The sequence below is a fragment of the Babylonia areolata genome, chromosome 10 (assembly GCF_041734735.1).
Source record: "Babylonia areolata isolate BAREFJ2019XMU chromosome 10, ASM4173473v1, whole genome shotgun sequence".
In the NCBI taxonomy this organism is placed as follows: Eukaryota; Metazoa; Mollusca; class Gastropoda; order Neogastropoda; family Buccinidae; genus Babylonia; species Babylonia areolata.
In genome coordinates this window covers 37,653,200-37,796,761 of record NC_134885.1, presented here as the reverse complement: position 1 = coordinate 37,796,761, position 143,562 = coordinate 37,653,200, and the positions used below count along the sequence as shown (strand labels likewise).

The following is a 143,562-nucleotide window of genomic DNA, read 5'->3' as shown; positions in this document are numbered from 1 at the left end:
ACTCAGACCCACAAGATTGGAAGTCCATTGGTCTGGTCGCTCGCTTGTTGCGCCCGTCAAAATTGTGACCGGCTGTAGAGGCTGTGCTACGAGCATGTGGAGGTGTATGATGATACAGGAGCTGTTACGTGCGTCATGCGTGGTGTTCAGTGGAGACCATGTGGTTAGATTGTGGTGGTGCATAACGGGGCCCCTGTGTAAAGTAGACAAGGGCTAGACAAGTGCACAAATAGTAGCAGACTGTTTCCCAGCCTCATCTCTTATTCATGGATTCAGGATCATGGTTAAAGGAACTTGTGTGTCTGGGCTGTTTTTGGGGGCAAGCTGCCAGCGTATTTATGCTCTTGTCGGTGACACAGTGACTTTGTTCGGTTTGGAGATGTTTCCGTGATTGTGGTCAGTATTATGTTAAGTGTTCATGAGTATGTCATGATCAGTATTATGTTAAGTCTCCAGAGCATGCCAGTTTTTGTTATCAGAGCAAAAACCATGAGGGGGTAAGATGATATGTTTTTTTTGTTATTGTTTTTTTTTCATGTTGTAATTCTGTCTCAAGATCTGTTTTGGGAAGGGGTAGGGGGGGTGGGGGGGGGGGGTTCAGATACAGAAATGCTTTCTCAAGATAAGAATAACTTTATTATCTTCAACTGGAGAAATTTGGTCAGGTGCATTATCACAACATAGACAAGTAAACAACATGGGGACCATAACTGTAAAAGTCAACAACAGCTTTTACGAATATTATGAAGATACAAATGTAAAAAATATCACATACATCGTTTCATACATACATCCACACACTGCAGGTAATAACTAATATTCTTAATGTAAAAACAGAAAGAATTAAGAAACATTATTTGAATATAATTATAAACGTAGCCTACTATACTGCACATTGATTATAATAGACAGATAAGATAAGAATAAAGATGAATTGTGGAAAACCACAACCAGATAATCAGCACACACCCGCACCACCTCCCCCCCACCCCACACACGCAGATTACTTGATTAAACAAGAGTAATAAACATATGTTCTCAAATAAAAGCATTTCACATATTCGCTTTTAAAAACATTGCAATTAATTGCTGTTGACTACATTGTGGGTTTTTTTTGTTGTTGTATTTTTCCCTCACAGATATGAGGTACCCTTGCCGATGAAGATGGCACAGTTCAACATGCCTCTTCACATGCAGGCGCCACCGGACCCAGGGGGGGAGGAGTACCTGATGGGGGGTCGGGAGGACCACCTCCGTTACCACGACAACAACGGGATGACCAGCCCCCACCACCACCACCACCACCACCACCACCACCACCCCCACCCCCAGCATGAGCTGAGCCCCTGGATGGACGAGTACGGTGAGGGAGGAGGGGGAGGGGGTGGCGGCAAGTTCCGCCTCAAGCGGCGCCGTCGGTGCGGGCAGTGCGGTCCCTGTCAGGTGAAGGAGAACTGCGGCAAGTGCCAGTACTGCCTGCGCAAGGATGTGCTGAAGCAGGCCTGCGTGTACCGGAAGTGCGTCTACCTGCGCAAGCCTGTGCCCCGCTTCCGCCCCGAGGTCACGCACCCCAGCAACAGTTGCGGTGTTGGTGGTGATGGCGGTGGAGGAGGTGGTGGTGGTGGAGGAGGAGGAATGGGTGTTGGAGGAGGTGGTGGTGGTGGTGGAGGAGGAGGAAGTGGTATGGGAGGTGGGGTGGGGTCGGTGGGCGGGGCGAGCGGAAGCGGAGGGGGCAGCACTGCTGGCAGCGAGAGCTGTGTGCAGAAGCCATCCACGCCAGCAGCATCGGCCATGATGAACCACAACAACCACTCGCAGCCCCCGGCGCCTTCCCCGTACAACTCTGCTGCTCCCCCCAGTGCTGCTGCCACTGCCGCTGCTGCTGCGGCCACTGTTCAGCCACCAGAGCTCAGCTCCTGTCAGGTGGCTCAAAACCTGTACAGTGTGCCGGGAAACAACAGCAGGGTGGTGGAGGGGGTGGTCAATGGGGGAGTGGTGGACCAGCAACTCGGCAGCAGCAGCAACAACAACAACAACAACAACAACAACAACAACAACAGCAGCAGCAGCAGCAGCAGCCTGTTTGACTCGGCCTCTGGTATGGCGGCGGACCCTGGCAGCAGAACCTCTTCTTCTTACTTGCCTGCAGGGGGGGCTGGAACCATGGACCCTGGCCGCAGCCCTGCGCTGGACCTGGGCCGGAACACCAACACGGCGGACTCTGGGTTTGGCACGGGCAGTTCCATGACCACCTCCCCGGCCAGCAGTGTGAGCAAGGACCGTCCAGGACCCGTGCCCTGTATGGAGCAGCAGCAGCACCGGTCCCCCGTGGAACAGTTCCGCTCCCCCATGGAGCAGTGGGGGGGCACCATGCCTTACGGGTTCCCCGCCGCGCGCCCCAACCCTTGGCCCCACCACCACCACCACCCTGCCTTTCACCAGTCCAGCCCTGCCGCAGCAGCAGCTTACGGGTTCCAGCCCAGCGCTAGTCCTTACACCACCCCCACCCCGTTCGGGTCGTCCTGTCGGCTGGGCATGCCGAACCCCACAGCTCACCTGACGCACCACCCCTCACAGTCCTCCTTCCACCACAACATGCCTTTCGCGCAGCCAGAGTTCTCGCCGCATGCTGCTGCTGGCTTCCGGGCGGCTCCTCCCCCCTCAGCGCCTTCCATGCAGCCCGCCATGACGCCTCCCTTCTACCCACCTCCCCCACACATCCCCTCCAGTCTCCCCAACTTCCCATCCTTCAGCCAGCTCCCTTCCAGCGCCGGCCACCACCCCGCCACCTTCCCCATGGCCCACCACCCCCATCACCACCCGATGTACCCGGGGAACTTCTACCCATCTTTCCGCCCACCCACAGAGCCACAAATCTATCATGCTCAGCTCCCATCTCCCACTGCCCCATTCCTACTGCCAGACAGGTTCCTCCCACCCGCCTTTCCTCTTTACCTGGGGAAGGTGTTGACTCAGGGCAAAGGAGGGGCTTGCCAACCAGATGTGGAGGAGGATGAAGAGGATCTGAAAAAAAAATTCAGCATCTTTCGCATACCTCGCTGCAAACGTACAAGTTGTGAACCGAACCAAGATGATAGCCCTCCATCCAAGTTGCCAGCTGATGCTATGTTTATGGGCAGTGATTTGACCGACATGATATCACAAAAGGACACTGACTCGACAAGGATGCTTTTGAAAACTGTCCCTGAAGAGGGCATCGACGATGACCTTCAACAGGAAATCAGGCGAATCTCAGGGTGGGGGGAGTGTGATGTGATAAGCATTGACGATTTCAAAATGCATGCCTTTATTCGATCTGACGGCTTTAACAATCTTGAAATTGAGATAGAGAGCCCTGTAACAGACGGTTCTGTTTACAAAGCACAGTGCTTGTCAGAACGTTTAGAATCGTGTGGTCCAACGCTTAGTGCAGGTATCAGTAGACCAGACGACCAAGAGGATGTAAATAACAACAGCATTTGTCAAAGAGACAGCAGTGATAGCAGTAGCAATTGTGAAAGTGAAATCGCCAGAGAAAATCAAAGACATCTGATTGAAGGTGCCCAGTGTGAAAGAACAAGTGAGGAGGAACCGTCCTGTCAACATCAGAGAAAATCGCACGCACAGGAGGCGAAAGACAGCGATAGCAGTTCAGAATCACCAAAAAATCAGACTCTGCACTGTTTCCAAAACTTGACAGACAGTTTGTTGACTGAGGGTGGACCTGGCGGTTCTGTGTGTGTGAGAGAGGACGAGAACATGCCCTCCATGGCGGTTTTGTCACCATCATCATCGACGTCGGAGGGGGTGGTGTGTTTGATTCAGGAGGGGGAGGGAGGGGTGACGGAGGTGGAGGTGCCAGCGGCTGAGGTGCGGCTGGAGGAGGTGCCTGTGGGCCTGGACCTGCTCACCTCCTCCTCCCAACCCCAGGACCTCCTCCAGTTCATCGCCCAACAGATTACCCTGGCGCCCGCCTCCCCCTCCCTTGACCTTGTGTTCCACTTTGAGGTGGACAGAGACCACCCCTCTGACGATCTGGACCCAGAGGAGCTTTTGTCTTGATCATGACCTGAAGAGTGTTGCGTTGTGTTGTGTATTGTTTTTGTAATCATGTTGCTAAGGAAGGAAATTATAATATGCGTGAAAGGAAATCTTGAAATATTTTTGTTTCTGCCTTGTCGATCATGAAATAGCTTGTGTTGTATGATCATCATCAGATCATGTTACAATGGAAGTACGTGATGAAGGGAAGTTTTGACATTTTTTGTTTTTTTGTTTTACCTTGTCGGTTGTCATCTTCTCAGCTTGAACATTCCCCCACCCCTAACCTCCCACCCCCAAAAATCTCTGATTTCTCTAAGGCCTCTGAGTTCCTTCCAGCACAACTCTTTGTTTGTCTTATATGTATGATTTCAAATTCAGCAGTGTCTGTCTTTAAAAGATATATATAAAAATAACTTCTGGTGGTTCATTCCTCTGTTTCTTTTGTTTCTATCCAGAAGAGCATTTCAGATTTTTTTCTGTTTCAACGTTTTTAAGTCCAAAACAAAGCCCAGTATCAGCAAATACAATGTAATGAATGACGTCCAGTAGGGATACATGTCAAAATGAAATGAAGATCATAGAAATGAAGGGGGAAAGCCAGTGGGGATTAAAAGAAAGGCTAACTTGTATAAATTTGAGAATTTCAGGGTGATGAGGGTTGCTATTTCTTGAGATTAAGATCACTTACGTTGGTAAAATATATTTATGTGTTACCATATAGATTTGGTACACTTTTTTCTGCTGTTAAAACTTATATACAGCAATATAGATTTGGTTCATTATAGCAAGGTAGTGTTGGAGACTCAATGAAATTTATTTACTGGTCCCAAAAACCAGAACAAAGAAGATTGTTGCTGATCATCTTTAATAGAAAAAGAATGGAAGGCATAATAAGTATGATTATCGTACTGTTTCCTGATATATATTAGAGTGTAACTTTGTACTATAACACAGTTGCTGTCCAGAATGGAACTGACTCGTACTGTGAATACTTTCATCACAGTATCATAAGTATGTGATCTCTCTGTACATGGATGCACTCAACATGTGCAGATATATGCCAACACCAGCACCACATCCAGATGTGAGAACTTTACGGTGATCAGCAATGTCTGATCTCATCGTGGTGTACAGCCTTTGATGATGGGGTTTCTCACCACCCACTGCTGTTAGAAAAGGAGATAAATTCTTATTCTTGAGATACTTGAATGGCCAGATTGCCTGAAGCTGTGAATGTGGACACTGTAGCAGGGCCCTAAGGGAGCCTGTGGCCTGACAGCCTGTTGTACAAATTACTCCCTGTTTGTAGAGTTCATTTTCTGTGCAAAAGCGCATTCGAGTTGTTGGTTTTGAATTTTAATTTAAATGCAGACGGGCATTTGAGTTTTGAATCAAGAGTTGTTATGACAGTATATGGTTTTCCATGCAGAAGGGCATTTGAGTTATAAATTATCAAGAGTTGTTGGTTTTGAGAATTACATGCAGAAGGGCATTTGAGTTATAAATCATGAGTTACTGGTTTTAAAGATTCAGTGCAGAGGGACATTTGAGTTATGAATCAAGAGTTGGTTTTAAATGCAGAAGGGCATTTGAGATCAAGAGTTGGTTTTAAATGCAGAAGGGCATTTGAGTTATAGATCAAGAGTTGCTGGCTTTCGAAATGAAATGCAGAGGGGCATTTAAGTTTCTTGGTTTGAAGTGGAGAGGGCTTTGGGCTTTTAAAAATAACTTTGGGTGTGTGCTAAGCTATATGTGAAAATATACACATGATGCTATTTTCCAGAAAGAATTTATGCTAAAAACTGGCAAGCTGCTGGGGGCTTTTGCGCTGAATTTTCTGTTCTGTTGACGTTCTGTACAGAGATTTTTTTAAGCTTCGATGCTGCTAATGTGACCTGAGATTGATCACATTGATCTATTCTGGCAGTTTTGCTCTCTCTCTCTCTCTCTCTCTGTTCTCTCTCTCTCTGTATTGCTGTCATCCCAACCCAACAATCACGTCTACTCTGCGGACATGTAGATGTAATGAGAGTCCGTGCAGGAGTTTACTTTTAGGTTATTTTGATGTAGGCGTTGCCTTCTCCCCAAGGTTGATATTTTCTTTACACTAATTACAGAGATCTGTGCCACTGCTTCTTGAACTAGCAGTTGAAGGCCTGACCGGTGCATTGGGTCTGTGCATCCTGGCTCCCCATTTTTGACTCACTTGTGTGAACAAAGTGAGTCTTATGTTTTAACCCGGTGTTCGGTTGTCTGTGTGTCCGTGGTAAACTTTAACATTGACATTTTCTCCGCAAATACTTTGTCAGTTGACACCAAATTAGGCATAAAAATAGGAAAAATTCAGTTCTTTCCAGTCATCTTGTTTAAAACAGTATTGCACCTCTGGGATGGGCACAAAAAAATAAATAATGAAGCCTAATTATATGCAAACTGCATTTACTGTTATATTTATATTTTTTGTATTCTCTAAACTTGGCACTTTGATCTGATATTCGACCCAACAACAAGAGCAGTCATTATTATTATTGTATGTTCAAACAGGAACTTCTTTTGCTAAGCATGGAAGTTTTATTTATTTTGCAAACGTTTTGGTGCAGATAGTAAAAAAAAAAGGGAAATTACTCTGTAATTAATGCTAGGGGACTTAATTCGCTTTAAACTGATCTTTCTCATCTTTACATTTTGAAATTATACACAATACATAAAAAGCTTGGATTTTTTTTTTCAGTGTATCACAAGTGAGTCTTGAAGGCCTTGCCTCTCTTGTTTTCTGTAAAATACTGCTTGATTTCCTTTCATTTAACAGATTGCTGAAATATTATTTGTTGCTCAGACGGCAAGGCAAAAAAGAGCACAGGAACAGGAGCCATGATGGCTGCCGGAAAAAGAGGGCGCTAGCCAGCGGGACAAAGGGGAGGTTACCTACTTCCGGGAGGTTATCGGCCGTAGTTGCTTTCGTTTTCTCCGCATAGGCGGATAGTATTTTGCACAGGACAGGAATGTCAGACCCCTTCCGGAGTCTGCACTAGTTGGGTCACGGTAAGTATGTTATTTAAACGTAATTTTAGATAAAAAATTTCCTCTTTTTTTGTTTTCTTCTTTTTTTTCTTCGCATTTGTGTTTCCTACTTTTGTTCTTCTTTTTTCTTCTTTTTCTTTTCTTTTTTTAGTGCGCTATTTCAGTTCTTGTTCTTACTTTAAATTGAACTCTTTTCTCAAATAAAAACCGGTTTCATCCCTAATTTGTTGTTATAACTATCATGTAAGTTTGATGAAAATTCAAAATCAAAAGCAACAAGATTTTACATATCATGGTTATCGATTGATTGTGACTGTTTTTGGGTTGTTGTTTTTCATTGTAGTTGTTGTTTTTTAAATTGTTGTTATTATTCTTAGTATGTTGATGGGTTTTTTTCAATCATGATTTGTCTCAAAATGTGCCCCTTTTTTTTCTTTTTTTTTTCTCCCCAGAATGATTTCATTGGATGTGTTTGGTAGTTTGCTATGCCAGGTTGTTGTTTTTTTTGTTTTGTTTTTTTTAATATACCAGTTTTATTTTTAATTGCCTCCCTTTCTCCTGTTTTGGTTTGTGTCATCATGCTGCTGATGAGACTTATTCTGTCCACCTAACGGTCATCAGTGAAAATGCTGACAGCACATTAGCTGTTGAACCATTCCACAGTTCAGAACTGGACAGTCAACTGGAAATGCACGTCTGAGGCGAGGGGGGAGAGGGGGTGGATGACATTGAAGGGTCGGTGGAGATTATTGGCCTTTTTGGAGGGGAACCAACTCATTTTACAATATTTCAGGCTTGTTTTTTTCCCCGTCTCCATCGACTCCAAACAGTAGAATGAAAGCAATTCCTGGGTTGGGTTATTAACCACACGTGCAATCTTTAAAAGGACGTAGTTTGCTTAGCATTAAATAACTCTTTCACCGTCGGGGTTTCTGTGTGAAAAGCTCTCTCTCCCCCCGTGCCAAATATTTTCGACTCAACGGCCCTCAGTCCCATGATTCAGTTCCTGTCAAAACAACACCATGGACTTGTTCACCTCACTCTCTGTCAAGCGGGGAGAGGGGGTGGTGGGAGTGTGGGGGAGGGGGGAATGTTAGTCAATTTCCTGTTGTGTGGGAGAGTTGACTGCAGCAGTCAAGCTTTGTAACAGTGTGAAAAACAATGTGACCCCGCAGTGTCAACTAAAGTCGCCTGTGACGATGAACTTGATTAGATTCAACTAAAGTCGCCTACAGCAGCAAAAAAAAGTCAAAAGTTTTGTTTTGTTTTTTAATTGAATAGATAAATCAGACTTGTTTCCCCTTCCCAGTAATTCCTGGGCTGAGTTAACCATTTAAATTTGCTTAACATTGAAAATATTCCCAAGTCTGTGGAAATTGTTTGTGGAAACTGGAACTAGGAACATTCTTAACGTCAAGCAGACTTTGTTCCTAGTGTCAATATGTTTTCGTTTTGGTGGTTTTATAAAATGTGGCTTAGTTAGGAAAAAAAAAAAAAAAAAATCCATCCCACACCCTAAAATTAGCAGTGAATTGTCGTTTAGATATTTAGATTTACAACATCAAAAGAGATAATCATCACTCCCATTTGTCAGAGATAGATATTTGATTCTGGCAGCACTTTTTACCTGGTGTTCGTTACACCGTCGTCCACTTTCGTTGGTTGTTGCCGCTTTTTGAGACAGTCTCTTAATTTATTTTCTGATCGCTTGGACTTTAAAAAAAAAATTTTTTTTTTTTTTAAATTTGTTGTTTTACATTATCTTGTTATATTTCTACCATGGTTAGTAGAATGTAAGGGGACCAATAACTTGTTTTTTTTTTAATGCCATGTTCTGTTATTGTAGTTTGTGGTTGTTGTTTTTTATGTTTTGCTGTTGTTTGTTGTTATTTTCTATAATGATGGATTTAGATGATGATTGTTTTTATGGATGAGAAAGGCTATTATTATATTGTGCTGGAGGTGTTTTGCTGCAGAAAGTTTTCACACCGTTCGAGTTGGAGATGCTACGCTTTTTTTTTTTTTTTAGATGTTTATGACTCTGTCATTTCCAGTTTGACATCCTTTTGTCAAGATCTGTTGTCCAAAGTGGATGTTTTCTTTCACATGCCTTACAAGAAAGGACTGAAATAACGATTGCTCACATTGATGATTATATGCAGATTGTGTGTGAATGTATATCATGTTTCAGTTTCAGTAGCTCAAGGAGGCATCACTGCGTTCAGACAAATCCGTATACGCTACACCACGTCTGCCAAGCAGATGCTGACCAGCTTTGTCAGGCCTTGAGAAAAAATAAATGAAATGAAATAAAATACAGTAAAATAAAATAAATAAATAATTAGATAAATTAATAATAATAATATAATTTATTTTAAATAAATAATAATAATAATGAAAATAAAATAAATAAATAGATAAATAAATAAATAAATAAGACAACAATGATGAATCAATAAGCAAATAAATGTATTTAAAAAAATTTTTTTTTTTTTTTTTAATATATATATCATGTATGTATGTGTTGGTTGTGTGTGTTGTGGTTTGTTTTGTTTGTTTTTTTAGTTGTTTTTGTTGTTGTTGTTGTTATTTTAAGAGTCCTCAGATTCTCCTTTTTGAAAGAACACTGTGTGTTGTTCAGCCAGGCTACTGAATGGTGTCCATTCTTGCCTTGTGGACTGGGCTGTTGTCCTCTTAAATTCACTGGTGTCCCTGTTTTGTTCCATCTTATTGGTGGTAGGTGATGGTAGGTTTCTTTCACTGCAAAACCTTACTTTTTCCAGACAGTAAACGATGACAGTAACATTTAGAATAATAAAACAATTTTCTGAAAGTGATTCTCAGCAGGCATATTGGTCAGCCGTCATTTCTATGACATGAGGTGAACAAACCTTGATTATTTCTAGTTCATGATGCTTAGCAAGATGAGTTTGGTCAGAACAAAAATGTTGTTATGATTCCAAGAAAAGCAAACTCGCAAACAGAGAAAAACAAAACCAACATGCACCCCCCCACATGAATTACTGCTTCATCTGGGTGACTTGCGCAAACCGCAAGAAGCGGAAAGTTTTAAGCCGATAAACAAACATGATAAGAAGAACAGATTATGTCCAATACTGTTTCCAAATTTGGAGTGGGTCACAAAGCAAGAGTACAGAAGATCGCAGTATTAGTACACAGATTTGATTTATGTTAGCTCAGAGCAAAGTACATATCCCATCCATATCATTTGTAATCAGAGTTTTTATTCATTTGGCAAAGTCTTCATTGAGCAGAAGTGCAGATGATAGGATAACTGACATTCCGAGCTGATGGAAAATGTTGAGGAACAGCGTCTAGAAAGAAAGGAGAGAAAACTTAGTTTTTGCGTAGATGTTTTCTGAGTAAGTGAGCCCTCTGTCATGGTCAAATTAACTTCCATTTGAAAGGTCACTGCAGGGAATGAAATGGAAATGAAGTTCAGTTGGTGGATTGGAGTTTATGATATGTATTAGAAGCCAATTTCATCAAACTTTATACGATATAGACAGATTGACTGGAACTAGTGGAAGTGTGAATTGATTAGATAGGATGATATCGTCTAACTTTTTAATGTGAAAGTAACTAAATGTGAAATGTATTATATCAGTCATGTGCTGCCTGAATGCAGTACAACCTTTCGTTGTTCATAGGGAGATATTCTGCAGCAAACTCACAAGGATTGGTTGGGATTGTGTGGTGGAGGTCGGGGATGGGGGTGGGGGTGTAGTACTTGGCCTGGACATGACTTTTTTCTGTGTAAACTTGAGACTGCTCTATCAAGAGGATGCGGGTAGGGTGTGTTGCTAGGATGGTGTGTCCCCATAACCCCCACCACCCACCCCCACCCTGATCTCTTCTCCACCCCCATCTCTACCACCCTTCCTGCCGTTTAAATATATTCCCCCTCTCCTCTCACCCACCCACTCACAGCCCTTCTTTCTCACAAGCTGTTTCACTCATGTGATTAGTTATCATCATCATGTCACACACACACACATGCACACACATGTGTGTGTGTGTGTGTTCAGGGTTCTGAAAGGACCACTTGGGAACTTGGAGTTTTCTTCTTGGGGTGTGGCTTGGTGAAATAATGGTGAAATACTGGCAGACAGCAGAGTATGCAGCCAATGTACTGAGCGCTGCTTGTAACCAAGAGGTGCTTTCCTTTCCTGCATATGCACTGCCATTATGGTTTTGGTTTTTTTTATGCTGAAGAACCACAGCTGTTGTTTATTAACCATTAAAGAATGGTTGTTGTTTGTTTGGGGTTGTTTTTTTGTTGTTGTTTGTTGTTTTTTTGGTTTTGTTTTTTGGTCAAAACATTGATTTTGCAGACGTATTTTCCAGGCTGTACATGGTGCAGGTGTGCCTGAAACAGCCGTCAAGTGTGTTCAGTGAGAGGTCAAGGTCATTGATATCTGTCGACCATTACGCTTCCTGCCTACTTTGAATCATCTCTGCATTTTTGTTTTTAACATTATTTTATGAAAACGTACCTGTTTTTTTTTTTTTTAAGTGTTTGTGAACCCACCCAGTATGGTGGTGGTGGTGGTTTTTGGTTTGTTTTTTTGTTGTCGTTGTTTATGTTTTGGGTTTTATATATATATATATATATTCAGTTCTTTGTTTTCGTTTTTATTTTGTTGTTTGTTTCTTTTTTATACTGGAGATTGGGGGTTTTGGGTAGAAAGAGGATGGAGATAATAAAGACGGGGGTGAGCTGGTGTGTGACAAAGTGCGAAAGCCACATCCAGACAGCAGTGTTGAACTATGGGGTAATGCCACCACAGAAACCTGTGTTCAAGTTCAGTTCATGGAAAAAAAAAAAAAAGATTTTTCAAGTTTTGTGTATGTCGTGAGCAGATCGCATGAAAGCATGTTTTATTTCGGTGTCAAAGGATAGTCATTTTCCTCCCACTCTGGTGTTGACAATTTGTACAGAGAAGAACATTAGATAAGCAGTTTTGTTTGAAATTGCTGATTCCCTCTTACATATCCAACTGGAGTGTTTTTGTAATGCAATGTGACCAAGTACATTATTCCATTGTTCTTTGCTTTTGTTTTTGTTTTTTTTTGCTTCTTCGTTTGTTTTTGTTTTGTTGTTGTTGTTGTTGTTGTTTTCTCGAATATTTACAGACTGCACTGTTCTAATCGGTCCTTTCTCTTTCTAACCCCCCCCACCCCCCAATCCCACACACACTCACACATGCATGAACTTTTATTTGAAATTGCTGAATCCCTGTTACATATCCAACTGGAGGAGTGTTTTTTGTAATGTGACCAAACATTTTATTCCATGTTTTTTTGTTTCTTTGGTTTTTTTTTTTTTGCTTCTCCTCTTTTTTTTTTTTTTTTTTTTTTTAACAGACTTGACTGCACTGTTCTAATCAAGTCTTTTCTCAGTATATCCCACTACTGTACACGCGCGCACACACACACACACACACACACACACACACACACACACACAGTGACTCACTCACTCATAATATCACTTACAATGAAAATTTTAAAAAAAACATTAAATTGAAGAAAGAATGTGTGCTCACTGAGAATATGACACTTGAAAAAAGAAGAGGGTGTGCAATTTAGAATGTATACAGCAAGTTTAAAACGTTTAGACACAAAATATATATAATGACTGTTACTTATTTGCAAGAAACTGGGTATGAAATACTGGCTATCTTTCTCTTTCGGAGTATTATGAGTGAAATGATGGTGCAGGTGGTTAATTAATGCATGATCATAATGTGTGAAGCGTTTGTGTACAGCATCATGCCAGTGGATGATGTGTATACATGTATACATAATATATGTGGTGGTTTCTCTGTAACAGAATTCTTCCTTGTTGTCTCAGGAATAATGATAATGGGATGTTGTTTGTTTATATTGTTGTAAACATGTGTATGCTTCTCTCTCTCTCTCTCTCTCTCTCTCTCTCTCTCTCTCTCTCTCTCTCTCTCTCTCTCTCTCTCTCTTTCTTCCATGCAGTTCTGTGGCTACTGAATTTTGATTGCACAGGCTCCTAAGTTTATCCAGTAACTCGACCATGAAATCAGGTGATGGGGGAAAAGTCTGCACTTTTCCTGCATTAGTTTGACCTCTTTTTTTTTCTTTTTTTTTTAAGAAAGAAATGGGTGGATTTTAAACAGTTAACTTCTTTTTTTCTTTCCCCTCAGTCCTTTATTTATTTATATATATATATATATATAGTCTTCTTATATATGACGAAAGACACATGATTCCTTTTCCCCCAAATGTTTATTTCTTTTTTGTGCTAAGAAAAATAAAATTGATCTTGAGGCCTGCTTCACTGAGCACTGTGTTACTGTCAAGTTGCTCATTGTAAAAAAATTAGGGGCTGTGTTACAGTGTGTGTCGAAACATTTGGTTTTCAATTACAGTGTGTATCGTAACATTTGGTTTTCAATCTCAAGTTCTTGATTGTGTGGTTGTTGCTTTTTGTTTTGTTTCCAGGTGGGTTTGTTGGGTTGTTGTTGTTTTTTCTGTTCAGTGTTGATTTCTCCATTCTCTCATTTGGTAATGATTATTGTCTCGTTTTCCCCAAGTTGCTGTGCTAAATGTGAGTGATTTTAAATCGATGACACTTTTACACGCACGCACACACACACACACACACACACACACACACACACACACACACACACACACACACACACACACACACACACACACACACACCTTGCTCTTATACAGTTAGGGTGGTGAATATCTGATCACAATGAAGAGTACTATTTCAGTTTGAACGTAGTATTAGTGGTGGCCGCATTTTAACGTTAGTTTTGACATTATCCTTTCTTTTCCTATTCTTTAAAAAAATAAAAATAAAAAATAAAAAAGAATAAATGTATCGGTTCCTCACAGTAACTTTAACACACATTCAGTCATCACATTCATGGTTTATGAGAATTTTTCTGATAATTGAGAAAGAAAGGGGGCATGCGGGAAGGGGGAAGGAGGGGGGGGGGGGGGGATCATAACATGCGTTTTGTGAGAGCCCAAAGACACCTAAAGTAATTCTATGTGCTCCTTTTTCTCTCTTTTTAAGTTTCAAAGCAATTTTGTTTGACAGGTTTCATTTTTTTAAAATTTCTTCTCTCATTTCTTTTATTTACTTATTACTGTAAACACACACACACACACACACACACACACACACACACACACACACACAAAATAACATATATATATGATCACGAAATGCCTGCAGTTATGTGCCCCTGACTGTTCATGTGAAAAGTATGCTAAAATTGAAAAAAAAAAGCTCAACTGGACTGAAAAGTGCTAATCGTGTTCTCTGTGTTGGTCCCTGATTGAAAGTATACCTGCTCTGCAATAATGTACCATTTGCTTTCATATGACTCACTTTGATCACAGTTTGTTGTACGTTGTTAAATGCTATGGGTTTTTTTGTATCATTTTTTTAGTGTTGCTGTATGAGTCATTGTGGGTAAAAGAAAAAGGTTTGTAAACATATGTATAGTATCGAAGCTTTTCAGTGTCTTTTTTTCTTCTTTTTTTTTTTTTAATCGTGTTTGTACAGTTTGTATTGTGTTTTTGTTTATGAAATTAAGTGTATAAATCTGTGTGATCATCTGTATAGTTCTGTCAATTGCAATTGATGATTGATACAGATTATTAGACCAAAACAGCTGGATATTTTGCTGTCAAACTTGCTGAGCTGTTTCCATATATCCATTGATTCTTTTCTTCTTCTTTTTTCTTTGGAAGAAAAAAAAAAAAGAATGGATATCCTAAATAGTGTGCAGTTGACTTGCTTTGTGCTTTTTTTTTTTTCTTTCTTTCTTTTTTTTATGGTTGGTTGGGTGTAGTGTGACTGTGATGGTGTCAGTGACATGCATTTTTGTGTGTTATGTTTTTTTTAAGTGAAACAGTGTTTGTTGGGTGTGAACACATGAACAGTCAGTGTTGCCTGAACGCATCAAAGTTCTGAAACTTGAACATTGCAGACTCTGATTTTGTATGCTTACCAGTATGCGTAATACTTGTAAACCTGGTGTTTTTTTGTTCTCTCTCTCTCTCTCTCTCTCTCTCTCTCTCTCTCTCTCTCTCTCTGCCACAAGAACAAGCTCATTCATTTGTGTCAAGACACAAACACACAACCAATTTTTTCACATCTAATATCACAAAGGTGAAAGACTGAAAAATTAAGAATACTACCACTTATGTACACTTACATGCAGTTTAACTCACTCAGTACGACCAGTCCTCTCTTCTCCTCTACACAGACCCCTCGGATGTCCAGTGGGTGTCTGAATGACCCAACCTTTAGCTTCCATCGTCAGAACTGTGGTATTCTTTGTCAACATTCACCTCTTCAGTATAAGAGCGTTCCGCTTGCAATATTTTGATGATGGTAATTGGGATGAAACGCTGTTAACATCGTCTCTTTCGTCGTTCGTATGGAGAGAGTTAAATTACTTGTGGGTGCATGTTTTCTGGGTTGACGCCATGGCAATTTTTTCCAATCTACCAGGTCATCAGACGTGCAAACCTGCCAGTGCCTGAGCCGCCCCCCCCCAATTCAAATGTTACCGTTCACAAGAGGACAGTTCTGACAAACATGCACGTTAAAAGATCCTGTAGGTTGTCTGAGCTCGTCAGAAGACAGGAAAAAGGAAAATCTGGCTCTGAACAATTAACCTTGGGCACATTGCGTTATTTTCCCACTTATTCCAAGGTTGTGAGTCTGCCAGATCCATGAAGAAGCAGTTCAGCAGTACTCCCCTATGTGTACGTCCTGGGTCTTTTTTGGAAGACATCGACAACCTTTAATTGGTGTGTGAGGTAGGGGTAGACGCTACGACTGGAGGTGCCGGTGGTCTGAAAACATTCCTAGCTGGTGTGTTGTTGTTTTTTAATTATTTGTGGAGGCAGTCTATTCTAAAGGGAACCCACTTCTGCAATAAAATGAGGCAGTCAAATACATTGGGAGCCCAGAGCCCACTTTGACAGTGAAATGAGGCAGTTGACTCCATTGGGAGCCCACTTTGACAATAAAATGAGGGAGACAACTCCATTGGGAGCCCACTTTGGCAATAAAATGAGGGAGACGACTCCATTGGGAGCCCACTTTGGCAATAAAATGAGGGAGACAACTCCATTGGGAGCCCACTTTGGCAATAAAATACGGGAGACGACTCCATTGGGAGCCCACTTTGACAATGAAATGAGGCAGTCGACTCCATTGGGAGCCCACTTTGGCAATAAAATGAGGGAGATAACTCCACTGGGAGCCCACTTTGGCAATAAAATGAGGCAGTCAACTCCATTGGGAGCCCACTTTGGCAATAAAATGAGGCAGTTGGATATGAGACTTCAGAGAGACTTCCCTTCTTCACATTTTTTTTTTCCAGCATGTCGAACACACAGGTCACGGTTCCAATGTTTCACAGCTTGCGCTGGGTGCTGTCACTGGAAATTAAAAGAAGATATTCCATTGTCAATTCAAGTTGAACTGGAACTCCAATACAATTAACCATTTCAAACACCATTTCAAACCAGTACACCAAAACACAAACACGCACGCGCGCGCGCATACACACACACACACACACAAGCTAGCAAGCAAGCATGCACACATGAACAGTAACATACATATGCACACACACACTGGAAGACTTCAAAAATGTTCTAACCTATCCATGTGGCATCATTGCCACAAAAGGATCTGTTAAATGAATATCTGCCTCCACTTGAATGTACATCTATACTTATACCCAGTCCCTATTCTGTCCACATCTGGAACGAAATAGAATATGATATACACGCATATACTGACACAAATGTCATGACATATTTATATACACATGCACACACACACACAAGCATGCATATGCAAACACAGACATGCACACACATTCACACCTCGGTACACACACGTACACACCATGACACATTTCCACTGCATTTATACATAGTGGAGTGTTGGCCTAGAGGTATTGCATCCGCCTAGGAAGCGAGAGAATCTGAGCGCCCTGGTTCGAATCACGGCTCAGCCGCCGATATTTTCTCCCCCTCCACTAGACCTTGAGTGGTGGTCTGGACGCTAGTCATTCGGATGAGACAATAAACCGAGGTCCCGTGTGCAGCATGCACTTAGCGCACGTAAAAGAACCCATGGCAACAAAAGGGTTGTTCCTGGCTAAATCCTGTAGAAAAATCCACTTCGATAGGAAAAACAAATACAACTGCATGCAGGAAAAAATACCCAAAAAATTGGTGGCACTGTAGTATAGCGACGCGCTCTCCCTGGGGAGAGCAGCCCGAATTTCACACAGAGAAATCTGTTGTGATCAAAAGAAATACAAATACACATGTACGCAGATGGACACAAAATGCTCTGACATGCATTCAGCCACAAGTACTCACACGAAGAGGCCCACTCAGACACAGGAAAACAAAGGCAGAAGCACAAGTCCGGAATTACTGATCAGTTGATACTTCTTTGTGGGCTGCAACTCCCACGTTCACTTGTATACACGAGTGGGGTTTTACGTGTATGACCACTTTTACCCTGCCATGTAGGCAGCCGTACTCCGTTTTCGGGGGCAGTTGATAAAATGCAACATTACTATAAACGAAAGTTCACAACTGAAGTATGAAAATTGTTTGCTTTCCCACTTTGTCCAGCCGTGCAACTGCTGATGATCCAGACAAACAGTGTTTGCCTGTCACTGACAGGGGAAGATCATGGCCAAGTACGGATGCCCTGTTGCAGATGCAGGAGCGACAATACATGCCGCAGCCCCTGTCTTCAAGAAGGGAGAACGATACAAGGCAGAAAACTGTCGACCAATCTCTCTTACGTGTGTTGCCTGCAAAATGATGGAGCTCATTATCACCAGCCACATCATGACGTCCCTGGAAAGCAATGGTGTCCTCTGCCCAAAACAGCACAGCTTCCGAAGAGGACGATCCTGTGAAACACAGCTGCTCGGCTACATTGACGAAACCACAACTGAGCTGGAAATAAAAAGGGAAACCAAGTAGATACAATTGTCCTCGACTTCTCCAAGGCCTTTGACAAGGTCAGCCACGCCCTGCTCGTATATAAATTACAGCGCTGCGCAATAAGAGGTCAGCTCAACACCTGGATTAAAAGTTTTTCTTGAGGACAGGCAACAAGCAGTTGTGGTGGAGGAAGCCACCCCAGAATATTATTCCAGTCAACTCAGGTGTTCCCCAAGGCTCGGTCCTCAACTCTTCTCTCTCTCTCTCTCTCTCTCTCTCTCTCTCTCTCTCTCTCTCCCTCCCTCCCTCCCTCCCTCCACTGCATCCCCTTCATGAGGGGTCACGGCCTTTATTGAATAATGTTTTAAAGTTCGTCCATTCATCTCTCTCTCTCTCTCTCTCTCTCTCTCTCTCCCTCCCTCCCTCCACTGCATCCTCTTCATGAGTGGTCACGGCCTTTATTGAATAATTTTTTTAAGTTCGTCCATTCATCTCTCTCTCTCTCTCTCTCTCTCTCTCTCTCTCCCTCTCCCTCCACTGCATCCCCTTCATGAGGGGTCACAGCCTTTATTGAATAATTTTTTAAAAGTTCGTCCATTCATCTCTCTCTCTCTCTCTCTCTCTCTCTCTCTCTCTCTCTCTCTCTCTCTTAAACACATGCTCATTGACTGCTGGGATCTGCATGATATTAGACATAGACATTACTGATGTACATGGCAGACACTCTGAAGACTTTGTTTCGAAATGCCCCTCTCGTGGGCGCTAGTGGACTTCTTGATAGAAGTGAACGTTTTCAATCAGATTTGATTGTTTTTAACAATGGGAGATTTCGTGAAAAGATTGAAACGATGATTAGTTTTTATTGTACTGTCGTTGTTGTTGTTTTTTGGTCAGTTGTGGGAGGGGGGCGGGTAGGGGGGGGGGGGGGGGCGTGTTTTTTCCCCTTAGCTTGAAGTAGTTGCTAATGTGGTGATAGCCTTGAGATGGCCTTAGCGGTCGGCTAGGCTCTAAGCACAATGATTTAGTTTGATTTGTTTTGATACTCTCTCTCTCTCTCTCTCTCTCTCTCTCTCACACACACACACACACACACACACACACACACATGCACAACGTGTCCCATAACTGACTAAAAGCACCAACAGTCGACTATGTAAGTAGGATTCGATACAGGGCCGAGAGAAAAAATTTATGCAGCCATTGACTGAACCAACAATGGTATGTCGATCGATCAATCGTTTCCCTTCATCAGCACTGCAGTGACGTCAATGCAAAGGAAGAAGAGAAAGCGGTATTTGCGCAAAGTGGAATTAATTTCAGCTATAGATACCAACTGGTGGAATGAGTTCATAAATACTAAATATTTGGTAGGCCTGCGTCAGTGAGCGACATCAAGTTCGAATAGCAAACCAACCAACAAACAAAAAAATGCTTTGGAAATGGAGCAGTGAGAACTGCATTGTAGTTAAGTTTGTAAATGGAGAAACTGCATTTGCATTGTATCTTAACTCACTCAGTACGGCCAGTCCTCTCTTCTCCTCTACACAGACCCCTCGGATGTCCAGTGGGTGTCTGAATGACCCAACCTTCAGCTTCCGTCGTCAGAATTGTGGTATTCTTTGTCAACATTCACCTCTTCAGTGCAAGAGCCTTCCGCTTGCAATATTTTGATGATGGTAATTGGGGTGAAACGCTGTTAACGTCGTCTCTTTCGCCGTTCGTATGGAGAGAGTTTTGTGCCTGACGGAGCACCCAACTGATGCAAGACAATCCGTTTCATCAGTCACCAAGAACTATGACAGTTCCAGAGACCCACAGGATGTGTGACTCGCATGTTACAAGACCAATGACTACCACCCCTGCAGGAACGACATCAGAATCATCCGCGTTGCTGCCCTGTAGAACCTGCAAAAATGCTGAGCCAGCAAATGATCCTAACCAACAAAAAAAAACCCCCAAAAACAGGGCTTATGACTCAGAAAATACATGATACCGCTAGAATAGAATAGAATAGAATAGAATAGAATATGTCTTTATTACCAAGTGTACCGGGGTCACAAGGAATATTGGGGGGGAGGGGGGGGGGATAGTACATAACACATTAATCGAAAATCATACACAAACACAGACAGCAGAAGGGCTTTGCAAATTCTATTCAGCAAAACAGAACATTTTTTTTATTTATTGATTTTTTAAAATTAACATATACAGAAGAAAAACAAACAAACCAACCAACAAAAAGCAAATAAATGAATTGAAAAAAAAGACACATAGCCGTACAAACAATGAATGCTCCTCAAAGACTGTGGACCCGTTCAAAAGGATCTGTGCCAATAAATAAGTCAATAATTAAGCTGATAAATATTCAATAGCCATGACAAACAATGAATGCTCCTCAAAGACTGTGGACCCGTTCAAAAGGATCTGTACCAATAAATAAGTCAATAATTAAACTGATAAATAAATCTCCTGGGTATACCTGCACAGAATATGCTGGATTTTCAATTAGTGATCATCATTATTTTCACAATAGAATATCATCTTAATATCTAATGAAATAACTGCTTATTCCGAACCCTCCTACAGGATTGCTGTCCATTCTTATGATTATTAATGAGATTCATGTTCAAAGGTACCGGTGTATGGGAACCATTTCCTCTGGAATTCGAGGTTATTCATTTGAAGATAATTCAAACAATAATCCGTTAATATGTGTACAATTTTTACTTAGAATTTATTCTATATATAGTTCTTCCCAAAAGGATCGAGCGTAACGGCAAGTATATAGGTAGTGCTCAATTGCATCTTTCTCATTGTCACAGAAATTGCACCTGTCGCTGTCTGCAATACCCATTTTTCATAATATGCTGTTATTCACAAACATTCTGTAACATTTTTGTTTGAAACCATTTTAACTTTACTTCTCTTATTCTTTTGACTTTTTTAAGTACTACTTCCCAGCCCGTCTGTATATCCAATTTTCGATCCCATTTCACGAACGGTTTTATTACAAATATTTCTATGTCCTCAAGTAAAACGTTGTAATATGTTCTCGATCCTTTTAACACACTGAGTAAAAACTGTACTACTTTTGTAAAAGAATCACTGTTATTGTCAGATATCATTATGTTGGTGTTTTTTGTTGTTGTTTTTTCTTTTCTTTTGTATTCTTTAACTGATTTAAGGCAGTTAATGTGTTCCAAAAAAAATGTGCATTGATCCTGAATTTGTCTAACAATTCTCCGTAAGTTAAGAACTCCCCTTTGCTATTCACCAGATTTTTTACTTGAACAATATTGTTGTGCACCCATGTCTTTTGATTGACAACATTCGGATTAATCTTGAATTTATCATAATGAAATATCGGTTCAGCTAATAATTCATTACCCTTTCTTAAATTGACCTTTTTGCAAAATTTTGTATATGCTGAAAAAAACATCTTTCCAAAATGCGTTGAATTTGCTCTTCTCAAACAGTTCAAGTTCGGACCAAATTTATGGATATCATTTACTTTCGGGGTTTATTGCATAATCTCCATCCACTTTGGGGTCCCTTTAATTATCTTTCTGATCCACGCTACAGAACAGTTTGATAATTCTCTTTTCCCCCAATAAAATTAGCAACATTATGGGGAAAGGTGGAAGAAGAAGTTCAGTTGGGTTGTTTTTTTGTTTTTGTTTTTTCGAATATTGTTTTTGAATTGTGCCTTCCAGATTCGCTTGCACTTTTAATGTTCTCTGTCTAGATCCACCCACGCCCTCCAACATCCGGACATAAGTGATAACTGAGCGCTGTCTTTGTTCCAGCCTCAGACACTTTATCATCTCTTTTGTCTATGTTCCAGCAGAAAAATTGTTGAGTGGGTGAAAGACCAGACAGGGAAGGTAAGCCTGCCTGACCAAGGGAGGTTACTCTCAACAAGAAAACAACCCGATTGGGTCGCATGGTTGGTAATGTGCTGCTACTTTTGAAATATATTTTTGATTTTGTTTAGAGTTAGCGATGACCATGAAAGTTGAATACGTCAATGAATAAAAGCTTACCAAAAATTTAGTTCTCCTGTCGTCAAATAAACGATTCAGTGGTTTTATGACAAGTGAAGATGAAAGTGAATTGTTCATGATTAAGTGATCCGAAGGTTCTAGTTTGTTCCAAATGCTTCTAGATAATAATTGTGTAGGTTGAGTCGAGCCACTATAACTGGAAGCAGTCTTGGCAACGGCAGAAGGCAGCGACTGAGTGAGACGTTTCACTTGTCTTTCATGTCAACGCACATCACCTGGTAGCCTGACCGTCTTCAGAACATCAAAAGGTATACCGTAGAATGAAGCATTGATAGTTGTGATAAAACCTCAGAAGTCATGTTCATAACAAGACGTGGACGTTTAACTCCGCCAGTCACACAGAGGAGTGGAAGGGAAATAACATAAAATCTCATCATTATATTTAGTCAGTGAATGAATGATGATTTATCCATTCCTTTTTTTTTCTTCTCTTTTTTTAATCGTCATATTTCTGATTTATTTTGTCCTTTCTATATTCACTGCAAGGTGATTTACATTAATTTAGACACATGCACACATACACATTTCAACAAAAATCACGAAGTTAGAAAACTGAAGAGATGCAGATCATGCGAAAACGCAATGGTTCTATGTGGAAAGAGTCAAACTATAGTATAATGTTTACTGTTTACAGTGCCTTCATAAGTCTATTCAAGCTGTAAGTAATATGCAAAGGAGTAATAATAACAGTATTATTCAAAGTGCGTTTTTTTTTTTTAAACTTAAAAAAAAAAATTTTTAATTACATTTCCATGGTAAAAAATATTTATTTTATTTTATTTTTTGCTTCAGTGCTGCACTCACTCCAGAGGATCAGAAACAGAGGGCGGTATGGCAGAAGACAACTCAGACGGCCAGGGCCAGAGGCCAGGAGGCAGGCAGCCCAAGGACCTGCAGGGTCTGCTCAAGTTCTGCGTGGAGAACACCAAAGCTGAAGATGCCCCAGAGGCCAACAGAGAAATGTCACCAGAGGTAAAGGAGAGGAATGGTCAAAAGAATGGAAACAAGTCTGTCAGCAGAAACAGTACTGCAGGCCACGACTTGTAAGTTTTAATGTCACATGTACTCGAGCCGAAAGACAAACCTGTCATCAGAAACAGTACTGCAGGCCACTGATTATAAGTTTTAATGTTACATGCATTCAAGACAAAGTTCTGTGAAATCACATATGATGAAATTGTAACTTATCTTACTCTTGACAGGGATGTGGTCAGGAGTTTAAGTTTGAATTGTGGAGTTGTGGCCCAGTGGTAATGTGCATGACCAGGAAGCAAGTGTCCGCAGGTTCCAGTCTCTGAGTCGCACTGTGATTTATACTCCAGGTCCCCTAATCCATTAGCTCTTGAGTAGAGGTCTGCAGACATGCCAGCCATTCCCATTTGGGGGAATTTATTCCCCCACCCTAAGCTGCATTCCCCAATTTTCCACAACCTTGAATTATTCCCCCAAACAAAAAAAAGTCTGCGTATCATTTGAATTGTGACAACACATCGAGTCTCTGTATAGTCAGCCTTTTCCCACCACGTATTTCTGCCAAACTACTTTCTCGCCAACTAATCAGCATTCACATTACCACAGTGTCTGTCAAAAGCTGCCAGTCATGAACAGTGTACGTTGATGCTGAACTCCAGGAATATTGACATTTTAAGAATTAACAGCAAATTAAAGTGCTGGAAATTAAACTAGAATGTATGTTTATTTGGGGGTGACAAATGTGTGTGCTGTAGCTTCAGTACATTTCCCTCAGATATTGAATTTAGTCCCTCTTAGGCAGTTCAGGGGTTGGCAGGTTTGGGGGCTCGACTTTTGGATGAGACAATGAACTGAGGTCCCCGTGTGCAGCATGCACTTAGCACACATAAAAGAACCCATGGCAATAGAAATGATTTCCTCTGGCATAATTACATCTATGATGCATGCTGGAATGGTATGTTTTTAGAACTGAACCTGCCATTTGACAATTTATAATTATACATTGATAGATTTATTGAAGTATTTCTTATTCTGAGATTGTTTCTTGATACACATGTCGTTTAGCTTGGCATGTTTTCCTTTTTGATTATCTGTTGCTCCAACCTTTGTCATGTTTTGTGTGTGATGGCACCGGCTGTGGGCTGAGCTGAGACACTGTGTGGGGTGAGTGAGTGACGAGCTTGTGGGTGCACAGTCGGTTTCCACTGGCATCAACAAAGATGCATGATACTGTAGTCAGAGATGCCGACTGTTACGATTTTGCCGTATTTTGTTATGCTTAATCGCAGTTTGTTCCGACGTAATGCCAATGTCAAAATTGTTCAGACAAGTTCATTTTCGACTACATAGCGTGGTCACATGCTTTCCTGTCGTAACATTACCCAGACGCTGTAGACCTATCGATCTTGAGGCCAGGGCAGTCACTTCTAACCTTGGTTTCGCATGATGATGCTTAGCTGATTGTGTGTGTGTTTACATTGAAACAGCATTTATTGTGTGGGCCGATCAGGTTAATCGTTTGCCCAAACAGGAGAGCATGTGGCTAAATCAAGTTGCGTCTCGGTTAAACAGCATCTGTGCCCAGTGGATTGCTGATGTGGCTCGAAGTGCAAGTGCTCGTACCAGATTCAAAACGTTCCTACCAAATTTCCTGATTGTGCCTACAAATACTTGCCAGGGGGTTGGCATCTCTGTGTAGTGTATGACATTTACCTGTTGTTGTTGCACAGAGAAAAGAGTGGCTGAGCCAGGCACTGGAGGGATCCATGGTACTGTAGTGTATGACGTTTACCCTTGTTGTGGCACAGAGAAAAGAGTGGCTGAGCCAGTTACTGGACAGGACCCCTTAACAAAGATGCATGGTACTATAGAGTATGACGTTTACCCTTGTTGTGACACAGAGAAAAGAGTGGCTGAGCCAGTTACTGGACAGGACCCCTTAACAAAGATGCATGGTACTGTAGTGTATGACATTTACCCTTTTCTTGGCTTTGTTGTCGCACAGAGAAAAGAGTGGCTGAGCCAGGCACTGGACAGGACCCCTGAATAAAGATGCATGGTACTGTAGTGTATGACGACCTTTTGTTGTTGTCGCACAGAGAAAAGAGTGGCTGGGCCAGTTACTGGACAGGACCCCTGAACAAAGATGCATGGTGCTGTAGTGTATGACAACCTTTTGTTGTTGTGGCACAGAGAAAAGAGTGGCTGAGCCAGTTACTGGACAGGATCCCTGAACAAAGATGCATGGTGCTGTAGTGTATGACAACCTTTTGTTGTTGTGGCACAGAGAAAAGAGTGGCTGAGCCAGGCACTGGACAGGACCCCTGAACAAAGATGCATGGTGCTGTAGTGTATGACGACCTTTTGTTGTTGTCGCACAGAGAAAAGAGTGGCTGAGCCAGTTACTGGACAGGACCCCTTAACAAAGATGCATGGTGCTGTAGTGTATGAAGACCTTTTGTTGTTGTCACACAGAGAAAAGAGTGGCTGGGCCAGTTATGGACAGGACCCCTGAATAAAGATGCATGGTACTGTAGTGTATGAAGCCCTTTTGTTGTTGTCGCACAGAGAAAAGAGTGGCTGAGCCAGTTACTGGACAGGACCCCTGAATAAAGATGCATGGTACTGTAGTGTATGAAGACCTTTTGTTGTTGTCGCACAGAGAAAAGAGTGGCTGGGCCAGTTACTGGACAGGACCCCTGAACAAAGATGCATGGTGCTGTAGTGTATGACAACCTTTTGTTGTTGTGGCACAGAGAAAAGAGTGGCTGAGCCAGGCACTGGACAGGACCCCTGAACAAAGATGCATGGTACTGTAGTGTATGATCACACATAGAAAAGAGTGGCTGAGCCAGGCACTGGACATGATGCAGAGGGACCCATGAACAAAAGATTCATGGTACTGTAGTGTATGGCCTGTAGAGTGATGGCCTAGAGGTAGCGCGTCCACCTAGGAAGCGAGAGAATGTGAGCGCACTGGTTCGAATCTCGGCAAAGTCGCCAATATTTTCTCCCCCTCCACTAGACCTTGAGTGGTGGTCAGGACGCTAGTCATTCAGATGAGACAATAAACCAAGGTCCCGTAGTGCATGTAAAAGAACCCACAGCAACAAAAGGGTTATCCCTTGCAAAATTCTGTAGAAAAATCCACTTCGATAGGAAAACATAAAAAAGGACTGCAGGCAGGAAAGAAAAAGAAGATAAAATAGAAAGGGTTGCGCTCTCGGTGTAGCGACGCGCTCTCCCTGGGGAGAGCAGCCCGAATTTCACACAGAGAAATTTGTTGTGACAAAATAAGACCGATACAGTACAATAATACAATACAATGACGTTTACCTTTTGTTGTTGCTGTGGCACAGAGAAAAGAGTGGCTGAGCCAGGCCCTGGACGGGATGCGGAGGGACCCGGTGCAGGAGGTGAAGGAGCACATCAGGGCGGTGGGCGTGTACCTGGGCAGCCAGAGCCCCTCAGACCAGGCTCGCTCCGATGCCCTCCACAGCCTGGAGGAGCTCTTCGACTGGTGTGAATCTCTGGACATGGCCATGGGTAAGACAGTGGGGGGCGGGCATGGGGGGTATGGTGCTTGGATTGTCTCAAAAGCAAACTCTTTTATTTTTATTTTTTTTATTTTTATTTTTTTTTCCAGTTTTTAGAATGTGGACTTTAAAGAAAACGTAAAACAAAAAAAAAAAAAAAAAAAAAAAAAAGCACATGAAAAAAGTCTGAACAACATCAACAAAATCAGTTTTAATTACACATACTTAACCGTGATTTTAACGTAATTTTAGATAGAAAATTTCCTTTACAAAATCTCCAAAAACGGAGTATGGCTGCCTACATTGCAGTGTAAAAACGGTGATACACGTAAAAGCCCACTCGTGTACATATGAGTGAACGTGGGAGTTGCAACCAACTAGCAAAGAAGAAGTTTACAAGAAATTACAATCTGTCTGTGGTACATACATTAACATTATGTGGGTCCCGTAGTACATATTATGTTATTTATTCTAAATTTTTTTTTAATGTGTATGCCTCTGTATGTGGGTGTGGGTGTGCATATGTGTGTGTGTATGTATGTATGTTTGTGTTTGTACACATGTGTATGTATGCATTGTGTTTATGTGTGTGTAGCTAGAAACAATTTGGTGTGTATATATAACATTGACGTCATGTAAAGTATGATGTTATGTGTTTTGTAAGGCACCTGGAACAGTTTTCTGGATAGAGTGGATATAGTGCTTTATAAGTATCCATTATTATGATTATGATCATATTATGATTATTGTCATTGTCATCATCGTCATCATTACAGATTTACAAATATTATTGTTGTTGTTGTTGTTGTTCTGGATAGAGTGGATATAGTGCTTTTTTAGTATCCATTATTATGATTATGATGATGATGATGATGATTATTGTCATTGTCATCATCATCATCATCTTCATTATAGATTTACAAATGTTGTTGTTGTTGTTGTTGTTCTGGATAGAGTGGATATAGTGCTTCATAAGTATCCATTATTATCATGATAATGATGATGATTATTGTCATTGTCATCATCATCATCATTATAGATTTACAAATTCCACTCTTTCACACCCACCTCATCCACTCACCCACCTTCACCAGATGTTGTGAAGAATGGTGGCTTGTCCATCATGCTAGGAAATGTCTTTTTACGTCAGCAAACTCATAACACACATAAACATATGGCCATTACACCACATCATCCTGCTGATGACTTGAAAAAAAAAAAAAAAAAGTCTTTTCGTATCAGTTAACTCACAACACACACAGTTAAAGGATGTTATACCACCAGAAGTTTGGAGGTGTGTTTATCCGGCATGAAATGTGTTAAAGTAAAATTTAAGATATAATTTGATTCAGCATTAGCATCATCATTATCATAACCATCATCATCCAAGACATTCCGCACGGTAAACAAATCATTCCTGTTTTTTTCCTGTCGACCCCACCCACCATCACCACCACCAACCAGACTTGTTTTTTACACACACTCACACACACACACACATGTTAAACACACACACACACACACACACACACACACACACACACACACACACACCACACAACACACACACAAAGAACAAAGTAGAAGCCTCGAGACAGTTTCAAAGTTTATGATTTCATATCGCTTTGAAACAACTTTATAATCTTCTGAGAGCTTTTCTGGTAATTTCCTATGAAATATTTACGTTATTTTTGTATAGTCCTCTGTCAGCTTTCTGGTCATCTCCCATGAAATATTTACATGGGTTTTTTTTTGGGGGGGGGGGTTTGACTCACTTGTGTGAACAAAGTGAGTCTATGTTTTAACCCGGTGTTCGGTTGTCTGTGTGTGTGTGTGTGTGTGTCCGTGTGTCTGTGTGTCCGTGGTAAACTTTAACATTGACATTTTCTCTGCAAATACTTTGGCAGTTGACACCAAATTAGGCATAAAAATAGGAAAAATTCAGTTCTTTCCAGTCATCTTGTTTAAAACAATATTGCACCTCTGGGATGGGCACAAAAAAAAAAAAAAATAATGAAGCCTAATTATATGCAAACTGCATTTACTGTTATATTTATATTTTTTGTATTCTCTGAATTTGGCACTTTGACCTCTTATTCTGACACAACAACAAGAGGAGTCATTATTATCATTTTTTGTTAAAACAGGAACTTCTTTTGCTAAGCATGGAATTTTTATTTATTTTGCAAACGTTTTGGCGCAGATAGTAAAAAAGGGAAATTACTCTGTAATTAATGCTAGGGGACTTAATTTATCACAAGTGAGTCTTGAAGGCCTTGCCTCTCTTGTTGTATTTTTTTCTGCAGATTTTGTGAAGATTGGAGGCATGTCGATCCTGCATGAGCTGCTGACACACAGCGACCCGGAGGTCCGGCGGCCAGGGTTCCAGCTGGTGGGGGCCCTGGTGCAGAACCACAGGGAGTGCCAGGAGGCGGCGGTGAGGGGGGAGGTGCTGCCCACCATGCTGAGGGTGCTGCACACGGAGCAGGACCCCGAAGTGCAGTGCACCGCCCTGCAGGCCATCTCCTGTAAGTTTCTGTGTGTGTGTGTGTGTGTGTGTTTGTTTTGTGTGTGTGTTTGTTGTGTGTGTTTGTTGTGTGTGTGTGTTTGTTGTGTGTGTGTGTTGTATGTGTGTGTGTGTGTGTGTGTGTGTGTTTGTTTGTGTGTGTGTGTGTGTGTTTGTTGTGTGTGTGTGTGTTTGTGTTGTGTGTGTGTTTGTTGTGTGTGTGTGTATGTGCGTGTGTTAAACTCACTTAGTACTGTCTTCTTCTTCTTTTTGCTGGGTATGTTCTTGTTTCCATAAACTGCTGATATCTTGTTTCCATAAAACGCTGACATGGATTGCAGGATCGTTAATGTGTTTATTTGATTTTTTTGTGTGCGTTTACACAAGAAGGGGGTTCAGGCACGAGCAGGTCTGCACTTATGTTGACCTGGGAGGTCGGAAAAATCTCCGCCTTTTACCCACCAGGCACCGTTACCAAGATTAAAACTCGGGAACCTCAGATTGAACAACCAACGCTTGAACCACTCAGCTATTTTGACGGTCACTTAGTACTGCCAGTTAGCTCCCCTGACTTTCCGCACAGATGACCCATTTTATATGTGTAAGAAATGTCTTCTTCTTCATTCGTGGGCTGCAACTGCTATGTTCACTCATATGTACACGAGTGGGGTTTTACGTGTATGTCTGTTTCTACCCAGCCATGTAGGCAGCCATACTCAGTTTTTTGGGGGTGTGCATGCTGGGTATGTTCTTGTTTCAATAACCCACCAAACGCTGACATGGATTATAGGATCGTTAACATGCGTATTTGATCTTCTTCATGCGTATACGCAAGAAGGGTGTTCAGGCATGAGCAGGTCTGCACTTATGTTGATGTGGGAGGTTGGAAAAATCGCCGCCTTTTACCCACCAGGCTCTGTTACCGAGATTAAAACCCGGGACCCACAGATTGAACAACCAATGCTTGAACCACTCGGCCCTTGTGCCCATCACTTAATACTGCCAGTTAGCTTCCCTGACCTTCCCCACAGATGACGACCCATTTGTGTGGGTAAGAAATATATATATTTATTTGACTCACTTAGTACTGCCCAACGACCCATTTGTATGGGTAAGAAATATATATATTTATTTGACTCACTTAGTACTGCCCGTTAGCTCCCCTGACGTTTTCCCCACAGACGACCCATTTGTAGGGGTAAAAAATAAAATCGCCAAAAAACAAATGTTAGAACTTATTAACTGAAAACCTCCAGACTGATCAGTAACGAGTTAGTAGGGGACAAAATATAAAACTTCCTCCCTTCCTATGCTATCATACAGTAACTGAGTAAGATGATGAAAGTATCCATATTTCTGTTCAAAATTTGCACACACTGATGACTTGTAAGAGAATCCAAGAAAGCACACAGAGTTTGAAACAGATTAGATTCAGAACGTAACATAGCCATGATAGGGCCCCATCATCTAATCCTGTTGGCTGGGAAGAAACTGGGTCAGGCGCCATTGTCAACACTCACTGTTAACATGAGCCAGTCACGGCAAAAACAACTCTCCTGCTTGCAAGCACAACTATACTCTCTGCATTTATTGGTTGCAGTGGGGGAGTGGAAAGGTCAGTTAAGATATTCTTTGCTCATAACGTCATTATGGATATTAGGCACCACTCTTTCTTCTTCTTCTGCGTTCACTCGTATGCACACGAGTGGGCTTTTACGTGTATGACCGTTTTTACCCCGCCATGTAGGCAGCCATACTCCGTTTTCGGGGGTGTGCATGCTGGGTATGTTCTTGTTTCCATAACCCACTGAACGCTGACATGGATTACAGGATCTTTAACGTGCGTATTTGATCTTCTGCTTGCATATACACACGAAGGGGGTTCAGGCACTGGCAGGTCTGGACATATGTTGACCTGGGAGATTGTAAAATTCTCCACCCTTTACCCACCAGGCGCCATCACCGCGATTCGAACCTGGGACCCTCAGACTGACAGTCCAACGCTTTAACCACTCGGCTATTGTGCCCGTCGGTGCCACTCCAAAAATTCAAAACTATCTAAAGCCCCGGTCGGGCTCCTTCATCTGAAACAGTTGTTAACGGTGGCACCTCGATCGGGGCCCCTCCTCCGGAGTGACTTAATCAAACATACTGTACTGTGACCCACTGGTGCAGACTCTGGCAGGGGTCTGGATTCCAGCCCTGTCCAAACTACTAGTCCCATCATGGTGGGTGCTGTGGCCAAACAGCCAGAGCGCTGGTTTCTGGCCCAAGTTTCCTGAGTTCGATCTCCTGTTCGGTGTACCTGGTTGGGTGAAGGTTGGAGGAGATTTTTTCCAGTCTCTCAGGTCAACATCATTATTTGCAGACCTGATAGTGCCTGAAGTCCCTTCGTGTGTATACACGTACAGAGGATAAAATACGCATGTTAAAGATCCCATGATCCATGTCAGTGGGTTATGGAGACACGAAAATACCCAGCATGCATCAACCACAACAGAGTCATCCGCAAGTCGATGCTGGTCGAGTAACGGAAAGAAGAAGAGAAGAAATCGAAATTGTGGTGCATTTATGAAAATGATATTTGATTTTTAAATGAACGATGATCTTTGTAGTTGCATTTCTTGTGAAGAGAGAGACAGAGAGAGAGGGGATGAGAGAGAGTGTATGTGTGCGTGTGTGTGCGCGTGGTGTGTGTGTGTGGGGGGGGGGGGGGGTAGATGTGCAATGCAGTTTGGCTGACTGAAATGGAGAGGCACGTAAACTTCTGTAATCTGTATATTTGTATATAGCTATTTCCATTTGGTGCCATTTAATTTATCTTTTTATTTTCTATTCATTTTATTCATTTTATTTGTTTGTTGTTTTCTTCTTATGTTGGACATGTGCTGCTCCCAAAAAGAAAATCTCTGTACCAAAGTATAGACAATAAAGTTTGTGTATTGTGTATTGTAATAGGCTCCCTTGGTAAGTTGCCTCCTTTGTGTTAACGGAAACGGCGTCCTCTTTTCCGTAAGCCATCTTGGTTTTCCTGACCAGCCCCACATTTGTGGCTAAGTGTTTTTTTTAGTTTTTCTTCTTTTCTGTCCTTTCATTGACTCCAGGTCTTTGCATGTAACCATGTTTTCAAACAGGATACAAGACTTGTGTCGATCGTTTGGGTGATCGGGCCAAAAGTAAGCCAGATTGAACTTGATCGGAGCACATGCAGTCCCCATATATATATATATATATATATATATATATATATATATATATATATATATATATATACACACATATGTATGTATGTATGGAGAGAGAGAGAAAGAGAGAAAACAAGAAAAAAGAAAAAGAAAAAAAACCACATTAATCTATCGTGTAGATTATTTCAAATTTTCGGAAGTTTATCGTTCTTTCTTCAAGGGATCGATTTGTTTACATGTTAACAGGGCCATGTAAAACTAGTCTGACGTAGCTATTGTGAATCAAGCGCATCATGAAGTAATGCTGTGATGCTGATTCACCGCTGGATGGCTTGACACAGAGCTGTGCCCACTTTCTCAAAGATATATGGATACATACATTTATGTATATTCTTTTTTTTCTTTTTTTTCAATGTATATGACTTCTGTTAAGTCAGTAAGTGTATTCAATGCAACGATCAACAACAACTATGACATATGATGAGGCAAGTGTATATGTGTGTATGTATCTGTGTTTATTACTATTTTGGGTGGTCCTAATTTCACTGTGAATTGTATTTTCCATCATCTACAGAAATGTGTTTTCATGTGAATGAATTAGAAGAATGAAAATAATGATGATGATGATACGTATGATAGTCATTCGTGTCCGACCATGACCATCAGAACAGCAGAGGAGGCAACTGCTGTCCCAACCATCTGGGCTAGAATTTGATTGTAGTGGAGAGTGTTTTGCCCAAGTTACATCCCCACTCTCCCGGCCAAGAGGGTTTTAGGATAGTCGGCTTTGGATGATGATAATGATGATGATAATGAAATAAAATTAAAAATGGCTGTGCTGTGTGACAGGCCTGGTGCGAGACAGCAGCGTGGAAGAGGCCCGGGAGCAGTTCCTTAGCCACCAGGGGTTTGAGGTGCTGCGCAAGGTGCTGCAGTCCCCAGGGCCGTTCAAACGGGTGGTGAAAATCGCCTTCTTCCTGGACGTCCTGTGTCGGAAACACCCCCAGTACAAAGGTGTGAGAGGACAGGGTTGGTTGATGATGGTTGCAACAGTTAAAAGTGTTGCCTGGTGTGCAAATGATGGAGATTTTTGTCCAATCTCCCAGGTCAGCAGATGTGCAGACCGGCTAGTGCCTGAACCCCCTTTGTGTGTGTGTTCGCATGCAGAAAATCAAATACGCATGTTAAACATCCGGTATTCTTTCAGCAATTTTGAGTTATGGTAACAGGAATATGCCTGGCAAGCACCACGCCTGCCCAACCCCCTTCCCCCTGAAAATGGAATATGACTGCCTACATGGTGAGGGTAAAAACAGTCATGCATGTGAAAGTCCACTTGTGCTCGGTTTGAGTGAACATGGGTGTTGCAGCACATGAAGGTAGAAGAGGAAGGGTTTGGTGATGAGATTTACAGATCTGTGAGTCAGCAGAAGTTCCCTGGTATGCAGCCAGGGACACTTCAGTCACAGAGAGATTTCAGTAGTGTTTCCTGTGTTACATGTCTTCGAAGTGTGGTGGCGATTGAGGGCCACCCGTTGCACGTTTGCTGAAAGCGGCATTTTGATAGTGGAGTGGTGTCCTTGTGGTTACATGCTTGCCTAGGAAGTAAAGGAATCTTGTGTGTACAGGATTGAATCCTTCCTTTGCTGGAATTTTCTGCCCCTCCACTAGACCTTTGAGTGGTGGTCTGAATGGCAGTCGTTCGGATGAGACAGTGAATTTAGGTCTGGTGTGTGGCATGCACTTGGTACACATCAAAAAGAACCTGCAGCAACAAGAAAGTTATCCCAGGGCAAAATTTGTTATAGATATCAACTCTGGTATACTTATATAAGTGTGCATGTGCATGACTGAAGCCTGACACAGGAAACGAAATGATGAGCGCCTAAAAGGCAGGTGTCACGCAGCCAACACTTTTGCAAATGACTCTGTGTTTGTACAGCGATTAGATCTTGGTCTCTGACGGAAATTAGACGCTAAAAAGTACCAGTAATAATCCCACTCCACTTCGTGCTTGAGGTGAGTCCTAGATCCTGTCAAGATCTTTGGTGTTGGCAGAGTCATGGGGTACTGTTGTTGGAGGGATGCGGTGGTCGACTCCACTCTGGAGGGGGTGTTTACTCAGTCTGGCTCCACAACTAAATAATTATTGTCGTCAGTAGGTGGCTTAGAAGGTGGTGTCCTAGGTACATTTAAACAGAACAGGCGTTACTGAACGCCACCAGACTCTGCAGCAGTGCAGGGTCTCCTCTGGTGTGTGGCCTCCTGGCGACCTCACATCAATGGTTCCCTGTAGACTGCCAGCGCTGGGACTGCGACAGATGAACCGAGGTGTGGCTGTGTATAAAACACTCAAAATGAGCGGCGTGGGAGTTGATGGGACAGCGATAAAAAAACAAAAAACAAAACAGGGTGTAGCTGTGTGTATGGGGTTACGGGAAGTGGGAGTAATGCCACTGAAATGGTGCAGATGATGGGGCAGCAGCAAAAAAAAAGAAAAACAAAAAGGACTGATGATGATAATGATAACATGGTGATGGGCGCAATAGCCAAGTGGTTAAAGCTGAGGGTCCCGGGTTTGAATCTCGATACCCTGGTGGGTAAAGGGTGAGGATTTTTCCATTCTCTCGGGTCAGTGTATCTGTAGACCTGCTTGTGCCTGAACCCTTCATGTGTGTACGCACGCAGAAGATCAGATACGCATGTTATAGAACAAACCCAGCATTCACACCCAGGAAAACTGAATATGGCTGCCTACATGGTGGGGTAAATAAACTTAAAACGATCATACGCTTAAAATGTTACATGTCAGTCCGAGTGTGTATGTGTGCGTACCTGAAATCTCATTGAATGACAAATGAAACGAATTATGAGCGCCCAATGGCAGCCGTCAGTCTGCTCTACCCGGGTAGGCAGCCAGTTTTGCAAATGACCCAGTGTTTGTCAAGCGCTTTGAGCTTGGTCTCGGACCGAGGATAGGTGCTATATACGTATCCACATCATCCATTACCATATTTGTATTACTCTTTTTGCCACAACAGATTTCTCTGTGTGAAATTCGGGCTGGTCTCCCCAGCGCCACCCTTTTTTAAAAAATTTAAAAAAATTGACCTGCCTGCAGTTATATTTGTTTTCCTATCAAAGTGGATTTTTCTACAGAATTTTGCCAGGAACAACCCATTTGTTGCCGTGGGTTCTTTTACGTGCATTAAATGCATGCTGCACGCAGGACCACGGTTTATCGTCTCATCCGAATCACTAGTGTCCAGACCACCTCTCAGGGTCGAGTGGAGGGGGAGAAAATACTGGTGACTATCGGTGTGATTGGAACCAGTGCGCTCAGATCCTCTTGCTTCCAAGGCGGAGGCGTTTCCTCTTGGCCAGCAGTCCACATGGTGTGTGTATGTGTGTGCTGTTGCAGACATGGTGTGTGAGTCGGGGATGGTGGAACTCCTGGCCCAGGAGGTGTCACAAGGGGAGCACCAGCAGTCCCACGAGCACCTCATGTCGGCGCTGCTCCGGCTGGCCACGGACCACCCCCCCACACAGCAACTCCTGGCCCGACCCCACCTCCACATGACCTCCGTCCTCCGCGACAGGGTCACGCTGCTGACTGGCAGGGAGGAGAATGAGGTGGGTGGTTGTGGTGGTCATGGTGGTGATAGTGGTGGTCATGGTGGTGGTTGTGATGGTGGTGGTGGTAGTGGTAGTGATGGTGGTGGTGGTCATGGTGGTGGTGGTGGTGGTCATGGTGGTGGTTGTGATGGTGGTGGTGAAGGTTTGGGATGTTTCGTTGAAACTGTGTGTCTGTGTCTGTGTGTGCGTGTCTGTGTCTCTGTGTGTGTGTCTGTGTCTCTGTGTGTGTGGTGTGGGATGGGTTGGGTGAAGTGGGAGGTGGTTTTGTGTGGGTGGATGGGTTTAGGTATGGTAGGGAGAGGGTGTGGGGAGGGGCTGGTGTGTGTGTGTGTGTGTGTGTGTGTGTGTGTGTGCGCGCAAGATTTAACACAGACTAAAAGGGCTGAAATTTAGTGCAGTGATTTCACTCAGCAACATTTCTTCATAAGCACAGACCTTGTGAAAGATAAATAAGGCACTTGTTTCTGTTCAGAACTGCAATCGGCGAAATAAAAATAACAGAATATTTCGCAACAGAACACACCCACTAGTGTATAATTATGATTAGGTTCTGACCAAAAAAATCTTTTTCACTCAACAGGCGATTCCAGATTTGACAGATTCAGTAAGAAAGAAGATTCATTCAGTAAGAAGCAAACTTGAGTAGGAGGTGGAATTTTGTTTAAGTGTCCCGTCACACATCCTGGTGATTGTAGACATTTTGTTGGAGTATTGAATTTTACATCTGAATGTTATCGTTTCGGACCTTGGGATGTGTAGGACAGGTGGGGTGCTTTGCCCCCTGTGTCACACATGTGCTGCTGACATTATGACAGTTTACCACTGGCGCTTTTCAAACCGTTGTACCAACTTGGTTGGTGTTTGTCAGCCAAGCGCACACTGCATCATCGCCTCGTGTTGGCGACATCCTCCGGACACAACTAAACCAGTGGATCTTGGTGTCAACACAGCGTAGGGCCAAACAACCAAGGCGCACGGTTCACTTCGTGCTGCAGCTGACAGTTAATGCCTGCGTGTGCACAGGGGAGCTTAGTAGGGAAACCCCTTTCTTAACTCACGTAGTACTGCCAGTTGGCTCCCCTGACTTTCCCCCACAGATGACCCATTTGTAGTGGTAAGAAATGAAATGGCCAAAAAGCAAATGTTAGAATTTATGAACTGAAAACTTCCAAACTGATCAGTAATATAATGAATAAAACTTCCTCCCTTCTTATACTATCAGTGAGATGATGAAAGTATCCATATTTTTTGGTTCGAAATTTGCATACACTGATGACTTGTAAACGAATCCAGGAAAGCACAGAGAGTTCGAAACAGATTAAATTCAGAACGTTATTTTGCCATGATAGGGACCTTTTGTCAGAGTCTGTTGTCTGCGTTGTGACTGAGACCAAACTGGGTTAGATGCCATAGTTGACATGCACTGTTCACATGAACCACTCACCGCAGAAATAACTCTTCTGCTCACGAGCAGAGCAACACACACTGCATTTATTGGTCGCAGTGGAGAGAGGAAAGGTCAGTGAAGATATTGTTAGCTCATAACATCATTATGGAAATTAGGTGCCAGTCCAAAAGACTATCTAAGGCCCTGATTGGGGCCCTTCATTCGGAGTGAGTTAGATAAAGTAGGCATTGTCGAAAACTGTCTGTGAAAAGTCCAGTCATTCCTGTCAGACCTTCACCGCCTGGCCCATGAATGCTGACTTTGAGGCAGCAGAAGTGTTGATGTTTAAAGTCTGGATGGTTTGCTTTATACCCCATGTTCGCAAGTGAGTCCTCATGAATTGGACCCCTGAATATTGTTGGTGGCTGGGACTTATCAGGGTGAACCAGGGACTCCGTGTGTGTGTGTGCGTGTGTGTGTGTGTGTGTGTGTGTGTGCGTGCGTGTGTGTTAAGTGTTGAGTTATTCAGATACTGTGTGTTGAGAAGTTGAACTGAGTTCAGAAAGGGAGGAAGGTGGGAAGACGGTTAAGATGCTCATTTGCCAATAGAAAGTCTTTGAGGGTGTGGGTTCGATTCCTACTCACACCTTTTCTTCCAAGTTTGACTGGAAAAATCAAAGTGAGTGTCTAGTCATTTGGATGAGACGATAAACCGAGGTCCCATGTGCAGCATGCGCTTGGCACACTGAAAAAGAACCCATGGCAACAAGAGTGTTGTCCTCTGGCAAAATTATAGAGAAGAAGAAATCCACTCTGATAGGTACACAACTGTATGTGCATGCACACAAGGTCTGACTAAGCGTGTTGAGTTCTGCTGCTGGTCAGGTATCTGCCTGGCAGATGTGGTGTAGTGTAGACATGGGATTTGTCAGAATACAGTGACACCTCATTGAGAAACTGAAACTGAAATAAGTTCAGCAGTATACTGCCACACACATCGCTGAACGTGGTGCAAGGTGGAAAAAAAATTTAGTTTGAATTTTTTTTTTCCAGACCAATTAAAAATAGACACGTGTTAACAATTTATACAGCGGTCTGTTGTATTTGTGAAAAAAGTATGTTTCTGTTGAGGAAGGTTTTCTTTTTTTTTCACAAACTACGAAATGAATATATGACAACAATTTATGCGGCGTTCTGTTGGATCTATGATTGATTATATTCTGTAGAAACCATATTGTGCATGAACTAAGAGCTTTCAATGAAATGCTCTTATTTCCCTTGGGTTTTCCCTGTGCTGTTTTCAGTTTTCCCATAAAAAAAACATGGTCTTCACATTATTTAGAGCAGAATCTTTTCAAGTTGCTTTGGTTTTTGCCCAAGTTGTTTTCATTGTTTGTTTTTTTCTTTTTTTCCAGGAGGAAAGAGCATACGCTGAAAAGTTGCTTCAGATTATCCAGTCTTCTTCTTCTCTTGACGGTTGCATGGATCTACAGTGAGAAATGCTTGAGCAGCTGTTCTTGTGTTTTATTTTGTTGGAGGTTAAGAATGCAGACTTCATAGCGTTTGTCTTTTGCAATTTGCAAAGCATTCTGTGTCAGTGAGTGCAGGTAGATGTATGTTATGGTCATTATGTTAGAAGGGCCTGTGTGGATTTATTCCAGATTGTGTGTGTGTGTGTGTGTGTGGTGCTTTGTGTGGGTGTGCAAACATTGGTGTGTGTGCATACATGCAAGTGTGTGTGTATCACTGTGTGTGAGAGTGTGTGTGTGTGTGTGTGCGTGCATGAATAAATGAGGTGAATTGGGTTTGTATGTGTTCAGAATTTTTTATTTCAAATGATTTAAAATTTTAACATATTTCGAATATTATTTTACTCTACACTTTCTCATTCGCATTTCTTCATCCATTTTGTGTGCACTTTGGGTGTTTTATTCATGTAGATTTATAACCATGAAACACTGGTTTATGTAATGTGAGAAGAGAAAATAATTCTGTTTCTAGTACCACTTCAATCACTGTGGACTGAAGCCCACATTGAAAGCGTAGATTGAAGAAAAGTGAAAATCTCTGACAACATATTGAGTTGTTAGCTAGCCGGATGTTGTGCAGGGGTGAGAGCAAGTGGAAGACCCAGAAAAAAAAAAAAAGCTGGTGCATTTTCTTCTCCGTTCATAGCCTGTTATTCCCTTGTTCACTTGTATACACGAGTGGGCTTTTACGTGTATGACAGTTTTTGCCCCTGCCTTATAGACAGTCTTGTTCCTTTGCTTGCCCACAAGCCACACTTGTTTCCACAACTCACTGAACACTGACATGGATTACAGGATCTCTAACATGTATATTTGATCTTCTGCATGAGTATACACACAAATGGGGTTCAAGGTCTGCACATCTGTTGACCCGGGAGGTTCGAAAAATCTCCACCTTTTACCTACCAGGTGCTGTGACCGGGACTCGAACCGAGGACTCTCTGATTGAAAGCCCAATGTTGAAACCACCTGGCTGTTGCGCCTTTCAGGACTTTAGCTTTATCGGCTTGAATTTTTCTTTTCTTTGTTTTTCTTTTCTTTTTGTTCCATGCCTGTTTGTGAAATATGTAGTGACAAAAAAACTTGAGAGAAGCGAGGCTCAGATGTAACGTCGTTGATTAAAAACATTCTTAATAACAAGCAGTTTGCTTAAGAAAGGTCATGTGTGTACATAACGTATGTTTGAAAAACGATAATTTTCTTTTCTTTTCTTTTTTATTCCCTGTATTAACTCATTCACACACTATCTATCAGTTCTTGTTGGCACACATGTGACAAACCCAGCCTTTCTGTGGAATGGACTTTTTATTTTTTATTAAGTGGCCAAAAAAAATATCTTGCACTTTTTTTTCTTCCTTCCTGCAGGGGAAAGTGTTTTATTCAAATCATGAAACGCCAAATACAACGCGGACTGAAAATACACACAGTATGTTCCACAAGCATTAGTGTTCAAAAATGTATGTAAAAATGTGTGTTGGAAAAATTAGCTATACATATTTATGGCAGAGTACAACGAGCAGATAAGCAAATGTCAAACAGTATAAAAAAAATATAACTTTCCTGTACACACCAGTCGACTGCATTTTTATCATGATAATGTATTCCCAAACCCAACCCACCCCAAAACTTGAAAAAACCATCAACTCTACCCAACAACAAATTGTTTAGAAATGCAGTTTATCAGGCATAACAGGAAGGGTGATACTGGTCAACAACCTTGCCCTCATGAAGCATAAAGAATACGAAATCTTTGCGTAACAGCGAAGTGCTGCAGCATTTGTGGCCTTTTCAGTGTGGATGGAGGAAATTTCTCTTCTTTTTTTTCTCTCCTGCCTGTAAACTTCAAACCTTTTTCCAGGAATGCTACAGTCAGTTTCTGATGTGAATGCATTTCCTTGACTGCAACAATCCAGTGAGTCATTTTGTTTAGGGATGTGTGGGCACAAAGAGGAGTGCTTTTCTTGTTTCATACCCAAAATACAAGCACCAGAGGAAACATTTTAACCCATTCAATCCTTGGGAGTTTACAGCCTCGGCAGGATCCCCTGCGCTATTCGTGCAGAAAAAAACACGAAGAAAATATACTGAAATCAACCAGGTTTTCCTACAAAACTGACACAGGAACCCAGCCAGAAATACTGTAGAAGTTAGTTCCCTTCATTTGCGGTTTGTGCATATATAGGACTGTGTACATAATTTAAATGAAATGGATTTTGACGCCATGGCATTGCTCAGATGCAGGGCTCAATGGATTAAACACCAGCTGTGGTGGCACAGCAGACTGATGGTTGGGAGGACGTGTGTTCAAGTCTAATCCTGGCCTTTTTGGGGGTTGTTTTTTTTGCCCAAGGCTGACTCCTACCCATAGCCCAGCATGAGTTGGACTCAATGGAAAGACAGGCCACACAGTCGAGGGTCATCCGTTTCACAGAGCCGAGTCTGTGGGTGTGCTCAGATTTACTGACCAACGCTGCAGGTGTATCTATCTGTTGGCATGGTCGATGCCGGGATGGTGTTGCTAAGAGTACAGCCTCAACAAGTCATCCCAAACCTAAATGGACCCCCATAGCAGCTTCTTCATCACCCCCCGTCATCACTGAAGTATAGAGAACAAAATATCCCAACTTCTGGGGTAGGAAAAAAAAAAGATGATTTCAACCTGGGGGTGATTGGGAAGGAGGGGGTGGGGGGGGGGGGGGGGTAGCACACTTCCATTGCAACATGTGATAGCTCTTTTTCCATACTAGTTACACAGCAGGCACTTTTCCCCTCTATGTTCCTGTCTTGCCACCAGGCTTTCAGGTCATCATTGCACTTTCCTCCTTCACACACCAGGCACTAAAACAGGTGTAGACGTGAAACTATCTAGGCACATAGGTACATGACATAGACAAATCCTGAAAATTACACGAGTTAGTGATATCTGGCAAAAGCAAAATTATATCTGGTATTCTGTGTACAAAATTGTGATGTGTATACCAATTTGTATATGGAATAGAACACGAAGATAAATAAAAACAGAGAACATCAAGATACCACACACAGATTTAAAATGGGGGAAAAACATGTACTAACAGTAGCAATAACAACACATACCATATGAACTGAAAGAGGATTGATTTATAAATTGACCCCACCCCCAAAAATTCCAATTTTTATGTCACATTCCTTTGCAGGAGATAAAAAACAAAACAAAACAAAAACAAGACCTCAAATTACTCAATACTAAAAATCTATTAAAAAAAAAAAAAAAGAAGTCCACAATGGCAACACTCCATCAATTATTCCAGTTGAACCAATGTACACGGTATACAATGGCCCTGCTCCAAAAACCAATCACATGCCAACAACAGATAACAATTGCACACTTCTGCAGTTTGACATGGGACCATATCAGCAATGCCCAACTGTGTAAAAAAAAAAAAAAAAAAAAAAAAATTCAATCCCATTAAACACAAAATTGTCAAACACACACACACACACAACAACAACTGCAAAACAACACAATTCATGATTTTTTTGCCTTTACCATTAAGCTCCTTAGGCAATGCAGACAAGTCTGTGCTGAGGATGTCAATTCTTTTGCTGAATTTGTCATACCCAGATTATGAACATATCGTTAAAAAGGATAACAAATACTATGAAGCCACACAATCAAAATACATTAAAATGGCCATATATAGGCGAACAGCACTGTAGAATAGTGCCCGGCCAGTGCCCCAATGTTTGCAACATCACAACCTAATCACTCGAGCAAAACAGCAAGGACAGCGCATCATAAACTGCACAAAAGAGAGGGAAAAAAGAGGTTCAGGCTTGCTGGAAAACAAGAAAAGGGAATGGATTGGGAAGGCAGAAAAAAAACGCCAGACAACCGTGCAGGAAGAAATAAGACAAACACATAACAAACAGCAGGAAAGAGAGAAGAAATTTTCCAGCTTAGAATTTCCAGAAGACCAGTACGCTGTTTTTACTGAAAGACCCCTGGCATTCCATCAGAGAGAGACATGGTAGGACTAACAAAAGAAGACCTCAAATTACTTGACACTCAAAAATAACAGTGCACAAAACCTTACTCTGCAAACAAATAACAAGGCAACAACAGCTAATAATTAAACCTACTCGTCATAGGTTTGATGGGCTGGTGTGTGTGGGAGGAGGGGTGGTGGGGGTGGGTGGTTAAAGTGGAATCATTTTCTGATTTTCTACCTTTAACTTTAAAGTGCTTTAAAAATCTATCGAACACCACTCCCAACACTCCAGTCACAGTCGGTGGAGAGCCCATCAGGGAGGTGGAGTCTTTCGTCTACTTGGGAAGTGTGGTTGACCGACAGGGAGGCACGGACCGAGACGTCACAGCCAGAATCGGCAAGGCAAGAACAGCTTTCATCATGCTCAAGAACATCTGGAGCAATCAGTATGAAAACCAAACTCTGCATCTTCAACTCCAATGTGAAGTCAATTCTGCTCTACAGATGCGAGACATGGCAGACAACACAGAGGATAAAGCAGAAGATTCAGACATTCTTCAACACCTGTCTGAGGCGCATCTACAAGATCCGATGGCAGGAGAAGATCCGAAACGAAGATCTGTGGGAGCGAGCGGGACAGGAACCAGTGGCCAAGCAGATACTGCGGAGGAAGTGGGGCTGGATCGGACACACCCTCAGGTAGCCAGCGTCCAGCATCACACGCCAAGCCCTGACCTGGAACCCACAGGGAAAGAGGAAGAGAGGCCAGCCTCACAACAGTTGGAGGCGAGATACCGAGGCAGAGCTGAAGCAGCAAGGGACCAACTGGACTGGAATGGCCAGAACAGCCCAGAACACAGTGCGATGGCGAGGGGTTGTCGATGGCCTATGCTCCACTAGGAGCGATGGGCAAAATGAATGAAAAATCTATCGCTCTCTCTGTGTTGGAGGGATGGGACAGGGGTCCTACTGAATATTAAATGACACAGACTGTGCCACCTTCACAACCTACACCCTGATTCAACCACACAGTCCACAACCAGTTTTGACGATCGCTACTCAGAAGCCATCAAAGTTTTGTAGATCTGAGAGATGCAATGCTCCTCCTCAATATGTGCACATACTGTGACCTCCACTCCACAGAAAAAAAATACCTCATCCACTCAGATGTGTAACAAAGGTAACAGCTTGGTCAAAGAATTAAAAAAACAAAACAAAAAAAACCCATCAATTACAAACCGGAGATGGTTTATCTCAGCTTAGTTATCAATTGCATATCTGCACTGCTTTTCACAACATCCAATATTATAATAAAAGTCTGTTTGAGCAAGAAACATTCACTAACACTGTTCATGCAAGACTTCTCCAACAACAGACATCAAAAAGTTTCCAAACCTTCACACATGATTGAAGACTACAGTTTTCCAACAACAACAAAAGTCTGTGATCAGCAGCAAAGAAATTTTAAGACTACTGTGTTTTGTATACTTTGACTTTTTTAACAACAGGTCTTTATGATATTATTGTTGCTCTCATCAGAAAATCAGGATCACCACAGTGCAGCACTGCCCGTATTTTTTCATTCTTGTTTTTTCTGTATGCATCTTTGTTTTAATAACAAAATGGGTTTTTCTTTTTAAAACAAAATTTTGCCAGAGACAACCCTTTTGTGACCACAGGGATCTTTTAACATGTGCTAAATGCATGCTGCAAATGTGACCTCGGTTTATCATCTGTTGTGAAAGACTAGCACCCAGACCATCACTAAAAAGTGTAGTGGAGGCACGGAGTAAATATCCTGGTCCATATTTGGAACTCGAACCTATGGGCACTCGCTTCTTAGCTGGGAGCATAACCACTAGGCCACCCCTTTGGGTTGCTCACTCAACCTCAAAATAAAGCAAGCAAATCAGAAGCTGAGGAGAGGGGAAGTGGAACATTCTGAAAAAAAAAAAAAAAAAAAAAAAAAAAGCTTCAAAGCAATATCATTGTCTGAAAGCATAAAAGCTAACAATTTTATGTACACAAAACACATTACCGAAAATATCACATTCAAGTGTGGATTCTGCCTCTAACAACAGATCATACATGGAAATATCTGGAAATCTGTGCAAGGTGCTTTTTTGCTGGCCATGCTATTGCCCAATGTAATGCTAACTAAATGTAAAAACATTTTCGAAGAAAAATAAGTAATGTGGATACTTTGAAAATATGCCTACTCCACTCATTTCTGCTCTTGATATGACTTGCATCATACCACAGCCCCATACAAAACTCTGCTGCCCAACTCATCCTCAGAAAGAAAAGATCTGAGCACATCACTCCTCTTTTGCAAGATCTCCACTGGCTCCCGGTCTCACACTGAATAAAGTACAAGATCAGCACTCTATGTTACAGATGTATTCCACAGCCCCATACAAAACTCTGCTGCCCGACTCATCCTCAGAAAGAAAAGATCTGAGCAAATCACTCCTCTTTTGCAACATCTCCACTGGCTCCCTGTCTCACACTGAATAAAGTACAAGATCAGCACTCTATGTTACAGATGTATTCACAAAACTGTCCCTTCCTATCTCTGCGGCTGCCTTCACCTCTACACTCCATCTCGCTCACTACGATCGGCTTTGGATCCACTCTGTTTACGCATACCCAGATTCAAACACTCGACTACTGGCCGCCATTCCTTCTCTGTCTCTGGGCCTTGCATTTGGAATGAACTTCCTCTTTCGCTTCGTCAAGTCTCCACTCAGCTCTTTCAAGTCTGGCCTTAAAAACCCACCTCTTCCCAAAATAGCCTCCCTTCCCTGCCTCTTCCTTGTCTTTAGTTTCTCCAGTTTTAGAGTTATGCATGCGTGTGAATGACTGGTGCGAAAGCGCTTTGATTTGTCTCTGCACAAGATTCAGCGCTATATAAATACCATTATTATTATGATGATGATATTCATCAACCGACATGGAGATTTTTGCTTATAGTCCAGCCAAGGGCATGGGACTATATTCCTGGAACTGCTGGAAGCAATCATTACACATGAATTAACAAATCATTACATGCATTAACAAATGAACACCCCTGTCATTTGATTTTCATCCTCTGCTTTCTGAGACTTACAGTTCATAAATGACCCACTACACTGCTTGCTTTGTGAAGTGAAAAGATTGCTTCATACAATGCTTAAACACACACATTTATATATGCGTCATAACAGCTGCGTAAGAGTGACCCTGGCAACGTGTAAACAACTCATCCCTTGAGGAAGGAACGAGACTGTTTCGAAAATTTGGAATACGTGACAGATTGATGTGTTTGTTTTCATCTCTCTCTCTCTCTATATATATATATATATGTGTGTGTGTGTGTGTGTGTGTTCGAAAAAAAAAGAAATTTAGGTTAGAAAATATAACTTGTTAAAAACCCTCATAAACAGTATTACACAATTCTTCACCGCACATAAAAACAGATCAGTTTACTCCACCACATGAACATGACATACAAAACAGCAAAGCAGCAGATTCCACGCACAATTCAAAGGACAGGACATCACCCTTTACTCTGGCAGTACACTGGACAATCATCACAACCATCTGCATTAGCTTCCAAAACCACACCAACGTACCAAAGGCAAAGCGGGTGCATAAAACTACTCCCAGTTTCTCAGACTTTGTGGGACGACACTGACCTGGAATGTCTTGTTTCTGCATTAATTGTGTGACTTCAAGCGACGGATTTGTTGCTTGTAGCCCTGCTAACCTGCACGGGGCTGTATCAGGACTGCCCGGCGACAAAACCATGTCACAGCTGAGTTTTTTTGAAAAATCTACAAAACAACACAGTTCTGGACACTTACCTTCACCATTAAGCTCCTTAACTCTCACCACCAAGTTTCTGTGTGAAAAACACTCTCAAGCACCAGATATTTCAGACACCATGCTCTCAGTCACAGGCTTCGGTTCATGTCAAAACAACACATTGGACTTGTTCATTTCAAACTCGGTCAGGGGGCAAAGGTCAGTCATTGTTCTAGCGGTGGGAAACCGGTTGCGGCTGTCAAGCTTTGTTATAACGTGAAAAATCATCTTTTCAACATGACCTCTTGGTGTTGACCAAAGTCGCCTATGGCAGTGCACTGTCTAGACAACTGAATTCGCCTATGGTGGTGAAAGAGTTAAGGCAAACAGGCTGCGCTGAGAATGTCAGCCACAGTTCGTATTTCATCTTAACCATTAAGCTCCTTAAGGCAAGTCGGTCATGCTGAGGACATCAGCCATTCCACTTAATTCGCCAGCTCCAGATTGCAACAACAACAAAATCATTTAAAAAAAAGGATTTTAAATACTTCAAAGCAACACACACAAATACAATATATATATATATATATCTGAAGGCTAAAACAGGTAAATAACACTGCAGAATGTATTGCTAGTGCCCATTCCAGTGTTTACATCTCAATACCTCACTACCTAATCACCAGAACAAAACACCAGACAGTACATCATAGACTGTTGAAAATAGAGAGAGAAAAAAAAAATCCAGTCTTTTTGGAAATAAGAAAGGGGAATGGACTGGGAAGGCAGAAAAAGCAGACAATAGAGAAGGAAGAAGAAGAAAAAAATCCAGTCTTTTTGGAAATAAGAAAGGGGAATGGACTGGGAAGGCAGAAAAAGCAGACAATAGAGAAGGAAGAAGAAAAAAAATCCAGTCTTTTTGGAAATAAGAAAGGGGAATGGACTGGGAAGGCAGAAAAAGCAGACAATAGAGAAGGAAGAAGAAAAAAAAAAAAAAAGAGAGGAAATTTCTGGCACAGAATTTCCAGAAAGCAGGGATGCTATTTACACTGAAAGACCCCCGGCATCCCACAGGAGAAGGGTGTGGGGATGTCACATTTCAAGGAATTCTGCACATTGCTGATCTCTCTACACACCAAGTTTCAAAGCGGAATAGTAAAGATGATGACGATAATGATGACTGTAATAGTAATAACAACAGTAATAATAATAATGGTGATGATGTGCATGTCCAAAAGGCATCATCTGGATCGATATCTTTCTTTTCTTTTTTTGTTTGTTTTTGTTTTGCTATTGTTATTGTCTGCTATCTGTTCTTTGTCAAATGTGTTTCTGTTCTATGTACAATGTAATAATTGAAGTTTAAAAAATATTTCTAAACGTTTGAAAGTGGTCTATTTAACAGTATACAAGAGGAGTTGCCATAACAAGGCTCACAACACCAATAATCTGAGAGAGATAGATGGACAGAAAGGGGGGAGGGGAGAGAGAGAGAACGAGAAGAAGAGACAGAGAGAGAACTAAAGAGGTGAGTGACCATGACAATATTCAACAGGCTAAAAAGCCTTAACACCCACACACACACACACAAAAATGGATAAGAATATTCAAATTCTTGCCAATCTGCACAGACTATTTTCACCATCATGCTAAACTGAACAGAATTCATCTGAAGGCGTGAAAGTTATTTCATAAGTAAGGCAGACGGACCAATCAACGGACGGAGTAAAAAAAAAAAAAATTTTTTAATCTTAACACTCCTTACTTTCAACAGAGAGCTTTTTTTTTTTCTTTTTTTTTGTATTTTCTTGATTTCAAAATGCACTTCAACTTTTCACAGTAACAGTGACGATAAAAACAGGCAGAAATATCACCCAGGAAAAAAACAAAGAGTCCCAGGGATGTTATTGAAACAGATAATTATCAAACATGATCACTTTGGACTCAAAGAGGTCACTAAAGCAAGGCCGTATTTTTTTCCCTCTGGAATGTTTCTGAACAGACAGTTATAAAACATGATTATATTAGACTCAACAATGACACAAGGCCATATTTTCACAGCTCTCTAGATTCACAAACACCTATCTTTGCACAATGGATACCAGACACAATTAATGAACAAAAATTTTTAAAAAAAGAAAAGAAATTACAGTGAACTTCCAATCACAAATGATATAAAAAAACAAATTTTTAAAAAGTAAAAGAAAAAAACTGTAAAAAAAACACAAAAAACAACAACAACAAAAAACACAGACGAGATCAAAAGGATGATGAAATGTTTCATAATGAACAAATCCAATAATTTTGTTAAAAAAATCATAATTTTTTTAAAAGGCACACAACTTTTTAAGCTCATAACGCTTAGCGCCAATCATAAATCCTCGTCCATGCACGCAAACACATACACAGACACAAAAAATCGTATTCCTGTACAAAAAAAAAGAAAAAAAAAAAAAAAGGCTCTGGATTTGCTCCACTACACCTTTTTCTTACCCCCTGTATAACATGCAGAAGTTCTTTTTTTTTTTTTTTTGATTGTGCTGTAATTTTGTTGTATTACATTCTTTTTTTTCTCTTTTTTTTAATCAAACTACTTCTTCTTCTGCGTTCACTCGTATGCACACGAGTGGGCTTTTACGTGTATGACCGTTTTTACCCCGCCATGTAGGCAGCCATACTCCGTTTTCGGGGGGGTGCATGCAAATCAAACAAAATACACTGATTACATCAAGTTTTGTTTTGTTTTTTTTTTTTGTTTTTTTTACACAGTTAACATCAAGAGCAGTTACACAGAGCAGAACAACTGTACATTATTGGATACTCTTTCTAATGTGTGCTGTTCAGCATCATGAAGGTCAAGTCCAAAAAATGTATGTTTGTTGTTATTGTTTTTCAAACCGTCTGAATCTTGCTGCACATGACATCAACTATGGCCTGGAGTGATGGCCTACAGGTAACGCGTCAGCCTAGGAAGTGAGAGAATCTGAGCGCGCTGGTTCGAATCACGGCTCAGCCGCCAATATTTTCTCCCCCTCCACTAGACCTTGAGTGGTGGTCTGGACGCTAGCCATTCAGATGAGATGATAAACCGAGGTCCCGTGTGCAGCACACACTTAGCATACGTAAAAGAACCCACGGCAACAAAAGGGTTGTTCCTGGGAAAATTCTGTAGAAAAATCCACTTTGATAGGAAAAACATATAAAACTGCACACAGGAAAAAATACCAAAAAAATGGGTGGCACTGTAGTGTAGCAACACACTCTCCCAGGGGAGAGCAGCCCGAATTTCACACAGAGAAATCTGTTGTGATAAAATGAAATACAAATACAAACTACGCGTCAAGCTATATCTGCTATCACACGCTCAACAGTTCCTAGAAGAATCGGCTCAGTCATATACTGTTATCTCACAAACTCATCAGCCTCATGTCCAAGCAAGTGCTCATTCATTTTTGTTGCAAATATCATTTTCAAACAAACACCCGAGCAATGCTCAGGATTCAAGTTTCAAACTGGTTGTTCGGACTTTTCAATCAAGTAAAGAAACGACAGTGTTAAAGTTTACCACAGACACACGGACACACACACACACACACACACACACCCGAAACAGGGTTATTACACAGACTCACTTTTGCTTACACAAGTGAGTCAAAAACTAGCAAAAAGCACACAACCTCATGATAAACAACCAGGCAATGACGCTGAGTGGAGATCTGGATTTCTTCTTTCTTTTATCACCTTTTTTTTTGCTGGTTTGTGTGTGTGTGTGTGTGTGTGTGTGTGTGTGTGTGTGCTTATGTTTAGGATCAAAGCAGGAAGGTAATGTTTCACTCCATTCTCTGTGGTCCTCAGCCAGTCTACTGGTGTCACTCCATCGTCTGTCGATAAGTGTGAATTTTCTCTCCACCGATTACTGCTAATTCCATCTTGGGACGTCATCTCTTTCTCCAGCTGGTAGGTATCCAGTTCATGGCTTGGTGTGTAATTATTGTTGTGGGGGGAGGGTGGGACAGGGGGGGGGTGTGGGGTGAGCCTCAGTATTTGTCCCAGCCAGTGATGGGTGCCAGAGCCGAATGGTTAAAGCATTGGACTTTCGATCTGAGAGTCCCGGGTTCGAATCACAGTGACGACGCCTGGTGGGTAAAGGGTGGAGATTTTTACGATCTCCCAGGTCAACATATGTGCAGACCTGCCAGTGCCTGAACCCCCTTCGTGTGTATACGCAAGCATAAGATCAAATACGCACGTTAAAGATCCTGTAATCCATGTCAGCGTTCGGTGGGTTATGGAAACAAGAACATACCCAGCATGCACACCCCCGAAAGCGGAGTATGGCTGCCTACATGGCAGGGTAAAAACAGTCATACACGTAAAAAGCCCACTCGCGTATATACGAGTGAACGTGGGAGTTGAAGCCCGCGAACGCAGAAGAAGAAGAAAAAGAAGAAGTCCCAGCCACTGGAGATGTTGTCTGCAGGTGATGGCTGACACAAGAGGTCTATGGGATCTCTCTCTCTCTCTCTCTCTGACCTTCATTTGGGATGAAATCATGCCTTTTGATGCAAAGGATCCTGTGTACCCATTTGGTGTTAAAGGTGTCCACTTTTTTTTCTCCTGTGTGCTTCTTTGCTTGCCAGGATTCGCAGCTGAGAACAGCTTAAAATCGAATAAATTATTTTAAAATAAATAACTAAACAAAATTTTCAACAAGAATCACCTAATTTGGGCATTCAGCAAAGCTAATTCAATAACAAGGAAATCTCCTGCATGAGAAAAATCACTTGTCGTTTTTAATTAAGCCTGATGAATTGGAGATGCACCAGACAAAAATTAAATGAAAATATATTAGACTTAAGACGTAAATAGCATTATCACTGTTGCGAACCTGTAACCACGATGGACAGATAAACAATATCAAATAACTTAAAATAAACATCAACACCATAACAAGTATAACTGAAACAGAAAATGCTCACTCACACACACTCTCTCTCTCTCTCTCTCTTTCACACATATATTCAAAATAACAATAATAATAATAATAAAAGAAAAACCGAAGACATCCCTCTACAAGCACTTAATCATTACCCTGAAAGTACATTCACTTTTCATGCATCAATCATTTTTAATATTCTCAAGCAGACCAATCGCACAACAAAATAATGTATTAAGAATGCAAAATTCATTCCAGAAAACTGTACAATCATAAGCAACAACCAAAGCATACTTGTTAAATGAACATGCACTGCTTAGATTTGAAACAAACAACGACGAGAAAAAAACACAAAAAACACGAAAAACCCCAATCCTATACATCAGAAGAAAATCTGTATAAAAAAAAATCCCATCCTGAATTGCCAAAACAAAAATATACACAGTGATTGGAATGAAGAATGTCAGCAAAACAGCAACTGCGAAAGATCACAAAAGATCACCACGCTAAAAAAACAAAACAAACATGTACTGAAGATGCATGAAATTTGAACGCCCCCCTCCCCACTTCCCCCACCCAATAAAAAATGAATAAAAAAATTGTAGCAAACAGGATGAGTGATGTCATTAATCCTTCCGTTTCCTAGAGCACTAGAACTTGCCTCATGACAATCATCACACATGCCAAACTAGAGCACTAGAACTTGCCTCATGACAATCATCACACACGCCAAACTAGAGCACTAGAACTTGCCTCATGACAATCATCACGCACGCCAAACTAGAGCACTAGAACTTGCCTGATGACAATCATCCCGCACGCCAAACTAGAGCACTAGAACTTGCCTCATGACAATCATCACACACGCCAAACTAGAGCACTAGAACTTGCCTCATGACAATCATCACACACGCCAAACTAGAGCACTAGAACTTGCCTCATTACAATCATCCCGCACGCCAAACTAGCGCACTAGAACTTGCCTCATGACAATCATCACGCACGCCAAACTAGAGCACTAGAACTTGCCTCATGACAATCATCCCGCACGCCAAACTAGAGCACTAGAACTTGCCTCATGATAATCATCCCGCACGCCAAACTAGCGTAAAGGTACTCTCCCTTCTCTCTGTACAGCGCTGCCAACCAACACACATGCACCAACAAGAAAATCACAGACACTACAGCACAGTTGTTTCGATGGTATCAAATCAATTCAACCTATAAATCATAAGGCCGACATTTCACATCATGTCAGAAAAAAAGTACACCTCAAAACCCCATATATTTTCTCTTTAACAGGACTCTAAATTTCCTACTATTCACACTTAAAAAACAAAAACAAAAAAAAACAACAGAAAACGAAAAAAACAAATGATTAATTGTAACGAAACCAGAGGACAAGAGAGAGACCTGAGTCAAAAACAAACAGTAACAAAGTAATTAAACAAATACAAAATGAAAAGCAACAACAACTCAAAGCCCTTCGTCGTCCCGGAATGCGTTTTCATCCTCATCCAGCTTGAACGGTCGGTTCAGTTTCTGGAAACTGTTGCGGCGGAAGGCGATGCAAGCAAAGGTCACTCCAAGGATAGTTCCCAGAAGCAGACAGCCCACCCCCACCCCCGCCACTGTGTCTGGAACCAATCATTGACCACGTTTTTTTTTGCCTAATAATTTCAAACAATTTATTATTGATACTTCCATACCACCTATTCACGGTCAGAGATGCATGCTCTAAACACCTTGCAAACACGGAGTCATTGGCACAACAGTCTGCCTGTCTGGGTAAAGTGACTGAGAGCTCCTTTAGGTGCTTATCATTTGCTTCCTCCGTCATAGAGAGAGAGAGAGAGAGAGTGTGTGTGTGCATGTGCGTGTGCATGTGTGTTGCATAAATCACATTATATAAAGATTATCATTTCTGAGAGTGCTGATAGTAGAAACGAAGCATAGTGATACTTTCTTTTTCTATTACCTTCAATAGTTTGAGAGGTATGACTGAAATATTGCATATTGTATACTGCTTTTTTTTTTCACAACAGGTTTCTCTGTGTGTGAAATTCTGGTTGCTGTCCCCTAGGGAACCATATGATTTAAAGTGCGATCTTTTCCATTTTTTCTGGAAATTTTCTCAGCAAACTGCACAGAAAAGTAAACCAGAAGTGATAGGGTTAACGCACTCTGGACAATGGAACGCTATGGTTTTCCTGACATAAGGTAGTGTTCTGGATGACGGAATGCTATAGCAGTTTCGACAATTAAATTTTTTTCCAAGTTTTCCTCATGGGGTAGCATAAAAATCGCAGCTACACAGGGCATTCGGTCGAATGGAAAGTTTCTTCATGAAGTTCCATAACTATACACTCGCTGGCCAGCCGCTGACCTTGGTACCCCACATGACGAGCTAATCTGCATATGTATCAAAAATGACATCACAGCCAAAGCAAGTGGAAATTTTTGGAGCAAAGTAGATCACAACAGCGGCTTTTTACTGCTGCTAAAGGGATTGAAATGCTTCAAACTGATGGTTTTGACATCGACAAGGATGATGAAGACATTGAATAAAGTATCTGCAGTGAAGAAAGCTACCAGCAAGAAGTTACTGACAGTGACTCAGCTTCTGAGGGCTGTGAAGAGAGGGAGGGGGGTGGGTGTACACACGACGTGAGGGTCAGTTGGTCAAGTACTGGGAGTTTCATTCAGGGGAAAGCAAGGGAGAAAACTATTCGTCCAGAGTGAGTTAAGCACTGAGTCACATAAGATAAGATGAGAATAACTTTATTACCTCCAACTGGAGAAATTTGGTCAGGTGCATTATCACAACATAGACAAGTAAACAACATGGAGACCATAACTGTAAAAGCCAACAACAGCCCCTACAAATATTACGAAGATACAAATGTAAAAAAATATCACATACATCGTTTCATACATACATCCACACACTGTAGGTAATAACTAGTATTCTTAATGTAAAAACAGAAAGAATTAAGAAACATTATTTGAATATAATTATAAACATAGCCTACTATACTGCACATTGATTATAATAGACAGATAAGATAAGAATAAAGATGAATTGCGGAAAAACCACAACCAGATAATCAGCACACACCTGCACCCCCCCCACCCCCACCCCCCACACACACACACGCGGATAACTTGATTAAACAAGAGTAATAAACATCTGCCTTTCTTCTTCATGTAATCAACAGCAGACTGCCGAACACACAAAGTTATGTTTGTTTTTTGTTGCTGCTGTTCTTGGGTTGTTGTTTTGTTGTTCTTTTTTTTTTTTTTTTGGTTTCCATCTCACCCTGTGTTTATCCTCTCACTTTGACTGCTAAGACATCTATGCTTATCAACTTCGGTTGCTCACTTTTCTTCTCCACCACGGAAGTACTTTTGATCCCGTGTTTTCGTCAGGCGGATCCATCTTTTGTTTTTCTTTCTCCTCTAATTTACTGAGCTGTGAGTCAACCCAGTCTTTGTGTGCGGACGCCACGTCTTGCTTTTTTCGTTAGCAGACGACACAACTAAATGCAACTGGAATAGGCACTGTATTGTTGTATTACTCTTTTATCACGATGTATTTCTCAGTGTAAAATTTGGGATGCTCCCCACCTCCACCCCCACAACAGAGAGCGTATCACCACAGTGCACTGCTACTCTTTTTTTTTTTCCTCTCTCTCTTTTTCCTGTCTGTTAAGTGCATTTGTTTTTCAATATCAGGGGAATTTTTCTTCAGAATTTCCCCCAAGGACAACCCTTTTAATAATAATAATAATAATAATAATGTACATTTATATAGCGCCCTTTCTAAGAGCCCAGGGCCCTTTACTTGAAAGAAAAATATTACAAGTTACATAAAACATTCATGACCACTCTTTCTCAAAGAATGTTCACCATAGGTACTTGTATTGACATGAGGAAGTTTCAAAAGGTAACAGTCAGAGGAAGAGCGGAGATTTCTTGCAGGAGTGTAAACACTGATAAGGTCAGAAAGATATGTAGGTCCTGCAGAGATGAAAGCAGAATAGCAGAGACACGCAACTCTGTATTTAATTCTCGCTTCAATGGGGAGCCAATGTAGAGTGCGGAGGTGAGGAGAAATGTGATCAGTATGTGGGACTCTGAGAGTCAGACGGGCAGCACTGTTTTGAAGTTTTTGAATTCGCAGAAGAAATATTATGTGGACATCTTATGAGAAGAGAATTACAGTAATCAATTCGAACAGCACAAAAGCAGAAATGAGAGTTTTAGTAGTTTCAACAGAAAGGTACTGATGGATAGAGTTGATGCGATGAAGTTCACAACTGACTATGCGTATCAGATTTACTACCTGAGCATGCATGCTGAGGTTTGAGTAAAGAATGACTTTTGTTGCTGCTGGGTCTTTCACATGAGTTAAATGCATGCTGCACACGGGGACCTCGGTTCATCGTCTAGTCCGAATGACTAGCACCCACACCACCACTCAATGGAGTGGACGGGGTGAGGGGGAATACAAAAATCCCAGTCCATTTTATGGGAATCGAACTGGTGGACACTCGCTGCATAGTAGGGCGCATTACCACCAGACCACCGCTCCTCCTCAAACATGAACACAGTGACGCTACTGTTCATTTTACTCTGCAGAATCCAGACATGTAATGATGTATTTCACTGTGCAGATTTATCTGTGTGGAATCACCACATGCATACACACTCACTCAAGCACGCATGCTCACACATACACGCACACACCCATACACATTACACGTCTAAAAAAAAAAAATCTTAATTACTTGGGGGAAAAACAAACACCCACATGTACACACCCACATACTCACACCCCCCACCGCCCCCCCAACACACATACCTACATTCACAAACACACACACTCACATACACATCCTCCACCCCCTATCCATCCCCCCCCCCCTCACACACACACACACCTGCATAGAAGTGGTTGACGGTGTGGGGAGTGTAGGCAGTCCTGTGCAGCACATGGTGGATGAGGAAGCTCCAGGAATTGCTGGAGAACTTGGCACTGTCCTCCGACATGCCAAAGGTCAGGTCCTCCCCATACCACAGGGACAGGCCTGCGTCAGTGACAAACACACACACCCTTGGTAAAACTATGTCATATTCTTTTTTATAAACCTTGTTTGTTTTTTTAGTATCAGTAGAGCAAAGTGAGTACAGTCTTCAGAACAATCGAATTCAGACCCCCCCAAGGCTGATCTTATGTACTGTGGGAATGGGCACAACAGCCAAGTGAGTAAAGTGCTGGACTTTTAATCTGACTAGGGGTCCCAGGTTCCAGTCCCAGTCCCAGTGCCTGGTGGGTAAAGGGTGGAGATTTTTCCGATCTCCCAGGTCAACAGATGTGCAGACCTGCTAGTGCCTGAATCCCCTTCGTTTGCATACGCACGCAGAAGATCAAATACACATATGAAGGATCCAGTAATCCATGTCAGCGTTCAATGGGTTATGGAAACAAGAACATACCTGGCATGCACGCACCCCCCTCCTCCTCCACTGGACGCCCTCGCCCCCCCTTTCCTTCCCCACCCAAAAGAGTCGAGTATGACTGCCGACAAGGTGGGGGTAAAAACAAACACTTAAAAAGCCCACTCTTGTATACCAGTGAACGTGGTTGTCACAGCCCATGACAAAGGAGAAGAAGAACTAGGATTGGTGTTTATATTCAGAAGTGCTCAGATCATTAACCCTTTGAGTTTGAGCCCTGACCACCGCTTTACTGGTGGTAGAGAAAAATGACATAATGCCTAGCCACCAGTTGAGCAGTGCGTAAACACTTGTGTCGTGTTTTGCTATTAGTTGACTTATATTGAAGAGCCAATCAGAAAAACCATAATATTATGACGTCAGCGAACGTAGTACCAACATGGCCGCGCCTTTTCACTGTGTTTTGTGCATGTGCTTTGGATAAAAAAGATCGATTTCTACCATGAAGTGTGCAGAGTCTCAACCTGACACGCCTCCTTTTATCAACTGATTCTGCATGCTCAGATTCATTTTCAACATCACTATCTGTAGCAAAATCATCCAATTTGAATTCCACCTCACTATCAGAGTAATCATTGTCATACTCTACTTCCGATAAATCATCAAGCGTATCAATTACTTGCTGCGTTGTGTACAGTTGTTTTCTCGCACGTTTTGTCCCTGATTTCTGCCCTGACGGGCCACGCTGAGACTCTGCACGCTTCAAGTGTTTACGCACCACTCAACCAGTGGCTAGGCATTATGTCATTTTTCTCTACCACTGGTAAAGTGGTGGTCAGATCTCAAAGGGTTTAATACCAATTATTTGCAAATTTTGGCTCAGGAGCTCAGGTAGAAGGGTTAAAATTGCTCAGGAACTCTGGGCTCAAAGGGTTAAGGTTACTTGCCACTGACTGACAAAACAGCCCAACAGTGAAGCAACATCGTCAACATTTTCAGCAGCTCTGTGAACTGTAGACACGTCCGACCCTCAGTGATCCACTCAACTTTATGAAACACCCCAACAGCAGTGGTGGCCTACTGGTATCACACCCACCCAGGAAGCAAGAGAATCTGAGCATGTGGGATCAAATCCCATACTGGCCACAATTTTCTCCCCTTCCACTAGACCTTCGGTGGAAAATGGGCTGGACGTTAAAATTCTGTAGAAAATTACACTTTGATAGTAAAACAAATACACTTGCACACCCGGGGGGGTTGGGGGAGGAAGAGAAAGAAAAACAAAGCATTTCACTGTGACAATGCACTCTCCTCTGAGAGAGAAGCACTAATTTCACGAAACGAAATCTGCTGTGACAAGAAAGTAATACTGTACAATACATAATACACATGTTAAAGTTTACCACAGACACACACACACACAGACACACAGACACACACACAGACAACCGAACACCGGGTTAAAACATAGACTCACTTTGTTTACACAAGTGAGTCAAAAAACAATACACACAAACACACACATGCGCACGCACACACGCACGCACACACACACACACAGACCACATGCTAACACCCTGACGTCCCTGACAGCAGATTTATACCGATGTACAAGTGTCACCGTTCAATGGACAGACATCCAGTCATTCTCTCACAGACTTGCACTCCCTCACCTTTGAGCTCCAGGTCTGACACCAGCTGGTACTTGATGAGCAGGGTGGTGAAGTTCTCAAACCACAGCTGGGCCGTGTTGTTCTGCAACAGGAGGAAGGTGGCAGGGTGGTTAGGACGCTCCTCTGCCGTGCCAGTACAGTGTCCGAGAGGGTCTGGGTTCAAATCCCAGCTTTGCCCTTTCTCACCAAGTTTGACTGGAAAATCAAACTGAGAGTCTAGTCATTTGGATGAGACGATAAAACTGAGGTCCCGTGTGCAGCATGCACTTGGTGCAGTGAAAAAAGAAAACCATGGCAACACAGGTGTTGTCCTCTGGCAAAGTTCTGTAGAAGAAACCCACTCTGATAGGTAACACAAATACATATGCATGCACTTAAGACCTGACTAAGCACATTTAGTTAAGCCACTGGTTAGGATTCTGCCTAGCACTCTACCAGAAGTGGTGCTGCATATACGGATTTGTCCAAACGGAGTGATGCCTCCTGAGAAACTGAAACTGTTCTTTAATAATAATAATAATAAAAGTTTATTTCCCCTGCACCTTTAATCATTACACAATAATGCTCAAGGCACATCACATGAGTAAAATAAACAAAAAGAAAACATTTTACACAAAAATCCCAGCCTCAAGCAAAAATCTCCAAAACTATCTCTGGCGAACAACGTACAGTCACCCCAATCAAACAGTGAACAAAAACAATCATTATCATCCATGCAAAAGCAATACCAAGCACCCACCCACGCACACAGTCAAACAAATGCACACAGACACAGACGCAAACACACACACACACACATATATATATATATATAGAGAGAGAGAGAGAGAGCGAGAGAGAGAGAGAGAGAGAGAGAGAGAGAGAAATCTATATCTTATTTCTAAGATGCAGAGAGTAAGTTGTTAAAGTTGGTGACCTCACCTCCTCCACATGTATTCTCAACATAGGCGCCCCACAGGGATGTGTTCTATCCCCACTATTGTACTCACTATTCACACATGACTGTGCATCTCGTAATGAATGTAACACCACAGTCAAGTTTGCCGACAATACTACTCTAGAAGGGCTGATTACGAACAGTGATGAGTCAAAATATAGGGAAGACGTACTAGGACTTGTCAGCTGGTGTGATCAAAACAACTTAGAACTCAACATATCAGAAACAAAAGAATTAATTGTTGATTTCAGAAAGACCAGATCTGACCCCTAACCACTTGTTACTGAAGACAAGCAAGCAGAGATTATCAGCGAATTTAAATTTCTCGGACTGATCATTTCCAATGATTTGAAATAGGAGAAAAATATGGAAAAAATTGTTAAAAAAAATTGTTAAGAAAGCACAACAGCACCTGTACTTTCTTCAGCACCTCAAAAAGTTCGGAATTAGAAAAGAAATCATGGTTGATTTCTACCGAGCAGTCACCGAAAGCGTGTTAACCTTCGCTATTACTGCTTGGTACGGAAACATTTCCAAGGCAGAAGTCGCAGTCCTGAACAGAATCGTAAAAACTGCCACCAAGATTACCAGGGCTGCCACCAAGATTACCTGGGCTGATAGACAACATATATTATTAGTGGATATTATAAGCGGCTACTCAAAAAAGCAAAATCAATCAGCCAGGACAAATCACATTCAGCTTTTGGGATTTTCGAGATGCTTCCCTCTGGTCGTCGGTACAAAAGTATAAATACGAAAGCCAATTGCTTCGCCAATAGCTTTTTCCCCAAAGCAGTCAATGCCCGATCTCTTGAACAAATCCAGCATGATTAAAGAGAGTTGTGCAATCAACAACCACTTACCTGAAGATCTAGTCATCAGCCGCATCTACATGTGATATGCAGCTTATGTTTAACTCACTCGCTGCCATTGTCCGCATATGCGGACATCGTCGGAGAAAGCGTTGGATGCCAATGTCCGCATATGCGGACTTGGATTTTAAAAAGTCGTGCTGTCGGAGTGACGCGTCGGATGCGAAAATCAAAAGCAGATGTGATATCTTACGTCACCTCTGGTCAGCTTTTCATTCACACACGCTGCGTGTGTGTCACGATAAGCTCAACCGCAGTTGATAACAAAGCGTGCCCCCTGTCAGCTTTGTAAGTTGTTTGACAAGATGGCGTCACGTCGAAGTGTTCGACACGGTCGGAGAGGTGAAATGTTACTCAGCGTCGAAGATGCTTTGGAAATGATTCAAACTGAAGGCTCTGATGTCGAAGGAGATAATGTTGATTCTTCAGACAGTGAATTTGAACCAGATCCCGATGAACAAGAAATAGATTCAGTCGCTGAAGAGAGTGTTTACAATGGAGAGGAAAGTGAGGAACATGTGCCAGCAGATGAGACACAGACGACAAAACCACTGAGGAAACGGACGATTTTGCAAGTGTTTTCACCAGTGATTGGACTGACAATTTTTCCTTTTTCCCTCTTGCACATCCCTTCACTGGCATACCAGGTTTGTCAGCTAACTGGCCAGTCAACACCCAGCCGGTTGAGTTTTTTTCTTTGTTCTTTGATTTTCATTATGTAGAGACAATATATTCTTTTGTATGTGTGAATTTCAACTTTCTTCACCACCTGTTCATACTTCATTGCATGCACTAGATCTTCAGTTCCTCAAATAGTGTTAGAATGTGATGTGGAACATGTTGGTGTACCTTTCTGATGGGTGCAAAAATGCTAAAAAATACACAAAATATGGATACCGCGATCAACATCAAGATGGTGAGTAAATACTCTGATTTTTTGCACACATATGGAACAACATTCCTTGCATACATATACTAAATATCAATTGTCAGGGTGTTTATTTGTTTTGTTTTTTTTACAATTTTTTCCCCATCCTATACAAACCCTGGGTTTTCAGGGATTGGCAAGGGCAAAAACTCTTGGCATGGAGTGAGTTAAATGTGTGTGTGTGTGTGTGTGTGTGTGTGTGTGTGTGTGTGTGTGCGCGCGCGCGCGCGCGCACGCACCTAAGTTCTGATATTGATATGTACATGTATGTGTCCTAAATTCTACTGTATCTATGTTTGTGTATGACTTTCGATTTATGTTTGTACCTTTTATGTACTATTCCCCCAATATTCCTTGTGACCCTGGTACACTTGGTAATAAAGACATTCTATTCTACTCTATACATATTCTATATATATATACAAACACATAAATATATACTGAACAACCACAGAAGACATCAACCAGTTGGAACATTCATCTTAACTTGCAACAACTGTCCACAACTGACACATCAAGAAAAAAATACAATACATATCCATAAATAAAAATGCAATTGTGTCGATTCAAACCAAAAAAAAAAAAGAGATGAAGCAAGCCACAGTTTTGCTTGGATCTTGTGATCAGTGTGGGTTTCTAATACAGCTGACACCCAGAATACATTAGCAGAGATGCCAACCCCTGTCAAGTGTTTGTAGGAACAATCAGGAAATTTGGAAGGAACATTTTGAATTTGGTAGGAGCACTCAGACTCCCGAGCTGCGTCAGCAAAGAAAGATTCAAGGGGGCCGAGTCAAATCAAGTACACAGAATGTAAGAATACAATAAACTCAAGCCGCATGCAGCAAAATAAGGCCAAATGAACACGCTTAATAGCCAAAAAAAAAAGCGTAAGACGAGACAAAGCATAAACCTGACAAGATGGCATGGAGAGCCTTGGCCAAAGGAATGATTCAGCGCTTGTAGCTTTTAGAGGCATTTGATTGGCTAAGAGCGGACCGGGCAAGACTTTTCACTGTTAGCTGCACGAAATTTGGCCTAGCAGAGCAAACCGATAGGCCTAGTTTGCAACAGTTTGACATGGTACAGTATATGACACCAAATGTACATTTTATCTACAAGGCATTACAAACAATGTAAACACACATGCCATTAGCTGAGTATCATCATGTGAGACCAACGTTTGTGATGTCTGCCCTGGCCTCATGACCAATATGTCTAGAGTGTCTGATTAATGTTATGGCAGGAAAGCATGTGACCATGCTATGTAGTCGAAAATGAACTCATCAGAACAATTCTGACGTTGGCGTAACGTCGAAACAAAAAGTGATCAAGCGTAACAAAATACAGCAAAATTGTAACGGTTGGCATCTCTGTGTTTGGTATAAAAAGAGAAAAAAAATCTCAAACATAAATGGCCAAGTGATGTGTGATGTCCAAACACTGCAAGATTTTTTCGCTTACTCCGACAATAATACTTCAGGAATCAGCCTCCCATTAAGCTTCCTAAAGCTAGTTTTCAGACAAAGTTTCAAAGCATGGAGATTCTCCAAATTAAATGTGGAGTGATGGCCTAGGAAGCCAGAGAATCTGAGCGCACGTGTTCGAATCCCACAATCGGCAGTGTTTTCTCCCCCTCCACCAGACCTTGAGTGGTGGTCTGGACGCTAGTAATTGGGAAGAGAGAATAAACTGAGGTCCTGTGTGCAGCATGCACTTAGCACACATAAAAGAACCCAAGGAAACAAAAGGGTTGTCTCTGGCAAAATTCTGTTGTAAAATCCACTTTGACTGGAAAACAAATAAAATTGCAGGCAGAAAAAAATACCAAAAAATGTGTGGCGCTCTCAGTGTAGCAACATGCTCTCCCTGGGGAGAGCAGCCCGTATTTCACACAAAGAAATCTGTTGTGACAAAAAATAATAATACAATACAATAATACAATACAATTACAATACAAAGTAACTAGTGTTAATCAATCAACCGACCACCCACTGCACTACCACGGATCCATGCAATGAACATCTTGACCTCTTTTTTTTTTTCTCATGCAGTAAAGGACAGAAGCCTGGCGAAGTCCGACTGATTGCTAGATACATTACTCTGAGGTCAAGGTAGAACTCCGAGCTGAAAAATTTCACTGGCCCATCATCATCATCAAGCTTTAATCATCAACAGCTTAAAACGAGTAAAAATGCTGCTAAATAATCTTTTTTTTAAACCCCAAAAATCAAACCATGTTGCGTATAGCCAAGTCGACAACAGCGTTGCCATCAAGAAACAGAAAAAGAAAGCTAAAAATAAGAAGAAAGAAAAATGTGAACAAACAAAGAAAAAAGCACACACAAAAATCAAAAGAAGAAGAACTGACCAAGTTGCAGTAAAGGCCCTTGGTCAATACGTCCATCTTGACATTCACCGTGGACAGGCTCAAGGAGTGGATGTCAGACAGGGACATCCTCTGCCTGTTCTTGTTGCTGAAGCAAGCTTCTCCTGCTGTCTGCTGGATCTTGCATTTGTCGTCCTGCCGCAACAAGCACAGACAATAACGACAGTTCAGTTCAAATCAGTATCTGAGGGAGGCACACACTACATCGCACTTGCTAAGCAGATGCCTGACCAGCAGAGCAACCCAGCACGCTTACTCAGGCTTCAAGGAAAACTATACTGAACGTTTTTCTTTTCTTTTTTTTGAATAATAATAATAAAGATATATATAAAATAATAAAATGATAAATATATGAATAATAATAATTGACTGATTAATTGTCATCCATCTTATCTAAAATGATAAATATATGAATATTAATAACTGATTGATTGTCATCCATCTTATCTAGTGATATAATGGTAGTGCACTGGTCTGTCAATATCAGTCCTGCTGTAAGCAATGTCTGGAACAATAACAATGATTGAGTGATTGACTGATTGTGATTGATTGATTAACACCTGTGTTATCTCGTAAGATAACGGTAGTGCCCTGGTCAGTCAAAATCAGTCCTGTTGCAGGCAGTGTCTGGAACGATAATAACTGATCAGTTGATTAACACCTGTGTTATCTTGTGAGATAATGGTAGTGCCTTGCTTGGTCTGTCAAAATCAGTCCTGCTGTGGGCAATGTCTGGAACGATAATAATAACAAATGACTGATTGATTAGCACCCATCGTATCTCATTAGATAATAATAGTGCCTTGGTCAGTCAAAATCAGTCCTGCTGTGGGCAATGTCTGGAACGATAATAATAACAAATGACTGATTGATTAGCACCCATCGTATCTCATTAGATAATAATAGTGCCTTGGTCAGTCAAAATCAGTCCTGCTGTGGGCAATGTCTGGAACGATAATAACAATGACTGATTGATTAGCACCCATCGTATCTCATTAGATAATGGTAGTGCCTTGGTCAGTCAAAATCAGTCCTGCAGTAGGCAATGTCTGGAACAATAACAATAATAATAATAACTGATTGATTGATTAGCATCCGTCTTATCTTGTTAAATAATGGTAGCACCCTGAGTCAGTCAAAATCAGTCCTGTCCATCTATTCTGAATTGTTATAATGAATTCATATACAAAATAAAACTATGGTCGACCCAAGAACGTCCGGGACAAAAAAGAAAAAAAAATAATCAGTCTTGCTGAAAGCAACATCTGGAGTGGCTCCGCAATCCAGTCCAGATATGGATACTTTTATAGCACCTATCCTTGGTCAGAAACTAAGCTCTAAGCACATAATAAACACAGAGTCATTTGCACAACAGGCTGCCTACCTGGGTGCCACTGGGTGTTCTTCATTCGTTTCCTGTGTCATTCAATCAGGTTTCAGTCACACACACATACACACTCATACATCTGACCATTTTGTTTATTCATCCCGCCATGTAGGCAGCCATACTCCTTTTTCAGAGCTATGCATGCTGGGCATGTTCTCTTTTCCATAACCCACCAAACACTGACATGGATTACAAGATCTTTAACATGCGCATTTGATATTCTGTATGCGTAAACTCATGAAGGGGGGTTCAGGCACAAGCAGGTCTGCACACATGTTGACCTGAGGGATCAGAAAAATCTCCACTCTTGACCCACCAGGCCCCACTACCTAGATTCTAACCTGGGACCCTCAGATTGAAAGTCCAACGCTATAACTCTCTCCACACGAATGACGAAAGAGGTGACGATGACAGAGTTTCCCTGCAATCAACATCATCAAAATATTACAAGCGGCAGGCTCATATATTGGAGAGGTGGGTTTAGACAAAGAATATCACATTTCCAACGATGGAGGCTAAAGGCTGCGTCATTCAGACACCCACAGAACATCCGAGGGGTCTCTGTGAGGGAGAGGAGAGAGGACTGGGAGTCCGGAGAGAGTTAACCACTCGGCTATTGCACACTCAGGAGTGTGGATCAAGACCCAGGGTTTGCTGTCTCTGCTGCCTGTGCTGTCTACCGTCCTCCAGCTGGTGGTAGCGTTTCTCCTCGCCTGTCTTGAATCCTTCTGGTACCACATGGCACCAGCTGCTGTGGTCCTCAGCAAGCAGTTCCCAGCTGTCTTGTGTCGATGCCTATGAGTTTCAGGTCGTGCCTGCAGCACAGCACTGTGCAGTGGCCAGTGGCCAGCTCGCAATACAGGATGTTCTTCAGCACGTAGGCAGGCGCAGTAGCCAAGTGACAGGCACAACAGCCCAGTGTTTAAAGCATTGGACTTTCAATCTGAGGATCCCCAAATCAGTAACGGCGCCTGATGGGTGATGATGCAGATTTATCCAATCTCACAGGTCAACATATGTGCAGACCTGCTTGTGCCTGAACCCCCTTCTTGTGTATACGCACACAGAAGATCAAATATGCATGCTAAAAGATCCTGTAATTCATGTCAGTGTTCAGTGGGTTATGGAAACAAGAACATTCCCAGCATGCTCATCCCTGAAACCGAGTATGGCTGCCTACATGGTGAGGTAAATAAACTAAATGGTCATACACATAAAATGTTACATGTCTGTCTGAGTGTGTATGTGTGTGTGCCTGAAATCTGATTGAATGACACAGGAAACAAATGATGAGCGTCCAATGGCAGTCGGCTCTACCCTGGTAGGCAGCCTGTTGTGCAAATGCCACTGCAACGGTGCAAATGACTGTGATGATGATGATGATATGGATTCTGATTTAACACCTATCCTAGAGGCAGCCAAAAAAAAAAAAAAAAAGAAAGAAAGAAAAAGAAACGAATCTTACAGAGATGGTATGGTCACACTTGTACACATAGCCGTGCCAGGGAATCCCAGCTACAATGGAGGCAGGGCCTCTGGACGACGTCTTCAGCGAAATGTAGCGATCAATACCTGAAAACAAGGCAATCACAGTCACAACAGGTTTCCTTCTGATAGGCGCAATAGTCAAATGGCTCGGTTATGGCACTGGACTTCCATTCCTAAGGTCCTGGGTTCGATCCTGCTATAAGACTCAAGAATGGTTTATTGAACATACACACAGAGTTTATTGTTCGACATGTGCAAACACTAAAATAAAGTGTACACATGTAAACGTATGTGACTCACTGTACAAGGACTACGTTTTCATCCAATGAGTTAAAGCGGAGTAAGTTAATCAAGAATGTACATGCGAGTACCTGCCTGGTGAATTAAGGGTGGAGATTTTTCCAATGTCCCAGGTCAACATGACTGCAGACCTGCTAGTGCCTTAATCTCCTCTGTGTGCAACACGCACGTTAAACATCCCGTAATCCCTGTCAGTGTTGAGGAAACAGGACCATACTCAGCATGCACTTCCCTGAAAATGCATGGCTGCCTGCATGGTGGGGTAAAAGCACATTCATTCAAGCAGATGAACTTGAGAGTTACAATCCATGAACCCAGAAAAAAAAAGGGGGGAAAAAAAGACCAGGTTTCTGAACACTGACCTTTCTCAAAGAGGAATTCATGAAATGTTTTGCTCATTCAAAAATACTGATCTGTCAATTCACATCATAAAAATTCTACTCAAGTATTGTCCGTATCTTTTAGGAAAGAAATGAAAAGATTCACACTAAGAACATTCCAAAATAGGTAAAAATAACTTTTCATCACACTGAGACAGAAATACCTAAATATACACATAAGTGACTCACCGTAAAAGAACTACGTTTTCCTCCAACTGAGACAGAAATACCTACAAATACACATATGTCACTCACTGGACAAGAACTATATTTTCATCCAATCGAGATAGAAACACCTATATATGTATATACACATATGTGACTCACCATACAAGAACTACGTTTTCATTCAACTTGAGACAGAAATACCTACATGTACACGTATGTGACTCATCGTACAAGAACAACATTTTCATCCAACTGAGACAGTAATACCTAAATATACATATATCTGACTCATCATACAAGAACCATGTTTTCATCCAATGAAGACGGAAATACCTATATATACACATAAGTGACTCACCATACAAGAACTACAATTTCATTCACTCAAGACAGAAAAACCTACACAAACACGTGTGTTACTTACCATACAAGGGCTAACTTTTCGTCCACTCAAGACAGGAACACCTACATGAACATGTATGTGACTCACCGTACAAGAACTACAATTTCATCCACTCAAGACAGAAAAACCTACACAAACACGTGTGTTACTCACCATACAAGGGCTAACTTTTCGTCCACTCGAGACAGGAACACCTACATGAACATGTACGTGACTCACCGTACAAGAACTACAATTTCATCCACTCAAGACAGAAAAACCTACACAAACACATGTGTTACTCACCATACAAGGGATACCTTTTCGTCCACTCGAGACAGGAACACCTATATGAACATGTACGTGACTCACCGTACAAGAACTACAATTTCATCCACTCAAGACAGAAAAACCTACACAAACACATGTGTTACTCACCATACAAGGGATACCTTTTCGTCCACTCGAGACAGGAACACCTATATGAACATGTACGTGACTCACCGTACAAGAACTACAATTTCATCCACTCAAGACACAAAAACCTACACAAACACGTGTGTTACTCACCATACAAGGGCTACCTTTTCGTCCACTTGAGACAGGAACACCTACATGAACATGTATGTGACTCACTGTACAAGAACTACAATTTCATCCACTCAAGACAGAAAAACCTACACAAACACGTGTGTTACTCACCATACAAGTGCTACCTTTTCATCTACTCGAGACAAGAACACCTACATGAACATGTACGTGACTCACCATACAAGAACTACAATTTCATCCACTCAAGACAGAAAAACCTACACAAACACGTGTGTTACTCACCATACAAGGGCTACCTTTTCGTCCACTCGAGACAGGAACACCTACATGAACATGTACGTGACTCACCGTACAAGAACTACAATTTCATCCACTCAAGACAGAAAAACCTACACAAACACATGCGTTACTCACTATACCAGGGCTACCTTTTTGTCCACTCGAGACAGGAACACCTACATGAACATGTACGTGACTCACCGTACAAGAACTACAATTTCATCCACTCAAGACAGAAAAACCTACACAAACACGTGTGTTACTCACCATACAAGGGCTACCTTTTCGTCCACTCGAGACAGGAACACCTACATGAACATGTACGTGACTCACCGTACAAGAACTACAATTTCATCCACTCAAGACAGAAAAACCTACACAAACACATGTGTTACTCACCATACAAGGGCTACCTTTTTGTCCACTCGAGACAGGAACACCTATATGAACATGTACGTGACTCACCGTACAAGAACTACAATTTCATCCACTCAAGACAGAAAAACCTACACAAACACATGTGTTACTCACCATACAAGGGATACCTTTTCGTCCACTCGAGACAGGAACACCTATATGAACATGTACGTGACTCACCGTACAAGAACTACAATTTCATCCACTCAAGACAGAAAAACCTACACAAACACATGTGTTACTCACCATACAAGGGATACCTTTTCGTCCACTCGAGACAGGAACACCTATATGAACATGTACGTGACTCACCGTACAAGAACTACAATTTCATCCACTCAAGACACAAAAACCTACACAAACACGTGTGTTACTCACCATACAAGGGCTACCTTTTCGTCCACTTGAGACAGGAACACCTACATGAACATGTATGTGACTCACTGTACAAGAACTACAATTTCATCCACTCAAGACAGAAAAACCTACACAAACACGTGTGTTACTCACCATACAAGTGCTACCTTTTCATCTACTCGAGACAAGAACACCTACATGAACATGTACGTGACTCACCATACAAGAACTACAATTTCATCCACTCAAGACAGAAAAACCTACACAAACACGTGTGTTACTCACCATACAAGGGCTACCTTTTCGTCCACTCGAGACAGGAACACCTACATGAACATGTACGTGACTCACCGTACAAGAACTACAATTTCATCCACTCAAGACAGAAAAACCTACACAAACACATGCGTTACTCACTATACCAGGGCTACCTTTTTGTCCACTCGAGACAGGAACACCTACATGAACATGTACGTGACTCACCGTACAAGAACTACAATTTCATCCACTCAAGACAGAAAAACCTACACAAACACGTGTGTTACTCACCATACAAGGGCTACCTTTTCGTCCACTCGAGACAGGAACACCTACATGAACATGTACGTGACTCACCGTACAAGAACTACAATTTCATCCACTCAAGACAGAAAAACCTACACAAACACATGTGTTACTCACCATACAAGGGCTACCTTTTTGTCCACTCGAGACAGGAACACCTATATGAACATGTACGTGACTCACCGTACAAGAACTACAATTTCATCCACTCAAGACAGAAAAACCTACACAAACACATGTGTTACTCACCATACAAGGGATACCTTTTCGTCCACTCGAGACAGGAACACCTATATGAACATGTACGTGACTCACCGTACAAGAACTACAATTTCATCCACTCAAGACAGAAAAACCTACACAAACACATGTGTTACTCACCATACAAGGGATACCTTTTCGTCCACTCGAGACAGGAACACCTATATGAACATGTACGTGACTCACCGTACAAGAACTACAATTTCATCCACTCAAGACACAAAAACCTACACAAACACGTGTGTTACTCACCATACAAGGGCTACCTTTTCGTCCACTTGAGACAGGAACACCTACATGAACATGTATGTGACTCACTGTACAAGAACTACAATTTCATCCACTCAAGACAGAAAAACCTACACAAACACGTGTGTTACTCACCATACAAGTGCTACCTTTTCGTCTACTCGAGACAAGAACACCTACATGAACATGTACGTGACTCACCATACAAGAACTACAATTTCATCCACTCAAGACAGAAAAACCTACACAAACACGTGTGTTACTCACCATACCAGGGCTACCTTTTCGTCCACTCGAGACAAGAACACCTACATGAACATGTACGTGACTCACCGTACAAGAACTACAATTTCATCCACTCAAGACAGAAAAACCTACACAAACACATGTGTTACTCACCATACAAGGGCTACCTTTTCATCCACTCGAGACAGGAACACCTACATGAACATGTACGTGACTCACCGTACAAGAACTACAATTTCATCCACTCAAGACAGAAAAACCTACACAAACACATGTGTTACTCACCATACAAGGGCTACCTTTTCGTCCACTCGAGACAGGAACACCTACATGAACATGTACGTGACTCACCGTACAAGAACTACAATTTCATCCACTCAAGACAGAAAAACCTACACAAACACATGCGTTACTCACCATACCAGGGCTACCTTTTCGTCCACTCGAGACAGGAACACCTACATGAACATGTACGTGACTCACCGTACAAGAACTACAATTTCATCCACTCAAGACAGAAAAACCTACACAAATACATGTGTTACTCACCATACAAGGGCTACCTTTTCATCCACTCGAGACAGGAACACCGACATGAACATGTATGTGACTCACCGTACAAGAACTACAATTTCATCCACTCAAGACAGAAAAACCTACACAAACATGTGTGTTACTCACCATACAAGGGCTACCTTTTCATCCACTCGAGACAGGAACACCGACATGAACACATATGTGACTCACCGTACAGAAACTGGGTGATGGGGACGGTGGCCTGGGCCAGACAGTCCTTGTCAGCAGGGGCCACAGGGATGTAGCTGTCAGGACTCATCAGCAGAAAGTCACACTCAGACAGCAGTGCCCTCACGTCCCCACAGTCCGACTTGCATGGCGGCTCCCACGGCACGATGCAGTACGTCTGGAACAGTCAAAAGCAGGTGTGAAAAATGTTTCCTGATCTTGTGTGGTTTAAAAATGCAGTGATGTGATGATGATGATGATGATACAGATACTCATACAGTGCCTACCATTGGTCAGAGACCAAGCTCTAGGTGCTTTACAAACAGGGAGTCGTTTGCGCAATAGGCTGCCTACCTGGGTTGAGCCAGCTCAACTGACAGCTGCCACTGGGTGCTCATCACTTGCTTCCAGTGTCAGTCAGTCAGGTTTCAGTCATGCACATACACACTCTCAAACAGACAGGCAGCATTTTACATGTATCACCGTTTTGTAAATTCACCATGCATGCAGCCAAACTCCATTTTGGGGGTTGTACATGCTGGGTATGTTCTTGTTTCCATAACCCACCGAATACTGATATGGATTACAGGATCTTTAACGTGTGTACTTGATCTTCTGCATGTGTATACACACAAGGGGATTCAGACGCTAGCAAGTCTGCACATATGCTGACCTGGGAGATTGGACAAATTTCCACCCTTAACCCACCTGGTGTAACAGGGATCGGACTCAGGAAACTTGGGCAAGAATCCAGTGCTCTAACTATTTGACCGCTGCACCCACGACCACCGAATCTGTCAGGTCTTTCTTCTTTTTTCTGCTGCTCATTATCCCTCAACTCTGTGAAGTGTCACTGGGGTGACACACAGAGTAACTGTTCACCAGATTCCTCCATGTCTGTTAGTTGTGGGTCAAAGCCTGAGTCTCTGGTAATGCAAAAGCATTTGCAGGGCCCCAGTGAGTTTTCAACATGTGCAAAGGACTCACTACAACAGCTCCACATTTTTCAGGTAATGCAAAACAAAACCATTTCACTCAAATATACTACTGTGACCAATCATTTCTTTCATACTGTTAAACAACAAACACACAAACCCATTATGGTTACACTGAATTTTATGCTGCACAAGACAATACCAACCACAGCCTCATAAAGATTCTCAAACAGACATTCCTGAATTCAGACTAATCCATATACGCTACACCACATCTGCTAGACAGATGCCTGACCAGCAGTACAACCCAACACTAGTCAGGCTTTCAGTGCATGCATATGTGATACATACTTGTCTATCACTAAAAGTGGATTTTGTCTACAGAATTTTGCCTGAGGACAACAACACTGATGTTGCCATGGGATCTTTTTCAGTGTGCCATGTGCATGCTGCACATGGGACCTCAGTTTACCATCTCATCCGAATGGCTAGATGCTCAGTTTGATCTTCCAGTCAAACGTGGGAGAAAGGGCAGACCAGGATCCTAGCCCACCCCTTAACCATTCTGCCACATCCACCATCTGATCAACACTGTATTCGCAGATAAGCGTCTATCATTCTGCCACCTCTTAACCATGCTGCCACCTCCACCAGATCATCGACACTGGCAAATAAGCTTCTTTATCATTCTGCCACCTCTTCATAACCATTCTACCACCTAGCACCATATATCATCAGACAGCCTCCACAATCTCCTCAAACAACCGCCAGAACTGACCTCTCTGTTGTGCCGTTTCCGGACTTCCTCCATGGCATTCGACAGAACTTCCCCCATCTTGCACAGAACCACAGACTTGTTGACGCTGGGGTCGGCGCCCTCCAGGTTGGCAAAGAAACCCAGCAGGTCATACACAATGTGGTCCGCCATGAAGAGACTCTGGTAGGTCAAAATCATGTTCGTAAAGTTGGATTTCACCCCATCCGTGTCGCTGACCAGCCTCTGTAGGTCATCTGGCACAAGCTCTGAAAATGGGGGGTGGGGGGGGGGGGAGAAAAAAAGAACTGTGTTATGATTTAATGGAGAAAAAAAGAAAAGTAATAAATCAAGAAAAAGGAATAATCTGCACATGTGTGGGGTGTGGGGAGGGGGGAGAGAAAAAGAATTGTGTCATGATCGAATGGAGAAAAAAATGAATTAATAATAAATCAAGAAAAAGAAATAACCTACACACACACATGTGTGTGTGTGTGCGTGTGTGTGTGCATGCGTGCAAGTGTGTGTGCAGGTGCAAGTGTGTCTGCACATTAGCACAAGCATGCATGCACAATGAAACAGGTACAAAAAACAATAAACACACTTCTTCAAAAAAGGACGGACACACACTACACAAAAGGAAACCAAACAGGTCAGGAGGGGACTTGAGAGTTTCACCAAACTCAAGCAGTCCGCTTTTAACACAAAGAAATAAAAAGACTGATGTGGAAGGAACATGTACATTTTCTGATGTGAACATAATGCTGAGGACTTTCTGATAAGAAGATTATCTGAAGAATGCCATGGGTGGTGCACACATGCATGTGTGAATACATATGCGCATGCACACACATGAATGCACACATGCACACACACACACACACACACACAAAGCAGAGGGACCGTTTTCAATCTTGGGAAGCTGAACTTAAGTGAGGCTACTTCTGCATTCGTTTAACTACAACCCCCATGTTCGCTCAATCAGATCTATATCTGAACGCACTTTTATGTGTACTGTATCCTAACTTTCTACACTGCCGTTTAGGTGGCAGCACTCTTCTTGAGGTCACAATTATACTGATAAGCGTATTCATATAGCTCTAAATCTTGTGCAAGTCAAAGAGCTTTCACACCAGTCGTTCACATGCATGCATTGGTCTGATGCAGTAGGGATGAAAGATGGAAGTTATCAATACAAAATATAGAAGTAAATAGAAAGAAACTGTGGACAGGAATTGGGGAGGAGGAGGTGGCACAGAACTGTTTTTGGAAAGAGGTATGTTTTCAGGTCAGACTTAAAAGAGCTGAGACCTACATATGTGTTTGTTCATTTGTGTGTGTTAGTGTGTTTGAAAAACAGTGTGTGTGTGTGTGTGTGTGTGTGTGTGTGTGTGTGTGTGTGTGTGTGTGTGTGTGTGTGTGTGTGCATACCTGCATGCATGCGTGCTTGTGTGTGCGTGAGCGCGCGTGTGTGTATGTGTGTGCGCGCACGTGTGCATGTGTGTGTGATTGTGTGAATGCACGCATGTGTTCACACAAGTGTGTGTGCATGCATGCACGAATGTGCGTGACTGTGCCTGTTTTTGTGAGGAAGCACAAACATGCTGATGCATGTAAATTTGTGCATGCAGGTCTGTGCATATGCAAGCGAGCAAGCGTGCATACATGCACCCCTGTTGCTGCGCAGGCGGCGATACAGATAATGAGATAGTTACACCTGGCTCTCAAGTCAGTCCAATCTTTGGCAGCTCTTCCTGTCAACCTCTGACACTTTTTAGGTCTCCTTCCCTGTCTCAGTCATCCCACCAGCTCTTTCCATCACCCGTTCCCCAAACCCCACGTGCACACATACACATACTACCATCCCCACACGTCTCGTAACACTTAACAATGAAGATGTTACCCTAAAGAAAAAAGTGGTGATATACTTTCTCCACTCACCCCTCAAGCCGTAGCGTCTGCCCATGGAGTGCGTGTAGCAGGCTGTGAGCCCTGTGGTTCGGGTGCTGGAGAAGTAGGCCGACACCACCATCGTGATCGTCTCCCACTTCCACGCCTTGATGTCCGATGTTCCATTCGTAATCACAATCACCTGCAAGAGGGGGGAGGGAGGGGGTCAGGAGGGGTGGGGGTGAGAATAAATGACTGTCATTATCATCATATCACAATCACCTGCAAGGGGGGTGGGGGAAAATAAATGTCCATCATTATCATCATTGTTACATGACGGCTCGACTGACCGCACAGAGCTGTATCAACTCTGTCAATATAGATCCTTCAGAATCTAAACAGAAACAAAGCTGGTAAAAATAATTTTTAAAATCAGACACTAGTAGTCATGTTCATGAACCTAGGACGTGTCTATGACATTGATCATGCTGTCAATTTTTCACCAGACAGATTTTTTTTTTTTTTTTAATTTGTGACCACCACCATACTTGCATGTATAAGATTTTGTGTAATACTGCACAAACAAAACAAGAAAATTAACAATGGGCAACTCACACATCCTTGATGCAAAATAGAAAAAAATACAATATAATTATCATGAATGTCCATTGACAGTCAAAACAGCCAAGTGGTTAAGCCTAAGGTGTCAGATTTTCCATCAGAGGGTCCTGGGTTCAAATCCTGGTCATTGAGCCAGGTGGTTTAGGGGTGCAGATTTTTTTTTTTTTTTTTTTCAAATCTCCCAGGTCAACAGATGTGTAGACCTGCTGATGCCTGAACCCCCTCCATGTGAATACGCAAGCAGATAAAAGATAAAATATTTGATTCAATTTGATTTGATATGGTCCGAGACTTTCTTCTTCTTCTGCGTCTAAGCTTTATTTTCTCTTTCCAGCTGTCTTCCACTATTAAATACTTAAAAACCTGGCGCTACATCAAACAGAAACAGTAGACTAATTAGAAGTCAAAGTAGCAGGTAGCAGCAGCAGTAGCAGTAGTAGTAGCAAAAGTGGTAACTATCAACCAGTAATAGTAGCAATTGTCTTGCAGCCTGCACGGTTTGTGAGCAGAAAAAGTGTAGAGGGATAAACATCAGCAGTCAATAAAATACAAATTCTCCTGAACCATAGCTTGACTTGGGGCCACACAAAATCTGTGGATGACGTGGACCCACTTCCATCTGTCAAACTGACTTAGATAATGACGCACATTTTAGTGACTGTGTTCTCCACCTGTACACGGTTCACTCCCCCCCCCCCCTCCATATGCCTTGGGGGCCACAACATACCCTATGGATGACATGGACCCACTTCCATCTGTCAAACTGACTTAGATAATGACGCACATTTTAGTGACTGTGTTCTCCACCTGTACACGGTTCACTTCCCCCCCCAGTATGCCTTGGGGGCCACAACATACCCTATGGATGATGTGGGCCCACCTCCACCTGTCAAACCCGCTGATCTTATGTAACAAATTACAGGGACTGAGGGCAAAGGATAGGGGGGGTGTGCGAGTGTGTGAGTGTGTGTGTTAATGTGAGCATATGAGTGTGTGAGTGTGTGAGCGTGTGTGTGTGTGTGTGTGTCAGTGTGTGTGTGTGTGTGTGTGTGTTTGTGTGTGTACGTGTGTGTGTGTGTGTGTGTGTGTGTGTGTGCGTGTGCGTGTGTGTACCTTTCTCATCATGCTGTTCAGCACACTAAGAACACTGTCGTTTCTTTCTTTCTGTATTCTTTCTTTTGTAATTGCAGGCTGCACCTCCCACATTCACTAAGGTACATGGATGGTTGGCTTTTAAACACATTAAATCATTTCTTCTTCTTCTGCTGCCAGATCTTCTGCTAAGTCTCAGTGGCATCACTCTAACGCCACTCATCCCTTGTCCCCCATGCACTGCCACACCCAGGTTTATCTGCAGCCCTATCAGTGCCAGCAGTCCACAGGGAACAACTGATGTTTAGTATCCAGGTGGCCATGCATGAAAGGGGGCCCTGCACTGCTACTGGGACACTTTAGCAGTGTTCAGTGGTGTACGTTCTGTTTCAACATACTTATTACGACATCGCCTACAGAGCTCTCCCTATTGACGACAGTATCGCTTCATCATGGAGCAGACCGAGAAAGCGTCCCCCTACAGTGCCCCCTACCAACAACAATAATCGCTTAGTCATGGAGCCGACAGAGAAAATGTCCCTTCCAGAGTGTCCAATGACATTTCCCCAACACCAAAGATTTTGATAGGAACTCACCCCGAGTATGGAAGTGGAGGGAGATTGAAACTGAGGTCACCACAAGAGCAGAACATGAAAAGCCACAGGATTTGAGAAAAAAAAAATTTCTACGCTGATGATGAACGAGGGTGATGATGATGGTGATGATGATGCTATGGAGATCGGTTTTTTGGTTTGGGACTTCAAGCAAAACAAGTCTTAAACTACACTTCCTTTCATAAGTGGAGTGATGGACTAGAGGTAACGTGTCCACCTAGGAAGCGAGAGAATCTGAGCGCGCCGGTTCGAATCACGGCTCAGCCGCCGATATTTTCTCCCCCTCCACTAAATCTTGAGTGGTGGTCTGGACACTAGTCATTCGGATGAAACAATAAACCGAGGTCCTGTGTGCAGCATGCACTTAGCGCACGTAGAAGAACCCACGGCAACAAAAGGGTTGTTCCTGGCAAAATTCTGTAGAAAAATCCACTTCAATAGGAAAAACAAATAAAACTGCACACAGGAAAAAATACAAAACAAGAGAGGCAAGGCCTTCAAGACTCACTGGTGATACACTTAAAAAAAATTCTAATCGTTAAAATGTGTTCTGTATTTGTTATTATAAAGCTTCAGGTTAAAAAAAAAAAAGAAAAAAAAAAGAAAAGTCCTAACCAGATTCGAACCCCGCGTATTCAGGTGAGAAGAAACTGTCTTACCCATTACACTATCGTGGCTCCTTAACTGACGTTCTAAAATTTAATATTTAAACATACTTTTTTAAAGGGCGATAAATCGATTGCGGTATTTGCAGTGAGAACGCTGTTTCTGGTGTATCTTTGGCATTCAAAAAATCTTTAAGGGCAATAAAAAAAATTCTTTTTAAGTCCTCGGTAAAGGAGATGTGGCTATCGTGCAATCACACTGCAACATTTAGCCGTTTTCTCTAGATCTAGATAGATGTACAAGTTTATTTACACCCGCCGGGAATGTAGTACAACACTGTCGATCGATTCAATTTCTCTTTTATGTTCATTCTAGTTTTATAGTTTTAAAGTTGATATGAAAATTGAGTATTTTGTTAAACTAATAATATGCAGAGCCAAGTACAAGTACTTCTAAACGTCGTATGAAGTGAAAAGGACTTCATTTTGAGAAAAGTCAAGACTGGAAATTTTTTCGTTTCATCAATTCAAGGGTATTAACTCGCATGGTTTACAATTTTTAACTGTGAATTCCGACTGATTCTGTGGATATTTTTATGGCAGTTTGGGGCATAATCCAGTAAGTGATGAGGCGTTCACAAATCTTTCTCTGAATAAATATTTAACGGTCTCTTTCTCCAACTTTCCATCACATTATCGTGTATTGTCCATTGAATATAGGATTGAACGGGCAGGTCAACAACTTGAAACAAATGGCGTCGTTCGCGTTCACGAAGAATATGAGCACGCGCTTTGAATGTGTATAAATATGTGTATGCAACTGATTTTTGCCCATGACCTTCAGGGCTCAGCCAATAGATCTATAAAGTCCACTTGTCGTATTGATTTTAGTATTTTCCAAAAAAGACCACTTGGGCGAATGAACATAGTGAAAGCCCTGTACACTGAGAGTAAAACACACAAGCTTTTTATGTATTGAGTATAATTTCAAAATGTAATGTTTAAAATGAGAAAGATCAGTTTAAAGCAAACTAAGTCCCATAGCATTAATTACAGATTAATTTCCCTTTTTTACTATCTGCATCAAAACGTTTGCAAAATAAATATAACTTCCATGCTTAGCAAAAGAAGTTCCTGTTTGAACAAAAAATGATAATAATGACTGCTCTTGTTGTGTCAGAATATCAGATCAAAGTGCCAAGTTTAGAGAATAAAAAAAAATATAAATATAACAGTAAATGCAGTTTGCATATAATTTGGCTTCTTTTTTTTTTGGTGCCCATCCCAGAAGTGCAATATTGTTTTAAACAAGATGACTGGAAAGAACTGAATTTTTCCTATTTTTATGCCTAATTTGGTGTCAGCTGACAAAGTATTTGTAGAGAAAATGTCAATGTTAATGTTTACCATGGACACGCAGACACACACAGACAACCGAACACCGGGTTAAAACATAGACTCACTTTGTTTACACAAGTGAGTCAAAAATGGGTGGTGCTGTAGTGCAGCGACACACTCTCCCTTGGGAGAGCAGCCCGAATTTAACACAGAGAAATCTGTTGTGATAAAAAGTGAAATACAAATACAATATATATCCGGGTGTCAACTAGGCCCGAGAGAAAGACACCTGCAGCATGGGTCAGGAAACTTGAACAAAACACCCAAACACAGATTCATGATGAGAATGATCTTCAATTGTGTCACCCCAGTCTTCCCATATGGGTCTATAACATACTAAACAATGTGTGGGAATCAGCCGCATGCCAGTGAAAAGAAAACCACCCTCTGCTGGGACTCAAGCCCAGATCAGCAGATGTATATATATATATATATCTACATATATACACACATATATATATATATAGAGAGAGAGAGAGAGAGAGACAGACAGACAGACAGACAGACACAGAGAGAGAGAGAGAGAGAGAGAGAGAGAGAGAGAGAGACAGACAGACAGACAGACAGACACAGAGAGAGAGAGAGAGAGAGAGAGAGAAAGAGAGAGAGATTTAAATACATACAATGATACATTCACACATATATATCTATATATATACCTGTGCAAAATTTGTAGTGCATGAATGTACTTAGCTCCCTTCGGTGTTCTTCTCTATCAATGTCATAAAAGGATCTGAGCCATATCAATGCAAGACAGCGTGGCGAAGAAACACAATGGACGTATTCATGTTATGCACACACACACACACACACACACACACACACAACACAGTGACACTGTTGTAAACACACATACACTCTCTCTCTCTCTCTTTCCCCTTTACCTCGTCTAATGACTTCAAGTGAACAGACACTGAATTGAAGAAAATATCACAAACACACACATATGCATGCACTAGCACATGCTCACATACACACACACACACACACACTGAAGGCATACTGTATGCAACAAGACATAAAAGGCCAGTTGCATCTGCAACTCAACTGCTTTGTTAAAGGTCATTTGTGCTCTCCATTTCATAGAAGGCAATTAATCTCCTCCCTTTTTTTCCCCAACCCATCTATAACTCTACTGCTGCAAGAAAACTCTGCAATGTTTTATATATCAAACACATTTTTTTTTAAGTACAACGTTACAATTATTTTCCTGTTTTGTCATACACTTAGGTCACACATACATGGATTCTTGTGATGCTATTCCGCAAATGACATGTTCACTTTCATGTACAAAGGACAGTGATAGTTTTAAGTGGCGATGAGTGTTACATTCAATCTCCCTGATTTCCATTATAATCCAATGCTAGTTTAAAAATAAGTACTTCACATTCAAGGCCTGCCCATTATGGCCTGCCATGCAATTTTGTTGAATATTCTGTCACACATGTATACAAATGATTGTAGACTTCTACTTGATTTTTTTTCTTTTTTTTTCTACATTTGAATGTCATCATTTAAAAGAAGATATGGGCAAATGTCTCTCTACTTCTCCATAAAATGGCTTGGTAGATTTAACATAAGCTCATGAGCACTGGCACACAAACAACCCAACACGCACACAAAAACTGATGGTAAAACACACACACAAACCCCCCAACACAAACACAAAAGCACTCACACACACATACACACACGTTCTCACACACAACTACGCACATGTACATACGCCTGCACACATAAACGCATGCACACACACAAAATAATGTGCATGTGCATGTGCATATACACATGCACACCCAAACACCCACATGCGCACACACACACACACCTGTGTGCACACACACGCACATAATGCACACACTCACATGCATACGACGCACACACACACACACACACACACACACACACGCACGCACACACACAATGCACACACTCACATGCATGCACACGTACACACACATGCACACACACACACACAGTTGAAGACCCTTACTTACTCTTTCAAAAACAAGTGACAGAGTAAAAAAAAATCTCATCATGTTCCCCCCATCCCAACCCCCAACCCCCACCATCCTTCACCACCCGTTGCTGATTCTTTTTGTTTGTTGTCTTGTGTTGTCCTTTTTTTTTTTTCTTTTTTAAATTCTTTTTTTCTTCTTGACTATTTATGTTTGCTGAAATCACTGCTTCAACTGTATTACATTCATTTACCTTTCACAGCACCTGTTTTGCGAACTCTGAACCTACATACAAACATCTCAGTGCAACAGGTGTGGTGCTGTGTGTGTGTGTGTGTGTGTGTGTGTGTGCGCGCGCTCTCAGCAAGCAATGGGACACCGCATGGGACATAAAGAGTTGGGTTACATAGTATGCAGGGTGACAAGGACACCCACTCACCACCCAAGCCAAAGCTAAAGCCATCAACTTACGGTGTGTTGAGGTGTGGCGGTATGTGGATATGTGGGAGGTGCAGGGAGGGGTGAGGGGGGGGAGGGGGGGGGCAGCGAGGGGGAAAGGGCAGTTGTGTTGGGTTGGGTTTGTGTCATGCTCTTCTCTTCGCTGTACTCTTTTGAGAGGTGTAACAAGTTTACAGCTGTTGATTGTACTGATGATTATTATTATCTATATCTACATAAAATTATAAGGTGTTATATATATATGTATGTGTGTGTGTGTGTGTGTGTGTGTGTGTGTGTGTGTGTGTGTGTGTGTGTGTCTCGCTCTCTCTCTCTCTCTCTCTCTCTCTATATATATATATACACATTATATGTCGAGAGACAGAGACAGACAGACAGAGATAGATTGGTGGGCAGATAGATAGTTATATCACTGCACTCTGTTTTGTTTTTCTCAAAGACAAGGCTTCCATACAAAGCTATGCTGCGTAGATGAACGCACCAGTTCGTGAACCTCTCTTCTTCTTCTGTGTCCAAGGCCTGCAACTGCCACATTCACCTGTATGGTGCAAATGGGGCTTTTACATGATCACCGTGTTTACTAGCGCCCCACCATGAAAGCAGCCCTACTCTGTGCCCAGATGTGTGCACACTGGTTATCTTCTTGCTTCCAGAACCCATCAGGCAAAAGCTGACACAGATTAACTCATTCAGCCTTGGCATCAAAACTGGTCTCATTAAAACAGTTTTCACATTCCTTCATATTCATAAACTGTAAGGGAAGGGAGCTAACTTGTACAGTATTTCTGGATGTGTCTACACATTATTTGGAGGAGAAACAGTACATTTCCTGCCCTTTTTTTCCGCATCAATATAGCATGAAAGCCTGCCAAGGATGTAAACACCCCATGGGTTAAATGGGTTAACATGCGAACTTGATGTTCTGCATGAGCATACGCATGTGTATAGTGAAGCTAAAATTAATTTCTACACTTTTTCAGAAACAGCAAAATTGAGTTTTCCTCTCGGAGTACATGGATGGGTATATACCGCCAGGAACAAATGCCAGTACTGTTCTGACCCTTCTTTCTCCATAAAAGCCAGAATGGCAGGAAACACAGCAGAGGTTTCAAAAACGGCATGCTAATCTCCGAGGTTTCTTTTCATTGTATCATTATTTGTTGTTACGCTTTGTCAACACGTTTCTGAGTGAAACTCAGGCTGCTCTCCCCGTGGGCAGCGTGTCACCACAGTGCAGCACCACACTGTTTTCTTTTTTGTGTCTGCAAGTGTAAATTTATATAAATCTATCTCACTGTCAAAGTAGAGTTCTGCCAGGGACAATCTTTTTCATTTCCATGGGTTTTTATGACTGCTGAGTGCAAACTGCACACAGGACTTCTGTTTATAGCCTCATCCATATCTCTTTCACTTTCTGTATACATATACATATACACCCATGTGTTAACTGATCTTTTGTGAGAACCAGCTCAGTAGGTCGTCACTGACACGTGGAGTGTGCCCTTGTCTTGTTAGTTTAGGACAGAGTTCAGTTCACATCTCAAGACCCTGAAGCACACCTGGGGTACCGTTCAGAGACTGGCCCAAAACAGACAAGAGTGGCAGTTCTTCACTGCTGCCCTGCATGCCAGAGGGCGTAACGGGCAGCAGGTCAGTAAGTCAGTTAATAATAATAATAATGGTATTTATATAGCACTGGATCTTGTGCAGAGACAAATCAAAGCACTTTCGCACCAGTCATTCACACGCATGCGTAACTCTAAAACTATAGAAACTAAAGACAAGGAAGGGCAGGCAAGGGAGGCTATTTTGGGAAGAGGTGGGTTTTAAGGCCAGACTTGAAAGAGCTGAGTGTAGAGACTTCATGAAGCGAAACAGGAAGTTCATTCCAATCGCAAGGTCCAGAGACAGAGAAAGAACGGCAGCCAACAGTTGAGTGTTTGAATCTGGGTATGTGTAAACAGAGTGGATCCGAAGCTGATCGTAGTGAGCGAGATGGAGTTAACATTCATGAAAGATTGAAACAGTTTGAAAACTCTGTCAGTCTCATTCACTGTGACTTTCAAATTGGGTTTGTTGTGCCGGAACTTAAAACTGGTTCAAGCAAGTGATATTCAATTCTCAGTAAGATGAAACCTTACAAAATTTCGTTCTTAAGCTGTATCTTTCAACATGAATGGATCTACCTGAAGATGTGCCCAAGCCCACTTAAACAATGTCTGCTGGAAACAAAATCCTGTCAGACAGACTGAACAGACACATGGATAAATCATCAGGAAATGCTCTAGACTGCAATAAAATGACTGAAGCATACGCCCATGTTGATACAGAGAATAAAATCCTCAAGATGCATCACATTATCATGATAATGATAAACACATCCTGAAATGTAGGGGTTGGGGGAGTGCTCTCTCTCTCTCTCTCTCTCTATATATATATATATGTGTGTGTGTGTGTGTGTGTGTGTGTGTGTGTGTGTGTGTGTGTGTGTGTGTGTGTGTGTGTGTGTTTTGGTGTGGGTTTTTTTTGTTATCAATCAAACTCGGTGGAAAATAAACAATTACCTCATTCAAGCTGATTATCAACCATAAATATCTCATTATCTGCTCATAAAAGAACAACATGATATAGAAAAAAAAAAGAAAAAAAAAGTAAACACTTTACATGCATAAAAAACCATCACCCTCGAGTCATGCTTGAGGTCACCACTGACCTGTCCAATGATTCGTGTAATCACTCCAGCTACCTCATCGATGAACAGACCCTGCAGCTCAACTCTAAACGCCTGGTAAGCTTCCTAGGGGGGAAGGTCTGATCCTGTGTACTGGGGACAGGAAAACTGCGCAAGGAGTTTTAGATTTTTGAATATAAAAGACAGGAGAAATAAAAGAAAGAAAAAACAGCTTGGAATTGGGCAATATCCAAGCTATTTGGTACAACTACAAGAAAGAAGTCTGTGCAGTGTTGCATTTCAGCAAGTGAAAGGATTGTGGATGACCAGGGAAAGTTTATATATCAAGCAAGAATTCCTCTCATTTTCACAAAGATGTTCTGTGAGCTCTGGTGTTGGGCACTTTGACTGCCTATTTCAACACAGGAGCCAGTTGTTGAGTTGGTGACGGATTAAATAAGGTTTCTTGCATGGAAACAAATTATAGTATACAGACATGTACCAAAAAAATTTATATTGCAGTCACACACACACACACACACACACACACACACACACACAGTGATTTTGTTGTTTTATTGTTGTTTTCACTGGGGTGGTGTTTATCTGCTTTTTGGCATCGACTAATCCAACTGTCAACACCAGCAAAACAATGCCTTTTATTCAAAAACCATCTGTGGCTGTAACTTTGGACAGTTGAGGTCCTAAGTCTTAACTCTGTGTGCCTTTGTACCATCTTTCCATGTGTGCAGTACTGATAGTGGTGCTGACACTGACAGTAAAACAAAGCGTGCATTATATATCAGTTTTCTGTTCGGCGACATGCCCACTACACAACACTTGGACTGGCAGCACTCTCTCTCTCTCTCTCTCCATTCATCTACCTATCTATCACACACACACACATACACACACACACACACACACATCTGCACACACCACACACCACATAAACACACAAACACATCATTCCAAACATAAATGTATATCATCCCCACCACAACCCCAGCACATTACACCATTTTCACCAAAATCACTGCACCAAACAAATGACTAAGACACTAACAACTAGCTACCATGCCTCTCAAGGGCAAAAACTGGACTCTCTGAGAGTCTCTCTCTCTCTCTCTCTCTCACACACACACACACACCAATGCCCCCTTGCCTCTCCCATTCCCTCCAAGTGGCTGATACCACCCTATGGTCAGTCATTCTGGTCAGTCAGTCCCAGGAGAGGCATGCCTCAGAAATATTCTCCATTGCTGGCCACTTGTGTTTTTGCAAGCATGAGGGCTGTTTACATAACCCTGATTACAGCCTTGTCCCCTGTGCCCTCTTATCATTCCCCCCCCCCCTTCCCCCCTCAACCCACTTGTCATGCATGAGGCATTTCCAGACATAACAAGACACAGTGGGGTGGGGGTGGGGGATCATTCGTCTTTCAGTTGCTTGGCTGTTACTGTCAGAAACATGTCAGTTTGATCTTATTTTGTATTGTACTACATTGCATTGTGTTTTATATTGCACTGCATTGCATTGCATTGTACTGACTATTTCATTACTCTTTTTTTTCCCCAACAGATTTCTTTGTGTGAAATTCAGGTTGCACTCCTAAGGGAGAGTGTGTCACTACAATGCAGTGCCAGCCCTTCCCCCCCCCCTGCCTGCAGGTGTATTTGTTTTCCAATCAAAGTGGATTTTTCTCCTGACTTTTGCCAGGGACAATCCTTTCGTTGGTGTGGGTTCTTTGATTTTACTTGTGTGCACATCACTCACAGGACCTTGGTTAATTATCTCATCCAAATGACTACTTTATTCTCCCCCATCAACTGATGTTCATAACAGTAAGACATAAGACACACGCTTATCACAAAGTTAAATTCATTTTTAAGCAGATATGGTTAACCTTTGATACACGTAATGATGTATAGTACAAAAATACACATGTATGCATGTATTAAGTATCTGTGCACAAAATGACATGGACACACATATCAAACTCACACATACAGTGATACACACACACAGTCCTATAATTCACACTCACACACATGCACACACACACACTCAAACACATGCACACACACACACACACACTGAGGCTCCCTGAATTATGTGTATGTCTCTGTATGTATGTGTGTGTCTGTGGTGGGAGGGAGAGGGTGACATACTTGCCATGCTGTGGTCAGACACACACACAAACTGCATTCACATGCCTGAACTGGCTCACTGAATCAAGTCTGTGTGTGTGTTGTTGTTGTCTTCAGTTTAACGTCTTTCCACTTGAAGTGATATTAGACAATGTGTGTGTGTGTGTGTGTGTGTGTGTGTGTGTGTGTGTGTGTGTGTGTGTGTGTGTGAGTGTTTTGTGTTGTGTGTATATCTTATCGTTCATTTGATGGACACCCCAATCGTATGTGCGTGCGCACATGCGTGCGTGCGTGCGTGTGTGTGTGTGTATGTGTGTTGTTTAAATTGTGTGTGTGCACACATACACATATACATATGTATAGAACTGGAAAACTTTTGACAGGGAAAGGCAAAACTGATATTATACTAATAACAAACACTGGTATGAATTTACTGCTCCACAACAAACTGGCAGTTTAAAGTTCAAACAAGTGAGTGGATAAATTACTATCTGTGTTTTCCATCAGTTCTCAGACACAGCTTTTGCCAGTTTGGCTCCTGTAAAATATTTTACTTTGTAAGTCTGATCCCGAAGTCTGACAATCGTGTTAATTATCAATTAATCATGACACACTGACAATCTTCATAAAATGTATAGAAGGCAGATATCAACCAGGGACGGCCAAGACTATCAAGCATATATAAAGGCGAGAAATAATGCTGCAAGAGAATGCCGAAAGGCGAAAATCTGGCTAGAAAAGACAGTTGCAGAACAAGCCAAAAAAAAACCCCCCGAAATCATTTTGGTCTGACGTGAAAGCAAAAACCAGCACAAGGACATGAATATCTGACCTCAAAAGAGAAGACGGCACCAAGACCAAAACCGACGACGAAAAGGCCCAAATGCTCAAATGCAACTACTACTTTCAAAGCATTTTCACAGAGGAATAAGAGGGAGAACTGCTTGAACTAGTTGAAGCCCCTAAATATGAGTTTAGCACCACCTTGACAGACATTGAAATCCGAGAAGATGATGTCAAAAAGCTCCTCACTAAGCTCAAAGTCGGGAAAGCAGCTGGACCAGATGGCATCCCCACTATCCTGTTGGCGGAAACAGCAGACGCCCCAGCACTACCTATCAGCATCGTCTTCAGGAAATCGCTGAATGAAGGACACCTTCCAAGCATATGGAAAAAAGCCAAAGTTACACCAATCTTCAAGAAAGGGAGATGAAATTCAGCAAATAACTACCAACCTGTCAGTTTGACAACCATGGAGACACTCATCACAAACAAAATAATGGAATACATGCAAACGAACAACCTCATATGCAAAGAACAACAAGGCTTTACCCCAGGACACTCATGTGCAACACAACTCCTGGACACACTGGATTGCTGGACAGAAACCCTAGACAGAGGTGGCTCCATCGACGCAATATACATGGACTTCCGCAAGGCATTTGATTCTGATCCACACCACAAACTGACACTCAAACTAGTCAAAGCGAAGGCCCATGGCATCGAGGGAAAAGTACTGCAATGGACAGAAGCATTTCTCAGTGGCCGCACACAGCAGGTATTTGTCAATGGAAGCAAATCAGATGAGGCACGAGTCACAAGTGGAATCCCTCAAGGCAGCGTCTTAGGCCCCATACTCTTCGTCATCTACATCAACGACCTGCCAAGCCAGGTACAAAGTGAGGTCCAAATCTTGCAGATGACACAAAGCTATTCACCCAGAGCAACAAGCAACATGCCAGAGAGACCCTCCAAGAAGATTCATGAAGAGCAAGGACCCAAGCAACAATAAGCATGCCCTGACAACCACCAGAGTGGAGAAAGATCGTGGGGTAGCAGTGGACAGCCAACTGACCTTCAAGGACTATGTGTCACAGACAACATCTAAGGCCAACAGAATCCTCGGCGTTATGTGGCGATCCTTTGACCATCTCACTAAGCATACCTTCATCCAACTTTGCAAAGCACTCGTGAGACTGGTCTTGGAGTATGGCCACTCAGTCTGAAAGCCATCCCAGAAAAGCCTCCAACAAGAGATAGAAGACGTTCAATGCAGAGCCACAAAACTCACTGGCAAACTGAAGGACAAACCATACCCAGAACGCCTGTCAACCCTCAAGCTGCCAAGCCTGGAACACCGCAGACGCAGGGGAGGCATGATTGACCTCTACAAATACATCACTGCCATCTACGACACAAGCCGACCCAACTTCGAGCTGCATGACAGATGCAGCATCAGAGGCCACAGCAAGACGCTAGTAAAGCACAGATCCTGCCTAGACGTTCGGAGTTCATTCTTTTCTGAAAGAGTTGTGTCGGCTTGGAACAGCCTACCAGAGTCAGTAGTGTCCACACCCAGCTTGAACGCGTTTAAAAACAGACCTGACGCCCATTGGGCCAACCACCCAGTACTATACAACCCCGACTGCTATCAGTAGACCTTGTAAGTGCAAGCAGCTGTGGATATGGCCAACATACCGACCAGTGAACTGACCTGCAACCACAGGTCTAAAACACCGACAACATCAAGTATCAATATATAATGAGCTCACTGACTAACAAGTGAAGTAGTGTGGCAACAAGAATGAACAAGACCATGATGATGACGAAGATGACAGCTTTCATCAATCGAAATAAGGGCGATTTAAAAAAAAAAAAAAAAATGCAAATGACACTGACAGGAAAGGCAAATGTACACCTGAGTCCAGAGTACCTTGCGTTATCAGATCTGAACCAAATTTCATGCAACTGACAAATCACCGATAATTTATTTTGTTTTAAAACTACGTCTTAATATTATGTGACTGATCGAGGTCCAGTGACAGTCACAATATTTAATCTGTTTAATTCTCACCTCTTCTCGCTCTCCACTGTCCGCCGCGTACTTGCAACCGTCAGGAACTCCAAGGCTGCTGCAAACCTGCTGGCACGTGGCTATCTTCCTGCAATCGAAAAGTGACCACTGGAGCATGAAGCAGGCCACCAGTGCCAGCCAACACCTGCCTCTCAACATCGTCGTCAGGACGAGTCAGTGCACTGAGCGAAACTGAAAGAAACCCGCGCGAGGAAATATTTCGTTTGCAGAGCTCTGCAGCGTTGACAACCAACGAACAGTTTCGCGGTTCCGCTTTTTAGATAAAATCTAAGATATTCACTCAAACCTAGCAAGCCCGGCTGGTGATGGAAGTTGGTATTTGTCACACAAAATGGGATCGGATCGGATTATCACACGCTGAGCACAACCGACAGTGTAGACAGGGTACACAACTTTTCGCTTCCTGTCGCCTGCTTGATGACACAGAGCAGCGTCACGTGACCCTCTCGGCAGGTGAGGACAGGTTGGCCCGTGAATGAAAAGAATGATAATTGTTCAGTGACAGCACACACGTGCCTCTGGGACGCGAACCCTCACAGTGACACACTGCTGTGCACGAACCCCTTGTTAACACAATAAAAATGAGTTGGACAGCTCGGGTGCTGTCAAACTTACAGTGGCCTCGTTCAGGGTTGTTTTTTTGTGTGTGTTTTTTTGACACTTCGTTTTTTTGTTTTGTTATTTTCCTTATCTTTTCTTGCGCGACACTCCCGTTTACAGTTGTATGGCCAGTTTACCCACTGAGTTATCTAAGGTTGCATTGTGGGTTTTTATTTGCACAATTATACATGCAGGGAAATTTTAGATGGCTTACAATTTCTTTCCACTTCGGCGGAGTTTTGGCCCGCATCAGCCACGGAGTCGTTAATCTCTTATCTCCCACCTCGATCCTCTTTCAAGTTAGAATTGCATGTTTACTGTTACGGCTTTAAGTGAAGTCTCTTCTGGTGATTTTTGTGGACAGCTTTTATCGCTACCCCCTCCACCGATGAATATTGAATTTTGTGGCATCTCAGCAGTAACTGACTTGATGCCCCAAGAGCAGTATGGATTGTCTCACTGAGTGGTTTTTACATCATCAGATGATGTTAGTGACATTTTCAGTATAACTTGACGTGCGCACTTCTCTAGTATACAGTTCAGAGCTTTATGAACTTCACAAGAAGATATATATCTTATCATGATGAAGCAAACAAATCAAGTTTTTACATAATACTTGTGACTACGTCACGCAGGTCACTGTACCACCAATACCACTGACCACTGATTCCAGTCCCCTTGGTAAAGTTTTTAGGAGTAGTTATGTATTGAACAGTTCTGGGAGGTGTATGACACAGTCAGTTTTGAAGGCTTTCATTAGGTCAGTACACTAATTTAAAGTAGACTGTATTTTCTGTATTTTGGGCATGGTTCAAACCGAACGGCGGCAATTAAGTCCAGACTGAAAGAGTTGAAAAAGAGTAGTGAGAACATGATGTTCAGTTCCACCCAATGAGAAGGCGCCACCTCAGAATCATGGTTTGAGTGTGCGTCCCATCTAAAAATAGAATGGATAGCTGATTGGCCATGAAAGCTGAAGCCAACAGGACGCCATATTGTTCCTCGTTTCCCGCCGTCCTTCTGTTCAGAAGTCGTCTGCTAACTGGTGGTAGATAAACGTGTATCTTTGATGAAATCCCTTAATCGTGTTTTGCTAGCCCACGACATGTAAAAAGTTGTATCCCAATTGATATCTGCCAGAAAAGAAGTGCTTGAAACCGGTTTGTCACGATATAGTCGGTTTTGTGTGTGTGTGCGTGTGAGTGCCGTGTCAGTGTACTGATGTGTGTGTCAGTGCCGGTGTGTGTGTGTGTCAGTGTGTGTGTGTGTGTTTGTCAGTGTGTGGTGTGTGTGTGTGTGTGTGTCACGGGTAGCCACGGCCGGGTGCGCTAGTTGGTAATTAATTTAACGTGTGTTCCCTAAAGTGATTCACCTGAGACGGGGCCGCCGGGACTTACGCGCTCGGACTTAATGTATACCGGCCTATTTCAATGTACGTAATTTTATGTGACACTGAGTTGAGAACTGAGAAAAAAAAACCCAGCCTATTCACAGTATTCAGAAACTGCACTGAACAAGGCAAGGACTCTGGCAACTTGGGGTGATCATAGAAAACAAACTGGGTAACAAAATCGATTTAACAAACCCGCAGCATAGAATTAATTGACCCGGCGACATCTTGAAACACAGATATAGTGTCCATTCCCATATCCACATGTAGCATCTGGGCCTTCATTGTGTTCCAGTTAGCAGATCAGGGCCGATCTTCCTCTCTAAAAACTTACATTCAAAAGGCCAGTGGGTGTACAAAAAAGCAGAATCAGCGGCCATCATAACATCTCCACCGTATAAAGCAAACTGTAGCCGGGTTGGCTTTTACAATTTTCGTTGGGCCAGCGTAGCAGACGACTTTTGTGACTCGCCGAAGGTTTCAGTTTCGCCGAAGGTTACTAAGGAAGTCAGCAAATCGGTCACAAGTTATCTCCCTTTAAATATAAACACTTTCTTATAGATGAGATTATAGTTTTTATGTTATTGGACTTCAGAAAGATCATACTTCTCAACTATGAGGATATCATTTGGCCAGAAAGCCTATAACTCTTTTAAATTAATATTTATGTGAATGAATTTTGGCGCGATCTTCGAAGTCCACTCAGTTGAAACATACAAACTACCTTCGTTTTCTATAAATCAATATAGTTGCCGTGGAATTTAGATTGTGCATTAAAATGTAAATGATTAAGCTTTCTTTTCGTTTATCACTTTCCGTGTACAGCTAAGTTATATGCATGCGATGGTACGAAATGTCTGAAAAGCATTTCGGCCCCACAAAACTATCTCTTCTTCAAGCCACTGGAATTAATGCCGATTTGAGCAAAATATGTTTCTAGACATTTTTATAGCGTGTTTCGTAGATGTTTACATTTCTGTTATTAATCTGATTCATATCATACATGTATAATTGAGTTGTAGTTGGTTTAAACGAAGTATTTCATTGCTGATCACTAGTGTCAAAGTGTCCAAGCGGCGCCGACACGGGAGCTGTCCGTTGAGTTTTCTCTTGAATTTTGACATAACAAATCTTTACTCTAGGAGCAGATTCTATAGATGATTTTTATATAGTTGGGAATTCGGGATTTTCAGTTACTTAACTGTTACAATTATATTACATATCGCAACGTATTAATTGTTGTAATGTACAGAAATGATACATGAACTCGTTAAAAGCTCGTTCATTCAGTGACTTTTTGATTACAGTTTTTAACTACATTATTTCTGTAGAAAATGGTTTAGCTTAAGAAAATGCTCGAAAGTCAGACGCCACTAAAATTTGGTCAAACAAACACAAGTTTGGCCCCTCAAGGCTCGCGGAGGGCCGGTTTCGCAGTGAGTCGCTTCGCGGCGTTGGCTTTGTGGTTCGGCGGAACTGAATATAAGGAGTGAGCGAGTGCCAGACAAATAGAGAACTCTCCTGGTCTGGAAAAATGAAAAAATAAAAGAAGAAAACCAGCGCATTGCCTTCCCGAGTCTACCTTGCCTGGCTGCAGCTCTCTTCTGCTAACACCTTCTACCTGTCTTCACCTTCACTAATACCACCTGACACCATCACAAACATTCTCGAGAAACAGGCAAAGACGACTTACTGAGGCCTTTCATCTTTTCTGGAGCATAGTCCGTCAACAACAGACCTCCACAATCCCCTATCCTAGCTATGTCTTTGCCTCTGTCTGGTTCGAGGTAAGGCCCATCTTGGTGTCTGTGGCCTGGAGGTGTCTTCGTCAAGTGTTTCTCGGTCAGCATATCTTTTTCTTCCGGCAATGGCGGTTCCGTGTCAGGGCCTGTCTCAATCGTGATGCTTTACGATGATTTTCGTAGCGTTTGCCTGATCCATTCTCAGTTTCTACTTCCAATTCCTTTCAGCTGACAATCGTGTCTTCTTCCATAGGTCGACGTTGCTGATCTTGTGTTGCCAGTGGATCTGGAGGATTCTTCTCAGACAGCTGTTGATGAACTTGAATGTTGGCACTTTGTTAAATGTAGTCTTTTTCATCATCCATCACCCAGTACCACACAACAGCACATACTTCACGTTGGAATTGAACAACCGAATTTTTTAGTTTATTTTTTTCACAGCACCATGGTGCTCCAATATCTTCATAAGCTGTATAAGGCTTGCTTTGACATCTGCATCTCCGCCATCCTGCTTGTCGACGGTGCTTCCAAGATAAGTGAATGATTCCACCTCATCCAGTATCTTACCTTCGAGTGTGACTGGCTCGGCACTGGTTGCATTTGTTTTCATGAGTCTTCATCTTGTCCATGTGGGTGTTGAGGCCCACTTGTGATGAGGTGTCCGCTAGTACTGTGGTCTTATTCTGCATCTGCTGCTGGTTGTGGGACAGCAGGGAAAGATCATCCGCAAAGTCCAGGTCATCCATTTGTTTCCACGGTGTCCACTGGACTCGGATTGTTTCTTCTGTGAATGTTTTTAGAATACAATCAGTGACAAGTAGGAAGAAAAACATAAACAGGCAGTTTTACCTGACACCGGTCTTGACCTGAAACTGTCTGGCGAATGACTGTGGATGACTCTGCAACTCATTCGGCAAAGATATCTTCTTCCAGGAAAACAGAAATGTCACCAAAGCAGCAGAGGAGCACAGTTGAGACAAGGAAGAAATCTGGAAGAACCACAAAAGAAAACTGGAAGAGGTGAACGATGAAGAAGAGGATTGGTCTTGTTGTTTACTATGTCCTCAGCCATACAGTCGCACCAGTCCCTGTGAGGTGTGGGTGCAGATATTTATTTGCCTCCAATGGGTGCATGAAGAACGAACCCATAGATTTTCCCAGTTTGTCTGCCCTTACTGTGATTCTAGTGACATTGATTTATTTGCAAACCTGGCCTGGATTCTCAAACTTGCACACTCATAGACAGATAGACAGAGAGGGAGGGGGGGGGGGGGGTGCAACCAGTTTTGTTGATCATTTCCATTCTAGAATTTGCTTTTGACGTGTGTGCTTACATTATTATGTGATTACTGGAGGTGGATTGTAAGCTGAAAGAGGAAGGCTGAGCTGGTGAACAGTGAATGCAAGAGACTCGGAGAGAGAGAGAGAAAGAGAGAGAGAGAGAGAGTTAAGAATAAAGCTATAATCATTGCCAGTTTACTGAAGTTGTACAGTTACAATCTAACTGCAACGCGATTTATACCTTTCTCGGAGTACTAAGTTTGTAATTAGATCGAGGGGCAAGACACCCGAAATGTGAGGGCAAAACACCCACACTGGGCGCTTTGCCCCTCGCGTGAGGGCGTTTCGCCCCACGTATGGAGCAAGAAGGCCAAAAGATTTTTTTCAGTTGATCACCTCTTGCATATAATTGTTTGTTTCAATATTCGATTACTTGGGATATGTTGTAGCGTGGTTGGGCCTCTATCGTTCACACTTGGTTACGAAGTGTTGTGGCTTCAATGGGAAAAGAAATCGGAATTCTTGCTCAGTAAAGGGGGGCCTCTTGCCCCGAATTACTTCTTCCTTTGTGTCAGAATGGAGGGCATACAGCGAATGTGTCAGTGGGCATACTTCAGTCTCCCGTTCTGTCTCTGATTGTGAGTGCTTGTGCGTGTCATGAGTCAGTGCCAGCGTACATCAGTGAGTAAGCGGAAGGCACCGTGACGGCATCAAGTTCTGTCAGTGAGACGGGAAAAGGAGGAAAACTGAAGTGTGACACAAGCTAAGTGTCATCACGCATGTCGAACTGGTCGTTTCAAGTTCAGGTAACACTCTAATAGTGCCAGGTTACATTCTTTCCCTCTTCTCAGTGCCGTCGTCGAATGTATCCGGTGTTGCTTAGACTTGACTTTAGCTGGGTACACGAAGTGTTGGGTGTCTATCACCTCAGGGCTTCTCAGGATCACTTGTCGACGTTGACTGGGTCATGAATTATTAGGTGGCACAGCTCTTAATTTATATAACTGTATACGTATATTATGAGTTCAGTTAAGCCAGTGACTGAAAAGGCCGTTACTGAGCTGGTAGTTCGGGAACGGCCAGATCAATCATTATAGAAGGAACTGGGGAGGGGAAAGTACAACACACACACACACACACACACACACACACACGTACGCACACTGACACCGCACGTGACACACCACCCAGACTTGGACATCCACGTTCATGCGAGATATAACCAGGAACTGACCAACAAGAAATGCAGGACCTTTGACCAAAGTCAGGCCAACAGAATTTCACAGTCAGTATAGACTTCACATATACGCACTGAGGCACGTACATGCACGTGCATGTGCAGTAAGAAAGAAAGACAAGAGACTGAGAATCAAATCCATGCAAAGATTAAAAAAATATATATAACAAATCAAAATACAAAACCAAGATACAAAAACATAGAGATGCTATTACATACAGACACCGTAGCATTTATATCAACAAAGCAGATCTAGCTGTTACGAAATTCTAAATTCTAACTCTCCCACCATCCGTTCCCACCTCCGAGTCGGTCACGCCCGATCGACCTTACTTACACTGTGCATGAGTTCAGGTCAACGGGTCGTGAAGGTCTGGCACCCACGGGGTCACATGAAGACAGTCACGTGTGAATACGTTGCAACTGAATCATCTGGCACAAACACGTGTTGTTAGTTCAGGTAACTTTGCTGTTTTACACATTCAGGCATGGACACAACTGAACAACCCCAGTGTCTTTGCTCTAGGGCACAGTCAAGGAAGCGTCCAAACACATTTTTGTAACAGGTTGGAAAGGCCACTGGCCTTAAGTCAGGGCAGCTGGCATCAGTGGTTGGTGCTGGCTCATCAAGAGTGCAGGCTGAAATTTTACTTCGCCTGGAACGTTCACAGTGTGTTTTAATAATTAAAAAAATAACAACAAAAAAACACAAAAAACAACCCACACAAACACTCACATAGAAGATGGCTGTTGGGGGTTAGGGGTCAGGGGTTGGGGGGGATATAAATGGTAAATGGCTAACAAGATATGCAGTACCTTTGACCAAAGTCAGGCTAACAGAATTTCACCATCAGTGAAGGCTTCACACAGACACAACAAGGCATGCACATGCACATGCAGTAAGAATTATCAGTGTTAGACAAGAGACTGACAAATCCATGCAAATTTTTTCTCTCGAAATATAACAAACCAAATAGAAATACAAAAACATAGAGATGCTATTACATAAAAACACAGTAGCATTTGTATCAACAAAGCAGATCTAGCTGTTACGCAACTCCTACCCCCATCCATCCCCACCTCTGAGTTGGTCACGCCCGGTTGACCTTTCTTACACAGACACTAGCCTTCAGTAAGCTGCTTGTGAGATACACTAGGAGGGTGTGTTAGTCTTTTTTCCACTTCGCCGGCACTGTGCATGAGTTCAGGTCAACAGGTCGTGAAGGTCTGGCGCCCACGGGGACATGTGAAGACAGTCACGTGTGAATACGTTGCAACTGAATCATCTGGCACAAACATGTGTCGCTCAGTTCAGTACCTTTGCTGTTTTACACATTCAGGCATGGACACAACTGAACAATCCCAGTGTCTTTGCTCCAGGGCACAATAATTAAGGAAGTGGCCAAATGCACTTCGTTGGAAAGGCCAGTGGCCAAATGTCAGGGCGGCAGGCATCAGTGGTTGGTGTTGGCTGATCAACAATGCAGGTGAAATATTACACCAGGAACGTCCACAGTTTGTTTTGTTAATCAAAAAAAAATTTTTTTTAAACGTGGGCAGAAGATGGCTGTTGGGAGTTAGTGGGGGGGGGGGGGGGGGGGGGGGGGGAGGGAGTGGCATTGATGTGGGGAGGGGATTAGAAGGGGAGGGAAAGAAGAATGCAAGAGAACTCATAAGTGTTTTGTTGTCAGTAGAAGGCCTTCTTACCTATTACAATACAACACACGGCCTTGCACCATACCTGATTTGTGATAGGCCATTATACTACCCTCTTTCTCTGTTGTTGCTCTACATGCCAGAGGTAAGGTAAGGTAAAGACTACCCCGTCTCTAGTCTTTCTCTCTTCGTCTCTCCCCCTTTCTCACCCCGCCCTCTGTTGACTGATCCATATAACAGTATGCTACACCACATCTGCTTATAAAGGGGGCTTTTGGTGGGAGCATACATACACACATTCATACATGCATGCATACATACACATGCACACATACACTTTCATCACAATCATAATTAGAAGAATGTTATTATCTGGGCAAGTAAAATTAAGTGTGGCGAAGTACACACACACACACACACACACACACACACACACACACACACACACACACACACACACACACACACACACAAAATTAAATTTTGTTTGGGCTTCTTTCCTCCATGTTGCGCTAAAAAGATAGAATTTCAGCCACAACCAGTGAAAAGGCAAACGTTAAATGATCACGTGACATTAGATTTGTTTTCCTTCTTGCTGCTGGACGATCATGGCCACCAATTTTCAACAGAAAATATGTAGCTGTTTCAGATACTGAAATACAATCATATTTGGTTCTTTAATATTCAACGTACTTAACAAGGTGAGTGTTTATTGTTTGTTTGATTTTTACAGTATTATTCCTTCAGAATTTGGCCCTCACTTAAAATGTGAAACCTACTTTTGGTTTCCCAAGATATACCCGGAAATACCACCCACCGAACGCTCGGCCGTGACGTCCTGATTTCGAGTGCTGTACTTTCATGATATGAATTTTACTGCAAAGTTGGGCAGTTCTGAATCGTGTGATTTGGTGGCCACAAATTCTTAGCCACAGCTGTTGTCTGTTAATTTTCTGTTGTGAAGTGTCTTGGGGCCCAGTCATAGACTTGACAACGTCACGTTACGTGCATGAGATTTGAGACACTTCCGATGGGTGGGGCCCCGACTGCAGATTAAACGTCTGCTTTGAACTAGAAATAAGCAAAGTCGACCATAAACGCTGTGCCACTGAGGAAAATATGCTGGGTTAAATGCAAAGGCAGGAGTAAGCATTTAGCTGGGAAGTGGAAAGGCATGGTGAAGGTGTTGGAAGGCAAGTCCGCACTATCCTGAACTGGAACACACTGCCTCAGGAAGTTGTCACAGCCGAGTGTCTGCATGGACTGTTTCAAGTCCAGACTGGCTTCCTGCCTGTGACTCAACAAAGCAATCCCCACCCCCACCCCCACACATACATGCCGCACCTTCCTCCCTTCACCCCTCACCTCACCCCCAACCTTTCAGTTTCTTAAGCTGCCCCCACCCCACCTTTTCCCAGCAAGTCCTCCACTCCCACCCCCCTTTTTCTGGTGAGTAAAGGCTAGGGATGTGCCGGTCGGATGTACTCTGGGAACCACTATGGTACCCAGACTGGCCTAGTTGGAGACGTGAACATGCCAGTAGAATGCACCCCACCTCCCCTCTCAACCAACAGCACATCCCTCAGTAGCCCAGTTAAATCACACCAAACAGCAACCTCTCACAAAATGACAGCGTCCATCAGCATACTGATGTTGGTCGTCACGTGGAAGAAGAAGTGCAAAGGCAGGGCGTAGACACTAATTTCTATATATACAGACTAATACTGTAGTGTCTGTTGGCAGAGCTAAACAGAAAGTGGGCTGTGACTCAACATATTTCCTTATTTACTAAATGTATGTCAAGGTGTCAGCCTATCCATTTTAGTACATTAAATTGAACTGAATGAAAACATGATTTGTTGTATTTAAAAAAAAAATTTTTTAATGATGGTGAAACATTTCAGCGATTGTATTTCAAGTTATTCACCATTTTGATTGTTCTGACAAGACATTGCAGGTTCTCTTAATGGCGTGTGTCATCAGATTTCATCAACTGTGTTAGAATTCTGTGGCCACCCACAACACATGAATCAACCATTACCATTCTGAGAGAAATGGCTGGTTGTGGTGTTTTGCTGCCCACCCCTCCCCCCTCCTCACCCCCCCTCCCCTTCCCACCAAAAAGAGATTATTTTAGATAGTCTTATCATGTGCATTTAAGGAAGGCATAGCATGATAAGATCTTAACATGCTTCAGCTTACTAACTTATTTTTAATGATCATGACCTTATAGTCTGACTCAATATCCTTGCAAAAAGCAAACATGTTCAAAAGCACTATTTTCTGCATCATGAATGATATATATCGACTTTGAAAGGAAAAGGTTAATCAGAAAGTGAACATGTTGAGGATAATTTATTATTGAAGAAGCAGAAGTAGAAAGAAAGATAACTCACATCAGGTGATTCAGTCAACATATATGACAGAGGAGGCGAAGCAGCAGAGCAGGGGAAAGTACTTTATAAAATCAGCAAATATTGAATGATAACACAATAGAAATTCAGACTGATGTTTGAATAATAGATCTCATCAATGAAAAGTTATGTCAGGCTTGGTAAGGGGAAATGTGAGAGAGAGAGAGAGAGAGTGTGTGTGTGTGTGCTTGTGTGTGTGCGTGCTTGTGTGTGTGTGTGTGTGTGTGTGTGTGCTTGTGTGTGTGTGAGTGTGTGTGTGTGTGTGTGCTTGTGTGAGTGTGTGTGTGTGTGTGTGTGTTCACTTTTACCTCTTCATTATGACAATAGTGAGGGTTATAAAGAAAGTTACATGCACCTCTCAAAGCATGACCAAAGTATCTTCACCAGTCAAAGCATGACCAAAGATGCTGACTGTTAGATTTCACCGTATTTTGTTACACTTTATTGCAGTTTGTTTCGACGTTATGCCAACATCAAAATTGTTCCGAGTTCACGTTCGACTACATAGTATGGTCGCATGCTTTCCTGTCATAACGTTACCCAGACGCTCTAGACCTATAAATCAAGAGGCCAGAGCAGTCATGACTGACCTTAGTCTCACATGATGATTCGATGCTCAGCTGATCTCGTGCGTGTTTACATTGAAACAGCATTGAGTGGACCAATCAGCTTAATTGTTTCCCTGAACAAGAGAGAACGTGGCTGAATTAAGTTGTTTCTCTGTCAGTGTCTGTGCGAGGTGGATTAAGCTATGGAGTGCAAGAAATGAACAAATGGCTTGAAACAGAGAAGTCAGCCATGAATTCCGATTACAAGAAACAAGACGAACGAAGACCAGGGAAGCAACACAGTGCCACAGATGCGTCATCGTTACAGAAGCAGTGGTGGGAACAAAAGTTTCACCAAATGTACATTGAAAAATGTCTGTGCAGCATGCCCTCCATTTTGGCAAGTCCAAGTGTTCCTACCAAATTCAAAATGTTCCTACTAAATTTCCTGATTGTTCAGGAGGAGGCTGGACAGGGGTTGGCTTCTCTGCATGACTGGCATGAATGATCATGGCAGCATTTCAAAACTGGATCTAACATCTGTTAAACCAGGAGAGGTTCTTATTGTACCAACCTTTGAAAGGTCATCAGTTCTTGTATTCAAAGAAGGTCATGGAATGGGAGCTGTGGTACTAAACAACCAAGCATGGAGGATTTACACTAAACTCCAAAAATACAAAACTAAATAAGATAGATACTGCATGGTAGAGTTGTACTTAGGCTCACAGAGAGTGATTGCACTTGATCTAATATGATGATTTGTGATTTATGATTTGCAGGTTGTAGTCCCACTTCACAATGGCATCTGCAGATGCTGGGCCTCCAGAACCCTGCAACCAGGAGTGCAGTATCTGCAATGAACTTTTTAAAATCCCTAAAGTTTTACCGTGCGGCCATCTTCTTTGTCATAAATGTCTCCTGACCTTGATGAAAAAACAGCACAAGGCTCGCTGTCCTCTGTGCCAGGATGTCATTGTGAAATCCAGTGACCAGCAGCCTGAAAGCTTGGAAGATGTGGTCAGCAGGTTTCCCACAGACCTTGCTATGGAGCTGGCAATTGAGGCAGACAGAGTCCTCAACAAACAGCACAACTGCTGCGTTTGTGAGGATGTGGCAGCAACATCCATGTGCCTAACGTGCAATGACATGCTTTGCCAGCCTTGTAAAAAGGTTCACGGGAAGCTTTCTGTCTCAAAACACCACACAGTGGAGGACCTTTCCAAACTGACGGCAGAGAAACTGGCAGCGAATCAGTCTTCCCCGTGCTCATCCCATCCTGAAGAGACTGCCAGACTCTTCTGCTCAACACACAAAGAATGCATATGTTTTCTGTGTGCCACCTCCAAGCACAGAAACTGCTCAGAAGTGAAGGAGCAGGGGGAGAAAACAGAGGAGTCCAAAGCCTTGCTCAAACAACTGAGAACCAGACTGACTGAAGGGGAGGCTGACCTCAACAAAGCCATTGACAAACTGGATCAGCACCTGCATGACACAGAGAAGTATGCAGAGGCTGCCATTTCAGAGATACAGGAAATGAACGACGAGCTTGTTGCCATGGTCAATGAGAACTGTAGTCGTCTGAAAGAACAGGTGGTAAACACTCGCTCTGATGTGCGGGAGGCGGTGAAGGAGGGGAGGAACACTTTACTGCAAAGACAGACCAAGCTGACAACTCACAGACATGTGACAGAGCGAGTGGAAGGGACGAGGAATCACCAGGTGGTCACTGCTATGTCACAGACGATGGAGAAACATGTGGATAACCTTGACTTCCGCACAACCTTGCCAGATGATGCAAAGGCTGTTTCTACTTTCAAGTTTGTCAAGAATTCAAAAGCTGTGGCCCAGATCAAGCAAGAGCTAGCAAAACTGGGTGATGTCAAGGTTATGACAGCCAGAATCAAAGCTAACAAGGTATTTATTTTTATTTTGAGCAGTTAGGAGTATGTATCATTCTTGTAACTGCCACAATCAACATAATTAGTATTCCTTATTAACATATATGTTTTGTTTCTTCTTTGGCTTTTTTTTTTTTTTTTTTTTTTTGTCTGTGAAAGAAAAGGGGGGCATTTTTTAAAAACAAGAATAGTGTATCATCACTTGTGTAGAGGAACCACCAGCAAACTTCAGTGTGAGAAGTGTTAAATGTGTCAAACACCTTCATTAATTATTGTTTTTGAGGAGAATTTTCAAGCTGTCCACATCTTTATTTGGCACTGTTTACCATTGTTTAATTACCTGACATAAATTTTAGCAAAACAAAAACAAGACGACTATGGAAAACAAAATCCATTCATTCAAGCTTCATATAATGTTTTTATTTGTTCGAAGTTAAGCAAACATATCTCAATTAATCGAGATTAACAAAGGTTTGATGCGGGGATGGGGTGGCCTTTATGAAGAAAAAAACCCCTATGATTAAATGTACTGGAAACCAAAAGGAACAGATGATTATGAGGATGCATGAATGGGAGAAAAATGCATCAGGACAGGAATATTGTATGAAAGAGTTTGCGTTGTGGAAGGCAAACAATGCATAAACCAGCCAGTTCACCCAGTTTGGCTCCACAACTGATTGATTATTGTCATTAGGGGACATAGTAGGTGATGTCTTGCCCGTGATGAATCAGGACAGGCGCTATTGAACACCACTGGAGTGACTTGGAAGCAGTGCAGGGTCTCCGCTGGTGGGTGCTTTGGGTGAGTCCTGTCAAGGTCTTCAGTGTTGGCAGATTCATGGGGGATTGTCACGGAGGGATGGTGATGGCGAGGGGAACGCTTACTCAGTCTGGCTTTGTGACTAAGTCATTATTGTCGTCAGTAGGAGGGTTATTAGGTGGTGTCCTAAGTGCATTAAATCAGAACAGGCACAACTGAACACCACCAAAATAACTCAGCAGCAGTGCAGGGTCTCCTCTGGTGTTTGGCCTCCTTATGACCTAACATTGATGGTTCCCTGTGGACTGTCAATGCTGGGACTTTGACAGACGAACTCCGTTGTGGCTGTTTATAGGGGACTTGGAGTGAGCAGCTTGGGAGTAATGTAGTAATGTAACTGAAATGCTACAGGAGATGGAGCTGAAAAAGAAATGTTCAGTTTTGTGATTGTTAATCTTGAAGGATGAATATGACTTGAGTTGTTTTAAGTGTAATTTAAGGGTGAGTGAATTTATGGACATTATTTTTGATTATGTTATGTAGGTTTGGGATGTTGTGCAGTTTTTGTATTGTGGTTGATATTCGGGTCAGGCCTGATATGGAAATAACCTTGTTGTACAGCTACACACATCTGATTTGTAATTGTTTAATTGTTTGCAGAACAATGGAAGGGAGAATAACATTTCAGGTTTGACATTTTGTGTGTGTTGCTGAACTCACTTTTTATTGTGTGGTGAAATGTGCTTGTCTGTGTTGCAGGTGGACTTTGTTTTCCACGACAACCATGGAACCGCTGTAACGTTAAGCAACAACAACCGCACAGCATCCAAATCAAATGATATACGCAACGGTATCGTGCTGTCACGTGACCCATTGGACATTAATGTGTTGTATGAGGTAGGTTCTGTTTTTTTTCCCTTTTATTTTATGATTGCGAAGGTTAATCATCTTCTCAGACATTTCTGAATGTTCCCCAGGTTATTGCTTAATTTGCTGTGATGAGCATCAGTCTTGAGTCATGACCAGTGAGGGAAACCCCATGATGCAACAAGAAAAACAAACAGTGCCCAGTAAGGTGGAGGTGGAAAGTCTGTCACCCTTCAGACTATGGACTGTTGTCATCTCTGGCAGACTGAGTACCATGAGAAAAAGTTGCGGCTTATAGACCGAACTTTACGGTAACATGTTCTTCTCACCAAGTCTGCTGTGGTCTGGGACATCTCTTGTCAAGGGGGAGCAGTGTAGGGTGGAGAATAGCTGGGTGGATGGGGTGTGGTTGGTGGAGGGAGTTGGTGGAGGAGATCATACTCTGAGTACACGGGTGTCCAAAACGATGACAATCCCAACCCCTTCCCCCCTCCCCAAGCTAAAACTTCCTCACCAGTTTGCAAGGAAACCATCTGCTGCTGACACAAGCAAGAACTGTCTCTGCCTTTCTTGGTTATGGGTGATTGCAGTGGCCATACTACCTCGTCTTTCTTGGTGACTGCAGTGACCATACTACCTCGCCTTTCTTGGTGATTGCAGTGGCCATACTACCTCATCTTTCTTGGTGATTGCAGTGGCCATACTACCTCACCTTTCTTGGTGACTGCCGTGGCCATACTACCTCACTTTTCTTGGTGATTGCAGTGGCCATACTACCTCACCTTTCTTGGTGACTGCGGTGGCCATACTAATATACCTCAGCCTTTCTTGGTGACTGCAGTGGCCATACTACCTCATCTTTCTTGGTGACTGCGGTGGCCATACTACCTCAGCCTTTCTTGGTGACTGCGGTGGCCATACTAATATACCTCAGCCTTTCTTGGTGACTGCAGTGGCCATACTACCTCATCTTTCTTGGTGACTGCAGTGGCCATACTACCTCATCTTTCTTGGTGACTGCAGTGGCCATACTACCTCATCTTTCTTGGTGACTGCAGTGGCCATACTACCTCATCTTTCTTGGTGATTGCAGTGGACATACTACCTCAGCCTTTCTTGGTGATTACAGTGGCCATACTACCTCCACGGCTGTTCGCTGCCTACAGAAACCTAGCCATTTAGTTTTCACAGAACTTAGTTGCTGAGGCAGCAGAGTACTAAAATTAGCCAGTACCTTTGCACTGGTTGCCGCGCGCACGCAGTGCGGGTTGGTTCCAGACATCTGGTCAGTGGCAGAGTACAGCGCTTCCATGCTTACAGCAGGACATTCATTGTATTTTTTCACTGACATCTGATTATATTACCCGTTTTTGCGGAAAACGAGCTTCTGTGGTGATTATACCTTGATGCATTCAAGTACCTGGGTGTGTAAACTTTGTGAGTAGGTGATCAAATATTTCGAGTTTCAACACTGTGTTGGAATCCAGGACTTAACACTCAATGCCTGCGTTGAAAGTGACGCTCTGTGGCATGTGTGAAAAGTGAAAAAATCCTCACGTGGTGACTATGTTTGCAAGTGATTTGTGACTGAAGGACACAACGTTTAATGTGCTAAGTTCTGCAGATTTATATTTGGTGTCTCATCTCTTTGTAGTCAAAATTTGATTTTCGAGTTATAATATTATCCTGCACATAAAGAGGTATAAATTCTGTTAATTTTAGCGAAAATCAAAGCGTGCGCCATTTCGTAGAGGTCAAGGTTCAGCTTGCGTGGCGCCCTGCGCATGGTGTGAATCATAGGTGGTGCCAGCCACAGTAAGGGCGATTCAGCACGCAAGGATACATTGCCGTCCGCAGAACGCGGTTTGTTCATGTGTGACCTATTTCCACATTGCTTAACTGAAGCATTATTCAAGTTCCAATTCTCTCACAAATAGTTTATTTTGTACTAACTGTAGTTAACGTGCATTACTTAATTCTGTGTAACCACTCTCCCTCTTCCTCTCTCCTCTCACTCGATCTCTCTCTCTCTCTCTCTCTCTCTCGTGTGTGTGTGTGTGTGTGTGTGTGTGTGTGTGTGTGCAGCATGGCATCACTTCAACACACAGAAAGTAGCCACATGCTCAGACTGAACTCCTTATGCAGAATATGTGTCAGCATAACAAGACAAATTAAAAGTAAACAGCCTGTGTATCTTTGCAAAACGTATGCATCAGAATTGCAACAGTTGTACAGACTTGTAATTTCTGATACATTGTGTAGCAAATGTTATTGGCGTTTGAAGAATATACAAAAAACTGCAGTTCCATCACAAGGTGTTCTACACACAGTAAAAGAGCAGATTGAAAGCACACACAGTGTATGGACACAGTTTGACCCCACAATTGGAGAAGCTGATTGTTCTGTATGTCATGCCTTTCTGGAGAGGTCCAAACCATTCAAACGTGTTAAAAAATCCCAGAAACTGACATCTACAAATCAGAACTTTCCAGTCAGTTCAAGAGAGGTGTGTGTGGCTGATGGTAGTACAAGTGACACAGTTGAGCTTCTTGACAACACTGACAATGTTGTAGATAAGGCTTGTGCCAACACCATGACTGCAGCACATGAGAATGTCTGCAACAGCAGTCTCACTGCTGTCACTGTAAATGACACAGTTGTCAACAGCAATGTCACTGACACAGATGAAAGTGTTTGTCACACAGATTTCAGTTTTGCCAGTGACAAAGCTTGTGAAAGCAGCATTTCCAGTGCAAACAAAAATATTAATGACAGCACAGTCAGTGACACAGTTTCTGATAACAGTAGTATCAGCAGCAGCAGTGAGACTGAGAATGTCATTGATGTCAGTGAGAACATCTGTAATGGCAGCATAAATGAAAGATTATGTGACAGCAGTGTCACTGATTCAAACTCACAGTTTGAGCCAGAAGTGCCTTCGACACCTCATGTGAAACCTGTAGTAAGGTGTCTTCGTGAATATCTAGATGATCGTAGGCTACAGAAGAGTGCCAGTGGTAGCAGTGAAATTGGCATAAGTGACACAGATAAGTCTAAGGACATGGTGAATGGAAAGCAAACAGAACAGGCAACTAAACTGCATTCAAACGCAACAGTGAAAGACAGGTCATCTCAGACTGACAACACAAAACAAGTACGTCCATTTGAACAGGTGCAAAGATCACTGGAACTGACAGATATTGTAAAAAAATATATGACCCTCTTCGTTCGTAAAACAATGGCAGAGTCAAGTGATAAACAGACTGTGGTTTGTAAAACAGGGGGTCAGCCACTCGTGCTAAAAAAAAAAAAAATCACCATACCTAGAAAACCTTCAGCCATTGCCAGTACTCCAACAAGGGAAAAAAGAATGAATCAGCTGAATAGTATTCGGAAAGAAACTTCGGGTTCTTCAGAGGCTGACTTGGTAAAGCAGCAAAGCACAGAGCTGCGATTCACAAAGAAAAGGAAACGGACAGAAATACTGGAAGTTGCTGGGTGTGGGAAGGGACACATTGATTCCATGCAGGCAGTGAAACTCAGAACCACATTATCACTGAGCTGACAAAACTGAGGATGCTAAAGAAGCAGACTAGAAAATTAGGGATAACATTTGAAACTGAACAAAAAGAGAGAGAATTTCAACAGGAGCTATTGTGTGGAGAAATCCACGTCAGCCAACTTAGACTAATATTTAATGATCAGTTGACAAACAGAGACATAGTGAAGGCAAGATATGTTGCACGTGTGGCAGACTTACCAACGTTTGTCTCCAATCTGCTGAACCAATATGAAGAAATGAACAAGCTGACATGGCACAATCACACCATTCCTCAAGATGAAATTTGGATAAAGATTGGAGGAGATCATGGAGGTGGCAGCTTCAAACTAGTTCTGTCTGTTGGAAATGTTGAACACCCAAATGCTAAAGAGAATTGCTTCCTGATTTGCATTGTAGAAGCCAAAGACAGCAGTGAGAACATCAGAACTCTGAAAAGCATAAGAAGAGACCATGCCAGGTTCAGAGAAACAGGTGGAAGGAAAGAAGATGCAAAGAATTTCAGAAATGTTCTTCCCAATGTCTGGGACATGAAGGTGAATCGTGTGGCTCCACCCTACCTTCACATCCTTTTAGGAATTGTGAAAAAGCACAATGACCTTTTGGAAGATGAGTGCTATGACCTGGATAAAAGGATAGCATGTGCTCTAGCTAAAGAGGAAAATCCATCACTGAAAGGCACAAGTGTAGGATTCAGAAAAGCTGTCAGGCAGGTGAAGCGCCTCTGTGACAGACAGAAAACAAAGACCCCTTCCTTGAGAGGCCTTCAACCTTTCAGGAAACATGAGGGACCAGTTGTAGACAGAATAGAGCAGGTGCTGAACAAATACAACATTGGCAGACAGGCCTACTTCAGTGGTATATTTGTTGGCAATCACTGCAATAAATATTTGCAACCAATGGTATTCACTGATATTTGTGAGAGTATAGAAAGGAGAGCATATGAACTGACTGATGATCATGAAGTTCACCAAGTTGCCACTGCAATCAGAAGGAAATACCTCATGCTGAATCAGCACTTTTCCATGGTGCATCAACTTGTATCATCAAAAAAGCTGATCTGCAGAAATGAACTTGGTGAGATTGAAGAGGCCATCAAAACATACATGAGTGTGTTCAGGTCATACTTCAGTCATTGCGCAAGTGTCACACCAAAACAGCACATTGTTGAAGAGCATTGTGTGGAGTGGATAAGGAAGTGGGGGTTTGGACTGGCCTTACATGGAGAGCAGGGAGGAGAAGGAATGCATGCCACTGTCAATCAGCTGAAGCGCAATTCATGGGCCATAAAAGAACATAATGAGAGACTTAAAAAAGTGATGAAAGATCAGTGGACCCTGGCATCCCCCAAACTGCATGACACAGTCCAAAAGAAGAGAAGATAGAAAGAGTGATTGAATAGATTGTCATCAACTGAAAATAATCACTTGACTTTCTTCGTCCACTTAGGAATGTGTCAAGGCAAGGCAAAATGATATTTATTCAGTGCAACAAAGTAAGGTTAATCACCTGTTTTTCCATCTGGCCCCCAGAAAAATAGAAGACAAGGTATTAAAGAAAGAAAGAAAAGTGTAGCATGACTACCTAACATTACAAGCAATACAGTGTGTGTGTGTGTGTGTGTGTGTCTCAATATATATTGAAAAAGTAACATTGAGTTCGCAATCAAAGTCTGATTTATTCTCATAACTCGTCTTCATATCAGGTGTTTTTTTCTGTTTGAAATTGTACATAATGCATGTGTGTGTGTGTGGATGGGTGGGTGGAAAAAAGTATCCTCGAGTTCTCAATGTCTCTTTTATTCTCATAAAATCTTCATCAGGTATTTTTTTCTCATTGATATTGCACATAACTGCATGTCTGTTTCATTCTGGTTACTATCTATAGGTCCATGCTTATTTCATTCTTGCTACCATACAATGATACATAGCGCTGTGTCTGATTCATTCTTGTAAATGAACACAATTTAGTATTTGATTCCTCTAAGTGTACATAGCTCCACGTTGCCTTGTAACTGTGATTAACACTGTGTTGGTTGTTCCTATTACTGTACATAACTCTTTTTATTTCCTTTTATTGCCTGAGAACTGCACCACTGTGGCAACTGATTATGTTTGAATGAGAAGCCAACACTGCAGAACTGCAAGGGAGTGAAAAACATTTCTTTGTGTTGAAATGTATTATCTCAGATCCCATGACATGTGCAAAGAACAAAAGAAAGAAAAAACAAGCATGTTAGTCAGATAATGCTAATGGACAATAGCTTGTCCTAATCTGCATTCTTGACCATGCACCTGTGGAGTATCATGTCAACATATATAGTGATCAGTGTGTGATGTGGCAGCAGTTGTCTGTTGATTGTTGGAATCAGAAGACATTCATTTCACCATTGGTGAGTACAAGCATGTGTGTGTGTATGTGTGTGTGTGTGTGTGTGTGTGTGTGTGTGTGTGAATGCATTTTGGTCTGATTATCAATTATGCATGTTACATGCATAACATATTAGAAGCATGTTGCAGGCAGATCATGTATGTGTGTGTGTGTGTGTGTGTGTGTGTGTGTGTGTGTGTGTATGAATGCATTTTGGTCTGAGTGGTTAAAGCGTTGGACTTTCAATCTGAGGGTCCCGGGTTCGAATCACGGTGACGGCGCCTGGTGGGTAAAGGGTGGAGATTTTTACGATCTCCCAGGTCAACATATGTGCAGACCTGCTAGTGCCTGAACCCCCTTCGTGTGTATATGCAAGCAGAAGATCAAATACGCACGTTAAAGATCCTGTAATCCATGTCAGCGTTCGGTGGGTTATGGAAACAAGAACATACCCAGCATGCACACCCCCGAAAACGGAGTATGGCTGCCTACATGGCGGGGTAAAAACGGTCATACACGTAAAAGCCCACTCGTGTGCATACGAGTGAACGCAGAAGAAGAAGAAGAAGTCTGATTATCAATAATGCATGTTACATGCATAACATATTAGAAGCATGTTGCAGACAGATCATGTGTGTGTGTGTGTGTGTGTGTGTGTGTGTGTGTTGTGGTTTTTCCACCCTCACACAATCTGACACTGCTCGCCTCCCTATCCCAGTCTATCCATTTTCTTTCTTTTTTCATGTTATCACAATTTTTGTCATTCTTTTCATTTAACATTATGTAAAAGTGTGTGTTTGGGCGGGGGGGGGGGGGGGGGAGGTGTAAACGTATTTTTGTTTGTTTATCAATAATGCATGTTGCATGCACAACATATTAGAAGCATGTTGCAGGCAGACCGTGTGTGTGTGTGTGTGTGTGTGTGTGTGTGTGTGTGTGTGTGTCACAGTGTGTATGTTTGTGTGTGTGTGTGTCACAGTGTGTAGGTGTGTGTGTGTGTCACAGTGTGTATGTGTGTGTGTGTCTCACAGTGTGTATGTGTGTGTGTGTGTGTCACAGTGTGTGCTGTGGTGTTTCCACCCTCACACAGTCTGACACTGCTCAACTCTCTGTCTCCATCCACTTCCTTTCTTTTTTCATTGTCTGAGATTTTGTTTGTTATTCTGCCCATTTGCCATTATGTGAAAGAGAGAGAGAGAGAGAGAGAGAGAGTGTGTGTGTGTGTGCGCGCGATGCGTGCCTGTTTATGGTGTTTGTGTGTGTGAGAGAGAGAGAGAGGGAGGGAGGGAGAGAGAGAGGGAGAGAGAACTCAGAACTCATTTAATTGTTGTAAAACCCATCCCACCATCTCTTTCTCTCTGTGTGTGTATGTGTGTGTGTGTTTAGTTCATTTCACTGTTTGCTTTTTTCCTGACATTGTATTCAAAATGTGGAAATTGTTCATAATATGTTAAAAATGTGAGAAGTGCTTGAAACTCACTTGTTTTTGTTTGTTTGTTTTTTTATATATAAAAAAACAACAACTTTTCTACCAATAGATAACTTCCGTTATTCAAGTGCTTAATGTGAAGAGGAAGTGGATTTATACTGTTCATTTTTCTCTCTCTTATTTCTGCCTGTTTTAGAAACCAACGTTTTGTGCGTTTTACGTTTCATTTTGAATAGCTCCCTTCACACAGTTGAATTGTTGCCAGTTTCCATCTTTCGTGTGTGTGGGCAGTGTAACATTAATAAATAGCAGTTATCTCAAGAGTGGTGGTGTGTCCATCGAGATCGATGATGACCATCGTTGTCATCCAGCTGGGGGATTGGGGGAGGGTGGTGGTGGGGTGGGGGGGAGGATGCTCATGAATCTATCTGTGAATGCGCAGATGGCTGAATAGTCCAATCTGCGCACGAAATGTTCGCTGACAGTTGGGGCAGACAAACACAGGCATACCATTGTCAGGGAGCTTGTTTGCCCGTGACTTTCTGGCCTGCCTCTTCTGAACAGCTGCAGCAGTCCTGTTGGCCTCGCACAACTTGGCGCCTTTGTGCACAGCAGCGCGCCATTTGTCACGGTCCACTGCAGATTCCTCCCAGGAGTCAGGGTTGATATCAAACGCTTTCAGAGAGACTTTCAGAGTATCTCTGAAGCGCTTCTTCTGACCTCTGTGTGATCTCTTCCCTTGTTGCAGCTTGCCATAGAAGAACCTTTTGGGCAGCCGATGGTCTGGCATACGCGCCACGTGTCCAGCCCAGCGAAGCTGGGACTGCATCAGGATGGTGAAGATGCTGGGAAGGGTGGCTTTTGCGAGCACCTCTGTGTCTGGGGTCCTGTCTTGCCACTTGATGTTCAGTAGCTTCCTGAGGCATGTTGTGTGGAAGTGGTTCAGCTTCTTGGCATGTCGTTGGTACACTGTCCAAGTTTCGCAGGCGTACAGTAGTGTGGGGAGAACTAATGCTCTGTAGACCTTTAGCTTGGTCTCAAGACTAATGCCTCTCAAGAGTACCGTCGCGCGGAAGTCCCTGCTGCCCCTGCATCAAGCTCGGCCTGTCTGCGCGCGTGTGTGAAGCACAGACAAGAGGCCGGCTTGGCATTACCCTCCGTGCTCGCGCGGTGTACCGCGCGGGTGTTTAGCTACGCCGGTTTCATGTTACTATTTTTAGCAGAGAACACTGGCCCAACTAAAAGCTTTCGGGCAAACAGCGCGGCCTCAGCCTTTCTTGGTGACTGCAGTGGCCATACTACCTCATCTTTCTTGGTGATTGCAGTGGCCATACTACCTCATCTTTCTTGGTGACTGCGGTGGCCATACTACCTCATCTTTCTTGGTGACTGCAGTGGCCATACTACCTCATCTTTCTTGGTGACTGCGGTGGCCATACTACCTCAGCCTTTCTTGGTGACTTCAGTGGCCATACTATCTCACCTTTATTGGTGACTGCAGTGGCCATACTATCTCACCTTTATTGGTGACTGCAGTGGCCATACTATCTCACCTTTATTGGTGACTGCAGTGGCCATACTATCTCACCTTTATTGGTGACTGCAGTGACCATACTATCTCACCTTTATTGGTGACTGCAGTGGCCATACTATCTCATCTTTCTTGGTGACTGCGGTGGCCATACTACCTCATCTTTCTTGGTGACTGCAGTGGCCATACTACCTCATCTTTCTTGGTGACTGCGGTGGCCATACTACCTCAGCCTTTCTTGGTGACTTCAGTGGCCATACTATCTCACCTTTATTGGTGACTGCAGTGGCCATACTATCTCACCTTTATTGGTGACTGCAGTGGCCATACTATCTCACCTTTATTGGTGACTGCAGTGGCCATACTATCTCACCTTTATTGGTGAATGCAGTGGCCATACTATCTCACCTTTATTGGTGACTGCAGTGGCCATACTACCTCACCTTTATTGGTGACTGCAGTGACCATACTATCTCACCTTTATTGGTGACTGCAGTGGCCATACTATCTCATCTTTCTTGGTGACTGCAGTGGCCATACTATCTCACCTTTATTGGTGACTGCAGTGGCCATACTATCTCACCTTTATTGGTGACTGCAGTGACCATACTTCCTCAGCCTTTTTTGGTGACCATACTACCTCAGCCTTTCTAGGTTCTTGGCGTTCCTCCTCTTTGATTCCATTTTGGTTTGTTATCTGCAGTTGTTGGACATCAGTATTGGAGTCATTTTCGACTTTATTAGATCTCAGCCACACTCCTTTGTCACCACTCCTAAAAAGTCCTATGAATTTTTTTGTTTGTTTTGTTTTGTTTAAATTGTCATGGTGCATTTGTAAGAGAGGAAGTGTGTGTGTGTGTGTGTGGGTGCGCGCATGCACGCGCGTGCATGCATGCATGCGTTCATGCTTGCATGCGTGTTTGTAACTATGAAAATAAAAACTTTGCTGTTATAGTCAGTTTTGGATCTAGCAATGTATATATTGATGAAACTGATCTTCAGCTATGTATATATCTATAAAAGTGATCTTTGGTTTCTTTTGCTTAAAAAAAAAAAAAAATTTTATATTATTTTATGGATACAGTGTCTGTGTAATACAACGGACACATCACACTTCTTTTTCGACTGACATAATGTATAATTATGTGTATTGTGTGTACTGCATGTATGTGTCACTGTGGATGGATTTGTATACATGTATATGAATGTGCATGCTGGGACATGTCGTACAGGTACATATTGACAAGTGGGAGTCAGGACGTGGGACTTATTTTGGTCACAACAGCATGTTTGTTGGTGTGACAACTGTCTCCCCTGACAGCTTGGCTTTGGATTGGTATTCGGGTTACATGACATGGCCAGCCTGGATCTGTTCTTCATGTACACGCTGCTCTGGTGTCCGGGTATGGTATCTTTTTCATGTGTCACTTCACTTGATTGTTGTCTTTGTGTTGTGTATACATTTTTTTTTTTATATAGAGATCACATGTGTGCATGCAGATGAAGACAGACACACAGTGAGGAAGAGAGCATGTCATTATGCATTATGTATTGCATGCACATTCACACACACACACAGACACACAGACACACACACAGACACACACACACACACACACACACACAGACACACACACACACACACACACACACACACACACACACGTACACACACACGTACACACACACATGTGTACACATGCTAACAAACATACATGTTCATGCATAAGCACACATACATGCACACATAGAGTGTGTATTTGTGTATGTCTTTGTGCATGTCGAGTTAGTCTGCAAGAATGTGCTTGTAAACATGAATGTTCATTTGAACTGATAAAAATACATGCAAACATACAAGTTCTACAAAGTTACACATGCACATGCACACACGTGCACACGCAAGCTTGCACACATGCATGCACTCACGCACGCATGCACGCACACACACACGCACGCACACACACACTCACTAACACACACACACACACACACACACACACACACAGATAATTTTACTTTTATTGTTATTCGTGTTGATAATTGCTGTTTCATAGATGTTTATGAATTGCTTATTCCATTGTTATAGTTTATCCTTCCTCTATATATCCCTCTTAAAACTCCATCTCAACCCCACCTCCCACACACCAACAGACATACACACACATGACATGTCTAATATAACTCAAAGTAAAAAGTCGCTAAATTAAAGAGAGAACACACACACACACACACACGCACACACACACACACACACACACACACACACATACACACACACACACACACACACACACACACACACACACACACACACACACACTCACACATGCACACACACACACTCACACATGCACACACACACACACACACACACACACACACACACACAAAAGGCAGAGGTTTTGGCTGACATGTTTGGTAATCATAGTAGAAACACTGGTTTGTCAGAAGAAAATAGAAAGTTCAGAGAAAGCCAAGAGAAAAATGAAATATACGAAGATTCAGAGAGCGTAAATCACCTATATATAAATAGTGAAATAACACCAGATGAAATAAAGGAATGTCTCTCAAATCTCGGCAGCAAAAAAACAGCAGTTGGTTTAGATGGAATTTCAAACGAAATGTTGAGACATTTGCCTGGAAATTTGACTGATTTCTTACACCTAATTTTAAAGAAATGTTGGTCTGATGGTGACATTCCTCTTGTATGGAAACAATCAATTGTTGTCCCAATACACAAACAGGGCAAATGCAGAACAGATAAAAACAGTTATCGACCAATTGCCATATGCAAACTAATGGAAAAAATTGTTCTAAAAAGACTTGTTCATTATTGTGAGAAGCATAGTGTAATTCCTATAAACCAAGCTGGCTTTAGAAAAGGTAGATCCTCCAGAGAACATCTAGTCAAACTGACTACACAGGTAAAGTAACAGTTTGCAAGGCGAGAAAATGTACTAGCGACTTTTTTTTATGTGAAAAAAGCATACGGCCAACTGTGGCATGCTCGACTTTTATATAACTGAAAAATATCGGTATCACAGGCAACATGTATGATTATATTAGAAGTTTCTTATCAGACAGATTTATACAAGTAAGAATAGGAAACACCTACTCAAACCCCAGACAATTACATATGGGGTTACCACAAGGATCAGTAATTTCGCCGATTTTATTCAATATATTATTAGCAGATCTACCTAACAAGCTAGCTAAAGATACAGTCTTGGTTCAATTTGCTGATGACATTTGTTTTTGGATGAAGGTGACAATGAAGTGTAAAACGCATAAAGAAAATATACCAGCGGGAACTTGATAAAATCAGCAACTTTATGACAGAAAATGGCTTATCATTGTCCTTAGAAAAAACAAATATGATGCTATTTAATACAGGATCAGACCCAGTAAAACTCCCCGTGTTTACAATAAATGGTTCTATCATCAGATATACACAATATGTTAAATTTTTGGGAGTCTATCTTTCTTCAAAGCTTTCGTGGAATTATCATATTGACTATATACTAAACAAAGCAAGAAAAGGTATAAATTTCCTTAAAATAATTTGTAAACAGCACTGGGGCAAGATACCAAAGCGTTGATATCTGTCGCAACCTCTCTCATACGTTCACGCTTGACATACGCTCAAGAGGTATTTTTCAGTGCTCCACTGCATTTGTTAAAGAAGCTGCAAAGCATCAATTGTAAGGCTTATAAACTTGCTCTAGGTGTGCTCATTCTTACATCAAATTTAGGGACCTACAGAGAAGCAGGTGTTTTATCTCTTGATGAACAAAGGAAAGCTTCAGCCACGAAATTCGTTATCAAATCTTTCGCATGTGAAACCTTTTCAAAAGAAGCAGCTGATTTAAGTTCACAAAATTATTTTGCTAAAAGAGCTAAGACGATACAGTCTGTGACATCCATTAATACATTTGCATCAGATATCATTAGTGCTACGGAATCAAAAGACAAGCAAATTTCAAAAATACCTACTTTTTCACCAGTCCCTGAATGGGAGCAGTGTAAAGCTACCTTTGACATGGATTATACAGATTTATCCAAGAACCAGTCACCATTTTTGTTAAAACCTGAAGTGCTCTCCCATATAGAAAATCAATATTCTAATTATCTAAAAATATACACAGACGGATCTGTTCTAGAAGATGGTAATTCAGGAGCGGCTTTTGTAATTCCTTCATTTAGAATAGAAAAATTATACTATATTGGTAGACAGTATTCCATTTTCACAGCTGAACTTATAGCCATACTTGTGGCGTTAATTTATATTTCAGACATTCCGAAAACTGTCAGTGAAATTCTATTATGTGTAGACTCGAAGTCAGTATTACAAGCTATAGAATCTCCAAATTCAAAGAAGCGAATTGAGATGACAATGGAAATAAAACATATTATTCACCAACTGACAAAACAGGGCATTAAAATAACTTTCTGTTGGGTACCTTCGCACTGTGGAATATCTTCAAATGAGAGGGTAGACCAAGCAGCTAGAAGAGCAGCACGTAATTTCGAAGGCGCAATACAACTTGACATCCAGTTAGATCTACATGAGTACATAAGTTGTATAGAAAATGTATCTAGAAATCGATTTAAGAAATTACTTATAGATTCAAATAATCAATATTACCAGTGTTGTGTAAACACAAAGAATGCAGCTAATCCCAAAGATGTTCTACATTTGACACCAGCAGCACATTCAAGACAAATTACAAGTCTAATGTATAGAATTTGTTTAAATGCCTTTCGTACAAAATTTTCTAAAAAATATAAAATGTATATGCGGTAAGCAAATAACTGTAAGTCATCTGCTCATTCATTGTCCGAGCATAGACATTTAATTCCTAAAGATGTAGTTGATGACTTTTCTTCCAATATTTCATTAGCCACTGAAAAGATTTTGAATGATTATTCATTGCTTAGAATGTTTTCGGAAATTTTAAAACTCCAGTCCAGTTGGTATCCTCCTTTGATATGTTATAATTAATGTTGTTATTTATATTTACATTGTTGTAGGTTAATACTTGTTGATATGCATATACATATTCTCCTTCCCATGACACCTCATTCAATATACACCACAATCTCTTTAGACCTTTTTCTTATAATGTACTTTTCCTCTGATAAATAACATGAATACTTTTTTACACTAATATTCACATGCGTTCCCTTTCCTTTATCCACTTCTTTACTCCTTTCCGTCTAAAAACACTTAAAGTGAATAGACGTTAAACTGAAGATAAAACACACACACACACACACACACACACACACACATACACACACACTCACACACACACACACACACACACACACACACACACACACATACACACACACATACACTCACACTCACACACACACACACACACACACACACACACACACACACATACACACACACTCACACATGCACACACATACACACATACACACATACACACACACACACACACACACACACACACACACACACACACACACACACTAGATGCATATGCAGGGTATCAGTTTTGTGCCTGTCATTGGTCATTGATCATACAGGTTTGAAATGACCGATTGATGTGTCATCAACTCAGTCACATGACTGTTGATTTTTTGGAAAGTTGGTCAGGCTGATAGAGCTTTTAAAGGTTTCTCATTTTGAGTCTTTTCAGGCTGTGAGCGAACTAAGTACGCTGCTGCATTAAAGTTAGCTGGGCCACAGGCGCCCGACTGTGATGTTGTAATAGTCTGGCATAAATTTGAAGGAAGTTCCAGGGCAGCTCTCCAGTTGATTCTAGGCTTTCCTGTATTGATTTTGACCGCTTCTTTTACCTTCCTCTTCCAGGAATGGGTTTCAGTGCACAGCACTGCAGTCCCCTCCATGTCAGGACTATGACTCTGCCTTGAAAGACGCTCATGGAAAGCTGTCACTTCTGGTTAGATGTTCCTTGAAACGTTTGTCCAGTGGTGTCTCTGTTTTACCTGTAAAGTTCTCCTCGCAGTCAGTGCTCTGAATGTGGTAGACAACCTTGCTCAAATTTGCTCACATCATTCAGGGATACATGTAATCTAGAGTTATTTTGATAAGAGCTGGATTTAAAAAAAAATCAAAACATGGACAAAAATGGGCCCATCTGGCCCACAAAGTATGGTGAAGGTTATGTATTGGAAGAAAATCATGTGCATAGATTTATTACCGTGTTTGTTCCACCAAATACGTTCATGTATCACTCACATGCATACAGTCACATTCAGTCGTTCTTTCTCTTCCTCTCTTTGTGTATTTTACCATTTGTCAGTCTGTCATGCACTGTCACACACACACACACACACACACACACACACACACACACACACACACACACACACACACACACACACACACTCACAAGCACACCACCCATGCCCTCCCCCCACCCCCCTCACACATACACCCCACACCCACCCATACCCACCCTAAACACCCACCCTAAACACACCACACACACATGCAGTCACGCGCGCACGCATGCACACACGCGCGCACACACACACACACACACACACCTATGGATTGCAATGATTTGTCTGCCACTAGCCAGGAGAGCTTTGCAAACTCAGATTTCTGCTGATAATTAGACATCTTTAATTCAGTTTGTCAGTCAGTTTTATTCAAACTGCTATACTTTCCAAAACTGAAGCAGAATTTCACACACACACACACACACACACACACACACACACACACACACACACACACACACACACACACACACATATATGTATTTATTTACATACATGCACAAACACACACACATATACACATACACACAGAGGAAGATATAATCACTGATAGGAGAAATGTAAATGACTGAATAAATGAACAGGTATTAGAAAGAAAAAAACTCAACAAGAACAACAACAAGAAAACAATGACAATGAAAGTAAAAATGCCTGTGTTTAAAGCAGCCTGAAAACATGGCTGATGGCTGAAACCCTTGTTTCTGATTCCATCCCTGTTGACATGTCCAACACTAAAAACACCATGGTTTAACCCAGGTTACAGCCACCATGCATGATCTCAAGACCACCACAATAAACAGCACTTGGCCCTCAGCAGTTGTTTTTTTTCTTTTCCTTCAGGACGACAATAATAAGGTTGGAGCAGCACTTCGTGACCTGAGAGAGAACCATCGTGTGGGGCTGGCCCTGGATTCTGCACACTGTCTGCATCTCTATGTGGACGGTCAGGATCAGGGAATCGCTGCCCGTGGCCTGACAGATCCCTGTTACGCCATGTTTGACGTGGTGGACTATTACGAGCAGGTGAGGGCGAGTTTTTCCTTCCTTCTGCATCGGTGAGCTGCTCCTCTCACCTTCACTCGCATCTGTGAGTCGGCTTTTGCATGTATGACTGTTTTCACCCTGCCATATAGGCAGCCATACACCGTTTTCAAGGGTGTGCAAGGTGGAAATGTTCATGTTTCCTGAACCCACCTAACGCTGACTTAGATAACAGGGTCTTTAATGTGTGTATTTGATCTTCCGCTTGTGTATATTAATGCAAGGGGTTCAGGCACTAGCAGGTCTGAAAGAGTTTGGAATAATCTCCATCCTTAACTAACCAGGCGCTGACACCTGGATCGAACCCAGGACCTTCTTGTTGAAAGTCTAATGCTCTACACACTCTGTTATTGCATTTGATGGATTTGGGCATAAACTCATTCATTTTTTTGTCACGTGAAAAGTAGTAGTATTTTGTTGAGGTTTGTGATAGAACAAGATCCTCACTTGTTGTTTGATTGTGTTTTTTTTCTTATACATATTCACACACGAAATGAGCACATGCAGGTATTCTTACACATGCACATTTTCACACACATGGAGAGGAAGACACACCATGAACTGTTTTGTTCTGATAAACAGAAATGACATCAGTGAATTCAAGAGGACAGATGACCAGAAAAGATAAAGAACAGACAGGTCAAACTTTTAAAAGACAGCGCAAAGAAAGGAGAACTTCTGTCCAGTTCAAAGTGAGCGCGTTCTGATTGGTTAGCTGTGATGAATTGAATCTGTCTGGTTTTTTTCTGTCGTCTTCCAGTCAGTTCATCCCTCAGTGGGCTTCACTCGTTTGTCTCAAACTGTCCATTGGTGATTGGGATCTAAAGTCTGAAATAATCAGCTGCATTTATGTCTATTTCATGATGACGAAAGCATTTCTCAGTCAACAGAAGACATGTTTTCTGTTGTTGTTTTTAAACTGTGTACACATCCCAAAGAAAAATTGAAAAAAAAAAAGAATTAGCTTCCTCGTTTTGCCTTGAATCCATGGGTGAAAAAAAAATCTCACTTGCCTGGCCTTGTATACATGGGTCATTAAACACACACACACACACACACACACACACACACACACACACACACACACACACACACACACACTATGAACACACACACACACACACACGCACACACACATACACAACAAACACACACACACACACACTATGAACACACACACACACACACACGCACACACACATACACACACACACACAACAAACACACACACACACACACTATGAACACACACACACACACACACGCACACACACATACACAACAAACACACACACACACACACACACATACAAAACAAACACACACACACACACACACACACACACACACACACGCGCACACTACAAACACACACACACACACACACACACACATACAAACTAACTCTCACACTCTCTGTTTACTTCCAGATTACAGCCCTGCCACCAACCAGACTGGGGCTTTGAAAGGTGGATGGTGCCGTGGAGAAAGACATGAGTCATTGAACACACACACACACACACACACACACACACACACACACACTACGAACACACACACACAGAAACATACAAACTAACTCTCACACTCTCTGTTTACTTCCAGATTACAGCCCTGCCACCAACCATACTGGGGCTTTGAAAGGTGGATGGTGCCGTGGAGAAAGACATGAGTCATTGAACACACACACACACACACACACACTACGAACACACACACACACACACACACACACATACAAACTAACTCTCACACTCTCTGTTTACTTCCAGATTACAGCGCTGCCACCAACCAGACTGGGGCTTTGAAAGGTGGATGGTGCCGTGGAGAAAGACATGATCAGTGTTCCTGTCAGGAGCTGTGGGTCAGGCATCGGATCTGAGAGATGAAGCATCTTGCTTTTTGTGGACCTTTCCGTAGCTGGACCGAGAACTTGTTCTTTTTGGATGCCCTGTGTTGTGTGAATGAAAACGTTTCACGGAGGAGAAAGTTGTGTGTGTGTGTGTGCTTGGATTGAGAAACCGTTCAGAGACCAAGATGTTGTGTGTTGTAGATAAACATTCATTTTGGAGTGCCTTTGTGAATGAAACATGTGTTTTTGCTTGGACAGAGAACTGATCATTTGGAGTGTGATTTAAAGAATGCTTTATGAAAGAGAAATTTCCAATGGTTTGTTAGTTGAAATAATACTAGAAGATGAAGAATTCATTTCGAATAAGAAATTTATGGTTTGTGAGTGGAAATAGTAGTAGTAAATGAAGACTGCATTGTGAATGAGAAATTGCTCATGGTTTGTTAGTAGAAGTAATATGAAGAATGTATTGTGAGTGAGAATTTGCTTGTGGTTTGTCAGGAGAAATAATACGAAGAATTTATTGTAGATGAGATTTTTTTTAATGGTTACTTAGTAATGAAATAGTAGTAGATGAAGAATGCATTGTAAATGAGAACTTTTTATGGTTAGTAGAAATAATATGGAGAATGCATTATTGTAAATGAGAAAATTCTTATTGTTTGTTTGTAGAAATGATAGTAGTAGATAAAGAATGCATTGTGAATTGATTATTGTTTGTTAGTAGAAATTATATGGAGGATGCATTGTAAATGAGACATTTCTTGTGATTTGTCAGTAGAAATATTGGCAGTGGATGAAGAATGCATTCTGAATGAGAAATTGCGTATGATTTTTTAATAGAATAATATGAAGAATGCATTGTAAATGAGAAATCTCTCGTGGTTGTTAGTAGAACTAAAAGTAGTAGGTGAAGGATGCATTGTGAATGAGAATTTATTTATGGTTTGTTTGTGGAAAAAACAGAAGTAGATAAAGAAATTGTTAATGAGAAATTTCTTACGGATTGTTTGTAGTAGTGATAATAGTAGTAGATGAAGGATGCATTGTGAATGAGAAGCTGCTTACGGTTTGTTTATAGAACTAACAGAGTAGACAAAGAAATTGTTAATGAGAATTTTCTTACAGTTTGTTTCTAGAAATAATAGGAGTAGATGAGGGATGCATTGTGAACGAGAAAAGGCTTATGGTTTGTTTGTAGAAATAATAGTAGAAGTCAAATTCATTGTGAGTGAGAAATATTTTATGGTATGCTCATGGTAGGACTTGTAGATGGAACTATTTTTAAGAAGGCTGATGGCTGTGTGTCAGTTCTTTTAGTTTCAAATGTTTATGATTTGATGCAAATTAACTAGACTTGGGGCGTGCATTCAGTAATGAACAACTCTGTTAGCAAAAGTAAAGTTATTGGTGGTTGTGCTTAATTGTCTTCATTTTAAAATACATACTTTCCCTTCACTGTTTCTACATTTGTAACTGGGTTCTCAGTAGTTTACTGGTATCAGCATCATTTTTTTCATGATCTTGTAATCTGTATCAAATTACCCCTTGGTCTTGACATTTTAGCACTAAATATTCCAGTCATTCTTTGCATGACATCAGAACAATTTTTCAATATATATATTGTTATAGTGTGCTGGCAGTGTGACCCCCACCACCCACACTCTGTCTCCCTTCCCTCCCCATCCCTTCACCCACCCCCACCCCCACCCACACCCCTTCTTATCTCCCTTCCCGCTCTGTCCAAAGTGAAGTCTTTGAGGTCGCGCTGACACCGTGCCACCCCCCCTCCTTCCACCCTCCCGCACCCCCACTCCCAAGTCGGCTGTCTTTGGTCAGCAAGTCTGCATCACCAGGCCCAGTCATTGAAACACGTACGGTTATGTGATGTCAGCCGTAACCCCCGTGCTGAACTAGATGTTGGCGTGTTAAAACATGATAGTGTCGGCATGTCAGAACATCCCTTGTGGTGGCCTGTCTTTCAAGTTGTTCCCCATCTCCCCTTTCACAAACACAGCTGAGGTAGATGGCAGCACTTCGGAACATAAGCTAGGGAGAATTTATGCTAATGTGAACTTTGATCATGCCAGCTAACATGCAGAGAGTTGTATTGTCCTGTCTCCCCAATCTCTTTGTGACGTAAACGAGTGAACATGTCGTCATAGAATGCGTACAGCCATGTGGGTAGAATTGTAGCAAATGAGATCAATCTGTTGAATTGGATGAATTGGGATTAAGCAGTGAATCTGTCAGTCATTCACATAGCGTCATAGAATGTGTATAGCCAAGTGGGTAGAATTGTAGCAAATCAGATCAATCTGTTGAATTGGACGAACTGGGATTAAGCAGTGAATCTGTCAGTCATTCACATAGCATCACTAGGACAAGCAAAGATTGCTTATTTCAGTTCAACTAGTTGGGGGAGTGAGTGTTGCAGCTTACATTAGTATGCACAGTATGTTGTGGGAAGGGATGAAACTAGTCAGCACAGCCAGTTCTCAGCTTTCTCCCAGAAAAACTGACTGACACAGGCTGACTGACTGAACGGTGATGTGAGGTGCAAGGAAATCCTTGTTGGGCTGTGAGTACATGACTTGAAATGGTTTTATACTATGTTGATAACTTGGTTTTGTTGGGAACAATGTTTTGTGTCCGTGAACAGCCAGTTTAAGTTGATCTTGTGGCTGGTGGAAAGAAAAGGGGTTAATGTGTGGAGGGAAGTACTGGCCTGTATCTTTTGAGTCCCCCCCCCCCCTCTTCTGTTTTGTTACAGATATCTTGTTCTGTATTTTTGATGTATTACTTTTGTTTTGTATATAGTAGGTGGTGTCGGTTAAATGTGAAATGAACAGATCTATAGGCTAACACACTGTCAGTGTGTGTTGAGGGTTTTTTCTTGTGTGTGTGTACATGGGGGTAACAGCAAGTGTTGTGGAACACATGTTGATTTGTTGGTAGTTGTGGTAACATGTGTAGGAGTTGTGCTATGTGTCAGTGGTTTACTTTGTTCAGACAAAGTGGGAAGGAACATTGTAATGTGATTAATGAGTTGGTAAACTATGAGAGCACTGAGGGTCAGTGCTATGTTGCATATTGCTGTTTACCAGAGATATGTTGGAAGTAATGATTTCCATACATGTACCTGTGTCAGTGGGACACTTTGTAAAGGCAAAGAGGAGATTTGTTTGGTAATGGTAACACACAGTTTAATTGAATGATGGGTAACATGTGTTGAACACAGGGTTGTATTGGTCAGTGATATGTTTTGTACACAGTATGGTATGTCACTGCTGGTGGCAGGTTAGCTTGATGAAGTTTGTATTACCTCACATAGATTTATGTGTGAGAGGGGTGCATACTGGTGGACACGTGATGCAAGGTGCTGAGAGGGTATAGGCCTTTCATGTCAGCGATTTCCAGGTATTTTGAGAGTTTCTGACCTAGGTTTTGGTTTTGTGTTTTGTGTTCCAGGTGTGCTGCTTGTAGGTGCTGCTTTAGGTGTAGGGTGAACTTTTCACTAAGTACTTGAAGTAGGCAGTGTATGTTGCCTTAGTGTATGTTGCTTTCGCTAAGTAGGGTGAACTGCTTAGTGTATGTACTGCTTACCTATGTTTATTGTAAAGTAAACACTCCATGTGGCCCTGCTATTAATGTGAGGAGAGCAAGTGAGTGTGTGCATCATCAGTTGATTCTATATCCCCTGTCTACTCCCCTCTTTCTTGGAATAGAATCGAACCACCCTTTCAGTTGTTACAGTGTGTGCGTGTGTGTGTGTGTGTGTGTTTGCACCTTTTCTAATGGAATTGACAGCTGTCTTTTTTAAATAATGATTCTGAATCAAATTTCCATACTCCAGATGAGGTCTAACCAGTCCTTTACTAATTTAATAAATGTTTCTGTTTCCAAAGATCTTTTCATCAGTCCAGAAGTCTGGTTTGCTTTGTTGCTTGCTTTGTTTGTGAAAGTCAAAGGACAATGGAAGTCAAATACCTCGCCAACTTCCTTTTCTTTACATTTTCCTGCCAAAGCATCTTTAAGCTTCGCCTCATTCTTATGTTAGGACTTTTTTTTTTTTTTTTTTTAAATGAGGGTGCATAACTTTAATTGGACACTGGAATATATGTTCCAGGTTTCTAACCAGTTCTGTGAACTTCTTAGTTCATGGGCTGCAACTCCCACGTTCCACTGTATACATGTATATCAGTGTGCTTTTACTTGTATGACCGTTTTTACCCCGCTATGTAGGCAGCCATACTCCGTTTTGGGGGGGTAGTTCTGTGAACAGTTTTGTTCTCTGAATTCTGCCTTTATTTTCAATGCAATAATGATTTCTGTTTTTAGGTATTTAAAGTGTAAGTGAAACGAGAACACTGAGGACCTGACCTATGTTGCAAGAACGATCTATCCAAGCAGCGCTATGTTCAGCTGTAACTCTTTAAATTTATTATGCACTTAGCTAGGGAAAAAATATCTCAACTCTTGACTAAAATTGACAGTACTTTGATCGCTCGGTCATGCCATCTGGCAGCCCTTCATTTATTCATTTATTGTCTGTTCATCTAAGCTATTCCCCAGGTAGGCAGACTGTTGTGCAAAAGCCTCTTGTGTTTATAAAGTGCTTAGAGCTTGGTCCCTGACCGAGGATAGGATCTGTGTAAGCATCTAAATCATTCAATTATTTCATGTCAGCCAGGTGATGGTGTGTGAAGTGTTGGCCTAGGGGTGATGCGTCTGCTTAGGAAGCGAGAGAATCTGAGTGCACTGGTTCGAATCACACCGGCAGTCGCTAGTATTTTCTCCCCCTCCACTAGACTTTGAGTGGTGGTCTTGATGCTAGTCATTCGGATGAGACGATAAACAGAGGTCCTGTGTGCAGCAAGCAATTAGCTGGGGGAGCCCAGTCAGCAACAGTTTTGATGTTGTAGGGAAAGACATCTGCGCACACACACACACACACACACACACACACACACACAAAGTCCAGCATAGTGGAGTCTTCCAAAACTCTGTAAAAGATCAAAGTTTGGTTGCATGAGCAATCTTAGCAGCAGTAAGTTTGCTTAAAATTAGGAATTTTCCAACCTCTAAGCTAACTCCACTGACAGAGGAAATTTCTCAACACCAAGCAAACTTAGCTGTGCAAAGATCATTTACACTATGGAGGTTTGTTTTGTACAGGTATATAGTTGAAGACGAGGCCATAGTTCAAGGCAAATCAGCAGAGATTTCAGTAAAATGTGTGTTTTTCAGTTAAAAGTCGATTTCCATAGTGTGATTTTTAGATGATTGTACCTTGAAATCGCTTCCTTGCAGCTTGAGATGTTTCTTGCACCGATGTCTGGATTTTGTATAAAAAAACAAAACAAAAAAGTGTACTTGCTTACGCATTACCCTCATGAATAAAGAATGTTACATACTATCCTCATTAATAAAGAGTTTGTTAACTATCAATAACGAGTTTGTTACCTACTACCCTCATTAATAGAGATTTGTCTCATCTTGATGGATCTGGTACAAGGTCCTTCACACTTCTTCCTCTCTGCATCTTGAGACATAGAGAGAGAGTGAGAGAGAAAGGGAGAGGGGGGGGGGGAGAGAGAGAGGTTTGGGGGGATGGTCTGATATTAATTAAAAAAAAGAAAAAAAAAAGATGAAAAAAAAAGACCCTCGTGGTGGTGTGTAAACTTATTTCGAGAAGATTTCAAGACATACATTGTGTGATTCAATAGACGAGAGCAACACGACACATATGATCAGGTACAACTTAGTTACTAAATTATAAAGTTATACAAAAAATTTTCGTTGTTTTTTTGTTGTTTTTTTAATGCAATTCAACAGCAAACTGTTCGACTACTACCAGTCTTCTTCTTGATGTGACTTCATGAGCAAAATCAGTTTAAACATAGAAGGCTGGCAGTAATAATTCTGGGGTATTAAACAGTTCCCAAGGTCACTTGAATTTGGACAACAAAGTAAGAGAGAGAGAGGGGGAGATCACAGACATATATATACACAGAGGGATTAGCACTGACCTAGAGAGGTTCAGGTTCAGGCAGTGTATTCACAGAGATCACAGCAAGACGGACACAGACAGATGAATACACATGGAGAGACAGTCAAGAGAGTGAATGGATAGAAACAAAATGTGGTCAGTTTGAAATATCGACACTCCATACACACACACACACACACACACACACAAAGATATGAATTTTATTGTACAACTCACAAAGCAAAACCAAACCAAAACAAAACTATTAATTCTATTACACAAATCACAAAACAAAACAAAACCAATATGAATTTTATTATACAAAATTAATCACAAACCAAAACCCAACCAAAACAAAACTATTATACACAAATCACAAAACAAAACAAAACCAATACGAATTTTATCATACAAATCAAAGCAAAACAAAACAACCATTTTGCTAACAGTGGATGAGTGTTGGGTTACTTCAAATTTTACCCTGTTCAATGAGACTAATCAACAAAAACTATAAGCAGCAATGACACAAAGCAGCATGGACTACGACAGACAAACCCAGGGTGTAGCTGTGTATGGGGGTCTTGGAGTGAGTGGCGTGGGAGTAATGCCACTGAAACAGTGCACAATATGGAGCAGCAAAAAACAAACAAACAAACAAACAAAAAAGACAGAAAAAAAGACACAAAGCAGCATTTCAGTCAGATGGTTTCATGTCAACTGTATCGCAGATCATAACGTTGAATTTTATTGCTTTGACATGAATAATGAACAACTGTAGTAGCGTGTTTTAACTGTATGGCAAATCACAACTTTGTATAGTTCTGCACTGACATGAATGGAAAGAACAAATGTAGCATTACATTATTGTAAAAGATTAAATTTTCAAATATCAAAATCTTCCCTAGATATAGAATGTCCCTCTCTGTCTCTCTGTCTCTCTGTGTGAGTGAGTGTGTGTGTGTGTGTGTGTGTGTGTGTGTGTGTGTGTCTGACAGAGAGAGAGAGAGGAAGAGAGAGACTTTTGCTGATGTGCAGCGTCTTTATACAGACCAAAAAGATTTTATCACCCTGCCCAGTGTGTGTGTGTGTGTGTGTGTGTGTGTGTGTGTGTGAGTGAGAGAGAGAGAGAGAAAGAGAGAGAGACTTTTGCTGATGTGTAGCATCTTCATACAGACCAAAAAGATTTTATCACCCTGCCCAGTTGGGTTCCTCAAACACTTGTGGTAGCTGAGAAAATGCCAAGGTTAGATTTGAACACACACACACAACTAAAAGAAAAAACACAAAGACTTCATACACAGACATTCTGTACACACTTGAATCACAAGTACTGAAACTAACACTGCACTGTCTATGACAGGGTGTCAGAATGCTATAGCCACACCCCGTCCAACCTTTTTTTTTTTCCCTTTTCATGTTTCACCGGGTAATTTCGCTTCCACATTACAGGGGATTTTCAGACAATGATAAATAAGGATTGGCTGGACAGTCAGAATATGGAATGGCTTGACAGTCACGTGACTGGATCACTGGTGTTTTCTCCTGGAGCCACCCCCGAGGGTCATGATGAAATTTCTGGCAGCATGTGACGCTTTAACCCTTTGAGCCCTGACCACCGCTTTACCGGTGGTTGAGAAAAATTTACATAATGCCTAGCCACCGGTTGAGCGGTGCATAAACACTTGTGTCGTGTTTTGCCATTGGTTGACTTATATTGAAGAGCCAATCAGAAAAAACGTAATATTCTGACGTCAGTGGTCTTATTCTGCATCTGCTGCTGGTTGTGGGACAGCAGCGGGGAAAGATCATCCGCAAAGTCCAGGTCATCCATTTGTTTCCACGGTGTCCACTGGACTCGGATTGTTTCTTCTCTGTTCTGTGAATGTTTTTAGAATACAATCAGTGACAAGTAGGAAGAAAAACATAAACAGGCAGTTTTACCTGACACCGGTCTTGACCTGAAACTGTCTGGCGAATGACTGTGGATGACTCTGCAACTCATTCGGCAAAGATATCTTCTTCCAGGAAAACAGAAATGTCACCAAAGCAGCAGAGGAGCACGGTTGAGACAAGGAAGAAATCTGGAAGAACCACAAAAGAAAACTGGAAGAGGTGAACGATAAAGAAGAGGATTGGTCTTGTTGCTTACTATGTCCTCAGCCATACAGTCGCACCAGTCTCCCTCACCAGCATATGCTGTAAGATGCAAGAACACATCCTCGCAAGCAACATCATGCGCCATCTGACCCAACATGAAATACTTGATAACTCACAACATGGGTTTAGAGCCAGAAGGAGTTGCGAAACTCAACTACTAACACTGTTCCAAGACATCGCCAAAAACCAGAACAGCAGACAGCAGACCGACATGGTAATTCTGGACTTCTCCAAAGCCTTTGACAAGGTCCCCCACAAACGCCTCCTTCGTAAGCTGGACCATTATGGTATACGAGGATGACGTTGGACTGGATCAAGGCCTTCCTTTCCGACCGCACCCAAATCGTCGTAGTTGACGGCGAAAAATCTGAGCCAGCACCTGTCATCAGCGGAGTCCTACAGGGGACAGTTCTAGGCCCCATCCTATTTCTGATTTACATCAACGATCTGCCTCAGAACATCAAGGCCAATATTAGATTGTTCGCTGATGACTGTATAGTCTACTCTACCACCAAGACAATCCAAGACTGTAAAATGCTCCAATGAGACCTCAACACACTGTCTGACTGGGAACAGCGTTGGGGAATGGAATTCCACCCAGAAAAATGTAATGTCCTTACCTGTACAACATCAAGGAACCCCATCAGCTACAACTACAAATTAAAAGGACACACCCTCGAGCATGTTGACAGTGCAAAAGATCTTGGCGTCGACATAAGAAATGATCTAAACTGGAAAGAACATGTTACAAGAGTCACCAATAAAGCCAATAGCATGGTAGGCTTCCTAAAAAGGAATCTAAAAACATCCAATAAAACCACCAAAGCCAATGCCTACCAAACTCTTGTACGCCCGTACCTGGAGTATTGCTCATCAGTCTGGAGCCCGTACAAAGAAGGCTAAAAGAACAAGATTGAAATGGTGCAAAGAAGAGCAGCACGTTATGTACACAACGACTACGGGTGGACCAGCAGCGTAACACCCATGCTGCAAGAACTAGGATGGGAATCCCTCGAATCACGGCGGAACAGACAAAGGCTGACCCTGATGTATAAAATGGTCAATGGCATTGTAGACATCCCTCCAGACAAATTTCTCAAGAAAGGATCCAGCAAAACAAGATCAAATCATCGACACAAATTTGTCCATCTTAGCACCTCCTCTAACTCTTATAAATACAGTTTTTTTTCCCATCAACCATCCCCGTCTGGAACTCCCTGCCTGCAACAGCAGCAGAGGCTCCCTCCTTGGTAGCTTTCAAGAGGGAGCTGAACAAGATCACAGTTTAGTCCCCCCCCCCCCGCCCCCCACACCCCCCCTTTTTTTTCCTTTTTTTCCCCCTCTGGAGGGACGCTGTGAGTGACGGTGGGAGGGAATATGTATACATGTTCTTTCTCATTGTCACCCCCTCCAGAGGGAAGATAGGTCTACTTAGGTTATGACTAGGTATTTACGCCTCTGCGCACACAGGTCATTAATAGTCAGTAATGACGGCTGACCTTCCAATTTGAAGATTTGAAGATTGAAGTCCCTGTGAGGTGTGGGTGCAGAAATTTATTTGCCTCCAATGGGTGCATGAAGAACGAACCCATAGATTTTCCCAGTTTGTCTGCCCTTACTGTGATTTTAGTGACATTGATTAATTTGCAAACCTGGCCTGGATTCTCAAACTTGCACACTCATAGACAGATAGACAGAGAGGGAGGGGGGGGGGGGGTTGCAACCAGTTTTGTTGATCATTTCCATTCTAGAATTTGCTTTTGACGTGTGTTCTTATATTATTATGTGATTACTGGAGGTGGATTGTAAACTGAAAGAGGAAGGCTGAGCTGGTGAACAATGAATGCAAGAGACTCGGAGAGAGAGAGAGAAAGAGAGAGAGAGAGAGAGTTAAGAATAAAGCTATAATCATTACCAGTTTACTGAAGTTGGACAGTTACAATCTAATTGCAACGCGATTTATACCTTTTTGAGTATTAAGTTTGTAATTAGATCGAGGGGCAAAACACCCGAAATGTGGGGGCAAAACACCCACACTGGGCGCTTTGCCCCTCGCGTGAGGCGTTTTGCCCCACGTATGAATCAAGAAGGCCAAAAGATTTTTTTCAGTTGACTTTAACCGGGTACACAAAGTGTTGGGTGTCTATCACCTCAGGGCTTCTCAGAATCACTTGTCGACTTTGACTGGGTCATGAATTATTAGGTGGCACAGCTCTTAATTTATATAACTGTATACGTGTATTATGAGTTCAGTTAAGCCAGTGACTGAAAAGGCCGTTACTGAGCTGGTAGTTCGGGAACGGCAGATCAATCATTATAGAAGGAACTGGGGAGGGGAAAGTACAACACACACACACACACACACACACACACACACACACACACACACACACACACACACACACACACACACACACATATACACACACACAAACACACACACACACACAAGTGAACTCCGTGTTCCTCAGGGATCTCAGTGTCCTTGGCCCAACTGTCATCTGCATCAACGACATCAACAAAAACATCAAATCCACTGTCCGACTATTTGCCAATGAAACCATATTCTATACCGGCAGATCAGGTCCAAAGCAGATGTCAATGCCCTCCAAGAAGATTTAAACCAACTTGAGCCCATTCCTACGGAGTAGTATAAGAGATGGGGGTTCTATATACAACTTTTTTGGGCGTATTAGCTTGTGTTAAGGCCCTCAAGCATAAAAAAAATTTAACCAAAACCTGTGTATGTTGGAGTAATATGACCCTCAAGCATAAAAAAAATATATAGTTAAAACAAGTTATATGTGTATGGAGAGCCAAATCACAAGATAAAAAAAAATATGATGGTTGGATATGTGTATGGAGGGGAGCGAAACGGTCATGGGGGTTCTATATACAACCGACCCCAGCCCAAAACCGCGCAATACCGCCCTCGAGCATAAAAACGAAAAACCGGCTTATAAAGGTGTATGGAGAGCCAAATGGTCCTTAAAGAGAGGAGGTTGGATCAACCGTTCACATAGTTTGCTTTTTTTGGATGGTTTACCATCTTGAATATCAAATAGATTTTTCTTTAACAACTGAGTTTTGTGTTTCGATTTTTTGTCTGTTTTCATTGCATTGAATTTTTCAACTTCAGCCAGAATGAGACTAAATTCTTCATCGCTTATTTTATCATCTTCTAATGCTTTTGAAATAAGATCATTTATAGTGTTCAGTTTTGACTCGGCCAACACGCGAATCTCGTTGTGCTTCATAGCTTGTGACATTAATTTTTTATGAATAAATTTACAAGTTAAACCAACCACACCAAGGAGACCAGCTCCCACTTCTATTCCAATAGCTACGGGAGCAGCGGCGACACTCAACAGTAATCCAACACCCGATGCCCCAAGGGCGATACTAAGAGTTGTCAGCGTTGTATCCGCGGCTGTAGCGATATTTACACCGCGTTTATATTTTTTATAAAATAAAGTTCTTTCATCACGCTCTTTTTCGAGGTTGTTTTTTATATTCGATATCTCTCGTAGGCGAAACTCCATTATTCTATAGTAATCATTTTTTTTTAAATGATGGTAACAGGATGAGGAGAGTAGCGCAGTCTTTTAAGCTGAAGAGGTCCGATGTGAATAAAGTCGAGAGATATTTTATCTAACGATGGACGTTTGATGACACCTTCAAGCGAGAATTCTATAGAGGGATCGGGTTGATCAGATGGGTCAACCACTGGAATTTTGATGGTAATTCTCAAGAGTTTATTTTTAAGATTTCCAGGCCATTTTATCTGCAACCCTTTTAAAACTTCTACAAAATCATCTGGCACCCCACTAAGGAGTATATCTAAAACGACAGTTGACCCCTGAATAGGCGGCTCAAAATCAAACTCTTTAATTAACCGCAGTGTGCCAGTCTTTTTACCTCTCATACCAATAACATATCCAAAGTCGTCGCTGTTAACGACGATTAGATCTTTACGCGTATGATAGGAAGCCAACAGTTTACCACTATTTTGTATTTTTTGTAGAGCGTGATTTCTTCCAATACTAACATAGGGTTGTTTTATTTCAAAATCTAAATCCCAGTTATCCACCGGATAAGGTACCCATGTATCATCGTCGGAAAGAACAAGATGATGTGGTTTGTTCACAACAACACCGTCAACGTTCACGTCTGCAAGTTCGCTGAATTTGTTGACACCACCACCATTACTCGTTATTTCTTTTCTTTTGTACGTTCCTTCAGAAAGTTGGAAGGCGTACAACTGATTTTCTTTTCCGGACACATCAAATCCGTCTGTATCTCCGAGATCAACCAAACCGAGCGTAGTGCAGGGTTTGATATTATGTGTTCCTGGCCCTCCGGGATCAACCATTTTCTAATATTTATAGTATATTCTAAATATTCAAATTGGCGCAACGTAGTCTTCTTAAGGAAATATTTTGAGGAAGACGCAGCTGCATCCACAAACTCATTGTTTCCTGTTTTGTGGTAATACCTTCAAGCGAGAATTCTATATGACTACCCTGCGGTATAACATCATAGGGCATAGCATCATCTTGTTTTTCAATGGTGATTCTCAGGGGTTGATTTGCAAGATTTTTGGGCCATTTAATGTAAAACCCTTGAAAAACTTTTACAAAATCATCAGGCTCTTCACCGAGAATTACATCAAAAATAATACGGAAACGGAAGCCCCACAAACTAGTTAGATCATGAAAATCTATTCCTAATTCAGATTTATCCTTCGAGCGTTTCTTAAGCACATAACACCTCCCCTGGTAGTTTAGTAAATGTACATCCAACGCTCTTAAATCAGCGAACATCCAACCACTGTTTTTTATTCTATAATTATTTTCTTCTTCTTTGGTAATGTAAGGTGATTCAATTTTAAAATCTACCATCCCCTTGTCGAGGGGTTTTAGCTGCCATGTACCGTTTAAACGAACAAGTTGATAGGGCTCATCATTGACAACATCATCCTCACTCACGATATCACCAATTTTTACTTCTTTTCTTTTGTACGTTCCTTCAGAAAGCTGGAATGCGTACAACTTATTTTCTTTTCCCGGCACATCAAATCCCTCTGTATCTCCGAGATCAACCAAACCGAGCGTAGTGCAGGGTTCAACCATATCTTATATGTAATGTAATATTTAAATAATCAATAGAAACGGGATTATGATTTTCATCTACTATAGAAAGTGTTAAACGTGGTAAATCTCCGTGAGAAAGTCTTTTGTACTGGGGTGATGTCAACGTGGTTGTTCGACCACCCCCGCATCTTTCATTTTCTACTGGGATTGATTGTAACAACGTAGAAGGCAATCCGTTATAGAAATTATCGGTGGTACTAATTTGAGAGAGGTGAATGTAAAGTGCTTTATGTATCGCGAGCCGCGGATGCCTGTTTCCTATCACCATTATTCCCGGCGCGATGAGTTTTTGGGGGAACCCCAGAGTATGTGCAAGACGCTCAGAAAGTTCAATCGATTTGGTGCTCTTTATTCTCAGATAGCCACTCGGAGCGTGCAAGTCTAACTCTGCACCGTGGGGGGTGAACACTTCTTTATTCAATTCACACACATTATAATAACCATCTGGGATTATTATCTTACGATCGGTAGTAGTAAAGAAATTGTTTCCGAGCTCATCACTGATATTTTTCCAGTTGGGATAATAAGTTATTTCACGCAGCGCGATTTCTAGTCTTCCACTTTGATTAGATATGCACCGCGGTAATTCGTCTTTTTGAATATCGGTTGTTATTATATACATAGCTATGAATAAGAAAATTTACAGCTTCAATAAGGACGCGTCCTATACAACCGGGTATAAAGAAAAAAGAATAAGTTGTACGCAAATGATCTACGTGAACAGCGAATATTCTTTTACCGCCAAGTTTCCCGATGTTTTTCAGTCTTATGCGAACCCCACTATGACTGGGGAGATGAATGCAGCCTGGCTTGCGTGGAGAAACAACCCGATAGTGTGGTGGCAGAATCAAATCAATTTTGTGGTATGGTGCGCGACCGCCGGGTGTGGAGTAACGGAAGAACATTTTCAAGCTTCTGATCCGTTTATTCGAGCCGTGTATAGGTTTCATTTTTACTATCAGATTCGTAGGTTATTGGACGAGTTAAAAATCCCGCTACCCACCGACCAAGCATTTAACATGTATTATAATCCGTTTGATAAAACAGTTTATCAGCGTTTGTGTGCCGAATTTGGGCAGAGGGATTGGAGACAGAAAATAGAAAAGCATGGCTTTGGTTTGGGAGAATTTATTCAGGCTGAGACCCCCGGTGGGGCTGCACGACAGGCAATGAGAAACAGAGGAGAGGGACCTGTGTTCTTTAGCCCCCACGATAAAATCAGACATACGGTGGACATCACCCGGGCTTGGACAACATTTATTCCTGATAAGGGGTTGGGTTTTACACATGCGGGGATAGTTCGTCTCAACGATAGCATTCGCACTTATGTGTGGGCTCTAATAGGGTCACAAGCGCAAACGCGCACGAGTATAACAACAAAAGGAACTGGATTTGATGCGCAAAAACAATTTTTAGCCAATGTTGAAGATGCGATTAATGCCCCCGAAAACCTACAAACGGCGATAAAAAAATACCAGGACGTTCTCCAGTACGCGAGATCCGAAGTAAACTTTGCATTTGGTGTTGGCCTTTATATGGCCCCATCTGATATGGCATTGAGGGTTGGTACACACATTAATTATAATAATAAAATTGTCATTGCGACAGAAGAACAGAATATTGGTGTTAATGATGGATTAAACGAACTACCACACATTGTACCACCTACCCAAAGTGTTCCACCCCAGAGTGTTCCACCTACCCAAAGTGTTCCTGCATACTATTTTGTTGCCCCATCAGGAAAAGCTCTTCAATGGTCTAGAGGTCACTGGGCTCTTGTGCCACCTTCTGATGCAGACTTGGCAATGCTTGATGCGAGTAATACGGTGCTCGATTATAAATCACACAAGCCTTTGACAACACCGAGGACAGGAGCGGGTGAAACGAGAGTTTTGTTAGGCATTCGCGGGTGGTTCACTCTTACCTATAGAAATAAAAAATTAATACAAACATCTCGACCAGGATTTGCAATAGCTACCGGTGCTGGTAATAGACCCTTTCTGTATGGTGTAGGTTCTTCGGATAACAAATTTAAACTCAAACCAGCGAAAGTATCGTACGAAGAAGAGCCAACAACTCACAAAGACTATAAAGTCGCTCTTACTTTAGGATTGATAGGTGGTATTTACTTTCTCTTCTTTAAATAATCAAACAGGAGGAGGCCAGCACCGAGCACGAGTGCCCACAGGTTGTTGGCTAACCACCCAACCGCTTTACCCAACGTGCTTAATAACCACGAAACAATAGCCCCAATGACTCCTGGGAGGGCATCAATCGCCTTTAAACCTAATTTTTTAAGTAATTCTCCCAAATCTTTAAGTCTTTTTCTTATCCAGTTGTCATCTTTTTTACCCGGCGCCCGTGGAGTGCCCCCTCCACCCGTGACGGCCAAAACGATAGTGCTGATAATCATACCAAAGGCAGTAAGAATGGAAACGATAGTAATGCCTTGTTCTCTAAAAAGCGTTCGAATACGTTCCGCTAGTGTTGTGTCCTCCTCAAGAATTCTGTGTATCGTTTCACGCATTCTGCTGATTTGAGATCGCAGCGCTTCTTTGTGTGTTGATATCGCTTCTAGCCGTGCAGCACGCTCGATGTTTAGATCGTCTAATTGTAAACGCAAGGGTTTGATTTCGCTTTCATCTTTATCAGCTAGTTCCGCAGACTGAATTCTTATTTTTAAAGTTGATATTTCTTCATCCAGGTGAGAGAGTTTTGAGAGGTTGTCAGAAAGATTACCGCGCTGTCTTTGCATGGCTTTGTCTAAACCTTCGAGTTCACGAATATAACCACCCAGTTCATCGGTGAGGGGAGGATCATCTATAGTTTTAAGTACTTCATCGATTGTATTTGGTGAGAAATCATCCATCTCAATTTCTTCACCCAGTTTGGCTTCAACCTTTTGGAGAGCCGCGACCGTTTGGGGTTTTAAGTTTTTCCTCCTCCAGTCTACAAAACCAAGTTCCTCGCGAATAATATTTGCTCCACCAGGTTTTCCCGCTAGTGTTGAAAGTGCTAGGGGTTGTTTCGTGCGGACGTTAATGATATTAAAATCTGGATTATTTTTTAATCGTAGTGTACCTCTACTATCAAGTTCAAAATTGGTATAATTTCGCCCAACATCGGGCTCTTGTCCAAATGCATCATAGTAATCATCAACCGCGCTCTTTAATAATTCTGTTTGCAAGAAACCAGATTCTATTATTCCACCTTCTGCGAACCCTTCCGCCATCTCACCACCTTCCGCCATATTAAACTTATAATATAAAGTTATATCCTTATATCTATATAAAACAAAAAATGAGTGGAAGAAAGCTTAATCCAATGAGAAGTTTGCGGGAGCCGCGGGGGATAAAGGGCGTGCGGCAGACTGTCGTGATTACTAACAATCCGTCAACTATCGATCAGAATCAACAACTTCTTGTACGCTTTCCTAATTTAGGTGTTGATGATGTGATCGTTCCGGGGAGTGTTCGGCTAGCATTCAAAATTTCTTTGACTTCTACCACAGATGTGAACAGAACACTCGTTGATAATATTGGTAGAGCCATAGTACGTAAAACAACCATTCGCATTTCCGGTAATGAAATCATGAGCGTTGAAGATAGTGATGTATTTTATACTTATGGAGATCTTTGGCGAACTCGACAAGAACGAAGAAACGCCGTTTATCAAGGTATTGACTTAACTACACACCGTAATGTGACACGATTGCGTATTAACGCGGATAATGGAGATGACACTATCGCTAGAGATGCCGCCATTGCGGAGGCTTATGGTAATCGATTTTGTATTCCGCTTGATTTCGAATTGCTAGAATCTCATGCACCATTTTATCAGAGTGCTCTCGGCGATCGCCTGGAGTATGAACTTACCTTTAACGCTTATAGCAAGGTTATCCGCAGCACAGACCCGGATGCATCCTATACGATAGAAGGGATTAGTCTCGAGTTTGAGAAAGTCACACAACCCGAACTTGCGAGACAGATAGCCGGTTATTATTCAGGTAGGCTCGCTATTTTATTTGATAGAATACTACGACATCGTAAAATTCCTCTGGACAAATCTGACACACTCTGGAATATTAATCTCAACGTGCCGGCAAAAAGTATGAAGGGTGTACTGCTGTTGTTTGATGAGTATTACAATCCTAAGATCGATAAGGTTGAAGTGACGATCGAAGGTGTGCCCAATCAACTGTTTAGTCAAGGTATGCGTTCCTATCAACAATGGGATGAAATCAGAAAGTTTTTCGGAACGCAAAAACGCGACCCTGAAGTAGACAAAGTGGTAAAAGATTTAGAACTAGTGGATGTCACAGTCGGCGAATATTTCACGAATAATTATGCTCTTTGGTTGGATATGCGCACCACAGATGATAATTCTCTTCACGGGAGTGGACGTCGTATCGAAAATGCGTCTGAAGGCATTACGATTCAGATTCAGAAAAAAGCTGAAACGGCAGAACCGCTCAATGCGTATGTATTTGTAATTATGGATGGACAATTAAATATAGAAGATGGAAGATTTGTCGAGGCTGTTTACTAAAGAAGCACATTCCGCAATTATTTGCGGGCAAACTGGGTGCGGTAAGACCGAATTTATTTTAGATTTATTACAAACGACATATCGTGGTGTGTTCGAGAATATTGTAATTCTATGCCCTACTCTCGAATATAATAAAGCCTATCGATCCCGAGTGTGGGTAAGAAAGGACCGCGGGGTATACACCGTTAATCCCGGTGATAAACTTCACGAATGGCTTGGGCTGTTTTTTGAAATATTTGCCGGGGAGCCAACGTTGTACATCATCGATGACTGTAGTGACTTAAAGGCTCTTACTCAAAAGAAGCAAATGTTGAGTAAACTCGCATTTTCTGGAAGACACGCGAAACAGTCTGTGTGGGTGTTGACTCAGAAATACAACTCGGTTCTTACTGACCTTCGCGAACAAACAAAATGGGTGGCTTTATTTCACTGTAAGGATAGGGACTCGTTTGATGAGTGTTTAAGAGAAAACGATGTCATTCCAACACAAAATGAACGTAAAGAGGTTAGGAAATCATTGGCAAATACCAAACACTCCAAGTTGATATTAAAAACTGATCAACCAGTTGCATATAAAATTTGCTAGTAATAATCAACAGCTGTTTAACAATGCTTAACAGTTCCTTAGCACTGGTTAGCAATTTCTTAACACTGGTTAGCAATTTCTTAACACTTTTAGTCGTTGGATTTGTAGTTTTTTATTATTTTAAACTTAAAAGGAGATATATAGAATATAAGAAGATGGACCAATTACTATCCGAGGATCCCAAACGCGACAGGCTTATGGCGGTGGTCTCAGCCGGTGGAGCAAAAGAATATTTAGGGAAAGAGTTTAGTGTTGATAAAATCGAAGCGATGAAAGATCCGGATATAGACAAGCTTTATACGAGATACGAAGCGAGTTTAGGATCGATGATTACAAAATCACTCGGTAATACAATTATACAACTGTATACCAGAGCAGTTTGTATGTATCTCCCAATTGATGACCAAACAAAATTAAATAGTGATCTCGAGCAAGATCCATTCCTGGGACATGCGCTTAACAGTTTTACTTGCGAACTATATCACAGATTTGGCATGTTCTTAGCTCCGCTCACCACAGCTGTAACTACTGTTAAACATTGTCAATTTAATAAATATAATGGAGGAAGTAACGAAACCGAAGAATCAGAAGAAAGTTGAAGCGGGTCGAAAAGGTGCTGCTGCTAGAAAAGCAAAACATGAAGAACTTCTCGAAAAACTTCGAAAAGCGAAAGATGAACAACAACAAGAACCATCATCATCGAGGAGACCAGATCACGTTTTTATCAATCCCTTGTACATTGCTGCTGCGATGATAATAGGTTGTGGTGTTTACATATATTTTAATCGGTCGAAAAAACCACCACCACCACCTGTGGTAACAAAACCCAACCCATTTATCATGTATTGAACATTAATTTGTACACTATTTATAAACAACAATGGCAACGCCAAATATAAACGGTAAAGAAATTGCAAACACTGTATACCACGCGGTTGTGGTCAGCGCATTGGCCGCTGGTTACTCGAGATTGACAAAATTAATATTTACGAAAGCCCCGACACCTAGACTGGCTTTCAACCTCGAAGATATCGGGATGGTCACTTTGGATATAGCCCTCGCTATGGCTACGAAGGATATGTTGGAAAAACAAGGTATTCTCCCACATGATATTTTGAAGTAATAATAATATCATCATTATAGTATGGCATCAGTAGCGTTACTCGTTGGTGGGGCAGTAGTAAACGCTTTAGCATTTACCGGAAGTAATTTTTTATTTAGTAAACTGGGGTCTTCAGACGCGTTAGAAGAACAGAAACGACACAACAAAGCGCAAGAACAACTTCAGGCAGCGACCGCAGAATGGCAGAAAGAGAGGATTCAACGTTTAGATTATATCAATGAAAAACTAAGACAACAACAACATGCTGTGAACACGTTTAAGGATGTGGATATGGCTATGCAAGAATATTATAAAGTGATGGGGGAGCCACTACCCCCTCTTTCTCAAAAACCCCAACTTTCAGATTTTTATACACCCTCAGAGGGACAAAAAGATCGAGAATACGTATTTATTATCATGACCATGGTCATTTTTGGCGTTGCGATTTCAAAATATTAAACATTTACTTTCTTAAATAAAATGGAAAAGATCTATTACAGCCCAAGCGGTTATTGGAAGGGTTATTCGGCGATTAAAAAACTCGCGAAAGCAGCCAAGGTGTCTGTATACTATTTAAAAAATAAAACGATTGAACGCGCAAGAATATCAAAACAACCCACCAACATGGAGCGTATTAAACTTCTTATTATAGAAAATGAAAATGGTGGACAACATTATACTTATATTAAGAATTTTAACAGACTACTGAGTAATACAAACAAACACAAAGCAGCCATGTACTTTTGTGAGTATTGCTTGACAGGTACAACATCATCAGAACTTTTAGAAGAACATATTAAGCGATGCGCGCAGATCAACCACAAGAACTATTCTCGCGTTGAGATGCCATCGGAGAAGACAAAAATGATCAAATTTACCAATTTTCAAAAACAAATGCAAGTTAGTGATGTGATATATGCTGATTTTGAGGCGATTTGTAAAGAAATAAAAGACGATTCCCATTCGAATAATACCATCAAAGAAAGCGAACACATCATCTCGTCATACGGGTTTGTGCATGTTAGGTCTGATGGAAGGGCGTACAAACCGCAACTATTTCGTGGTGAGAATGCGGTCAGTCATTTTCTCGAAAAACTTCAAAGAATATATTATCATACTGTCAAGGAATTGAAAAAACCAGTTCCAATAAAGATGACCAAAAAAGATAACGAATCGTTTGAAAACGAACGAGTTTGTTGGATATGTAGAGGGGAACTACCCGCAAATGATAAAGTAAGAGATCATGACCATATCACAGGGAACTATAGAGGTGCCGCGCATGCATCGTGTAATCTTAAATTGAGAATAAAACCCGACGAATTTGTGTTGTCGATATTATTTCACAACCTCAAAGGTTACGACTCTCACGCGATCATTTCGGAGCTCGCGAACAAAGGTGGTGGTAGAATTACGTGTATCGCGAATAATAAAGAGAAGTACATCACATTCAGTTGGGGAAGGTTGAAGTTTTTAGATAGTTTCGCATTCTTGAGTTCGAGTCTCGACCAGCTTGCGAAGAACCTTCCGGATGATAAGAAGTTTTTAACGCGCAAACGTTTCACAGATGAGGAGGAGTTCAAGCTCGTTACGAGAAAAGGAGTCTTTCCGTACGAATATATTACCGATTGGAGTAAATACGAAGATACGAAACTACCAAAGAAAAGTCATTTCTTTAGTAAACTTAACAACACGGATATATCAGAAAGTGACCACGAGCATGCCAAGAATGTGTGGAAGAAGTTTAAATGTAAGAATCTAGGTGATTATAACGATCTGTACTTAGTCACTGATGTGTTGTTACTTGCCGATGTGTTCCAGAATTTTAGAAATACGTGTTTGCGAACTCATAATCTCGATCCTGTTCATTATTACACGCTTCCCGGAATGTCTTGGGATGCTTTACTCAAGAGTACGGGAATAGAACTC

At 42.0% G+C, this 143,562-nt stretch overlaps 5 protein-coding genes across 8 annotated transcripts in view; 4 read left to right on the top strand and 1 right to left on the bottom strand.

The window, feature by feature from the left end:
* The window catches only part of LOC143286348 (uncharacterized), a 19,182-nt gene extending 13,965 nt beyond the window's left edge, over nt 1-5,217 (top strand). Inside the window, exon 2 of the mRNA XM_076593890.1 lies at nt 1,140-5,217. Within this exon, the coding sequence (XP_076450005.1) occupies nt 1,140-4,062 (2,923 nt within the window). The 3' untranslated portion in view covers nt 4,063-5,217. The remainder of the gene's footprint in view (nt 1-1,139) is intronic.
* A 16,743-nt stretch (nt 5,218-21,960) lies between these two features.
* On the top strand, nt 21,961-40,371 carry LOC143286991 (hsp70-binding protein 1-like). Of its 3 annotated transcripts, none has more exons than XM_076594986.1 (8): nt 21,961-22,027; nt 22,262-22,393; nt 22,938-23,117; nt 26,477-26,663; nt 28,960-29,181; nt 33,194-33,358; nt 35,766-35,977; nt 38,783-40,371. In XM_076594986.1, exons 3-8 carry the CDS (start codon nt 22,977-22,979, stop codon nt 38,861-38,863), a joined length of 1,008 nt encoding a protein of 335 aa, XP_076451101.1. In that variant the 5' UTR covers nt 21,961-22,027; nt 22,262-22,393; nt 22,938-22,976; the 3' UTR covers nt 38,864-40,371. The 3 variants fall into 3 exon arrangements, with proteins under 3 accessions (XP_076451101.1, XP_076451099.1, XP_076451102.1); XM_076594987.1 differs by having other exon boundaries at nt 22,013-22,031; XM_076594984.1 differs by lacking the exon at nt 22,262-22,393 and having other exon boundaries at nt 22,011-22,027.
* Nucleotides 40,372-46,389: 6,018 nt separating this feature from the next.
* On the bottom strand, nt 46,390-90,110 carry LOC143286990 (di-N-acetylchitobiase-like). Its single transcript, XM_076594983.1, has 9 exons — nt 89,621-90,110; nt 75,250-75,400; nt 73,333-73,577; nt 71,623-71,797; nt 66,698-66,804; nt 63,828-63,980; nt 58,720-58,801; nt 56,530-56,676; nt 46,390-53,223 (listed from the first exon to the last, which is right to left on the bottom strand). Exons 1-9 carry the CDS (start codon nt 89,777-89,779, stop codon nt 53,063-53,065), a joined length of 1,380 nt encoding a protein of 459 aa, XP_076451098.1. The 5' UTR covers nt 89,780-90,110; the 3' UTR covers nt 46,390-53,062.
* An 8,005-nt stretch (nt 90,111-98,115) lies between these two features.
* LOC143286347 (uncharacterized) lies at nt 98,116-119,895 on the top strand. Its single transcript, XM_076593889.1, has 5 exons — nt 98,116-98,248; nt 101,289-102,423; nt 103,927-104,064; nt 114,156-114,326; nt 119,872-119,895. Exons 2-5 carry the CDS (start codon nt 101,308-101,310, stop codon nt 119,893-119,895), a joined length of 1,449 nt encoding a protein of 482 aa, XP_076450004.1. The 5' UTR covers nt 98,116-98,248; nt 101,289-101,307.
* On the top strand, nt 119,720-127,664 carry LOC143286989 (neuralized-like protein 4). 2 transcript variants are annotated; one of them, XM_076594982.1, is made up of 3 exons: nt 119,720-120,228; nt 121,852-121,890; nt 122,058-127,664. In XM_076594982.1, exons 1-2 carry the CDS (start codon nt 119,974-119,976, stop codon nt 121,885-121,887), a joined length of 291 nt encoding a protein of 96 aa, XP_076451097.1. In that variant the 5' UTR covers nt 119,720-119,973; the 3' UTR covers nt 121,888-121,890; nt 122,058-127,664. The 2 variants fall into 2 exon arrangements, with proteins under 2 accessions (XP_076451097.1, XP_076451096.1); XM_076594981.1 differs by lacking the exon at nt 121,852-121,890 and adding an exon at nt 121,677-121,715 and having other exon boundaries at nt 119,730-120,228; nt 122,058-127,663.
* Nucleotides 127,665-143,562: the final 15,898 nt, after the last annotated feature.

Excerpts from the sequence above, each read along its gene's own strand:
- LOC143286990 (XM_076594983.1), bottom strand. The coding sequence starts at position 89,779 with ATGTTGAGAGGCAGGTGTTGGCTGGCACTGGTGGCCTGCTTCATGCTC. Across the intron at positions 73,578-75,249 it reads CAGACGCTACGGCTTGAGGG|AGCTTGTGCCAGATGACCTA; the intron begins GTGAGTGGAGAA and ends CCCCATTTTCAG. Across the intron at positions 53,224-56,529 it reads CGTCAACCACTTCTATGCAG|ACACAGTGGCGGGGGTGGGG; the intron begins GTGTGTGTGTGT and ends GATTGGTTCCAG.
- LOC143286347 (XM_076593889.1), top strand. The coding sequence starts at position 101,308 with ATGGCATCTGCAGATGCTGGGCCTCCAGAACCCTGCAACCAGGAGTGC. Across the intron at positions 102,424-103,926 it reads CCAGAATCAAAGCTAACAAG|GTGGACTTTGTTTTCCACGA; the intron begins GTATTTATTTTT and ends TCTGTGTTGCAG. Across the intron at positions 104,065-114,155 it reads ACATTAATGTGTTGTATGAG|GTACATATTGACAAGTGGGA; the intron begins GTAGGTTCTGTT and ends CATGTCGTACAG.
- LOC143286989 (XM_076594982.1), top strand. The coding sequence starts at position 119,974 with ATGCATGATCTCAAGACCACCACAATAAACAGCACTTGGCCCTCAGCA. Across the intron at positions 120,229-121,851 it reads TGGTGGACTATTACGAGCAG|ATTACAGCCCTGCCACCAAC; the intron begins GTGAGGGCGAGT and ends GTTTACTTCCAG.
- LOC143286991 (XM_076594984.1), top strand. Across the intron at positions 29,182-33,193 it reads CGCCCTGCAGGCCATCTCCT|GCCTGGTGCGAGACAGCAGC; the intron begins GTAAGTTTCTGT and ends GCTGTGTGACAG. Across the intron at positions 33,359-35,765 it reads GAAACACCCCCAGTACAAAG|ACATGGTGTGTGAGTCGGGG; the intron begins GTGTGAGAGGAC and ends GTGCTGTTGCAG.